Source organism: Epinephelus moara, chromosome 22, assembly GCF_006386435.1.
Source record: "Epinephelus moara isolate mb chromosome 22, YSFRI_EMoa_1.0, whole genome shotgun sequence".
In the NCBI taxonomy this organism is placed as follows: domain Eukaryota; kingdom Metazoa; phylum Chordata; class Actinopteri; order Perciformes; family Serranidae; genus Epinephelus; species Epinephelus moara.
Genome location: NC_065527.1, coordinates 16880796 through 16982666, shown reverse-complemented (window position 1 = coordinate 16982666; position 101871 = coordinate 16880796). Strand labels below are relative to the sequence as shown.

Below are 101871 nucleotides of genomic sequence, written 5' to 3'. Positions count from 1 at the left end.
ACTGTCCACAGTGGCCGCCCAGTAGGTGGGAAAATGCAGGAAGTCTGCTTGTCTGTGTCCACATGTATCAGACGCAGCATGTTTTTCCCTTTCAGAGGCGAGGTATCCTGTGTGTGTGTGTGTGTGTGTGTGTGTGTGTGTATGTGTGTGTGTATGCATGTCGCCGATCACACTGGGCGGCTGACTTCCAGGAACCCCTGCAGCAAAAACAGGCACTGTGTGTTTCCTGCTCTCACGCACCGTTATCACAGGACACACACACACACACACACAGATCATTGCCCTATTCTCTTTTCCCTTGCAGGTTTCCTCAACGCCTATCCTTGTGCCTCCGGCCGTCAAGATGTTTCGCTGTGATTGCCATGAGAGAGCTTGCTCTCCGGGAACAAACCAGAGGACACAAATAGGCGAGGAGTGACGGCATCCTCACGGCCCCGCTGGATTTTTCTGACCACGTTAAGCTGCTGCGTATGAGTGATCACATAACCTCTGCACCTTCTCCCATGTCTGATTCAGTGGCCACTTTTTTCTCAGACAGGCATATTCCTTTTCTTCCTTCGTTTCATTATGCACCACATCTCATTTTCTTTTCCTCTCTTCTTATCGTCCAGTATTCCCTCTCTCTCTTCCCATCTCTCACCTTCTCCCCTTATATCTATTCACATATCCTGTGTAGCCCACTGCCTTTGTCAGAGATTGACAAAAGGACCCAGACTGGAAAATGGAAGTAGAGCACAGAGTCCTTGCTCTGCGCTTGTGAGAGTGCCAGAGACTGTATCTATCCATATTCCCTTTGAGAGTACAATGCAACCCACCGCTGAAGCACTCCAGATAGGGGGAGACAGGGCAGAGATGAGAGGGAGAGAAGGAGAGAGAAAGATGAAGTGAAAGAGAGAAATGCACAATGGCAGTGTTGCAAACAATTGCCATTAATGGCATCATCTTTTCCCCACAGAGATTGCGTTGGGGGAACAATGAGCTCCACGTTGATGGTGCGCTAACAATCCACTGAATGTTTTACATACAGTACGCAGCAGACAAAAGTACAAGATGTTACTTTCGTTGTGATGATGCTCCGAAAGCTGGGTGAAATACATTACGGTAAAAATGTGATTTTATGCGTAAAAACATGCAGAATGTAGTTGTTGTTTTTCAGGTGCATTCTTCTTATTGCCTGGAAATTACAAACCTTGTTGTAACTAGAAGTCAAACAACAGTGAACTGAATATTCATTTAGGCCATGTCTTCTAATTTGTAAGTCAGCTTTAGTCGTTGTTACTAACACTACCGTGCTCTTAATGTGTTTTAGCCAAAATGATCACGAGTAAATGAGCATTGCCGAATAGAATACAATAGAATCTTTTAATTTATGAGATGTTGTGAACGGGCTTTGGTGCGTGGCTTGTTCAACCATGCAGTTCAAGTGGACCGGTTGTTATCACCGAGTTGTAAACGTAGCTTCTGCTCTGTGCTTTCACTGGCTCTGCGGGCGAGATGACTTCCAGATGGTCCAGGGAAAGTGTTTGCCTTAGGTTACTGCAGGCCAGCCTGCCTGTGCCTTTTTCAGCTGAGGGAAAGATAGAGATACAGTGTGTGTGTGTGTGTGTGTGTGTGTGTGTGTGAGTGTGAGAGAGAGAGAGACAGCAAGACAGAGAGAGATAGTACAGACATGCATCACGCAGTCCTACTTTTTTTGCACACACACCCACACACTGAACAGCCAACCAACTCCTTAAGCACTCAGCTGGCTGGTTCTTGTCCACGACACTCCACTGCTGTCTATGCAAGCGATGCTCAAAGCGGGGTCCAAGGATCATCAGGGGTCCCTAAGGACACTGCAGGGGGTCTTGTATTTTGATCAAATAATAAGTCCCCACATAAAGCAAACAGAAATGTAAAGAATAGGTTCACATTTTTCTTACGTCTGTCTTAAAATAATGCCTACATGTACTTTGAGAGAGTTAGTAGACGCTGTATTTGTTGCTAAAGTCCATACCGGCAAGTAATTTCAATGTAAGTGATATGGGACAGATCACATTTCTGTGCTACTGTCTGATTGTATGCTCAAGAATCAGCATTAGAGACAGAATCTACAGTTCTTAAGTTGATCTAAACTTAATATAAGGTTTAATCAGAGTGACACAAGTCATTGTCTTCCAAAGTTGCAGTCTTTATTATACAAAATTCCCGCTTCAGAAAGTAGCCAAGTTTTTATCCAGAGTTTAGCCCAAATTTTAACCAAATTTCCAGAAAATCAGCAAAGGAAAAAGCAAATTATTGCACATTTCTGACCACCAATGTTACGTGAATATTAGGTGTTAAGATATAAGACCTGGTGGAGCATACTGTCGAGTGCCATTAAACTATTGCAGAAGATTAACCAAATGGAGCAATTAAAAGAGCGCCTGTCAAACCACAAACTCATGTTAACAATGTAGAAAACATGACGGCAGTATGGTCTTTCTGTTTGTTTCATGTATTCATTTGAAAAAGGTTACAGTGTCCTCATTGTTCCACACAGATCTGATGCTTTTATCTCTTCAGTGGACGTTTAAGTCCAGCTTGGTGTCACAGAAATACACCAAATGACCATGACCTCTTAACGCCGCATTACTTGGTGGTGGCGTGTATAGTAATGTGATACAATGATATGCCGGCACCATGGAAACAGTGCCAATGGAAAGTCAATTAGGATCCTGTTGTTGCCGACGCACACATTTCCTGGTTCAACAACATCACACAATGAATGGTGATTAACATTACAGTGCCATAGGTAGTATAAAGAGTGAGGAGGTTGGGGTGGTGGATGGGTCAAACAAACAAAGGACTCTGACCCACAAGACTGCTGTTTGTGTCCAGTGTAAAACCAAAAGTCAGTGCTGGTTATATTTTAACTTAACGCACTTTGTGTGCTTGCATCATGTATGATGACATAATTATGTCGCATATGTGACATTTGATCTTAAGCAAAACCATGACCTTTTTCAAGTATTTTTTCCCCTGAACCTAAACAAGTAGCTTTGGGGCTAACACAACTATGACTATTTCACAGCATTAACCACAAGGGTTTTTTTTTTAACACATTATACCACTCAGTATTTCTGTGAGATCAGAATGTTAAAGTCACATGCTTCCTGTTGGCTATGTTGTGTTTTACAGTTATTTTTATATTTAACCTTTTTTCAGATGCGGTTTTTGACACAATGAAAAATGTGGATTTTGTCTGGGTTACATGGGAATTGTAGGAATTTCATCACAGCCTGTATTGACAGAGGAAGCCATTACAGTGGCCAGTGATGCTTTTTATGCACCTACAGGAATGTTGGTGTTGTTTCAAGACAGACTAAAAAAATGTGCACCTAACCTTTAATTCTGGACTGATGTGTTTCCTGCGTCCTTGCAGTGGTGCTTAGGGGTGCTCTCCCTGTGAGCCCTTGACGCGAAAAAGCTTCGCGAGCCGCTGGTACAGTAGAAAACACCTCGACTTGACCTGACCTCGCTTTTTCCAACCTGTTTTAGGACACACAGATGCTGGCTGCTGCCCAGTCGCCGCCTCCTCCTCCTCCTCAGCAGCGCTTCGGTCCCGCCCACCGCCACCTGGCTCTGCTGCGCACCGCCGACTGGAGGCAGAGTGTAGCTACTCCTCTTCCCCACGCCAACGGAGAAGCAGAAAACAAGGAGCCCCTTGACCGCGGGTGTGTGCATGAATTTATCCTCATATTTAAAAACCGATCTCTACAACCTAGACCGACTCGACGCTGAAAGGATTTTGGCGGAAAGTGCGAAAGAAAGAAAATCAGACGCGTGCCCTGCGCACTACTGCATCCTCCCTCTCCATCTCTGTCTTATCTCTCCTCCTTCTCTGCCTCTGCGCTTTTTACAAGACTCCCGGCTTCTCCCATCCTGAATATTCCCAGTGACTGTTCACTTATTGCGAAGCCGTGAGCTGCCTCTTCTTCTTTTGTCCAAGTTTGAACACCGTTTCCGAGCTGCTGGAAGTACACCGCCAGAGCCCCTGAGAGCTGGCCGGACTCTGTAGCTGCCGTCTCCCCTATTCAAGCGGATCATCGAGGGGACCTTGCGCGGAGTCAATAGGACTGGAAATTATTTAGCCCTCTCACATCAACGTACCGCATGGTGGGAATTTCTGCCTCTTTTCAGTGTAAGTGGCCCTCTCTTTTGCTTAAGTGATTATATGCTCCCAATTACGCATTGGCTGTGTCCTTCTATAGACGTGTGTGCGCTAAATTAAGGGGGAAAACATGAAATAGCTGCTGACCCACTATGAAATTTGATATTTGGCGTTGTTTCATATATTTTAGTGTAAAGTAAGCAGAAGCTGTGGTGCTCCAGAGGTGTGATTTGTGTAAAAACACACCATGTCGGCCTGTGCAGCCAGCAATTACATTATGTCTATTTATTTTTATTTTTATTTTTATTGTCTGAGATGAACTGCGATTGTAAATCTATTGCAGGAGCGAACAATGCGTGTGTGTGCTGTGCGTGATGTTATGGTTACAAACGCATTTCATTGTAATGGGAAGAGTAGCAGAGAAATAGATTTTTGTTTTGATGAATTGAAGTTGAAGATGGGCAGTATATCCTAACATTAAACAATTGGCACCCCATTTAAATGTTCTTAAGTGTCTTGAGGACTGAACTTTTTGTGTTATACAGAAGATCAGTTAGCTTTCCATGAATTATTGGTTCAGTTTGTTTAAATAGTGACGCCAACTCGCTGCCGTCTCCATGAAAAGCAGATGTCAATTCATGCGCTTAAACCCAGGATGGAGAGTTGTTCTCGGGCAACAGGCAACTTAAGTTCACGGATCAAGTTTGGATACTTCCTTTAGATCTGTCAGGACTCCTTTGGAGAGGTGAAGTAGCCTTCACATGAGCTGATAATCCCCAGAAATCAGGGACACTCAGGTTTATTATAGCGAGGCGTGTATCGCCGCTCCTCAGCGCGGGATAGACAATGATGTGTCACTGAGTGTTGAGAGCATGCAGGTTTTTAAATCAGAAATTAAAACAATACAAGGTGACTTTAATGATCACAAGTCCCCTCTCACTGGATTGAGAGCATTCCCTAATTTGATTTCCAATGTTCCTGGCCATTAATGATTGTTCCGAGAAATAATGTTTGTTGTTTACTGGAAAGATTTTTTTGGATGCATAGACTTTGCCATTCCTGTGCGCTCATTGAGGAGCCACTCCAGCCTCTCTCCTCCTCTCCCTCTGCTCCCTGTTAGACAGGACTTTGCATTTCAGAGTTTGCATTTGAAAACATCCTCCGGAGCTCTGTCACAACTGTCAAACACATCTTCTCATATCCATGTGAAGTTTCCATCTCCACCCGCTGCGACTTTGTCATCATCACATAGCCAAAAAGCGCAAAAAAAAGATGTATTTTTTTAATGGAGTGGCGCAGGGTTGAAATTAAAGGGTTCGGGCTATATTTTACTCCAGTGGGAATCCGTTCCCCCGACTGGGAAAGAGCAGACATGCGGGTTAGGGAGGGAGGCTGCTGGGGCTCAACCTGCTGTCGATGCCCGACTGTTCTCACGGCTCGGATTAGAGAGGGAGGAAAATATCTTCTGGAAACCCACAGGGCTTTGGACATTTTTTACGCATGCCGAATAGTCCCATGCAAAGCTTTGTAGGCATCCAAGAGGGTGATTGTTAACTCCTCTTAAAAGCGTGACCCACTGCAGATGTAGTCCTTGCTGAGTTAAATATAGTAGATGAAAAGGAGAATTGTTTATGAGCATTTCTATCCCACTGATATAAGCTATGTATATCAACAAGAAAACATGTTTTAAAATGAGAAAATCTAATAATATATTCAGTGAATCCAAGACTAGTAGTTTATTTGGCTGTCATGATGCATATGGGTAATTTCAGTGATCCAAATTGAGTTTTTTTGTTATCAATATGAGTTATGATTGTTATTTAGCTTACTGCAGTGGTCATACTGCTTGAACTGGTTACCCTTGCTGTCATTTATTGTCATCTGTTGTTTATTTTCCCCATTCTTTAACCACTGGGACTGCCATTAAAGTAGTGACTTGACTGAAAAGACCATTACCTGGAGTGTGTGTGTTTACAGAGATAAAGAGAGAGACAGAGGAACAGAGGGAGTAAATGAAAGGTAAACAAAGCTGGCGATGAGGGGAGAGTGAATGATAAGTGCCGTTTGCAGGTTATCACTGTGTTTGTGTGCGCATGTGGCCGCACATGTGTGTGTTTGCGCATGTAGCTGCATCCACGTCCGTGCACGCTGTATAAACAGGCTTGTATTAACGTTACCGTCTCACTCTCTGTGGTCCAGGCTCTGCAGCATCAGCGAGCACTTCCAGGGGCCATCTGCCCAGCCACCAGCCTGCCTCACACCTGTTCTCCCTCCTCCCCCTCCTCCTCCCAACTCTCAGGCTGTAGGGTCAAATGCATCAGACCGCTGCTCACAGACACAGACGTGGCCTTGCAAAAATGATGGCAGCCATTTTCCTCTTGCCTGTACACACACACAAACACACACACAAGCGCACAAACACGTATTATACACTCCTGGTTGTCAGGTTGAAAAAGATTGAATGCATACAGACACACACACACACACGCACACATCAATTTGGCTTGATTATTAGCATTTTTTTTCTTCCAGTGCCTTTTCATGCTAACCACAGCTAATAGCTCTCTACTGGTGCATGTTGCACCCAAACACAGCATTCAGATCTCAGCCTCAAATAATGAATTACTATTATTTCAAAGGGAATAAAAACTGATTTCCCCTTTAGCACAGAGTCATATTAAGGCTCCAGTTCTGTGATGTAATTACAAAGCACTTCTTTTAAGTATGACACACAGACGTTTGGATGCAGTCCAGGTTTGCTGCACGGTGAATAAGTGATGATGACTCAACAGAGTTAATATGCCAGCTACATCTAGAAGCCCCCTTGTGTATTCCTGTATCAGCTGTAAGGCTCTACCTTCCCACAGCTACGCGTCGATGCAAATATTCTCCCACCAAAAGGCAAAAGGCTTGGTACTGGATGATGCCCAGAGAGATTGCATCAACTGTATTGTTTTCATTTGGGCTTAACTGAGCCCATATGAGAATGCTTGCGGCACAAAGTGATCAGCTAGACACAGCTTTTGTTTGGTGAGTTGGTTTTGTCTATCGTTTATTGGCTGGCTACACTATATGCTATAAATGCGGCATGCTCTGAAGAGTTTGGCAGTTTTTTTTGTTTAATTCATTTCTTGGAATAAGTGAGCTTTCCTGGTGCTTCAGCTGGCTGAAATGAATTTCACATAATGCAGTTTCCCGGAGTTCAGTCTGGAGGGTTTGTTGCTATCTCACCCAAGGAAAAACATACAATATTTCTGTTATCCAGTCTGCAGGACTTCGTGGCATCTAGCGGTAAGGACTATCAGTCACTAATCAGCTGAAGACTTCTCCCATGTACCAAGCATAAACTCCCGGTTCGGATTCCTTCTGTGGAAATTGTTCAGAAAGTTTTTACCGGGAGCTGAACTATCTGCAGAGGTCTCTCCCTCTCCAAAGCAAACAGACCTGGTGATTTAAATAGGTTAAAACACTGCATAAAGCAGTAAATCAGTGTTTCTCCAATCTTGCGCAGCTATTTGCAGACGACTGCTGGCTTTTCGCTTATAACTTTAGATTCAGACATTTAGGAGGTTTTTACAGGGAGCCCAATTATCCAGAGGTCTCTTTCTCCAAAACAAACAGACCTGGTGATTTAAACTGGTAAAAACACTGAATAAAGCAGTTTCACTTCAAAAAACATAATTTTTCTAATGCTGCTTGGCTGTTTTGGCTTGTCGCAGAAGGGGTGCTAACTACAGTGGCAGACTTAAAAAGGTGAAAGGTCCAACCTAGAGCCAGTTTTTAGCCAACTTCGTGGACAAGGACTCATTTTAAGCTACAAAAATATTATTCTTATTTTCAGGTTATTATACATTGAAGAGAACATAATTATTATATTATATTCCATTTCTGCCAGTATATCCCTTGAAATCCTCCACACTGTTCCTTGTATAAAGACAGAGAAGGCAGAGCGTTTTTAAGTAGGCACAAGTTGCATATAAAGCCCTGCAGTCAGAGGGCAAATGTCAGCAGTAGAATTAGACACTAAAACCACTGTTCCATGCACTTCTTCAAGATGTATAGATCTGTTCTGATTATTCAGAGCCATCTCTTACCAAGTCCCAGAGCGAATTATAGATGGAGTCAGGGTGTGTGTGTGCGCGTGTGTGCATGCACCTACACACACACATGCCCTTGTAGATCGATAGGCCCATTGATGGTTATCAGCGAGAGGGCAGTTCTCTTCACTGCTTATTGAATTTCATCACCCATGAAAGAGCAGCAGTGGTATAAAAGGACTCACATTTATGTGTGTGTGAGTGTGGCTCTGTGTATGTATTTGTGTGCAAGTGTGTTGTATATGAGAGCGCTCCCCAGCACTCACAAAAGCAAGAGGTCTTTGTTTTATTGTAGCCATGAGTTGGCCTTTACAGGGGCTTATTTAATGTCAAAGTCAACAGTGAGCACTACAAACTGATTTTATTGGCCTTGTTCGTGTTTTTACTCCAGATAACATGAGACTTATAGGGCAAGTGAAGAAGAGGCCAATAGGGCACAGTCTGACTATTCATCAAGTTTCATGGGTGCAGTTAATTTTTCATAGATTTTCACACGTCAAGCCATTTAGGAAACAAATGGGAAATCATATTTATAATAGGTCGGTTCCTGAATGCGACAGAATCCAACTTCTTTTTCTTCTTCGTTTCCTTAACTGTTGTAAAAAAACAGTAGCATAGAGACAGCTGAACTAGCAGTATTGTTAAAGACGGACAGCTGGGAAATGTAATTTTTCACTGGCTAACTGTGTCTTTGTTACAGTTCAGGGTTCTTGGACTAAAACACACTGATAGACATGTGCAGGACAACTTAAACACACACATACTCTCGCGCACACATGCTGCTCTCAGTCCTCTCTATATAGACTGGGATTGAGTTGCTAATTAACTTCACTTTCTCAAACTGTATCGCACACAGGCAGACTGCCACACACACACACACACACACACGCACACAATCTCTCTCTTAGGCTCCTTCTCATGATGTCTTTCCCCTCACGGTCTCTCTCTCTCTCCCACTGTTTATTTTCCTGCCTCCATCTGGAGTCGGCTGATATTGTAATCGCCCTAATGCACATTGCCTTCCCCTCACACACACACACAAACACACACACACACACATACGTACAATGTGCCATCCTGACAAGCCCCTTTTCTTATTCCAAAAGATAAGCCACTGGATGTGATTCTGTGACTGTGTGTGTGAGCATAAGTGCACATGCAGGTGTCTATACAGTGTGTCCAATGAATACAAAGGGACGCACACAAAAGTGTGTTTCTCCCCACACTCCGCCAAAGGTACCGATATTGAATAGGCACTTCTTGGTGATGTGGAGCCGCGATAATGTGGCTGAGTGAAGATGTTCCCCGTTATCGCTCACCTCCTCAATATTCACCTGTCACCCAATTTACATTTTAACATTAAGACAGTGGAGGGGAAAGGAATTCAGGATCGGAAGTGGAAGTGTGTGTGCGTGTGCATGTATGTGTTTGTATGTGTTTCTGCATGTCTTTTGTGAAGGTTTGTATAGAAAGGAAAAGTGTGTATGTGTGTGGGCACATGTGGAAAGAGATTACCGTGCTGCCATCTCTAATAGCTTTTGTTTTGTGATTCAGGAGAGGTTTGGGATGTTGGAAGGTGCACACACACACACACACACACACACACACACACACACACACACGTGTGTGCTCAAACAAATGCCGAGGACACACAGACAGGTTTGATTGATGGCGAGTATGAGCTGTGAAACTGTGCGATTAGGACCCCCCCCCCCCCCTTTTTTTTTTTTCTCCCTAGTTCACGAGAGGACAATTGTTGAAGAATGGACCGGCTTGCTTCGCTGCCAGTCCATAAAACCTGACCATAAAAGTCTGTCCTTGTGTGTGTGCGCGTGCGAGAGCGAGAGTGAGAGAGGTGGAGGAGTGGGCACAGACAGACAGCTCTTAAAACAAACAAACAGGCAGGCAGAAAATCTGACAAATTGACAAAGAAAGAGACAAAGAAAGAGGAAAAGGATGAGAGAGAGGGAGAGTGAGGGCGGGGAGAAACCTCACCTCAGCCCCGTCATGCTTTAGTGCTTTTAATCACCTAAACCGAGGTTGCTTCCTCCATAAAAATTCTACATTGTTAACATTGACCTGCATGTGAAAATAATTCTCAGTCTACCCACTGGGTTGTTGTTTTTTTTAAAAAAGGACATAATTTACGATCACCATCCCTGCTTATCAGCCTGGATACCCCCAATATTTGATTTACAGCTCTGCTCTCTCATTAATTTTGATGTATGGATTTGGACGGTACACTTTATGAAAAGGGCAGCGGCTGAAGTGGAGGCCTGGCTAGCCTGGTAAAAAGAAGTGTAATTAAGATCAGCAGAGAGGGGCAGAGAGAGAGGGAGAGAGAAGCGCCGATCAATAGATGCAGACAGTGGACCCTCTGTTTTTTTTCCCTCCAAGTATTGACGTGTTCAGTCAATTACAGCTAGAGAGAGAAGAAGAGGAGGAGAAGGAGAGATGGGGATGTGTGTTCAGCTTTGTGTGTAAGATGGGCGCGTGGATGTCTGCACCCATATGTGTGTCGGTACACGGCTTTACGAGTAGGTGCAAACAGCCAATACACATCTGCGTCTAAGATGTGCTTCTTTAATATTGATAATAAAATACAGTCGACGACTGCATAGCGGACACATCCATTGTCGTTTTAGGACTTCCAGTCGCTTCGAGTCTTTTATCTACCATCAACAGACACAACTAAATCACTGTTTCCTCTCTTTGCTGGTTAAAATCACACCACTGCAGCCAAATAATGAGGCCCTTTTCTTTTGTGGTTGAATTTGACTTGCATGATGGGTATTGTAGGAAGAGAGGGGCTTCCAGCTGTTGTCGGTTAGTGTCACAGACAAACAGGGAGATGGGACAATGGGACGACGGGCAGCTCGCTCCGTCCGATTGTCTTGTTGTCAAACCGACAGCAGGTGCCTTGAATGATAAACGCAGAGTGTCAATTATTTCGAGGAAGGGCCATTTTCAGAAATTGGTTCAAAGAGAAAGAGGGAGAGTGGCAGAGGAGACAGTGGGGGTTACATAAAGAAATGGAAGGAGCTGGTCCATTTTCCCAAAATGGGGCCAAGTAAAAGCCCTATTTTGTTTAACTTCCAGTGCATCCTGTCCCGAGCATTTCCCTGCCCACATGCCCCCCACTACCACAGCCAACCTTCAATAGCCTGAATTGTTGCCGGCCACCCCGCTAAGTGTTTGTATGCTCACAGTCGATATAGTCTTCGCCGGGAACAAAATTACAGTCCATTTTATCTCAACAAAAAATGATATTTGATGGCATTTCCACCTCCAAAAAAAAAAGATTATGCTCGGAATAATCACACTCACTGGGTTTTTTTCCTCCAAGGGGATAAAAAAAAGTCCTGGTTTTCTGGCTGAAAATGGTGGTTAAGTAAAGAAAAGGGGGAGTTGTGAGGATTAGGTGTGTATCGATGAATAGATAGAGATCTCAAGAGCTGCCTCTCCTCAGATGTGTATGTGCGGGTGATACAGATAGAAACTGGAGGAGAAAGACTGCAGTATAAAACTGAAAGAGTCTCCAAACTATCAAAACATATCTATATGTCCGTGTGTATCTGTATTGTCATCCGATATACATTCATGACCCCAGCTGCTCTTATGGATTCGCGATTGACAGCCCTTTCATCAAAGCATCTGTTCTTCCCCTCTGTCGCACTCTCACCATATGGACATGTCATCCTCAGCTGCGCGTTTCATAGTAGCATAGATGATGTGTCTCCATGGTAACCCAACTCTACTTTTAGAAATGTGATATGAATTATGTTTTTGGCCCCACATGTGCAAGATGTCTGCACAAACACACACATCGGTGTCTGTATTGCAATGTACCTTGACGTTTGTAGTGTTTCCTATCAAGTTAGTCGGTGTGATGGTGGACTCGTGCAGATTTGTGCAGATGCCGCGGTGCTCTCTGAAGTTTTATGGCTCCTGCAGTGTATGGACATGTTTGTCTTCTCTACACGATAAAGCCATTTGTGGAAGAATCCAAGGGTTTTTTTCCCAGGATTTAAACAGCTCCAGATTGCGGCGAAACTCTTTAGTCCTGCTCACACTGAGGGAAGGCGCGGGGCAGAGGAGGGAGAAAGGCTCTCACGGAGCAATAAAAATCCAGGAGAGAGCATAAATCCATCTCCCCTTGTAAGGTCCGAAATTTTTTTGCAGATGTTTCAAGATGTTTGGCCCAAGTGACGGTAATTTCTTGCCCATCTGTCTTCTCTCCTCCCCCTATGTCTCTTTATCAACATCTGGTTTTCGGTGCGGCAGGGAAACAAGTATCCTTTATAAGCCAAGGGTTCCCAGTTCCCCCTCTGCTTGTGCTATTAACTTAGCCTCAACTACTGCGCTCTCTCTGTGCACACATACTCACATATGCTAACCATTAGAAAGTCATACCATTCAGAAAATGTAATAACTTTCAGTTAGAGGGGAGATAAAGTATTTTGGCTTTTTTTTGTTCTCTCTTCACTTTTTCCATAACTGCAAAGAATTTGGGGTTCTGGTTTTTATGCCTCCCCTGTGAGAGGACAAATTATTGCTTAGTTGTTAGTTTGAGGATGCTTTAGTGAGAGGAAAGCCCCTTCCCCTTAAGCATTTGAGTAGGACCCTTGGGTGTCTGTCTGCACCTCTACTACCCATTTAGGAGTGAAAAGCATAAAGCTGCTACTCAGGGTGATACTGTAGAATCAGACTAATCAATTCACTTGCAGGAAGGAGACATGTTTATTTGGGAATGAATGCACACAAACATTTTGCTGCACACTTCAGCAGTACAGCAAAATCTTAATTTGCTATTTCCTCTTTGGCAATATTAAATTGTCCACATAATAATTCACAGCTGCGCAGGGAATCGCGCATTGTGGCGCAGCTGCAACTTTATGTTTGCGAATTAAACCATCTCACACACGGAGCTGAACTGCACATCATATGCGCACACACACATCTACAAACAGACACACAGGTGTGCACTCATCACATCGCTCTCTCACATGCTCACAGACAGTAAGAAGTTGAATGTGCAGACAAAGACACGCAGCTCAGCACCATATGGCAGGGTTGTCAATCTAAAATGAAGGCATGCCGAGCGTGCTTTGAGCGCGCCATGTAAGGTGCTGTACAGTGTTTCTGGTGTGTGTTTGATAGGGTAAACAGTGTCATATTAACAGACCTGTACACACCTGCACACAAGTTGACAAATTCTAATTTATGCTTCTTTTTTTGTATGCACGAACACAACATACACACACTCTCTTTCCGCCACATACCCTTGTCCTACTTTTTGTCATTTAGCAGCTTAACAAAAGCATGCTGAGCTCATTGTTACTGCCAATTATGTTCTATTAAATCAGTGTTGTTACTGTAACACAACAGTCTCACACATTTGTGGAAAGAACATTAAGACTACCATGCAGCGTCAAATACATTTTAAGACCACAGCATGCACCATTTTATACCACTTCATCAGAGTGACAGTTTTTCTTAAATATTAGGCTCTGGTTAAGATCAGCTATATGCAGCAAAATTCAGGTCAGACTATGTTAAACCTGCAAAAATCCTCGGAGACAAAACCTGCATCAGCTCTTAAGTGATACCAGACGTGACCACAGGCTCTGTATTTAGATATAAAAAGTCTTTGGCTTTGCCACTTTGCCCAAGGCTACAAGACACAATCACACAAAAACATGCACCCATACACGACAGATGCCCCCAACTGCCAAAGACGCTAATGCATTAGTCGTGCACTGCCCCGGGCTTTTGCCTGATAGGACAATAACAAGACCAAGTCACCAGCTGATCAAGGGTGGAGGGGACACACACACACACACACACACACACACACACGCACTGGTTCAAGCATATGTGTGTGTTTATCCCGATCCCATGTTTGTTTACCATTACCATATGAAAGGGATTACACTTGTAGCGAAATGCTTGCAGTTGGTTTTAATAATTCAGTGCAACTCCTCAGCACACATTTACCTGTTGTCTGTTTTCATAGACCTCCTCTGTATTTCAACTTGAAATGTTTGAATGTAAAACAAATATAAGTGGTTCTAGTGCAAGTATTGATGCAACCATGATGTTATCAAAAATCATCTTTCTGCAGGTAATAGTGTCGAGATGAGAGCCTGGTGTCGGCTGCTTTTGTGTCTTGACGACCTCTGTTTGCTCACTGGGTTGAGTGTGTGTGTGTGTGTGTGTGTGTGTGTGTGTGTGTATGTTGGGGGCGGTTGGTACCTTCACGGGGAATTGATTGCAAGGGATTAGACTGTGATTACAAAAGGGGGTGGGCAGCAGAAAGTAAAGATCAGGGAGGGAGAGAGGTGAGTGGTGACAAGGTGAGAGGTGCAGCAAGGTGAAACAGGGAGGCGAGACGGGAGAGAGACCAAGATCTGTTTCAAAATAAGATGTCAAAGTGCAAAGTCATTGCTAGAACAAAAACTAAACTCATCTATATGACTTTATCAACTTTTTTAGACAAAAACATCTGCATGTTTGAAATACTAGGTATTAGGTAAAAATCAAGACATTAGTTTAGTAGTAGATAGTCCATGTCTGCTATTGATTTGACAAGATCCTTATTGATTAGCACTTCTATTTATTGAGGGCACAGATTGGTAGACTGTGGGTACAGTGGCGCTCCGGGGCATGGCACCCTGGTGCAATTGCAACTGTTTAGTGTTTGAGTAGGCTTGTTCCAGTGAATGTTTTGTTCCCAACTCAGTCTCCTGGAAATTATGCTTGCATGTTACTAAACTGCTTTCTTAATGACATTGTTGTGGCCACGTAATCGTTGCCTGGATTTTGTTCAGAGACAATGTTTCGTTAAGGTTACGAAACACTTCCTCCATGTACCACATAGACTTCACAAGAGGGTGGTTGGGGAGGATGACGAACGAACACAGTACAAGACCTTGACACCAGAGCTTCCGGCTCACGTCCAGACTCCTGTCTTAGGTTTAGGCAACAAGAGCACTTTGATTAAGATCTATAAGGGAAAAATTGTGATTGCCTGTTTCAGCGGGAAACAACTGAAATACATTGTCAGTTAACATTTTGCTGATACGTTCAGTATTTATCATATATATATATTCAGTCATTATGTTAATAGAAAGCATAATTGGGTGACCTCTAGCTCAACTGGTAGAGTGTGCGCCCTGTATAGGCTTAGTCCTTTGCAGCAGAGTGGGTTTGACTCCGACCTGCGGCCCTTTGCTGCAGGTCATACCCCCCTCTCTCCCACCTTTCCTGTCTATCTTAAGCTGTCATGTCAATCCAATGAAAAATCGGCCATAAAATAATGTTTGTAATATTTGCTGTTTCAAATTAGTTGAATTGAAAACATAATTTCCAGAAGACAGTGCTGTACAATCAATGTTCTCCTTCAGATAAAAGCTTTAGAATTTGTCTTTGTGAGGAAAAAAAACAGCCTATTTGAGCAACAGTGAATTGCTCAACATGTATAGATACATAACACATTAAACAGGACTGTTGTCTGTGCACATCAGATAATTAGTAATGTTAACTCTGAAATAAGGAACCAAAATGAATCAGTATGTGATTCTTTAACTCCTGGTTTTTATCTACAACACCATAATAGAATTCCTGAAATCCAGTTATGGTTTTTGGTTTTGGTGTGCCACCCCCAAATTTTGAGTGGCCCCATCTGGCAACCCCTATAAAACATTTCTGGGGGCGCCACTGTTTAGGTACCAGCGCTCAGTTAGACCAGTGGGAACAATCCAAAATGGGATTCTTGTGTTCTGGAATAAAAGCCAGCTTATTAAGCAGGGTGAGTGAGGTCTGTGTGTTTGCGGCTCTGATGTAAGCCTGTTTGCCTGTGCCAGTTGGAGAACAAGACCCTGAAAATAGAGAAAGTGGGAAACAGGGAAAAAAGCAAGTGGGACACATTTGTGAGTGACTCTAAACCGCTGGAGGCCGACGCCAGAAGCCACAGAGCCAAGCGGCAGAGGGAGAGATGGAGGCAGTGACAGAGGGAGAGAGAAATACCCCGTACAAGATGTTAAACAACATTTATGAGTTTCCAAATTGCTGAGCTCGGATACAAGCTTCAGCTTTCAGGCCTCTAATGTGTTTTTGAGATTCCCTGTCTCTCTTTTAGACAGCCACTAATGCTAAACTGCCTCTGCTCTGGAAGCGTTTCAGCATTTGAGGAAAAATAACATATGAAATCAGTCAACCTGTATTTAACTAGTTCATGTCAAGGAGTTCACACAGACAGTCTTAACCACAGCTACATGTGGGCCACAGAGTACACTATACATAGCTGCTCTATTGTAATAGAAAATTATAGTGCGACTAGGGATTAAGAGGTTTGGGAAAAACGTTGCATTCATGGTATGTGGAAGAGAGCTTGTAAAATGTGACACAGCCTGCAGCGAAAGGAACGTCTTGCTTTTGAAATGATTGCCAGTGTGAGGCTGCCTTATTTTATGAAAATGGATTGAGAGGCTTACAGTTGTTTTCTTTTTTTTTCTTAATAAGTAAGGGAAGACAAAACAGCTCCTGCGTGTTCACTGTGAGTGGAGCAATATTTTATTTTATTGAAACACGCCAGTGTTTTCATTCACACTGAGCAAATTAAATCTGGATCTGGAATGGTACGAATGTTTAGGGAAGTTTATTCATGAATTCACAGATCCTAAAATAGTTACTTTACTGAAGGAAATTCTGTTATGTTTCTGAACTTCTCTGAGAAATGGCAGCAACCGAAGTGACTACTGAAGTGAATATTTTAAGGCTGTATCCAGCATCCACATTGCTTTGGCATTTTGGAACCCCTAAAACGAAAACTTTTGAAAACGCTGAAACCTTATTGTGTTTCAGTCTGGACAGGCAGAAACAAAGTCGATGACACCTATGTTTGCTTCCTGATTGCGTCTCATTAGTCAGGATGTGTCCTTCTGTCAATCCTAAATTCTGCATTCAATAATGCTTCTACTGCCTGTATGCGCAGGAGGCAAGCTATTATTCGAGTTTTCATTTCCAGCAGCATTATCAGACATGGATCAGACAACCTGCTTCCTGTTTACATACTGTAGGCCCATGCATGCTTAGCGTATGTGAATGATCATGTGATAGGTGGTTTCAGGCATGTTAGTATAGATGCAGATTATTTCTGAAATGGTGCAAAAATGCTCCTTTGGATGGAGATCATTTTTTGTTTTAAAATGTTGTTTTAATATGAAAACATTAATGTGGATGTAGCCTACACAAGCAATGCCTCCACCACATACACATGTGTAATCGCAGATGGATGTAGAACCACAAGCGAACATTCACATGGACACTCTGACATCCCTCCATGCCCCGAAAACCATCAATTCTGATACCGCTGAGTGGTTTTGATTTAGGAAAGGTCGTACAGCCTCTCTCTCTCTCTCTCTCTCTGTAGTGTCTGAGAGCAGCAGTCATGGCGCACTTGTGCCAGAGGAAGAATCAAGGACATTGTGTTTTCTTTTACCAGCCAGACACATGGTCAGTCTGGTTCAGGGAGAGGAACATAGTTTACTGAGAGAAGAGGTTTCATACTCTGGTCTTGGTTTGTTCAAGTCGATGGCTGTCTCATATGCAGTTCTTGGTCACTGTAGTCCTTACTGATAATACAGCAGTCTCTTCCCAGCACAACTACACTGTAAAAAATAGGGTAGAACAGCCTTGTTCTGTGCTAAAATATTTTTCCACGTTCACCTTTCTGCTTTCTGCAAATCGTACTTATTCCTACAAAAAGTAATGTTCTATAATTCGTATATAACCGACGTAATTGTGAGACGGGCCTGTGTGACCTCCCTCACATGACAGGAGCAAAAGAGGAAGTCAGGTGACATGATATAAAGAGAGACGTGGTGAACGTGGTGGACCAGTCAAAGTTGAGTTATTTTAAGTTACAATGGAAGGTAACGTCACGTCGTCATGTCACATTACAATAAGTAGCCAATGTAATGTGACAGCACTCAATTATGGTCTTTTTCTCAACCTAACCTTACCACTAGGGGTGTTAATTCGTATCATGATGCTAATTCGTTAGATATCATATGAACCCTTTACATAAGTTTCCGTTAGATAAACAGTGTGTGAAGATATGTTGTCCAGTAATAACAGCAGCCTAGAAAGTGCAAATCTCACCTGTCTTGTATATTTGCATGTGCACATATGTGTGTGCATGTGTCCTTTGACAATTAGGAGAGCACATCTGCTCCACTAGTTTAGTTTTTGTTTTTGCATGGGAGCAAGACATTTATGTGAACAGTGTAATACTGTCACATAGACGCACACACACAAACACTGTCCCCCTCACACACATCCTGACCCCGACCAGCCAACCATCCCCACCCTTCTCCTCTCCTTTGCTCCCTGAGTTCCCATCCTCTGGGCTCCCATCCCCCCCTCCCAGATTCCTTCTGGTTCCCTTTCTGGTTCCTGACCAGCGGGGCTATCTCTGGATGGCCGGCGGTTCCTCTCATTCTGCCGGCCCATTGTGTGGTGGCTTGGGCTGGGCCCTGGGCCCCGGGGGCCGGGAGGGGAGCCAGGAATGGCCTGGTTCCTGTTGCTGTACTGGTTAAAGGAACTATGGCACCGTTTCCATTAGTCCATCGTAGCTGCTGTGAAACTGATTTTAGGGCTATTTTTGTGGAAACAGTTACATCCATGTAAGTTGTTTTCTCGTTTTTGGGGTTTGGTGAGGAGAATCAGGTAGTTTAATTGGATGCCTTGGGTGTTAAAGTAACTTAATAACACAATTTGTTCCACAGCTGGACAGGACAAATTTGTGCTTTACATGCAGAGACACAGCCCAAAAATGAACGACTTTCCTCTGGATCAGGATGTAGTGAAGAAACAGAAAATACTGACAGACTCAGAAGCAGGTACATTCACATACAGTGTTGCAAAGACATTTGTCATCATATTATAATGCCACTGTCAAAGTACTTGTTGTGGACCTGGTGTGCAGGGTGTCATCCATCATGCTTTTTAACAACATTAAACATCTTTAAAAATGACCCTTTTTATTTAACACTAACTAATATGAACAGCAGTATTTTTTAGGATCATTTGGTACCTTATAGCCCAACACTGACTTTATCAGCAGCCAAGCAGCAATACCCACCCTCAGAGAAGACAGTGATACTCAAATGAGTAGGCTCTAAAAGTCCCTTTCTTATCCCCACCCCTGAGAATAACTGAAGTAAAGCACGCTTACCCCTCATTATCTTTGACACTGAGTTGACAATATGATGAAAACACACAATTTACTGTTTGCATGTGTGCTTTAAATGTCTGCACAGAGCGTCCTCTGGTTTGAAGGAACGCTCACGTAACTCATCACACCCTCACAGCCAGGACCATCACACCTTGTGGCAGCTCTAACTATGAGCTCCATCCACTGTGTTGCTTGTGAGTTTCTCCCTTTGAGACTTCTCGCTCTCCGTGGCGTGTTTTGCCACACTAGCTTGTGCGCTCGGTTAATTATGACTGCCAAGCCGGGCTGTCACAGTGATTCACTATGGAAAGAGAGAGAGAGAGAGGGAGAGGAAGAGGGGAAGGAGAGAGAGTTGGCAGGTGTACAGATGTATCGTTAGCGCCACCCAGTGATGCAGAGAGAAGAGTATAGCAACTCCTCCTCAAAGAAGACTTGAAGGGGAGTTGATTTTGACGAACTATACGTCATTGTGTCTGTATTGCTACTCATTTTTTCCTTTCCACTCCACCTCCATCTATTCTATTCTCTCCTCTCTCTTCTCCATCTCCTATCTTGCACCTCAATCTTTCAACACCTTTCCCTTTTCTTCCCTGCTTGTTTTTTATTTTTTCCCGCTGTCGCCCACTTCTCTTGCCGATGTCAGTTGCGCTGTCTCGCGTACTGTTGCGACAAATCAAGCACTCCATTCATCTAGTGTCATCTGCGCTACAAAGAAGTGGAAAACGTGCGCTCTCTCCTCTCCTCTGTCTCCACTGACAGCCACCTCTCCACTTTATCATCGGTGAGCAGATCAGATCGGAACTGGGCCAAGTAACTCAGTGCTGGATGAATGGAAGGGGGGCCGTGAGTGAGGATTTATAGGTCTGGTTGAGGCTGCCCAAGCTGAAATGAAATGGGGTAGCTCCCTATTGTGATCATATGGTTTATTTGCCATAGATCCTTCAGGCACAGCGGGAAGTGCATTCAAATTACAGTTCCCAAGACTCTGTGTAAAAAGGGTTATTGGATATATTGGAGAGTTTACTGCTTTCAGTGCACTGGAAATCAAGCATCTGTGCGCAGAGACATCCGATCATGTGTCAGTAATCTGCAGCTATTTTGTGCCTCTAGGTGAGGAAACAAAAATGGTTTCTGCATAACCATTAACAACTCCTACGGCAGTTAAGTGAGAGGTTTGGTAGCGAGCAGCTGAGATTGGAAGAATTCAGCAACCCATCCACCCACTCACACACACACACACACACATACACACATATGCTGGCCCGCACACATGCATGCACCCAAAGCAAAAAAGTCATTTGTTCTACCTCATTAGCATGTATTGTGGCGAGCGGGCGTAACACACTGAAAGGTGAAATGGGTCCGCCATGAATAGCACACCAGTCGGCAGAGGAGAGGAGAGGAAAAGGAGGGGGGAGGAGAGTGAGGGGGGGGAGGAGGGAGGAGAGTGTCCAGATGGCTGGGGACCTGCCGCACACACAGGGAGTCTCTCGCTCGCTTTTTTACTCCGCTGATTGCACCGTTTCGACTACACTCGCTTTCACTTGCTCTCTTTCTGCAGCTCCCCCCTTTTTTTCTCACTTCCATCAACACACACACACACACACACATACACACCAACCTCATATGTAACCTCCCTTTCTCCAGAGTTGTTCACATGCAGCCTTCCTGCTCGTGCACACACACACACACACACACACATACATATATATTTATATATATACACTCTCAGGGGCAATGTGTGACCAGGAGGCAGAGTGCAGTTGAGTGCAGCCCAGTGGAGCGCCTGTTGTGGCCCATTGCACCTCTACACAAACTGGTCTCCTTCTTTCCTGCTCTCCTCCTTCATGTCTCTTTCATCCACCTTCACCACCTGTTTCCTCGTCCATCCCTCCGCCTACCACCTTGTCGTTTGACCTTTATTTTTCTTTTAACGTCCGGCTTTTTCTCTTTTTTCTCTCTCTTCTCTAAATTATTCATTCACTGTGTGTTGTTAATACACCCTTAATTAAAGACTTACATGGACTGGAGTTTGTTAGATACACTAACAGTCCACCTTACAGTCTGACACAATTTGGACAGATTTCACATAGGCTTCCTCTTCGGTTTGATGACTGGGGTATGACTACGTTTGATATGCAGTATTGAGACTCTGTTTCTAGCGAGTTACATCAGATTGCACTAAAGCTGAGGCCATCTTTGGTCGATCCCTTTGACTGCGAGAGAGGAGACGGGGAGAGAAAGTCACAGAGAGGAAGAGTACTGTCGTTTGCCCTGATGTTCCCTTTTCCTTTTCTCTCAGTATTGTGTAGCGCTGCCAGAATATCTGTTCATTTATCTTCCCATCTGTGTGTGTCTGTATATCAGTCTGCCAGTCTGTCACTGACTCTCTCTTTCTCTCATCCTTCTTCTCTTGATTCTGTCCCCCCATCCCTCCCCTCCCCCCTCTCTCTCTCTCTCTCGCTCTCTCTGCTACACTTTTGCCTCTTTTCCTGTGTCTCTCTCAGACTATGTCTTTCCTGTGTGTCTGGTCGAGAATCACTAATGGTCTCCACTGGGGTGTAAACTGTGTGGGGTTTGGTGTATTCTGTAGGCTGCACACACACAGATACCCACACATCAATTTTAGACAGCACAGAAGCAGGGGTTAGTGGGCAAAGAAGACAGGGAAGGGAATAGAGGGAAGGAGGCAGACATGTCTGGGTGTGTGGTGATGTGGTGTGCTGTCTGTCCAAACACAACCCTGTATTTACATCCCTTTGCATCTCCGCTCTTTTTGCATATCGCTACCTCTCTCGCTTCCCTTCGTCTTTTCTCTCACTCACATCACTCCATGCCATTAAACCTGCCAATCGGCCAGAGGCTGTCTCATGGGACTTCAGTGTGTGTATTTGTGTGTGTGTGTGTGTGTGTGTCTCACTCCATCACCCCCACTATTCAAGTCCACCTCATTGACTCATCATTGAGTGGGCCCTCCAAAGCTCTATTGAGTTTATCAAGTCTTCCACAAAAAAGTCACTCCCATTCTTTCTCATTGAAGCCCCCCCCCCCCCCCCCCTTACACACACACACACACACACATACACATTGGCTGACACACACAGGATGGCTCTGTCCCACACAAAACAGCCTCGGCGCTCCATTGAAATCCCCTTAGCAAAACGTTTTCTCCTCATCAGCATTGTGTGACTATTCAGTTTGTTAATGCGCCTGTATGAAGAAAGCCTTTTATTTGCCTGTTTTGAATTTAAGCACATATATTAACCCACATATTGAGAATGACTCTTTAATAGCCTGAATAGGAGGTGAAGGGGGGTGTTAGGAGGCAGGAGAGGAGACCAGACGACGGAGATCTTTATTTTGGATGCAGCAAGCTTTACTTAAAGCCACAGCTTCTTGACAAGCTGACTTGTTTAATACTTGAATAAAGCAAGCCCTTGATGCTCATTCACAGACACGCTCACACACAGAGAGAGTAATTTGACGCAGCACGGCTCATATCCCATACAATTGCAAAAGTGGTATTTGCAATGTGAGTGCCTGGAAATGTATTTGTCCCTTTTTAACAAAAATGTTCTGATGGCAGGGAAAACCATTATAACAAACAGGTGAAATTACAGGCATTACAAAACACAGACCAATGCAAACAATCACCACTGTCTGGCCGCCGAGTTTTGCTAAGCTTTTGTCGCTGTCAGTTGGATTATGTGTTTTGGCAAGGCTCTCGCTAAAGTATCTGTTTGGTTGCCGATGTCTGTTGCTGTTATTACATGTTTTTGTTGCGGATGAGATGGTGAAAGTGGGACTGATTCCAGGCAATCTGGGACAGAGGAGTGAGAACAAATGACTTGAAAAGAGGCTTCAGCATCCTGCAACACTGCGATTCTGCACATATGGAACAATTTCATCAGTGCTGTGAGCAGTGGCGCCTCCAAGGGGGGATACACCTCCTGATGAAAATAATAGGAGGTTGACGTTACTGTCTTTAAAAGGCTGTGGCGCACTAATTTTTAAGCTAACGTGAAGGTATTGGAATCTTGTGAACCCAGACAACCTGAGGCATCTATTGGTACCAACCATGCTGGCATAGCTTGTCAGGAGGAGGGCTAAGTGATGCTCCAAATCAGGCTACATTTTGACAAAGGAACAACTGGCATGGCCATTTTTCAACTCTCTTGAACTCTCACCTCAAGATATCTGCGGTCTCCCCTTAACTTAAGTAGCTTGTTCCCAATAAATGTTTTATTCCTTACAATCAATGTACGCCTTCCAAATGAAGCTGTGTCCTTGTCTTTTTAAGAGAGAACAACAACCAGCCTTTTTGAAAACATGTATTGTAACTTAACACATAAAAACAGGAGAGTTGGGGAGCTCAAAATATAAACTGTATCAGTATCGATTTAGTTTTCAACTAGTGTGTATACTTAAACAGCATGAGTAAAATCCTTTCATCCAGTTTTGGCTTTTGGTTTTGGTGCTTCACCTCAAGATTTTCGGTGGCCCCATCTGGCCACCCCTCTGGAAATATTCTGGGGGCACCTCTGGCTGTGAGCCAATAAATCTATAAAAATAAAATAAAATAAAAAGACTGGCATCGGCTGGTGCTGGTGAGCATGGCAGCCCTTCCTGGCACCAGTGTTGAAAATAATCAATAGCAGATCTCTGATTACAATAACTGGAAGGTGGGATATGAAGTTAAGCTCCCAACTGCTGTTTATTGAATAAACTAAATCCATTGTATCAATGTCTGCTTATGAAAGGAAATATGAGCTTAAAGAGAGCGACTACGTGTATGTGAATGTGAGTAATTTTCGGGGGCCGCAAGTCCCAAGGGAGCTGGTGGAGCTACTGCTGTTGTCTGTCGGCGCACACACACACACACACACACACACACACACACATCATGCACACACACACACTTTCACTCTCATCTGTCTCTATCTTGTCTCTCTGCGTGTCTTATTATATTTCTTTATCCCTTTCTCTCTCTCCTCCATTACTGGCATTTTAAGCAGCTCACTGGGGAGCATGAGGCTTGTTGGCTTGCAGTAATGTTAAGATGCTTTGTCTCCCATCATCACTGTTGTGGCACACATGCACACACACACACACAAAGGGAGGTAAATGCAGTTAAAAGGGATTTTTCTTTTTGGTCCTTTACCTTCCTGAACCTGAGACGTGGTGCATGAGATTGTGCGACTGTGTGTGCTTGTGTGGGTGTGCGTGTGTGCAGATGCCTGCAAGCTGACAGGGAGTGAAAGCCCAGACATATGTTAATCAGATGTTGTGATGATGGCAGAGCAGAAGGAGAGAGCGAGAGAGGGAGAGGGAGCACTGGAGGGAGGAATGAAGGGTGAAAAGAAGCGAGGAGCTTTTAAAAGACAGAGTGAGAGAGGGAAGAGGAAAAAAGGAGCCACAGTGGAAGATGAGGAGAATAGAGGAAATGACAGGAAGTGGTGCGGTGATTCATTTTCTTACTGCAAAAACCCACTGCTGAGAATCGATCCAGTCCATTAGTTTAACTGAATGGACCTACACTATAAGTTTGAGGTCACTGAACAAAAGTGATAAATGTTTCCTGTAGGTACTGGATACATTATCCATACACCGTGGGATTTTGTTCTGATTTTAGTATCATAGCGCTACTCTGTTTTAGCCTGGTAGCAACATCTGATATCTGTATCACAGAAATGAAATCTAATATTAAAGCTGCTATGATCATTATTTTTATTTTAACAATGTATTAAATGACAACATGTAATGCAAGAGATGTCGCTTCTAGTCATGAACCCACAGAGAATCGTCACCAACAACTGCAGTTTCCCTTCAGCACTACAAAGCTTTTAGCATCTTTCAGCACGTTGTTTTGGTTTTACGGCCTGCAACTTTACTGTTTTGGTTCACTCTCACTGCTCTTGTTAATGTTGCTTCCAGCTGCAGCAGGCAGCTGTTTTCAGTGAAAAAGCTCTAATACAGTGTTTACTGTCAGCCCAGCACCACATGTCAGACAGACAAAGTTAGCAGCTAGCTGGTAAATAGCCAGATATTTCCCTGAGGAGCTGATGGAGAGCAAGACAGTAGGTTTGTTTGAACATTGCAGGGGACACATATGAAATTGGGGGTTTGGGGTTCCTCTACCAGAAAATTTTCAGCATCAAACACTTAATTTCCGGCATGAACCAAAAAGGAAATAGAAGTTCCAGCACACACCAGGATACTCAGGTTGACAATTAATTGACAGCTTGAATTGAAAACATAAAAGGAGCAAGCTGGCATGTTGCTTTATCAGATTCGCCCTGAGCAAATCTAATAAAGCAACATGGATCTATAGTGGAGAGCAAGGAGAGTCAACTATAGACCTATCCACATGATGGACACAAACATGACTCTAACCAGATGCTAATATTGTATGCTGGAAGTGTAAATAAGCAAATATGTTCTAGCTAGTGCTCTCTATCACCTTTATACGACAATATAACTAATATTTCACTGTTGTGTTTATAGCCTGTTTCCCCTGCTCCCAAATGGCCCAAAAACATTAGGTAATGATATTTATAAGTGCTGAGGAATCACCAGAGGCCCCACTATATGATATTATCACAAAACTTATGTCACAATAAAATAATATTGCGATTTTAAATGTGTTGCATTCTGCCGAGTATTGTGATAAAATATGTTGGGATATGTTGCAAATCATCACCTTTTTTCAACTGCAAATTATGTCCCCAAAGAAAAAGCTATTGATTTTATTATGCTAGTGGTCTACCCAAAGTTTAATTTGTATTTGTAATAATAATATTTTTTATATATTTAAAAGATCAATACATGGCGTCTGTGTAAAGATAAGCTATGATATTGCCCGACTAAAATATTGCGATACTACGTTGTATCGATTTTTTCCTCCACCGCTAATATTTGTCAACTGTAAGTGTAATTGTGTTGGGATTATATGGTCATATTGTGTTAAATTCTGTTGTCCGAATTTAATGATTCAAGTAACTTTTGGTTTAATTTGTAAAGGGCGCAGTTTATTTCATTAAAAAAACGACAGCATTATATTTTAGAATCATTTTGTACATTGTTCTGCAAATATTTTCCGTATCAAGACATGAATTGATAATTAAATTATTTCAGTATGATGATATTGAGCTCTTACCTACCTACACCTTGAATATCGATATATCTTGATATCAATTTTGGATGCCATTTTCAATGCTACAGGGAAAATTGACATTGAGGTCATTAAAGGTCGTTAAAATTTGTATTAAAAGATGAATATAAGAAGGCTATAACAACTTTTCTTTTCTTGGTTAGTCGCAGAAAACAGCAGAATGACTGCAGTAACAAAGCTGGTACCTATGTATCTAAACTGCAGAAAATGAGTATTAAAATCATTTCAAATATTCAGTATCACTATGTATCAATAAATCTATATTTTTGACAACACTAGCACAGAGAGCAATTCTGAAGGTGGTGAAAAGGCGAGGAAGTAAGTGGTTCAAGAAACAGATAAGACACAGAGAAAGCGAAATAGAGAGAAATAATTAGAAAGATGGGAAATCCAAGAGAGAGAGAACAGAAGAAGAGAGCCGGAAAGAGGAGAGATGTGGGGCATTACTTCTCAGGAGAGTTCAGAGGGGGCCAGAGAAGCAGCAGACGGCTGCTCCAAATGGATTTTCCTTGTTTGTAATGAGGCTACTTCTTCTGCCGCTGCCAGAGCATGTGGTGCTTTTGGGGGGGCTGGATAGAGAGAAGGATGGAGAGAGGCGTACAGAGTGGTGAAAATAGGTATAAGTGGTGGAGAGAGAGAGCAGGAAGAAGGCAGCGGCAGAAGGAAGTGGGCGATGAAATGAGAAAGAAGGGTAAGAAAGAGTAAGAATAATAGGAAGGTGTTCAATTGTAGATGTTTTTGATGGTGTTACGCAGTTGCCGGAGGGAAGGGGGGCAGCGGGGGAGAGTGGGGAGGAGGAAAGGATAGATGGTGGGAGAAACAATCAGTTATTGTAGGTGGTGGTGGCCAGCGAGAGGGAAAGAAATAAATGGAGCGAAGAATAGGAAGAGAGGGGAGATTTGTGATTGAAAATATTACAGCTGTTGTGTTGTAGAGGAGAAAAGTGATGGGCTCGGTGCTGTTCCGAAAGTCAAGCTGTTAAACTGTGATGTTGGGATAAAAATGTTAAGATGAATGGAACAGCATCTGGACGAAGTCACACTTATTTTTTCAGTTCGGCAAATGAGCTAAATCACACATGAGCAATGCTCCAGCTGAAGAGAGAAAGAGGAATATATGTGTGTCTTTCCCTGGCCTTCATTTTCAAACAGTGGTTCAGAGGGTTTAAATGAGAAACATATGAGAGAGACAGAGAGCTTCACCCAAGGCATAACTCTGGTAAAGACAGTGACCTGTTTTAGCTTTTCTTTGATGTGAATTCCACGCTTCTGAACTCATGCTACCTTCCCACTTCTCTTCTCCTCCTCCTTTTCATTTCCCCCTCTCCTCTCCACTTTCTGTTGTCACTCTATTTCTCTCCCCACATTGCTCTTTTGTTCTCACCCTCTCTCCTCTCTGAAGAGGAACACTATGTAATATGACTGGTAGGATGTTCTTCTTTACATTCTCCCCTTTTGTTCGATGTTTTTCATCTTTCTCTCAGGATTTGTGTGATGTTTTCCAGGTTTTATATGCATGCATGCTTATGCTTATATTAATTGCATACACGTGTTTCAGTATGATTATTAAGGACACCTCTTAAGGTCTCTCATCTCATCTGTGCATCTAATAGAGAGGAAAGGCAGTTTAGAGGGGAGCCTCTGTGGACTCTGCCTGTCTTGTTCACTGCCAGTTAACCTGGAAAAGACCTGTCAAGCAACAGCACATCTTAATCTTATATGCTACGATATAAAAAATACATGTTAAGTGTCAATACACAGGTGGTCGTGACATAACGCAGGAATATGTGGCTCAGAAATCCACCCGATAAGATGAGACACGAGGAGAGAATGCGAGGAAGGGAGGAGAGGGACCGAGAGTTTATGAAAGCAAAAAACAAGGGCAGAGAATGAAGCAGAGGGAGAAGTCAGAGGCAGCGCACAGATGGTGAGCTGTCAGCGGCCGGCTGTGCGTGTGTGTATGTGTGTGTGTGTGTGTGTGCCTTTCTGTATGTGTGTTCATGCCATGCATACTTGTGCATGCTGCATGTATGTAGAGTGCATTTTCTGCCCTTGCTTTCTTGTGTGCATCCATGCATGTGTGTGTGTGTGTCTGTGCCCTCTGAGCTGAGGAGAGGTACTGTATGTGCGCAGAGCTGTTCTTCCCCAGATGGCACTGGCAAACAGACACTGCAAGGCTGGCAGAGTTGGCACGGCTACCCAGTGCACAGTTGGCACTGCCAGCCACCATGCTCTCCCCTATGTACTGGGGCGAGGGTACCTGCTGCCAGCCGCCTGAGCTCATTGACTGACTGGCAGGCTGTCTACCAAGTGACTTATTCAGCTGTTAAAGTTTCTCTGTCTTCGTTTGATCCCGAGAGAGCATCCTTTCACCCTAAAAGAATCTCGCTCCTGTTTTCTAGTATTCATGCTTCAGAAGCAACATTTTGTGAATCGGTTACTGTACAGCTGTGTCTAATGAAAAAACAAAGTCAAAGCATGAAGCAGCATCAGATTGCCTGTCACAAGGATTCACATCACACCTTGAGCTTTAAAACGTCTTAAGCCGCACACAGCTGTATTGTAATTACATTCTGTTGGTTCTGTTGTTCCAGCAAGAGCTTTCATGTCTTAATTTCATTGTCAAATCATTAAACAGTGATGTGTCTTAACACACTCCTATGATCATGCTGATCTATAGGCCTCTGCTGGCAGGTTGCCAGCACTGGAGGCTTTCCAGCTGAACGCCTTGATGTTTTCTCTCTGTGTGTCGAGCAAAACAAGCAGATACATACAAGGTTGAATAGCTACTGAGGATAAAGCACCGTATTAGTGTGTGTTTGTGTGTGAGGCAGATTCAAAGGCATGCACACGCCTGTCTGTGTGTGGGCTTTGGTGGTGTGTGAATGGTGGTGCAGTGTGTGGATGTGTGCATGTGTATGAGTGTGGACTTTATACTTCCCATGCCTTAAACAGGAAGTGTAAACTAAGCACAGATGTATGTGTGTGTTTGTGTTGCTGCAATCCTCTGCTGTGTGTTCACTGTATGTGTGTGCGCGTGTGAGTGAGTCTATAAGTGTGTGTGCCTCTGAGGAAGCAGCTGTGCAAGCGGCAGCGTGTGCCAGGTCGGGAACACTTAAGCAGAACCGAGACACTGTGTGTGTGTGTGTGTGTGTGTGTTTGTGTGTCTCTATTCTGGAGCATATGTGTGTGTGTGCATGTGTCTGTGTTGTTGTGTGTTTGTGTGTATGTGTGTGTGTGGGGGGGTATTTTGGCCACCCATCTGCGCTAGGCTATTTCGCTACTGTTTCTGCAGGCACACACACACACATACACACACATAGTCACACACATACACACGCAGAGCACTGTGCCAGGCAAGCTGTTCACTAGCTGGCGCTGGCAACGCTCCAGAGAGAGTGGTGGCATCCATCTGTAGCACTGGAGAGCGGTTAGGCTGTGTGTCTGAGTCTGTGCATGTGTGTGTGTGTGTGTGTGTGTGTGTGTTTGTGTTTATGCAGCAGAAAAACAAAACAATGGGACTGTCGTGATGATGCTATTAGTAGTGTTGGTGGTGGGTGTGGGGACAGAGTTCAGAGTTGTGCTGGTTAAAAAGCTGCTGTTGTTTGATGGACAGTGGGAGGTGGGTGTGGGAAGGACAGTGATCTGAAGCGCCTCCTGCAGAACAAAGACTGCAACATGTGTCCCACGGTGCTGAGTTAACTTTCATGAAGTCAGAGCAAAGTTTTACTGTTTTGTGCTGAGGCTCCTGGCTGCTCAGGGCCCACAGCAGTCCAGGAAAACAACTGATAAAACCAACATGTTGGAGATAGATTACAGCATTGTCACTGAGGGTGAAAATAATGTTAGAGTTCATCACATTTATCATGAAATATTCTTTTACATATGACTAGGGCTGCAACAAACAATTATATCCATTACTGACTAATCTGCCAATTATTTTCATGATTAACTGATTAATATTTAAGTCTATGCATTGTCAAAACAAAAACTGAAAAATGCTAATCATAATTTTTCCAACTAACTATCCAAATCCCAGACTCTTTATTTACAATAATAAATAACAAAGAAAATCTGCAAATTCTCACATTTTAGAAGCTGGGACCAGCACGTTTGACATTTTTTCTTGAAAAATTACTAAAACAAATAATTAATTATTAAAATAGTTGCTGATTCATTTTCTTTCAATCAGCTGTCGTTGCAGATCTACATATGGCATATACAGTATGTATCATACTGTAAATATAAGGCCAATCAATTTCCTTTTTCACCAAAATCCAAGAGAAAAAAACTGCAAAATTTAAGGTTTAAATTGTTGTTTTGTTGTTTTTATGCTTTGATATTTGGCTTGTTTTGTCCTAAACAAAAATACAGTTTCTTCAATTCAACTCAATAGAGCCTTATTTATCTCAAAGGAAATTCTTGTGCCAGAGAATGCTTCAAATTACAGTAGCCCTAAATACAGTAACAAAAATCTTCGTTCACAACCAGTAACATATTTGAGATATTGAGATATTTGAGTATATCTCAAAATATACAAATATACAAGATGAGAAGTGTTTTCAATGAGCAAGATTAAAAGCCAGTGTCTAATAGAGCAAATAGGAGAAAGACAAGTACAGTAGTTGCTAAAAATGAACTAAAATGGTGGAAAAAGCAGACTGTTGCATGTTGCAGTGCTTCAGCTCAGAGATAAATGAAAAGAATAATGAGAATGACCTCTTGAATGACCTGCTGATTGTGAGTGCTTCAAAGCAACAGACAGACACAATAAAAGGTTAAAGCCACTTTATGAAAATAACTTTTGTGTCATATTTGTTGAAGCTGTCATTATATTCTGAAAGACGAACATGAGACAGTTAATTTCTCCTCCTCTTCCTACTGCCTCTAATGACTGGAATCCACCGCGGTGCACTGAAAACAACCAAACTGCAGCTGAGCAGCCTCTGAAACAGCTGTCAATCATATTGATCACCGCTCGTGAGCTGCGGTTGAACTGTCACACTAGGCAGCGCTGATGAAATATAAATCAAGAGTCTGCTACTGCATTGCCTGTTTCTTGCCTGAAATGTTTTTGCCTCATATTTTAGTGTACTGTTTAGCTGTAACATTAAAACCAGCAGCCATGTTGGAAACAGTTGACCTCAGTACCAAACACTGCCCAACAGCCGGACTAACTTTTTCATGTTACAGCTAAACAGTGCACTAAAATATGTTGCTGAAAACATTTGAGGTGAGAAATAGACAATTTCTTTAAACAGATTATCTGTCTCATTTAGTGCTGTGTGAATATAGTGACAGCATCAGCAAATGACCAACTACAGCTTTAACCTACAGCAAATGTCGTCACTTTTCACACTCCTTTTGTATAACTCTTGTTTAAATTTAATGTTTGCGCTTTTTTTTAATATTTAAATTAAACACAGATACATTTTTGGATTTATTTTAAGAACTAATAATCCAAAACAATGAGTCCCATGTGCAGTTCACATCACATATACTCTGTATGGCGCATAGAACATGTGGAATCCAGGCAGAGACTCTACAGTCGACTCCATCACTGATGTCTCAGAGGTCAGTGTACGTCAAAGCTTTGCTGTGAACTGGTATTCTTGCCCATTTTGAGGTCCTCTCTTCTTGTTTGTCAGTGGACTCAGATGGCTGTGGGCTGACAGGGAGGTGAGACAGTGAAAGGTGAAACGATGAGGAGGGAGGAGAGGAGGAGAAACTGTGTAATGGTTAGATGAAAAGAGACAAAGACACATGGCTGACCTGGAATGGTCGTGGTGGTACAGCGTGTGTGTGTGTGTGTGTGTGTGTGTGTTTGTGGAGGCCTGCACTCCACTGCCTCCCCCTCCAGACGTACTCTACTCTCAGCCACTCAGAGCCATTAGCAAACCATGGTCACCATATCACACAAACACACACAGGTACACACACAATGCAAGCCTGGAAATGCCCTGATGCGAGGTCACACCGACCACCACTCTCTGGCTCCCTGCTCACCAGATGTGACTCAAACCCTGTTTTTAAACATCTTCTCCTGCAGGGGAAAGGAGGGAGGGGGTGGAGGAGAGGGAGCGGGAGTGTAAAAAAGAAAAGAGTGTAGCGGTTTTCAGCGAAGGGGGCGGTGAGGGGTAAAGGTTTTTTTTTTCTGTTTTGCAAATCTGGTTCTACTTAGCTGAGCCCTGGAACACATTTCATAAATTGCAGACATATTTTTTCGGAGCGGTTTTGGGGAAGATAGTTAACCGGCAGTAATTTCCAACACATGGCAGCCGTCATGTGATATTTTGAAAACACCAGGCAGACAGGCTGGTTCCCTCCCCCACCGTCCCCCCCAGGAACCCTCCCTCCCTTACTGTTAGCCTCTGCCCTCTTTTTTCTGTGCTCGTCCTCTGCCTCTCGCCTTTGATTTCCCCATCTGTCTCTCATAGGCGCTTAATGTTATCTCCCGTTTTCATCCCCTGTCTTCGGCATCCTCACCTCCCGTTTCCTATCTCTTCCTCCTTTCTACATCTCAGTTTTCCACATCTGTTTCACCCTTCCGTCCGTGTCTGCTTTCCTCCCCATCGCACACAGTGTAGCCGTGCTCTCACTTAGCCCACATTGTATATCACTCCATCTATCCATCCCTTCATCCATCCATCCTCTCCCTCTGTGCCTCTGTGTCTCTCCACATAGTAAAAGATAACTGTCATGTAAAACACGAGGGCCTTTACTGCCTGTTGAAAATTGATTTCGCTCCTGAAGACAGGGATATAATTCCTTTTAGCATCCACACACACACACACACACACACACACACACACACAGTCAAAGTGGCTGCAGAGAGAAGGTTCCATGTAGCGTAAGGACATACAAGAGGAAAAGATACAAATTGCCACTTGGGCATGTATGTATCAGTGCGTATTGATGTGTTTGTGTTAGTGATGGAGTGGATGCATCAGTGATTTTAAATTGGGTCACACAGTTCATAGAAGGTTCGTGCATGTGTGTTCTTGTAGGTTTTCCTCAGCACCAGCAGCAGAAAAGCTTCGTGTTTATAGATCCACAAATGCAAAAGTGCACAACTGACAATTCCCACAGTTAGGCTGCTGTTTCCTACTGTAAACAGTGGTGGAATATAACTAAGTACATTTACTCAAGTAATGAACTGAAGTACAATTTTAAGGTACTTGCACTTGTACTGTAAAGCCACCCAGCAGTATATGTAGAGCAATAAATTAGCACCACCTTTACCTGCTGCAACATTAATGTGATCAACATGTGACTGTTTAATAATTATAATTCAATAATATAATTTATATGACTCTGAAATGGACCATTCTACATACTGAGTACTTTTTTTAGTATATTTCAAAGCTTATACTTTTGTACTTTTGCTTGTAACAGAATTTCTACACTGTAGTATTACTACTTTTAATTAAGTAAAAGATCTGAATACTTCTGATACTACTCCTGAGTCACACACAACCTATCACAAAAGCAAGAAGGGTAACCCACTGTCTGTGTGTGAAGCTCAGGAGAAAGAAGCCATTTGTCGTCAGCATTAGGATGTGTGTTGAGTCTTTTTGTGAGAGTCCGTCTCCGCTGGCGTAGACTCCTGCCTGGGAAAACACCCAGATCCATTTGGGTTCACTTGGCCAAGTGTCAGCATGGCATCAGAAATGAACCAAACTGTACACAGAAAGCAATTTCCAATCGGCTGGCTTCCATCAAACGGCAAAACAGAGCTCCCCAAGGCTTACATCTGATTTATATCGCTGTTTTTTTTTTCCCCAAAAAAGCAACATTCATATGATTATTTTGACATCATGTTGTTAATGGCAATGACAGGCCAGCTTTATATAAATAAACACTGCTTTTGATAGAGCTTTATAAATATGTTTAGCCCTGCTTTACTGTGCTGTGGAAAAATGTCTGATGGCAGTATGTTTCTAGTTCAGCCGCTCCTATAGTAATGTTAAGCTCTCGCTCTCCGTCACATTGTACATATCCTTATGTTTTCTTTACCTTTACCTCTCCCTGACCCACTTCTCTCCCCCCTCCACCCTCTCGCTGTATTTTTTCCGCCACCCATTCCCACTGCCCGTCTTTATTTTACAAGGCCCTGTAGTTCAATTTTGCCTGGCAACAAGATGTGGCAGGAATCGGTTCGATTTGAGAGGACGTGTAACGGGCACTGTGAATCATTTTTATTGTTCCTTAACACTTGCTTCCCCTCTCTCTCTCTCGCTGCAAGAGAGACTTTATTTCAACAGATGGGTAAAACAGACATTACTATAAATCTATTTTTCGAAAAAGAGCGAAGGACTCCTAATGTTATCCACCACATATGTTTTATTGTCCAGTGTGTGGGTGTAGTCGGAGGTGTTTTGCAGGAGTTGTGTGTTTGGTTTATGTATTTTTGTGTTTGTGTGCGTGCGTGTGCGTGTTAATGTTTGTGTGATGGAACAGATGGTGTTCAGACCTTTGTGTGCGATTGAGAAATCTCCTTATGTCTTTGCTGGCTTGACAAAGTGTAAACACATGATGTTACACTGAGAGAAAAATACAGATATGGTTGGAGATACAGAGGACTGTCAACATTGATCAGGAGCAGATCTGTTTGCAGTGCTTTCGTGCTGTGCCATCACTCTTTGAGTCTGTACTGTATATCCAGCCTCCTATTTATGGTCGAGTGTCACAATTAGCTGAAATTAAGACAAAATACACCAATGATGAAGGAGAATACTGCACTTTCTCTCAATGTATTCTTGTATTAGTTTCATTCTTATATTGTTAAAGGGACAGTCCACCCCAAAATTAGAAATACATGTTTGTCTTCTTACCTGTATAGTGCTATTTAACCATCTAGATTGTTTTGGTTTGAGTTGTCAAGTGCTGAAAATTTTGCCGTAGACATGTCTGCCTTCTCTTGAATATAATGGAACTAGATGGCACTCGGCTTGTGGTGCTCAAAGCGCCAAAAATGTCTCTTTCCAGAAATCATGACCCAATTACTCAAGATAATTCACAGACCTTGTTGTGAGCATTTTCATGTAGGAACTATTTTCTTTCTACTGAACTACACCCACCAGTCATATCACTGTGCAGAAGGAAGCGTGCAGCCAGTGGTGCTAGCTCATCTAGCACCACTGAGCTAGCTAAGGTGACAGCTCAGCCGAGGAGGACGCCATTAATGTTTACATATCATAAGCACAAGCCTCTCGTCCGTGAGTAGATGCACTCTTCCTTCTGCACGGCGATACAGAAAGAAAATAGTTCCTAAATTAAAGCTTTTCAATCTTTTTTTTGGCGCTTGGAGCACCACAAGCTGAGTGCCATCCAGTTCCATTATATTGGAGAGAAGGCAGACATCTCTGACGCTAATATCTCCAACACTCTGCAACTCACACCAAAACAATCTAGGTTGATAAATATCACTACAGGTAAGAGGGACAATATGTATTTTTGATTTAGGGGTGCAGCGTCCTTTTAATTGTTACACAGTGTTGTTTGAAATATAACAGTTAAAATGCACTTAAGGTCTTTTTTACTCATGACACAAAAATTTTATGAGAACCACATACAGTGACCTTTGACTCCAACATTCCTTCTGTATTTGTGCGTCTCAGGGAGAAACTCCAGCATTGCTAGCGAGTCATTTTTCAGATAACCAGAGTCCCAGATGCAGCATATTTCTACAATATGACTGTTGGAAAAGAAAAAATGTAATAATAATCACATTAGTGGATCCCATTAAACTACTCCACCAGCTGGCCACTCAGGAAAACCTCAGGTAGTAAAAGTTTCAAGACGTAAGTTATTTTTTTCAGTGAAGTGTGACAAATGACTTTGTCAGTCTCAGTATGGCTACGTATAACTAGCAAAAATGGCAACTGTTATTAAGGTTGTATCATTTTGAAAAATGCCATAAGAGCTAACTGTGTTTAAAGGAAACAAAGAGTTTGAGGTGTGATAGAGGTTTAATTTACCAGGTAACTGGTTGAGCAATGTGTTGATCCCGTGGAGTGATGTGTAAAGGAATGACATTAGCAGTGAATGCATGATGGGTAACAGCTAATGTGCTGATTCCTTGAGTAACAAAAGCTGTTACTGGCGAGGGGAAGCTACATCACACTGTGCCAAAAGTCCCTGCATCATTTAATGTTGCTGGGCGATGAGATGAAGCGGCAGTCAACGTGAACCTTCGGGAGGAATATGTGTTCACCAGTGTGTGTTCACAGTGGGAACGAGTGAAGTCAGGACCGACATGGAGGACATGAGAGAGAGAGGGAGAGAGAGAGAGAGAGAGAGAGATGGCAGGAAAAGAGAGAATGGAGGAGAGGAAGTCCAAAGGGACACACTGATGGTGGTACTGCTTTCCTCTGCATCCTGCATCTGCTGGTGAAGGAAATAAATAAGATGATGAAAATCTGATCTGTGTGTGTGTGTGTTTGTGTGTGTGTGTGTGCGTGCGTGGGACAGAGAGAGTTGTGTTGTTTTGCTTGCAATTTGTGCATGCACCCCTGCAGCTGTGTGTCTGTGTATGTATTTGTGTGTTTGTGGGCTTGTGGTAGGGCGTTGCATCCATACATCTTCTTGACAAGCGGGTGGAGTTTGATGGGACATGCTCTGCATACTGCTCCATCTGGCTGCCGATGACTCCGTATGTGTGTGTGTGTGTGCATGGTCTAGAGGAGAGGGATGATGGAAAGAGAGGAGGGGTTACTACACTTGCATACCGATAGATTTCTCCTGTTTCTCTGCGTACTCCGTCTGAATCTCAATCGCCCCCACCTGTCCCTCAACTCTGTTCTTTAACACCTCCGTCCTCTCGTTCTCCACACCTTTATCTCTCTCTTGTGTCTGTTCTCTGCTCCCTCTCTCCACATCTGTACCCAGCGCACACAGCAATCACCACAAGCCACTATCACACCATCTCTGTATCGCTTCATCTATTCCATTACCTATCTGTCCCGCTCCCTCTCTTCACACATTATTGTGTACTGTGCATGTGTGTGTGGGTCTAACACACCCGGAGGCACCATTTTGCACAGACATTGGCACGTTGTGGACATTAGTGCTCAATTCACAGGCTTCCTGTGGCTGCAGTGCCTCACGGTTTTCACTCCAGCACCTACATATCACCCTGTGCGCTGAGGGTATTACGCATGTCTAGATTATATGTTTGCCAGTGTGTGTGTGTGTGTGTGTGTGTGTGTGTTCAGGGCATAAACGGGTCAGTCTATATGCTTTTCTCCATTTAAGTCTATAATGATGATATCTTATGTCTGACTAATACAATCTTGAGCTCACACAGGCGCCAGCGCACCGTAAATTGTTTATGTCACAGCCGCCAACTCTTGAAAATTCACCCAGCGTGATTGAAATCCATTGTCGTTTTGAAGAATGGGATTTGCCTGCGTGAAGTACTCTCGAGTGGCATATTACTGCCACTGTTATCACATCATTTTCTGGGTCTCCAACTGTAAGATCACATGGTGCACACATACACTCACGCAAACACACATACATGCAGCGGCAATTCTAGCTTATGAAGTGTGTAATGGAGATTGTTTGACTCTGTCTCCTGATGATAGACTTTGAAGTCGTTGTGGCCTCTATGAATAATCTAAAGTATCAAGGTTAGGCAGTGTTGTCCCCGTTCTGCAAGGTGATTTGAATACGCAATGACCTCACTGCTTTGTGTGCGATGATGAAATATGTAAGGTTTAGATATAACATTGTATTTTTTTTGCCTTGAGTTGTGGGTTAGCTAAGTCCTCTCTGTAACATATTGAACTGTTTCTCAGGGACCGCGTTCCTTCTAGATATCGTTCATTGCAACAACCTTGTTTTAGGCGAGTGATGTAACTTGCATGTAACCTTAGAAAAGGCGTGTATCACAAGTCAGCGGGGGGATAAAAATCTCCTTTCTTTGAGCTCGGCTGAAAGTGGGTACGAGCGAGAGGGAGAAAAGCGAGCACAGACAGAAAGAAAGAAAGAAAGAAAGAGAGAGAGAGATTTTGCAAACATTGAGGATCACGTAATCACGGACGATGCAAACGGGTGATGTAAGTGTGAAGACATCCTTGTGAGTGGCAGGTAGTTGTCCAGGGTTCTGCCTCATTTCTAGGATCAGTCTGCGAATCAGAGGGATGAACTGTAAAGAGATTAAAGAAGTTACAAACAAGAGCAATTCAACTTTTGCTTTGTTATTGCAGCAGAGCGTGTTTAGGAGAGATGTGAGGGTGCATTCAAACTTTTATATTTTATTCCTAAATGATAACAGAGAGTACAGTAAAGCCTAGAATATGGAGGTTTGAACAAGTGGTTCCCACGGGCGGATTATGAGACAATGGGCCCCCGGGAACAGACATGCAAAGGACCTCACCTCCTCTCCTATGAGCAAGACACAGAAGAGTTTGAGGACTCATGACACTTTAGGTTCCTGGTCCAGTGCCCAGTAGGCTTGTTCAGTGACCCATCCATATTGGTTCCCTTAGGCATCACAATATGATAAATCAAAAAAAAGAAAATGTTAAACTGAGACAATCTGAGAAATAAATAACGCAAGTATGCATTGTGTGGCAATAAAGTGTTGCAAACCAAAAACAAACAGTTGTTTATAGCAAAAGGTTTCTCACTACACAGCATTATAACAGCACTTCTGTTGTTAATGTAATCCTGATTTCATGTAGACAAAGCAAATACAACCTCATCCCTCCCAGGAGCCCATAATTCAGTCAGATATCAGTGTAATTGCCTCTGACACATACAATATGATAGCCTGGTAACAATATACCAAATACATTTAATGAGGCATCAGTACAGCCCTCATATTCTCTTGGGTTTCAGTCTCTTTCCGGCCACCCATACTGCAAATATTTGCGCTAAGAGCTCCTTTATGATGCTCTAGATAAAACCACGCACCAAGTGGCTGTTGTGAGACATTAATCACTGTCATCCATAAGCATGATCATCAATAGGTTTGGCACCTCTGCCTGCGTAGAGTGCACGAGTGAATCAACACACATTTGAGAGGCTCTCCAGTTCTTTTATAGCTAATTGCTGCCTCTTCAACAACCGTCCTCATCCTCTTCAATCCATTAATTCCTGGACAACAGCACTTCTGAGAAGTCATAAAGTGAGTTAGGCAAAGTCAAAGCACTCATCGCCCCTTTCCATTAAAGCTCCGCACATCAATACCTGTCCAGTCCTGGATTACCATCCATCGGCCGGCCGCAGATCTGCTGCTTTGCCTACAATGTGCAGCAGTAACACGGCTAATAAATGGACAATAGATGTGCATTAAGTTCAGCCATTAACTTTTAACAGATGTATTAGGCTGGAGGAGACGCCCAACTTTGTTTTCAAGGTTGTTTAAGGTTGCGTGTTCAGGTGGTGCTTTTTGAATTGAATTATGCATGAGTTAGCGAGCACTTGCTCACTCTGTCGCTGTAATAAAATGAGGGCTTGTCTGACTGCCGTCTGCACATGTATTTTTTATTTTAAAATATACTGTACATGCCATATTTTCTCATGAAAATGGATAGCACACGTTCATATGCCATGAGTTGTTTTCAATAATGTGCTTCAAGTGTAAGATGCATTTTTATTTTTCCCAAAGACTGGGTAAATTACCTTCTGGAGGGAGTATTGCTATTGATTCAAGTGGCATAGTAAGTGCCGCCTGAATGGTTGGGTGCAGCCCTTGTTGGTTAGTATGAAGCCATTGATTTTATTCTGCTTATATGCTTTGCAGTGCTCTCAATCAAATCAGAAACAGAGAAGATGCTGTTTATAAATCACAAAAGTGTGTGTGTGTGTGGGTTTTTGTGTATGTGTGTGAGAATGAGAGAGAGAGTGTGTGTGATTGCCTGGATGCATGCATGTATTTGCTGTGTACATGGATTTCACACTAATTCATTCTTTATCTTTCATCTTCTCCCCCTAAGGGACTGTGGGGTTTCAAATGCTTTCAGGGTTTATGTTTCTCTCATCTCCACCCGACGACTACCATCCAATCATAACACTGACCCAGGTGTTAATCCCCAATTACAAGCCTGTAACCAAACTCATCTTTTCATACTGCCGTAGGGCCCGCTGTACCAAGCAGGAGTCCAGGTGGATTTTGAGTCCAGACTGTGCTTTTTTCCCCTCTTTATGTATTTTACATTGAGCGTCCTATTGACTTTTCAAGTTTTTATTGTCAAAAGCCTTTTTTTTTTGTTCCTTTTTAAATGAGTGTTAACCCAATAGATAATGCTCCAGCCATCTCTGAAAACACCCCATGTTGCACTAAATTGAAAAAAAAATTGACATTGTATGCTTTGCTCTCTGGGGGCTGCTGGAGGTCAGTATCTGCTTTCAAATTGCATTGTGCTGATGTGTCTTATTACATTATCCATCCCCCCATCTAGTCACAAAGCTTAAGGTAATTAGAGGATGATTTGGACCCTAATTTGACGTCCTACTATCTAACAATAGATCAAGTGAACTCGGCCAAAAGTGACCACACAATTAGAAAAGCCAATATACAGAACTATGGAAAGCCTGAGCGCAAAGACCCGGTGAAACAGGATAAGTACAACCATATGTGATACGGTAACTTCTCTCTATTTCAATCGAGCTCATTATGTAAAGTCTTTGTGTTTGACTGGAAAATGATGAATTACCTTGGGTCCTGTCACCCAGCCGTCTTTTTTAATGACCTTGTATTTTCATAGATCATATTTTCGGCAGGCATACAGGATATGATAGCTGGCAGCTAGAGGTAAGACTATATGTTTCCACTAGCTATTCGGCTATATCCTGAGTTTATAAAATAAATAGTCAGGTCCGGGCTTTTTTACTGTGGTGAAATTAGAGTAGTAAACCTTTCTCAGTCTGGCCAGGTCGTGAGGATGGAGAGAAAGGTTGTGTGTGTGTGTGAGAGAGACAGAGTTAGCAGAAATGCCGCACAGTGAATAGACAGTTAAAGGTTTGGACAGTCGCTCTGTTTACTCTGTCTTCTCTTCACACTGACTCTTCATTCACCTCCAGTCCTCTGTTCTCTGCTTTGTTAATCACTCAGCTTTTTTCCACTAATCTCCACTCTGTATCCATTCATTCAGCTCTCTCCCCCTTTTTTCTCTGCATTACATTCCAATCCTTCTTTGCCAAGATAAAACTTGTGTTATAATATGAGTCAGTTATTAACACACATTAATAATTTCATTTTAACAGTCTGGTTGAATAATGCTTTGAGTCAAAGCCGTAACATTTGTGAGATTCAGCACAAATTGGACCCAGAAAAAGGTTTTAGGGTTGAGATCTGGCTCTCAGTCTTACTCTGCATCTCCCAGCACACACTGGGAGATTGTTAAGTCTAGCCTTCCCAGTAACTCTTTCAGTTGACGGCACCTAGGACATCTCCAAAGTGGTTACAGAGGGAGAGTCATCTCTGGTAGGGAGATGTGTGACCTTTGTCTTGGGATGTGATCATTCTTTACTCTTCCTTTTGTGTCCTGACAGTCTCCACCATATCCTCATACAACAGTTCATGTGATATTCAACAAATTAGTGCTGCACGAATGACAATAAAGTCATGTAGGTTAAGTTTAGTAAAGTTATGTAGGTTAGGTTTAGGAAAAGATACATTGTGATGATGTGCCTTAAAATAACTCAAAGTTCACTTGGTTTCACAAGGGACAAGAACTCCGGTCTGCTGAGGGAAAGTCGTGTGTTTGTTTGACCCATCCACCACCCCAACCTGCCTTTTTACACAGACTTTCAGTATCTATACGACTTCCTTCTTTACTCCCGTCAACTAATTTGTCACATGATCGTAGCCGTATTGTTTGCATGGGTTATACGCAAATTACTGGCTCATGATTTAATTTGTTATACGAATTGTGGTGCAATACTTTTCATAGGTACATGTACTAACAGTGCATGAGAAGAGCCCGGTGCCTGACTTCAATACATGACTATCGATTACTATTAAATTAATAACCAACTAATTTGGTAATTGATTAGTCATTTTTTACTTCTCTGTGACAGTAAACTGAATATATTTGGTTCATGGACAAAACAAGACATTTGAGGACGTCATCTTGGGCTTTGGGAAACACTGATTAACATTTCTCAGCATTTTCTAATATTCTATAGACCAAAGATCTATTCAAATAATAGAGAAAATCGTCAACACTGAACATTGTATTGTTAGTTGTTGCCCAAGTTGGAATGTGCGTACCTTGAGGACATTTGGAGACCGTTGAATTACAAGGGAATATCTTGATAACAGCATATCCCTGCCCACATACACCAGTGTACCAAGAGCTCAAAGAATGGTGGTGTCAGCCAGTAAGTTAGTTCAAATCATTTCAGTGTGCTTGGACATTAGGAGTGTGCGACTTTTAGACTCTTGTTTGATTATTGGAAAACAGTTTCAAGAAATGAATCTTCACTTTCTTGCATGTTACAGTTTTCTTAGTCAACCTTTAAAGCTTAAGAGGCTAAACATGACTGCTCCTCCTGCTGGTCATGAAGCTTTCAGTATGTATTTATATCTTGTATATTTCCTGTGATTGTCTCTGTCTTTTACATCACATTCCCTCCGCTTATTTGAAACGAAGCCTTCTCTATTTAGAATTTCAGTGACATCTCCATCTCTCACTTGCCTGCCTGCTAAAGCCGAGCTAGCGTGACTAAAATACTTAGTCACAGTGCACCTCAGCAGCAGTGAGCCAGAGTGCTACTGATGCTTGGGCTTGGCTAACAGGCTTAGGCTATCCTGTCTCTCTCACATCAGTATTTTCTCTTTCATTTCACCTAAACTGGAAACACTATGGATCCAAACAGTCTTCACTGAGGAACACTGACATTTATATAGTCTGTGGTGTATATAGCTAACACACAAACACTGAGGGGAAAATGTGCAAATAAATATAGTTACATGTAAAATACAAGATTAGGTAACAGCGTGCATGTTCATCATGAAAAAAACGTGTAAATATTTCAGAGTCTTGAGAAAAATGTGACAGGGACCACCCTGTTTCCCTTACCACCCTGATTAGAGTGTGTGTGTAACTCAACTGTGCATGTTTGTGTTTGACTGAAAGCACATGCGTCCTCTCCATGATTACAGTTATATGTTCCCAATGTCACAGATAGTACTTCTGTTTCTCTTGCAGCTCCTCCCTTCCCTCCTCTCTCTTTCTCCTTTCACTTCTCTCCCTCCACCCTCCCTTCCTCTCTCTTCCTTTTTTTACAATCTCCCCTCCACAATGTGCCACAGAGACGGTTTTGATAACAGTCTGTTGACTCTGTGTTACTGCTATTGCTGAGGGAAGTTGTGTATCTTATCCTGCACAATATGGGCTCAACCCTCACTGCCACTGCGAGACTCTGATAGTGTCTTGTTGTTGCTCTCACACATTCGATATGGTCAGTTATCTGCCGAGCACAAAGCAACTGAATTAAGTGAAAAGAGGCATGTCATTGACGAAAATGTTTTGTTTTTGATTGTTTTATCTTTGAGTAGTGTGAGTTTGGTGCTGCTGGCTTGTCTGTTCTCTGTTAGGCTTTAATTTCCAGGTGTGGGGTTGTGAAAGACAAGTTAAGGAGTGTTTGTGTTTGCTTGTGCTGTCTTAAAGGGACAGTTCACCCTTAAATCAAAAACACGCCTATAGTGCCATTTATCAGTCCATATTGTTTTGGTATAATCCACAGTCCTTGTCGTGAGCAGTTTCATGTCGGAACTATTTTCTTTCTACCAAACTACACCTGCTTACCGTATCACCACGCAGAAGGAACTGTGCATCTACTCATGAATAAAAGGCTCATGCTCGTGACAGCGTGAGACGTAAACATTAATGGCAGCGTCTTCCGCTGAGCTATAATGTTAGCTAGCTCAGTGGTGCTAGGTAAGCTAGCAGTAGATGCACACTTCCTTCAGCATGGTGATACAGTTGGCAGTTGTAGTTGCGTAGAAAGAAAAAAGTTCCTACGTAAAACTGCTCACAACAAGGTCTGTGGATTATCTTGAGTTATCAGATTATGATTTCTGTAAAGAGACGTTGTTGTTGAAATTTTCAAATCTATTGTTTGGCGCTTTGAGCACCACAAGCTGAGTGCCATCTAGTTCCAAATATTTGAGAGAAAGCTGACATCTCTTCAGCCAATATCCCCAACACTCAGCAACTCACACCAAAACAATCTAGATTGATATAGGTAAGGGAAAATATGTAATTTTGATTTGGGGTGTACTGTCCCTTTAAATCAGTTCATCGACTAGTAGGTTTTCTGCTGTGTTCCAGTCCTGAACAGATGTGACTGTAGCATCCAGAGATGCAAGCATTAGGCCAGTGTGTGTGTGTGTGTGTGTGTAATGAGCACTGCAGTCGTTAGCAGGTGAGGGGGGGAGTGCTGTGTCGCTGTTCTGTATAGCGGGCATGCGGGATGGCACAGATGGTGGTGGAATGAGACCCATACTCGCTGCAGATTTACGCTCCTCTCTCGGGTGTCTGTCTGTGTGTCTGTGAGTCTCTCCTTTACCCCCATCTCATTCCTCATCTGACAGTCTGAGCATACGCATCAGTGTCATTGTGGCCAGACGTATGATGTGGTGAGCCATCTATTTCCAGAAATTAGTTTAGTCTGGTGCTCCTCACAGGCACTTTGTTATCAAATTAAATTCTGCTGCTGTTTGTGTGCAATTTATGATATAGTTCCACACAGATGTGGAATGTGTTGCCCTGAGCTGTTGTTTATTTCCTGCGTTAATCTATCAGCATGTTATGTTTGGTGTGTTATTATAATCTCTCTGCTTTTTCTTCCTTCAGATCGCACTGGGAAGCGCTCCACCATGCCCGACTCACCTGCGGACGTCAAGACACAGTCCAGGTTGACCCCCCCTACCATGCCGCCCCCACCCAGCACGCAAGGAGCGCCCCGCAACAGCTCCTACACCCCCACCACATGTGAGTAAAGCCGGGTTTATAGTTCTGTATTAAAGGTCCAGTGTGTTGGATTTAGGGGGGTATATTGGCAGAAATGGAACTGCAACTACTTCTACAGAGTCCGCCATGTTGCATCACCATTTTGGGGCCATTCGTGGATAAATCGGCTCCCAGTAGAAACCTCCTAAAGGAATCCTTAACTGGGGTTCAAGCTTGGTGTACAGAAGAAGTTTCAGCTGGTTGCAATCTGCAGTCCTCACCAGTTGTGTAAATCCTACACAACTGGTTTCCAATGTACCGTATCAGTGCAGATACTGACTTTATAAAGCAGGTCTGGTATTGGCCATGACATAACCAATCCGTATTAAATACAGTTTCTTTGTAAATGTCATCATAAAGTTCACTGTGTCCAGTATCAGTTACAATCTGTTCTTAGTGCTCATGCTCACAGTTCCATGTAGTGTGGTGTAGACATTTTAAATTTGGGGAAAGTGAGAGAGTTGTCGTACACAATCAGCACCTGGAGAGAAAAGGTGGGATTGGTGCATCATCACATGTAATACTTTGGTGGTTTTATCATCAGGTGCAATGTGACGCTGAACTATAAATCAGCTCTAAGGTGATGGCGGGATGACTGTACCCCACACTGCAGAAGTATAATTCCAGTTTGAGTCAACCATGGAAAATAAACACAGTTACACCCTGACACAGAGCAGATATACATGTGCTCACACATAGTAAGGTGGTCGCTTTATGCTCAGGTAAAACCCAAAAATAAAACATTTTGAATGCCATCAGCATCACAAGACCTCCTTAACAAGTTGCATTGAGCCTTTCCAAATTGCAGTCGTTCCAAAACACCTCCCCCAACAAGTTCATTAACACCCACGCTTACAAACTGTAGCTCTGCCATGACGTGCACATAGGCTGTGACGAGCAAATTACACCCTAGTATTCACTTAGAAGTGCATACTTAACCACTTGCATGAAGAGCACTAGAATCAAAGAATCAAAGGCCTTGTGGTTCAAAATGCTCAGAGCACTCAAGTCTGCATTAGTAGTGCTGGTTCTGTGCAACAGAGGCATTAGTTTGTTATCTTTCAATCACTTATTCTTTCTTTCTTCATCTCTGGCATTGACTCTCTCTTTCTGTCTTTGTATCTGTCTGTCTCCCTCTCTCTCTCTGTTGCAAACGCTCACACTCCACAATTAACATCGGGGCTTCCGTGCGATGAGGGAGGAAAGGCCCAGCTCTCTCATTACACATGCCGAAGGTTTTAACAAAGCAGTATGCTTTGATTTCCACCCGACGTAATTGTTACCAGATGCAGTTTGAGTATCTCGTCTCTCTCCTCTCTTTACAGTGGCGGCTTTGGACGGCAGCCAGAGGGGGAGTGAGCGGATCGCTAGTTAAAACCTAATCTCATTAGAGAAAGCTTTATGCCGCCTTGTATCTCTTTGTACACCAACTCCCCCAACACACACACACACACACACACATGCACTGCTCCCGTGCTCTGGCGCGACGGGGGGTCACACTGTCCGTGCTTGTTTAGACTGCAGGGAATGAGGGTAAGGGAGAAGGAGGTGCAGAGAGGCAACATGTCTCCAAATGCAGAAATATGTTTTTTATGAGAGGATGCCGCAAAGGATCAAACGAGCCACGATGATTGGAAACAAATGTTGAGGATTGTGAATGTTTTCAGGGGAATGTAAATCATTTCAAATCAGTGGTTTGGTCTCAGTGAAGCTGACGTATGTTGTTTCCTTTGTTGGTGTTTGTTAAAGGCACAGTCAAGGACTTTGGTTATTTTTGTGATTTGCATATACCAAGCCTGAATGCAGTGTTACATGCACAATTGAAATCATATTTACAAAAAACTATATAAATTAGACCTTAAAGGAAAAGATCGTTTTTGCTCTCCTTTCTGTTGACACTATTCTTTCTGTCCTTGTCTCATGCAGTAACCAACGGCAGCAGCCACTCTCCTACAGCACTCAACGGCGCTCCATCCCCTCCCAATGGCTACAGCAATGGTCCCAGCTCCTCCTCCTCATCCTCACTGGCCAACCAGCAGCTGCCGCCGGCCTGCGGCGCCCGGCAGCTCAGCAAGCTCAAGCGCTTCCTCACAACTTTACAGCAGTTTGGCAATGACATCTCACCTGAAATCGGCGAGCGCGTCCGCACATTAGTGCTGGGACTAGTGGTGAGTGGCTACTGTGCATGTGAGTTCAAAGTGCTCGCAGAGTGAAAGTTGACATTGCGGCCTTAAGTTAGCAGAAGTAAGGGAATCCATCAGTAGGCTATTTGCGAGTTCAATTCTTTGTTCAGCATGTCTGAAGTACCAGATGGAACTAGTTTACTGAATCAAACAGTTTAAATAGTGTCAGGTTAGTTTTCAGTCACAGACATGAATACTTAAAATACTTTGAAATACTTATCCCTGATTCTAAAAACCTCAGGGGTATTTCTTCAAGGCTTTTTTTATTTTCTTCTGTCAGAAACCTCACCCATCTGGTCCTTCAGGCTAAGTGTAAAATAAACAGAGAGATTTGCAAACCTCTGCCTCCAGGATTGACATTCATCAGAGCTTTGCAGCCCATTATTCAGTGTTACACAAAGCCTGACAAAACAATGGCAGCATGTTGTCCTCTGGGACAAAGAATAACATCAAACCAGGAGACCGTCTGTTTGCACCTGATCCATTTTGGGTTTTATTGCTATGCACTTATTTAAATTCAGATGCATCATGCGACAACCAGAGGCACGGGGTGATAAAGATTAGACTTGTTATTTTAACATCAAACTAATGTCATATAATCAGTCACTAAGGTTGTGCAGGTGTCTGACAGCCTAACATATTGCAAAAGCTTACTCACTGTTTTAGCTTAAACAATAGACGGAATTGCAAATAAATGATTGTAGCTTTAAGAGGATGCACAAACTTTTGAGGCAGTGAGAGTAATTACATAAACACTGTCGACATGTGGAAGAGCATTGGTATCAATTCAGCATTGGGGGGACTTTTGGGACCAATTTATGTTGTACATGTCTTAAATTTTGTCAAAATGAACATCCTCTGCAACTTAATGTTCTAATGGGGGTGAATAATGCATGTTTAAACATTGATGGGGCATATGTCCTGCCTCCAGTCCACAATCTTGGACGCTTCTTAAGATTTTCTGACATATTTACAATCATACTAGCTGCTGCTCTGTCGCTATGGTGTCTTCCCCCTTCCTTTTTTTCCTTTTAAATGTTTATATCAAGCTGCCAAACTGGTGGCTGTGGTTTAGGAGATAGAGCAGGTCGTCCAGTAACTGGAATATCGGTGGTTCGATCCCCGGCTCCTCCAGTCTGCATTTAAAGTTATCCTCGGGCAAGATACTGAACCTCCAAATTGCTCCTGACGGCAGTGCCATTAGTGTGTGAGTGCGTCTAAATGTCAAAACTGAGTAGCAGGTGGCACCTTGTATGGTTGCCTTGGCCACCGGTGTGTGAATATGTGTGAGTGGGTGAGTGTGACTGTTAATGTGTAGTGTAAAAAAGTGCTTTAAGTGGTCGGAAGACTAGAAAAGCTCCATTTACCATTCAGCATCCACGGTATGAGAAGAAAACCTCAGAATCAAGCTCATACAGGTGAAGCATTCAGAAAACAAAACAAAAAGCAGTGCCAAACAGATGAAGACAACAAAACCAACAAAAACGAAACTTTAAATAGATAAATCTTTCTCCCTCCTTTGTCTCTGGCTGATTGACATCAATGCACTGCAAAATACAGAGGGCTTTCCCCGGTGGCTATAAGCTAATCAACATTATGTGAACATGTTTGGCAAGTGGTTGAATGTGACGGACATCAATTTATTGGTTAAAATTCTGCATTATAGTTTTAAAGCATTACTAATAATCACACTCACAACCAAGAAAACAAAGTGGATAAAAACAGTGTGTTAGAATTTGTCTGAATACGCTGATAATACGGCAACAAGAACAAAAATGAAACTGTTTCCTCCACCAGAGATTTGAGTCTACCTTGGTAACACTGCGAAATACAATCAAGCCTGCAAACATCAACTGCATTTATCCAACAGAGATTTGATGAGACAGATGTGTTTTAGCCCACATGGTTATATGAAAGCAATATAAAATACATGTGCAAATCTAAAGATTTACCGCACGTCTGTGTGATCGGAGAAGATTTGACTTAACGAGCAGGGGAATACAGAAATAGTGATTGAATGCTGTGCAGAAAGGAGGAGGCGGAGGAGATTTTTTTAATTAGCCTCACAGAGCATAGCCTCCTTTTGGCTTCACTATGTTTATTATTCTCACCGTCTGCATATGCACATGCCTCTCCTGTGTCGTTTTGGCTTGCATACCGTCTCTCTCTCTCTCTTGCCTTCTCTCCCTCTCCCGCTCACTGTCTCCCTGTCCCTCCCCTTGCCTTATTGAAAAGAGTGACACCGTTAATTAGCTAGTTGTGTGCTGGGGAGAGGGAGAGAGGGAGACTCAGGAGGTTTCACTAGCTGTCAAGAACAGCCCCTGCGCAATCTGGGTGAACAGATGTAAGGCTGAATGTAACAAAATTCAGGTCTGGGAAATAACACCGAGAGTGTGGGGAGGAAAAATAATATCTGCTGCTTTTTTTTTTATGTTCTCCGTCTCGCTTGATTTTTTTTTTTTCTTGTTTGTATTTTTGCTTGTTATAGAATAGATTCCCCTCCCATGTGCATGCTCACCTCTTTCTCTTCTCTTTCCCACTCTTTCTCTCCGCTCTGCATCGTGGGAATAGTTCATGTTGAAAATTAAAAATAGTGCCACCGCTGTCTTGTCAGCCGTTAATGTGAGTTACAGGCAACCATAAAAGAAGAAGCTTTGCTTGGGGTTGACAAACTGAAATGTATAACCCACTTTGAAGCCCCCGCCGCTCCTAACACACACTCCTCGTGTTTTCAACCACACGGAAAACACACAAATACGCTCGCACTAAATATACCCTCCCTGTCCTGCACATTTTCCTGGCCCATAATGTATTTTGGTCACCTTGGGCTTATCTGGTCTGTGAAAAGAGCCAGACAGTTATTCAGCTGGCACTGATGGAGAGAGGCAGCACAGGCATGGAGCATTATGCCACAAGAGTGTCAGGCTCATGTGCTGTGTTGATAAGGACAGGGCTGCCATGCAGGTAGACGTGTACAACAGAAAGCATGTGTGTGAACATCCAAGTGAATGTCCAGGTGATCGAAACAAAGACAAAGCAATGAAGATGGAAAAAAAATCACATCCCTTGTGATGATACCAGAAGGCTCCTGGAAAATATGTTTGTATGTTACGAAATTGCCTTCTTAATTACATTGCTGTGGCAACATTATCACTGTCCGGATTAAGTTCAGAGATGTTTCTTTCAGGTAACAAAACACTACATACATGTACTGCGTAGGCTTCAGCAGCATGGAAGGATTATGAGACAGTGGGCCCCTGGGCACGGATATGTAAAGGGCACCACCACCTCTCCTACACAGGAGCAAGACATGCAGACTTTGTGTAGTTTTGTGTCTCTTTGTAGTCATTATGCATCTTTTTGTGGTCCCTCTGAGCCTCTTCCTGATCGGTAGGTGTGAATTTGACATTGCAAGTTAAGGCAAGGAGGGACCCTGACACTTTGATTAAAGGTTGATTTCAGTTAAATCTTACTTTAAGAAGCTAACAGGAAAAAACAGTGCTGCTATCACTATGAGTGGACACTGTACTGCAAGATTTCCAGTTTTGGGCAACAACTGAATCATATTGTTAGTGAACATTTGGCTGATGCATTCAGTTATACATTTTTTGCAACTTGCCTGATTCGTTAATAAGCAGCATTTCTTTATTATGTTAATAGCAAACTGAATTTTCATGGTATTACTTTGGCTTTATGGCTGGTATTTTAATCAGCTCAATTCCCCAATATCCTGTGCAAAACTGCAGGAAATGCATTATTTTATGTGACATAAATTACCAACACACTTCAGGAATCAGCACATCTTTATTCACGTCACAGTTGTCTTCCAAATGTAGATTTTTTTCACTTCTTATTGAGAATAAAAACAAGCAGACCTGATATGAAAATAGAAATGTAACAACAAGTCTTTAAACAGTTCAGCTGCACTTTAATGTTTACATAAATATGGAGATGATTGGTTTTATAATGAGCGAATAACTCACATTCATATACACATATTTGGTAAAGTGTAAATAAGTGATAAACTAAGCACATTACTTCTTCATGCTGCATATTTGTTGCTAACGTGACTCCTGCATGTGTATTTGTTTTGTTAATTGACGGAGATGTGCGTCTTTGTTTTCTGTGGCTATTTTCACTGCAGCCTGCCCATCTGCTTCCTATTACAAAACCCGCAACATTCACTCCAGGCCAGGATCTAGCTTAGCTTCCAATAAGTAATATTATCACTTAATGCCTTCCACATGGATTCATGTGTTTTCTCTCTGTCTCTCTCTCTCCTCCAGAATTCCACGCTAACCATCGAAGAATTTCACTCCAAGCTCCAAGAAGCCACCAACTTCCCTCTGCGACCTTTCGTCATACCCTTTCTGAAGGTAGATATTTAAATATGCAATTACTACAGAGGGTTTGCCCGCCTGCCTGATCGACCAAGTCTGGAAAACATTTAGCCAGCCCAGATCCAGATGTGCATACTTATGTTGATGATATTTATTGCTAGTTTCTCCCTATTTTGGGAGTGTGTCTTCATCTCTATCTTGTTTCTATCCCAACGTCTTTCTTTGACTTCCTTCTCAGTTTCTCTGCAGTTTCACAAAATCATGTTTTTCTTTCTCTTGCTCAATCTGTCTGTTTCACTCTTCTCCAAACTAAACAGAGTAGGAGTCATTTCAATACTGAGGCTGATCTCACTCTCTAGATTCACTCTGTTTAACCAGAGGCTAGCAACTTTGTTAAGACTGGAATTCTTAGAGTACCGATATCTGTATTGAAAATTCCCTCAATGAGTACGTTTACATGGACAGTTTTATTCCCTTTTCATTCGGAATGAAAGTTCATTCCTATTAAAAGTGATCTTGTAAACACCTAATTCGGAATGAAAATGGCCAATGCAATTGAAAATTCAATCCGATGTAAGGGGCTGGAATATTCTGTTTCTAATTCTGAATGAAAGAATTTCTCGCACTTGTATACACTCATTCCTCTTCAAGTTCATTCCGGTCTTTCTGCGCATGCTCGTTTCCTTGCCCTTCTGGCACGATGACGTATATAGCGCGCATAGCAACGGGCTGAGATAGAGCAGTCGGACTCGTTGCACTCACCGGTTTCCATTCGCCACAGCACAGTCTTCTACCTCCCTTCTTCGACCTTCTACCTCCCTTCTCCTCCTCAACAGACGAAGCATTAGCAGAACAAGGTTGTTGTCGTACTGCTGCTTCAAGAATATAAACAAAACACGCCTGAAAAAGACACTAAGAACGGCGTCGTCAAGCATCTTGTTATCCGGAACAAGGACTACAGTGTTTTCTTCCGGTAAACGTAAACACCTAACATCCGCCCCGGCCCCTATCCAATCAGAAACCTTCCCTGCCCCAAACCCTGCGCGGACCCGAATATGGGTGATTAAACTGATCTCCTGTGTAAACCCTCATTCAGAATGAATACTTCTCATGTAAACTACCTGGAAAGACTTTAATTCCGAATGATTTCATTCAGATTTATTTTCTGAATGAGAAGCCATCATGTAACCGTAGCCAATATCGCCTAAATGCTGGATCGGCTATCGGCAAATATGCTGGTCTATGCACCGATCAGACAGCAGGTTAATGTTAGCCATTAGTATTTTACACAGGAGAGTCCCACCGGTAAAAGTGCAACAAGTACGGAATGCAAGGCTTTAGTTTCGAGGAGTGGCACACAAGTTCAGATATTGGAATCGGTATTGGGATGGCAAAAGCGGTATTGGAACATCTCTAATAATTTTTCTGCACAATATATGAACTGAAAGAATTTGGGGTTTTTTCTGCTTTTGGTTTTTTTGGTGGAGCAGAGCACGATGGGTGTGGTTGTGGCTGCGGACAACGTTCATGTGCTCCTCTCCAGCCTCCTCCACCTCTTTTTCACAGGCTTGTTTTGTCATCGATTCTTCATCCCGCTAAGCCACGTTTTCAGCCAGTATTTCCCATTTTAAGCCATTAGCATGGCATATTACCAGAGGACGGAGCACTCGTTCAAGCATCCAGTTGTGCTCTTGCCTCGGCCCATTTGTCACCGGTCGCCAACAGCATCTCTTTATTCCAGTCTGGGAGATAAAAATGAAGAGGGATGGCGGATGTTCTGTTTGTATCTACAGGTGAAAATAGTGGCCATTTATGTGCGTTTGGGCTGTTTGTGTCAGATAGGTGCATATTCTGAATGTCAGGATTCGAGGCGCTCAAGCAGTCTGGAGGTGAGACTGGAGGCCGTATGATTTGTTTTGGTATTCAAAGATGACAAATGGGACTGGGGGGGGTTATATTGAGGGATGTAGTGTGCAGCAGCAGTTCAGATCATGTTATGGGGTCTAGGTGAAGCTGAGATCGATATCAGTGTGCTACTGAGAGATGGAGAGCAGGGACAGGCATGACATTTAACACAGAGCTCATTTGTTTCTATTACAGGCTCTGTTTTCTCTTTCACTTTCTTTTTGCTCATTTTTTCTGTTTCCCTTCACACCTCCTCTGTCTACCTTTTTGTTTTTATCTATCCTCCATCCCTTATCTATCCCTCCCTACCCCGCTTTATCTGCTGGTGTCTGAGTGACAGGCATGAGGTAAATGTTATTTGTGGAAGCAAGACAGTCCCTGAACACAATATCATCTCACTTTGCACTGTTTGCACGCGCGTTGATGCGTGCATTTGCAGATGTGTGCATGTGTGAACTGACATTCACAAGCCTATATTATCCACCGAGGTCCTGCATGGACGTGCTATTGGTCCCACCAGAGTTGCCGTTACTGGCTGTTAACGACGCAAACAGGGACTTCGCGTCCTCCCCGTCTCCTTCCTCACATCGCTTTTTCATTTTTTCCCACTTTGACTCACCTTCTCATTTGTCTCCCTCCATATCTTTCTGTCTTTATCCCCTTTCCTGTCTCTGTTTACTGTTCCCCGTCTATCCATCCTCCAGTCCCTCCTTCCCTTCTCCTCACCTCGCCAGATGGTTAGTGTATCACTGGGATGGCTGCGGAATCAAAGATGCAACTCTTTTTCTTTTTTTCCCTCCGTCGCTCCTTCTCTGCTTCTCTCTCTCCCCAGTCTAATTTTAGTGTCTTCCCACTGCGGAGCCTTTAATGCCAGCTACCATATGGTAGCAGAGAGCAGTTGGAGGTGTAGGGGAGCTTTTATAGGTGCGTCGAAGCACAGCTGCAACAATGCGCGTCAGGGCTGAGAGTTTTTCATTACGCTAATGTTAGACCGAGTCAACCCCCCCACCCCCAACAAAACCCACTCAACTCCTTTCCCCTTCTCTTAATACTAAACCACAAATTGGTCGGGACTCTTTACTGGAAGGAGGCAATCATAAACCACACAGCGCCAGTGACGTGATGTGTTGGCGGGCCGCCCGCCACACGAGACAACAGGCTCACAGAGTAACAGTGTTTCTCTGTTTTCAAGTTAAAGTTTTATTTTAAGTCTAGGCTGTCATGGGTTTTGTTTTTCTTGTGTCATGCTGAAGTGTGAGGAGCGCTGCGAGACAGGAATAAACACATTTAACTAAAGAGAGAGACGGAGAGAGACAGAGGGGGGTGGGGGTGTAATTGAAATAGGACAATATAGACGTGCAGAAACTGAGTCTCCCAGATTCTCCTCCAACTGCAAATTACACAGAAACAGAAAGTTGATGAAGTGCAGCGTACCCTGAACGTGGCATATTCTGAATAGTTTTTTGGCACCGTTTGACAAAATGACAGATCCAGTATTTTCACAATAAATCATCCGGGGCGGATTTTTAGCTGTGGCTGCTGAACACTACTTGAATTTTTTCCTTTTATGCAAGTGCAGATGTTGGTTACCATAACTGCACAGAAGCAAATCGCCCGTACTTTGTCTTATGAAAAATGATCCAGTCTCCTCACTGGTCTGCATTTCTTGACTCAGTCCTTTTTTTTGTTAATGCATCCTACATCTCTGGCAATTAGGATGACCTCTAATTAATGAAAGATGAGTTCACCGGGGTCAAAGCAATCTATTTTATGCTCCTTTTTTTTCAGAGGGTAATTACGATCATAAACTATTAACGGACCATTAACTCAGACAGGTAAAGCGAAGGCCAGCGCTTGGCATTTCTTTTACTAAAGCCAATTACTGGAGAGGGAGTCTCGTATGATTATGAAACATTAATCCGATGAAACAAATCAGAGTTGTGTTTTGCAAATATTATTTGTGTAGTTCTGTATTTCTGCAGCTGACAAAGACAAGATGAAATGGTCAGGGAGACAGAAGCAAATTCATGAGCTAATGTAGGACAGGAGGAAAGAACTGAGCCTATAGATTATAAAAATGGAGAAAAAATAAGTAAAGGAAAAAAAACAAAGCAAGGGACTCAGAGGAAGATTATGTTATTGAGGACAAAACAAAGATTAACAGACCTAAAACTTACAAAGATGGCCCCTCCAAAGGCTCTTGTGATGTGCCTCACCAAAATAGCCCCCACTCTCATTCTGAACCTGCCTGACGCAACACTTTCATCTTCTTGCTTCAAAACGCGCCCCATCAGATGTCTTTGAAGTCGGCGCGCACATACCTGCATGACCCTGTAACTCCACACAAGAAAGCAGACCCCCTTGTTATGTCAAAGAGATTGAAAATAGCTGCTGTTTCTTTATGTATATGCCACGGAGAAACTCTCGGGGTGTTAATGCATTCTGGGTCACAGGAAGTGGCAGTGGTTCAGTGGTAATGAGCAAATAGGGGTCAGATGATGTGGAAGAAATGGATCTCATGTTACCTCAAATTGGTGTTTTCGGAATAAAAAGACTGGGAAAAAGCTTTTATTATATCATCACATATTCTTTTATTATAACATCTATTTTTATGCATTTGAGGCTTTCAGTAAGGTAATACATCTCCAGGTTTATATTTCTTGAAAACAAGCTGAGTGTCAATTAAATTTTATAGAGCTTTAGATTTTAGATCAAAGAGATGCATCAATCTAAACTTATCTTTGCTGTAATATAAATCATCAACAACATGTTATATTCTGCACAAGGCCGTGAGGAGAAGTTGAATATTCCAACTGCATATTTTCTGTTTTAAGAGCTTAAGTTGACTTTGATTACCCTTAAAGCAATGCAGGCACAATCAAATTTGTCTTTTATTGTTTTATGCAGTTCTGAATCTTCATTATTATGTTTTTCCTACAAGATATATCTGTTTAAGATGTGCAGTAAAAACCGCTCGGCTTAGAATTTGACAGATGATTGTCATTGTTTCCCAAATTAGCCGAAAAAGAAACATCTTAGAGAGAGGAGCAAGTGACTGAGCGAGTCATTTTTTTTTTTTTGCATTTGTTGAAAGGGAAAAAAGGCAGTTGTGATATTTATATTCACGCCTCTCTGCAAGAAGTGGTTGTCAGCATTGTCTGCTGTACAGTTGTTACATATCCTCTGATAATACAATGCTGTTTCCTTCTGCAGGCCAACCTGCCGCTCCTTCAGAGGGAGCTGCTGCACTGTGCCAGACTGGCCAAGCAGAACCCGGCTCAGTACCTGGCCCAGCATGAGCAGCTGCTCCTGGACACCAGCACCACCTCCCCAGTGGACTCCTCCGAACTCCTGCTGGACGTCAACGAGAACGGCAAGAGAAGGACGCCGGACAGGTGGGTGAATCCAAACATTAAAGCAGCTGAGACCTTTCCCCTCTATTATTTGATCTCATGCATGAATCTCTTTGAGTCTGCCTGCATCCCCGTGAACCCATACATGGCTCCGCAGACACAAGCTGAGCCAATACAAGGCAAGAGTGTGATGTGTTAATGTATGTATGGGAAGTGTCTGTCAGTGCGCCACCGGGCCTCATGACGTGCTCCATTGGACATCGCAGCTCCCGGCTCCTGCTCTTAATGGGCCAGAACTGAGGAGAGGAAGAGATGGGGAAAGTAGACCTGGCTACACCCAGACGCACACACGCGCACACACACATCCTGAGGATAGAAAAAAGGAAGGAAGGCAGCTGTGTCTAAATGAAGAGTGTGAATGTGTCAATGAATGTGAATGAATTTGTATTCGCTGTAAGTTATCATTTACTTCCATGCTCGATCGGGTGTGTGAGTATAGTGTGTGCCTGTGTGTGTGTGTCTCTCTCTGCTTCAGTTCAACCCTCCAACCTCAGCCAGATCATTACATCCGTTTGTTGTCACGGACTTTGGTAATGACTCAATGTTCTCTGCTCTAATGGACAGCCACTGAGACGTGCCGTCCAGGAACACACAGCACTGTAAAAACCTATAGTCCTCTCTCCAGCAGTCTTCCCCCCAAGCAGCCGAAACGGAAACAAGCACAAACCCATCCAGCTTGACAGCGTGCGTGTGTACATGTTTAGGACTGTGGCTCATTCCCAACTCAATAAATTTCATTTTATGTAGTAGAGCTGCAAAACGACTAAAAAATGACATCAGAATCTATTCATAGATTTGTATGCTTTTACTCCTTAAAGGGCTTTTCAAAGGGATTTTACTAATCAGGGTTCTAACTGACACTAACAAGCCTTTAATAAATGCAGTTAGATATGCATCCATGCAGATATTCCCTCATTAAACATTAATAAGCATTTTTAACTTCTTGAACAGAAGTTTGTGTTTGTTGTGAGTTTGTGCCTGTGCTTCGGGTACAATGTGTGCATCGTGGTCTTTTGAAATAAAGAGTAATTCTCTGGGGGTCTAAAATTTTTAATACAGGCAGGGGAGAGGAAAATGTACTTTTTATATTTGCTGAGGGACAAAAATGCCAAAAGCGATATTAATAATTCTCACCTCTCTTTTCCCCCAACAGTCGGATAGGCAGACTTTTTCTGTAATACCTGCATATTTGCAGGCCGTCTGGTGCATAGGGGAGTGAGCTTAGGGGAAAAGGTGTACGTGTAAATGTGTGTGAGGGAGAGAATATATGGAGAGAGAGAAAAAGTAAGTAGGCATCTGTATTCAGTGGAAAAAAACCTTGTCTGTTTGTGTGAATGTGTGTGTGTGTGATTCTCTATCCGGTGTGAAGGCGTGAGTGTGCTTCATGTATGTGCACCTCTGTACGTGTCTGGTTGTGTGTGTGTGTGTGTGTGTGTGTGTGTGTGTGTGTGTGTGTCTAGGGAGATGGGCTGATAACACTTACAGATGAGGCTCCAGCACCAATACGGCTGGCTAAGCACCTCTGGTTTCTGCTTACCTCTGCTCTGCGTTCCCACTTATTGGAGCCCTGTGTCAGAATATTGGAATTTGAATGGGAATCCTTAATTACAGAAAACAATGCACTATCAATGCATCCTGATTAATACCACAGTCTGCAGGAGCCTGACCAGGAATATCGCAGTACAATATGCATATGAGGGAAAAAAAAAATACATATCGTGTAATGTAATTATCTGACAAAGCCCATATTTAAGTAATAGCTGGAGTGTGAAATTACTAGTGCCGGAGCTGTAATGGCTTGCATGGGGAATACAGTATAATTCAACATATTTTCACAGCATTAATTCCATTAATGGCATACAACATAATTGAACTCATAACTGTACTGCTCTGAATTGTGATACTGTTCTCACTCACTAACTGATCAGTAGACACTTACTGCAGATGTTTTACAATAAAAGTCTTTCAGCCAAATGAAGGAATTATGCCCCTTGAAAGCTTTTTACGAAAAGCACTGCTTTTTTAAAACTAAAACCTCAACAAATTTGCACATTTGTTTAATGTATATACTGGTAGTGTGTTAGATATATTTGTCTGTCTAAAAGAAATCAAATGTACCTCTTAAATGAGGGAATTGTAGAAGTAAATCATAATTGCCAATCTCAAGTGAAGGCATGTGTCTTCCTTTAAAGATTTCCAGTATTTGTCTACAGCAGGCGATTACCATTCCCCTTGTTAGCCTTCCATTCCTCTCCATCCCCTGACCCAGACACTGTTGGAAAGAGGAGATTCTGTATTATATTTTTAATCCAAATATTAAACAAAAATACATCATTACATCATGACTGTCACTGAGCCATGATTTCAAGAAAAAGGCTTTTTTTTTTTTAAAGATTATTTTTTGGGCTGTTTGCCTTTAATTGACAGGACAGTGTGAAATGGGGAGAAAGAGAGAGGGAGAGTGGGGGGATGACATGCAGCAAAGGGTTGCAAGCTGGAATTGAACCTGCAACTGCTGCAGCAAAGCATAGCATCTGTACATGGGGAGTGCGTGCTGTCACAAAATGAAAAATATACAGAAAAGCAGGGGGACACTAACAGGTGACAAAAACAAGCACCTTGCAACACAGTGCAGGAAGAACTGCAGTCCATTTGGAGAACAAAGGTTAGCATACATAGTTAGCAATGGACTAAACATGATACTAGTCATGACTTGAATTTTTATGGAAAACCCTCTGATTCTCTAAATCAATGGGCCCTTATGGACTCAAAGAATATAAATAATCGAGGACTGGACTCATATTTGGACTTTAGGACCGCTTCAAAGCTTGGGAGTCGGCACTATTTTTTGTCTTTCTTGTTTACCATGCCAGTAAATCTGAATGAATTATACATTGGTGTAATGGTATAATTGAAATTAACAATTGAATTGTGGAGAATGTAACCAAGCTAACAATGTGCTGCATGTCCATATTGGCAAACGTTTTAACATTTAAGATTAACAGTATTTTCTGATGCGTGATGCTAAGTCGCTAAGAACTAATGATAGCTTAAGAGGGGTTGTTTAATGAAACAAACTGGGTCTGTCCCCCTTCTTAAATAGTAACAAAGCTAATACTGTTTTTATATAAAGGTTGCTTTTCATTCATTTTGTGTCATGATATAGCAGGGGTCCAGATGGAAGTTTAAACACTGTATAAAAGTATTACATTTCTGTCACAGCTCTGGCATGTGTATGCAAATTGGGCATGTATCTATCCAAAATAGGTAAATTGCATATGCACACATCAGTGCATTGTATAGGTGACTGTGAATGTGTGTGTGAGCGTACTCCAGTGCCTGTAGATATAAACCTTGTTGCAGCAGGAAGGCTGGGGAGATAAGAGTGTGGTTGGGGGGGTTGGGGGTGGAAGAATGGATGGATGAGTCGAGGGAGGCAGCAAGAGACGGACGGATGGAGGGAAAGAGCATATGGAGAGCTGTGGATGAGCATTAGGAGCCCATAAAAACAGCTCATTAAGAAGTTCAATCTGTTCATCGGAGAGAGAGATGGGGAGGAAGAGGAGAGAGGGAGAGAGGAAAGTGGAGGATTGCAGATAGCGGGGGGAGGCTGGCAAGATTTAACTGTGAACTGACAAAGCTGAGAACACACACAGACACACATGTGCAAGCGTGCGCACACACAAACACACCTGGCCACATTAATCTTCGGAAGCAGGCTAACAAAAATCCACCTGATCCCCTGGAAGCTGCTTTAGTGAGTATGTATGTATGTATGTTAAGTGTGTGTCGGTTATTTTTGTGAGCGCACACTTCAGTTGTGTGTGTGTGTGTTTGTATGAATGAACATGTTTTCAATGCAAGAACTCCGGGACGATGAGAAAAACAGCCTCTTACTGTGGTTCTTTGTCTGTCAGCAGGTCAACTGAAGCCTTTACTACAGCACAAAGGGCAGGAGAGTTGTGATGATATGTTTCAAGTTTGGTTTTTGTTTGTATCAACTGTAAGAAACAAACTCTGCGTCGGACATTTTTGCAAAACAGGTGTGATATTACCATCACGCTGATTTGTGTTTGTGTCTTCTACCTTCCTTCTTTTATTTCCCTTTCCTGTTTCCACTGATCCATTGTGCCTCAGGAGCTCTTTTGTTATTTGCCAGGCTTTTGCTGCAACAAGAATGTGTTCAAGTCTGAGAACAACAGCAAATTTCAGCCACATATGGTCTCATATCCAGTCTCATTTTACTTGGAACAAGTGAAAAGCTTTGACAGTTGGCTGAAATAATTCTGCACGTTCCTAATGCCGTGTCCCTTTTTTAGGATTCTTCCCACAAAGTCTAATGGAAACATCCACTAGAAGAAAAACATAAGCCATTTCTTCATATGATGTCCGAATAATGTTCAGAGAGTCATGTCAGGACAATGTGCAGAGTTTCGCTTTTACACGTGTAGCACACAACAGGAGATTGTCTGCATCTGGCAATACTGCGTTTGGTTTCGGCGAGGAGTGGCGCCTGGGTAGAACATGCAGGAAGCAGGACATGCTGCAGATTACATTGCGGCCATGTAGCCGGTTCGTAATTTCGTAATCTCATAAACAGCCGAGTCTCTTGCTGTTCCTTGAATTTGTCTAACAATTTTGGCTTCAGCCCTTACCGACAGAAGTTCCCGCATCGCGTCATCTCTCCAGTTAGACATTTTGTGTAGCTAACCCTCCCTTTTCACCCTCGAATGTTTGTTTTCTTCCAGTTTCACGCAAGCCTCGCAATAGAAACATCGTCAACACACCCATATGCTTGCTGTGAATTCTCTGGACAATGACTTGCTCTATTCACACATGGACTCAATCAGACATTACACAGACTCTGTACTAGGGAGCTGGCAGGGTAAAGTCTGTTAAATGTCCCGTCCAGCTGATTTGGACATTTGTGTTCTTACATATAGCTCATTGGGGTGATGTCTGGATAGTTTCAAGCTTGCAGGTCATGTGAGAAAGGGGCTATAGAGTGCTACATGTAGTGACAATGACACACTCACAATGTATCTCTTTCTCTTTTTCTTTGTTTCTCCGACCAGAACCAAAGAGAACGGCTTTGATCGAGATGGCGCCCTGCACCCGGATGTTCACCCTAGCAAGCGTCCCTGCACCATAAGCCCCGCTCAGCGCTTCAGCCCATCCAACGGGCTCTCCTACCAACCCAACGGCCTGCCCCACCCAGGCCCGCTCCCTCCGCAGCACTACAGGCTGGATGACATGGCCATCGCCCATCACTACCGCGACACCTACAGACACCCGGCCTCAAATCATCGGGAGATCCGAGAAAGAGCCAGGCCTATTGGTGAGGACATGGGGGAGGATGGAGGGTGTATATGAATGTGTGTGCGTATGTGTGTGCGTCCATACATTTGGATTTTGAGACACAAAGCAACTCCACCACATGGCACACTGTCAAAGCTTTTACTCTGTAGTGGTACCAAGAGAGACATAAAGAGGATTTTCTATACAAAGTAAACAGTTACAACAGTTACATCATTTTTACATCATTTCTCAGGCTTCTCAGTTCTTTATATACCGCTGAGATCCATATCCGATTTAATAATACTGATAATCAGTCAGTACCCGCTTCAGCATGGTGGATCCTTGTTGGAACAGCAGATTGACAAACAGTCTCTCTGACCACAAGCTGTCCTGCTGCCTTGGAGACGCCGAGGCCACCGCAGCCTGATGGCTGAATGTAGTAATGCACTGTGAGATGTATGAGCGCACAACAGAAGCACATTTAGGCACAGTGTCGTCGCATTAGGGACATTTTTCTGCGCAGACCGAGCCTTGATGAAGCTGTAATGACGAAGTTGGCTCAGTTCTAAAAATAGGAGAGACATTTACCATGTCTCGCCATGTGATGGATGTTTATTGGACGAGAAGCTCAGTCATTTGAGTCCTGCCCTCGGGGTGGGAGAGAGATATGGAGACAGTAAAGAATAGGGGGAGTGAGGGAGGAGGAGAAAAATGGATAGAAAGAGTTTCAACCAGGGACCAAATAAAGAATAGATGGAAGTGAGTGATGGAGTAATATTACATTGATCCTTTGTGTCATACTGACATGCCCTTTGTTTATCCGTCTGTCTCTCTATCTATCTTTTCTTTCATTCTTGCAGGTATGCACACAGGGACCAGGCAGGAGGAAGTGATTGACCACAGGCTGACTGACAGAGAGTGGGCTGAGGAGTGGAAGCACCTTGACCATGTAAGAAAAGTAATAACATTTTTTTCTTACTATACCTTAAGTAACAGAGATTATTTTACTCATATTAAATTCATGTTGTACTGTAAGTCTTTGTAACATTGTCGGGAGAAAACTGTAACTGCTGTACACACAATAAGAGTGACCTTTACAGGAGTGTTGTACTATTAAAAAATACGTTGTGTGAAATAATCTAAAGAAATGTTTGACATTACAAGATTAATAGTCAAGATTTTTTATATATAATTATATGCTTGCATGTAAATATGTTTTCCTGCAGTGCAACAAACACAATGCAAATATTCCTGAATTGTTGCTTGCCTCTTCACCTTTAGGGCTCCTAATGCAGTCACATGCTCAAACATGAAACAGGACAGAACATCTCATATCACATTTATAATGCTATTTCACCTCACAGTTATTGGTATGCAGTGAAAATTGAATCACTCAATCACATATGTGAACACAGATATATTATTGACTGAAGTGATAAAGTAGGATGTCAAGCGGAGAGGTGTGACCTGACAAACCCGAGCGACATTTCAAAGGGTGGGTTTCCAATATATACGCCTTGGTGCTTCACTACCAAACTCCACCATACAGATGAATATAATAATGAGACACTAACTGAAATAACATGACAGATGTCGGCTTTAATTTAGTTCCCCACCCGCCGCCACTGCACCCTTGCTGAATTGAAATCAATCCCTTCACGTCTATGTGTAAACTCAGCGCCTTGTCCGCTCCCTGTCACCCACCAGCTGCTGAACTGTATTATGGACATGGTGGAGAAGACGAGGCGTTCACTGACAGTACTGCGGCGGTGCCAGGAGGCCGACCGCGAGGAGCTCAACTACTGGATCCGACGATACAGCGACGCTGAAGAGCTGAAGAAGGGAGGCAGTGCTAGTGGGCAGTCAAGGCAGCAGAGCCCAGCAGCACAGGAAAATGCAACACCAGGTAGGGGATCTCACTTTAGAGGTATTTAAGGACACAGTGACAAAGCCATCAGTATGTTTACAGGACTGCTTAAAGCCAAATAAGTTAAATCAGTCATGTCAATGTTTCCTTTTTAATGTAAGACAACATGTCCCCACTGGTATTTTCACTAACTTCAGTCTTTCTGCATGTGTGTTTTTATGACAGATTCAAATAATATTAATTCTACCAGCTCTCTCCATCCTCCTCTTTGTAACTCATGTAAACATTTAGGGGCATCTATTGGCAAAAATGGAATGTAATATTCATAGCTATGTTTTCATTAGTTTATAATCACCCAAATATAAGAATCATTGTGCTTTCTTTACCTGAGAATAAGTTGTTTATGTTTACAAATGGAGTGGACCTTCTTCCATGGAGTCCACCATGTTGTTTCTATAGTAACCCAGAAGAGAGAGATCAAACACTGGCTACAGATAGGGCCAATCTACAGTTTTCAAACCACTATTAAACAAGCCCTATAATAATGATTATTAACTTATCTAATTTTTTGTGACTTAGCTGGTTTGCATCCCACTTGAGAGTGATCATAATTATTTTTTATTTTCTCCAGCAATTTTATGTCAAAAAAGGCTGATAGTGAATATGGTGTCCCCCAGGGTTCAATACTAGGTCCTCTATTGTTAAGTTTGTACGTGTTGCCACTAAGCCACATCATCATGTTATCATAATATACTGATCACAGTCAGTTGTACATATTTCTGTCCGCTAAAAATCTAAACTACTTAGATCTTTTTAGAACATCTTATGAGTTTATTGCATCAGTAGTTGGGTTTGCATCCAAATGTTGCGCACATTTTTGCCGAATTTTCCGAAAATCGCCAAAACAAACTGAGAATTTATGTGCTTTTCCATCCACTACTGTTATGCAGATACTGGGAGTTGGTTTAATAAGCAGTAGATGGCACTAGTTCTTTAGTTGGGTGCCTGTATACCACTGCAAAAGAAGAGCACTAGACAAATATCAAAGGCAAGAAAACAATGGCGGCGTAATAATGAAGAGCACAATGGACAACGGAAATAGAGTTTAATACTAATATTACAGCTATGTTCTCTGGGACAAAGAGAGCTTGCAGTGGCCCATGCATTGCACTTAGTCGCATTTAACTTTTACGGATACACCAACTTTTTTACGCTTTTTTGTTTTTTGTTTTTTGTTTTTTTTCTCACGACGTTTTTCTTTTTGGGGTGGCGTCTCTACTTTTTTTTTTTTTTGCACACATCAAAAATGTGCATAAAAAGAGGTGGATGGAAGGGCAGCTTGTGACATAAATACGTGATGTTTTGCTTTATTCCTTAAACCTTTTGGTGGAAACATCAGGGTAACCAACAGGTTCTACAACATGCTGATTTGTTCCGCAAACTCTTGTGCTGTGTAATGCAAAACATTGTTTGATCTCTGATTACCATGGCTGCATGTTTGTGTCTCCTCAGAAATTCACAGGGAGCTCCTGCATCGGCCTGTGTCTGGCTACGTCCCTGAAGAGATATGGAAGAAAGCTGGTGAGAAATACTTTCATGGCTGCTGTCATCACACACATGCTTTCTCTTTATCTCTCTGCAGTTTGAAAGACATTTTGCTTTGTAGAAATCATGTCCATCCTTCACCCAGATGACTCAGGGCTGGAAGGGGATGAGAAGTGTTTCTTTAAACCCCATTCTCCCCTCTCGTCCCAATATAGTCTGCTGTCTGCAACCTCCTCTCCTGGTAGACTTGTATTGATGTGTCAGGCTGCTCTCAGAAAATCATTTATATTTGATACAGTAGGAAGTTAAAAAATAAGAGTTTCAACACCACACTCTGCACACTCCAAATATGATGTCAGGTCATAAAACAATTTTATTGCACCAGTCAAATAAGGGACAAGCAGCTTTAACAGCTGGTCCAGTGGTTCTGCTGTTTAAAGTACAGTAGCAAGACTTGGTGTCTTCTTTGCTTTTGGCACTTTGGTAATCCCCTTAGCGGCAGACATTGCAGCTATTCTATTTAACCAAAGTGTTGTAAAATTGCAGAGGGAAATTTGTAGAGCCAGTTAGGATCAAGTATTGAAACTAATTTGTTGCTTTAACAGCTTTCATTAGTTGCCATTAAAATTTGAGCGTACACAAACAGCATTCTTTAAACTCCTGAGCGCAGCTGCAATCACCATTATCGCTCTTCTGAAAAACTGAAAGAATTTTCCACCGAGGGCTCGAGGAATCCACTTTGTATTCTCCATCAGTGATACAGTATATCTGCTTTTTAAACCCCTTGGAGAAAAGAAATTGTCCCCTTGCTTGACCAAGCATGATGTGTGAGATACTCAGAACAAGTAATATGCATTTAAATTGAATTGAGTATCACCATCGGGACTCTGCCTGCTCTCCAGTACTCTCCTCCCCTCACCAGCTTTGATCGATCTTCCATCTGAGGCATTTGGTGTGTAATCACAATTCCATGCACAAGGCGTATATCACATGGCACCAGGGCAATTTCCATGACTTCAGGCAGCACAGTAGGTTAAAGACAAAACCACCCTAGTTTGAAAATTTAGCTCAATCACAATGGAGAGAAAATGTCTCTGTCTCTAGAAAAGCACACATTCTGTCTGATATTGAAAGCAGATTTTACATTTGTAATACTAGTGTAATGTGTGCAAAGGAAATGAAGTAAAGTGAAGCATATTTGTCAGACATAAAGCTGTATTTATCTTTTGTCTGTAGGATAAATGGTGCTCGCTATTTTTCATTCTCTCCGCATTCTCCTCAGTATTTCCTTTTCACTTCAGTCGCATATATTCTGGCTGAGGAGAGACAGATTTAAATGTGACCCAGGGAGGATTGCAAAATAGGATTTTTAACACAATGGAGTGCGGCGTTGAATACATCTGTTTGAAATGGGCAAAATGTTTACAGTTGGTGATAAATATTCAAGCACCTTGCACGGTGTCCTACCGGTTTCCCACTTCCCCTCACCGCATGGGCCTTTGGGATCACAATGGAAATGCATAATTTAAATATAAATTGCCTGATTTGCATACACAATTAGTCAAGTTACAGGCTTGATGGGAGCAAACAAAAAGGCCTCCTTTTGCTTTGACGTTTGGTTGGAATTCCACCGCTTAACACCCGCGCAGCAAGGTTATTCATTACACAAAACAAGTATGAAATAACACGGTGCTCCATCTCAAAAGCAGGTTTTCTGACTGATTACCTGGGATTAATTGGCTTATGCTGTTGTCTCGGGATATTTTTCAAATCAGATGAAAAAATATAGACTTGGTTTGCTCATTTCCGAACGAGATCCTTTCAGCTTTTTGAATTAAAACATCACACGTTGACCTATTAGAGGATCTACTGTAACTGATTAAACATGCCAGAGTCACTGTCACCTCCTAAATGCCTTCATGATTGAAATGAATGGAAGTAACTGATGTGCCATGTGTTCATGCGCCCACTATAATATATTATCCACATTCAAAAAATTGATGTCTGGTTAAATGTGATGTTTGCCAGAGGGTGCCACAAGCAGCTGATCTCAGAATAACAAAAGCTAATAACGACAAAAGCTAAATAAGTTTTCTCCTGCCATGTGAATTCATTCCTATCATCTCCAGAACTACAAAGCATGTCTTTTCTCAGATTTTGTCCTCACATAAAAATGAGTGAAAGCGTCAGTTTTATGGTTATGGTTTCTGTCTTCCAGATGTGTTACAGATTTAGCACATAAAACAGCTTTTACCATTTATCTTTCAGAAGGCACCATCTTAGATACCACTGCTGTTGAATGAAACTTTTTTTTTGGTATTTCAGAAGAAATGTTATTGTAAATGCTTATATTCAGAAATAGTAACTGTTGTTACCTAAAAACACCAGTTAATTTAGCAGTGTACTCTTTGAAAATAACCTCCCAACGACAGGATGATACAATGCACACTACATTGCAGGTACGGGAGGCTTGACTTCCTCTGTCTCCACACTCTTTCCAGAAGAGGCTGTGAATGAGGTGAAGCGTCAGGCCATGTCAGAGCTGCAGAAGGCTGTGTCAGAGGCCGAGCGTAAGGCTCACGAGATGATCAGCAGCGAGCGGGCTAAGATGGAGCGCACGGTAGCCGAGGCAAAGCGGCAGGCAGCCGAGGATGCGCTCTCCATAATCAACCAACAGGAGGACTCTAGCGAGGTAGTTAAATACACTTCAGTACCTACTCTCAGTCTTTCAAACACATCATGAAGCTGTCATTGCCATCCTCTTGTTTGGTAGTTGTGGTATTTCTTTGTTGTTGCTTTGACTACACTTTAGTTGCCAGCTGTTCCAGTGACTCCCAAATGACCCAGATAATAGTATTTCCTCTTACAAAGAATGTATTTCATCATTGTATTAGTACAAGCAAATCATTGTAGTGTCAAAGAGGTCGCACAGTTATGCACAGTTTTAGAAGTGGTTCTGCAAATAGAAGTTATTTTATAGTTGAGAGGGAGAGCACAGTAAAGCAAACAAGGTCAATCAGGAATCTGTTACCTTCGCTTTCCTCCTCTTCTCTACGACAGAGTAGCGAGGATGTTTAGAAAGGTGTTACCCGTTCAGCGCAGAGGAAGTAAGGAAAGGAGCTTTCATTTGCTAATCACCATCAGAGACCTTGACGTTTAATCAGTTAAGTGAGAGGGAAATATGGCTCACATCTGTCATTAATTGCAGGAGTGATGTTTATGAGAGAGAAGCGCCCCAGAGGAAAACTTTCAGAAGCTGTTTGTAACCTTGTTCTCCTGTTTCCTGTGGATATGCAGCCGCCCTGACACGCTCTCCCTGCGGTTTCCAAGATATATAAGAGGCCCTGAGTGTAATCAGAGATGGGTTTTTGATCTGCCTGTGGTTTGTTTTAAGCTTAAGTGTTGTAAAAGGAGAGGCTAGTTCTGTTGATGTGCAGACTGGGGCGCTGATATCTGTTGCTAATCTTCACGTGGCGTTCACTAGTTCTCTGTTTGTAGCAGATTATCTTTTTGTGTGAATAGAGGCATAAAATTAAACAAACAACGGGTCCTAATTACAGTTTTATCAATCATCAGAAGTTCATCAGCTGAAGTGGCCAATTATCTAGATTGTAAATCCTTCTGCTGTATTATGTTTGTGTTAATTTGGTCTCTATCTGTCTGTCAGAGCTGCTGGAACTGTGGCCGCAAAGCCAGTGAAACGTGCAGCGGCTGCAACACGGCACGCTACTGCGGCTCCTTCTGCCAGCATAAGGACTGGGAGAAGCACCACCATGTCTGTGGTCAGACCCTCCAGGCCCAGCAGCAGCAGCAGGCCAGCCAGCAGCAGGGAGGCGTTCCGGGGTCAGAGACCCCTGCTCCCATCAGCTCCTCCGCCTGCACCCCGAGCAGCGGGACTGGGAGTCCGGCTGCTACCCCGCCTGCTGCTACCCCTCGCTCCTCCACCCCCAGCACCCCGTCCTCTTCCGCCCTGGATGGCACACCGCGCTAAGAGACTTCCGCAGAGGATGGAGGCAAAGGCCCCCGGAGCTAAACAGCCAGGCCTCAGTCCCACAAACAGCATGACTGTCTGCATTGCCTTGCAAAGATACACTAAGCTAACGTGGCTAACAGAACGAGATGGCAGTGCTTGTGTCTTTCTTGCAGCGTAGTCATAGAAGGAGGAGGAGGAGGTCCATAATCAGGTCATATTGACTTGCCATGACTTTAAAGAAACACAAAGATATTCTTTGTTTTGAATGAATGAATTTAAATATTGACATCCTTTTATCGTTACACTTGCTATTCTTGTTGTCTGTTTGTCGTCGTGCCTGTTGTTGTTAATGTTGTTGTCATTGTAGCTTATCTTATTTTTTTCCTGTAAATATTAAGAGACTGAGCAGAGATAGCCGTGAACTCGAGACAAGTATATCTGACCTCCCCTTTTTTTAAATGTTTTTATTTTCCATCCTTGAATTTATGCTTATTTCCTTCCTGTACCTGGGACATGAGACTAGTCAACCTCATTTTACCAAACAGCATACCAAGGGAACAAAACTAGCTAGCAGAATGGGTGAAGTCATCGATAACTCTTTGTGAAGAAAGATATTAGATTTAAATGTCCTCAAAGACACACCGATGGATGGATGGATAAACAGGTTTGCTGCCTGGAGAGAGGAGAGGGATGGACTGAATCTCTGGCCCACAGACAGCCATGAAATGGGCAGATGTGCAGCAGATTGCGAGCAGAGCCAGCTGTTCAACCAATGTTATTTCCCTCTCACTTGTAATAATATCCAGGTCAGTGGGCTGGGAAATACAAATCCGTCTCCCTGAAGGATGTAAAAGGAAGAATTCTTGGACAAGATACAAAACTTTGCCCACTGCACATGTGGAGGATGTACTGACTACAATTCGCACGTGCATGCTTGGTGAGTCACAGAAGCTCTCAAACAGGAAGTGAAGTCATCGTTCCGCCGGCGAGACTGTCACATCACCACGACAGCGACCGCTGGGCTGCTCGGAGCTGGAAAGCTACAGTGTGGAGAACTCATTCTGCGCCCCAGACGCTCCCCTCCTGCCTCAACTCTGAAAAACATTTCCATCTTTACTCATGTTCTTATTCTTTTTCTGTAGATGTCATGGTGTTTAAGACTTCTGTCCTGTGGTGTCACCAATGGTTATTTATTGTATATGTGTTGGACAATTGTGACAATGCATAGTACTTCAACCAGTCACAACTCTAAGTCCTTCATAACTCTCTCTCTCTCTCTCTCTCTCTCTCTAGCAAAAAGAGATAAAAAAAAAGAAGTGTTATGTTTTTTCCAAGCTGCTTTTCTATTCTGTGTGTTAAGTGGTAGATCCCTCGTAGTTCTATAAGTTTTACTTCCCTTCGTCCTCAAGAAAAGACACAAGCTATATCTCAGAGCTGCTACTCGAGTCCGACCCAGATCTTTTCTGAGAACTAGCATGTTGCGCGGAATGCTAACTTAAATGTTTTGTACAAGGGACATACATAAATGTATTTGCACTGTCACAGAGGTTATTTCGGCATGCTTCTTTTCAGCATACTTGTGTTGTCGGTATAGAGCCATAACCCATCAGCCATTTCATATGTAGTGATAGCATTATCTGTTTTCACATTTTTTGGGATGGGGGAAGTTGGAAAAATGTAAAATCACCAAACCCACTTTTTTTTTCTCTCTTCTCAACATGGCAAGGAAAGCGGCCATAACGTATTTTTTTTTAATAGTTACAGACAGTGCATGCACATTACTGAACGTTTGTTAAATATTTGTTATTTTTTAGAAAAACTTAAAAAACGACCAAAAAAATACAAAAAAAAATACAAAAAATATTCTAACAAACTAACTTTCCAAATGCAGAGGTGTAGACTCCGATTGACAGCTTTAACACTGCAAAGCACCAGGTAACACACAGTATTAACACAAGAGATAAACAAAAAAAAAAAAAAAAAACACCAAAAACAGCCAAAGACTGACACCAAGGACCAAAATCCTGATTTAAACAATTTTTCAAAAGAGGTTTGTTCACACATATATTTGGTTATTTAGTTCTGCAGGTTTTTGTTCACACATCCATGGAACAGAACCAACGTCAGTGTCATAAAAAGTCTTTTATTTTTAATTATTTCTGGAAACCGACGGCGCTCATCTTACATTGTGAAATGAGAAGGTGTGAATTAAACATAAAGGACATTTTCACAGCAGTGTTACATTTTAACTGGAGCAATAATAACTAACGAACACTGATGACTTTTGTGAGCATTTTTGAAGAAAAAATTTTACATATATTTTGATCTTGTTTGTACATTTTCTCATTACACAAGTGTCAGATTAAGTGCCCATTTCAGCTTTAAGCAGTTAAGTTCTTTATTCTCAAAGAGGTGAATGTGAGACTGGGCTTTCACACCAATGCCATTTGCAGTTGTTTTTCTATTTATTCATATCAAAGTATGTCATTTTTTGCTGTTGAGATAGTTAATCAGTCGCAGCTTTGTTGTAAACCTTCAATGTAAATCAAACAAACCTCTCATTCGCAGTAAGAGAGCACTTATCCTGACGCACACAAAGGCTCTTCACCCCAAACACCTTGGTGCTACACAGAAGCGCGTTACAAATTCTGACCTCAAGGAACAAGTGGAGGCCCACAAAGGTTCTGGGCTGTTTGCTCCCTCTGTACTTCCTCATCTCTCCCTTACTTGTCTAAATAAAATACACATCTGCATTCTTGACTCTAAAGGGTTAAACAATCCAAAAAGGTGTCTGACACCACTACTAGCGACTCCTCAGAAGCTGTGAAGAAACAGCCAAGCTGTTTTAACACTAGTGTATTTGAAAGTATACAACAAATAACGTGTGTGTTCATCACTATCAGGGCAAAACCTGGGTTGAAAAAAGAAAAAAACGTTAAAAAAAAAAAAAGACAAACATTATCGATGATTCTTTGAGAAGCTCTATTTTTTTCTTTCTTCCCTCCTCTATGTGTGTTTTGCTACAAATTCCTCGGTGGCAAACAAGTCTCACTCTACCTCTTACAGCACGATAAGAGCATCAGTCGCGGCGCTGATACTGGTCTAGTCTAAACCAAATGGGCACAAGAGAACAGGAAAATAAAAAACCCAAAGTCGAAGCTCATACAGCTGCAAAACCATATCACTACTTGGTAACAATGCAGACCTCATAAATAAATGAAACATAAATGAATAGAAATGAGAAAAAAAAACCTGAAAAAAAAAAAACTTTTGTTATGTTCCTTTATGCCTGTGGCGTTTTTAGAGTACATCAAGAGTTTGAATTGTTTGAACAGATTTAAAAAATAAAATTGTGCTAATTTTAAAGAAACGTGTCGTCGATTCCTATTTCGATGATACAAGCTAGGGTCACAGATAAGAAATGTTGTTTCTCTCTCGCTCTTTTTTCTCTCCTGTCCCCCCCCTCCCCAACCCTTTCTCTCCTCTTCTCTTCTCTGTTGTGAAGACACGCTAAAGCGCTTGTCGACTTGTCAGCGGGGGTGAATTCAAAAGAGGCGATACACAAAAGGCAAGAGCTTGTAAAAAAAAAAGAACTCAAATGAAAAAAAATAAGGCTATGAATTTAGGCATGCCTGTTTTTCACAATAGGGGGAAATGTTATTTAAATTTCCTACTTATCAAGAAACATTGGGGGAATGTGTGGGGCCAACAGTGAACAGCGAAGGCCGTAGCATTAATCTAGGGAGTGAGTTAAACTTCAGGGGTGGGAGGGTTTTTTCTTTTCTTTTCTTTTTTTTTTGTTCTCTTGAGAAAATTTATTGTGGAAAAAAAAGAGCTCAAATGATTTGAAGTTGTTGTGCAATACTTAATTGAGACATGAAAACCACAGGTTAGTGGTAGGCTGACACTGGGCGGTCTCTCCATCGCCTAGAGTCAGTGTCCTCTAGAGAGCTTTCCAGTCTACTATGTCAGAACTGTGGTTTCTTGTTGATTTTTTTTTTCTTTTTGTTTCTTTTTTTATTCTTTTTTTGGGCTGTAAACTATGGTCTGTCAGTCTGTGAAACTTTGCAGTATAATTCTGGTATTGTTGTTCTCTTAACGGTGTAATAAATATGTTAATACCTGCCTTGGAGACTTCGACTTGTGTTCTTTCATTACAGCAGCAGTAACTAAGCTTAGCAGCACCATTTAGACAAACACCAGTATATCCCAAACTAAAGGGTCACTCCACAGATTTTTCACAGTTTACATGTCATCAGTTGCATTATGAGCAATGTAGGATCCAGCATTTTTGGAGCTTGACCCATACAAGAAAAAAAGGTGAGAATATCTATCTCTCATGAGCTCTCCGAACTCATGGAAGGAGTTGGTTGGCACAGTTTAACTCTCTGTTGTATTTCTTTGGCATAATTTACGCTACAATATTCTAACCGACCGCAAATGAACCGTCACGATGTCACCCATAAATAAATATGTTTTAATGAACACAAATGTTTTCTAAAATTAGCTGATTTGTGATTTAAGTCATGGTGTGCAGTTTTGCCAAAAAGGCCCATCAGGGGGTTGGTTGGCACACGTTATGGGGTTGGTTGGCATGATGTTAAAATGCTATAGTTAAAAATAATAATGATAAGCAACACAATTAATTTGAACAAGAACCAGAAAACATGAAGATTTGATTGAATATCTGCCCATTTTTCTAATCAAACAAGATTTTTAAGCACGTTAAGAGCAGGAATGTCTTATAACATTTGCCACTGACCAAATCAAATCAATTATAAAACATTAATAATATAAATGTTCAAAATAGTTCTCCTGAAAATACAATTTTACTTTTGGGCTGCATGGTGGTGCAGTGGTTGGCACTGTCGCTTCACAGCAAAAGGGTTCCTGGGTCGAACCCAGGGTGGGTGATCCGAATCCCAGGGTGGGGGAGCTCTTCTGTGTGGAGTTTGCATGTTCTCCCTGTGTCAGCGTGGGGTTTCTCCAGGTACTCCAGCTTCCTCCCACAGTCCAAAGACATGCAGGTTAAATGGTGACTCTAAATTGTCCGTAGGTGTGAATGTGAGCGTGAATGGTTGTCTGTCTCTATGTATCAGCCCTGTGATAGTCTGGTGACCTGTCCAGGGTGTACCCTGCCTCTCGCCTAATGTCAGCTGGGTAGGCTCCGGGCGCCCCCGTGACCCCCAACGGGATAAGCAGCTATGGAAAATGAATGAATGGGTGAATAATTTGACTTTTGCTTAAGTAGCTACTTTTAACTCAAGCACAGTAGGCTACTAAGCAACATTTGAAGTCATTTCCCTACAGAGTAAAAAGAAAACTACCTGAAAAAGTTCTGATAAACTGTGTGAGGATGGAACAAAAGAAGGAGATGGTGCTGGTGTGTCTGCGGCCACAGGAGGGCAGAGCTTCACACAGCTGACTCTCTGCACTCAGCTGATTCTCCGGAAATGATTGGACGACTGTAAGGTGGGTGCAAGGGGTGTTCAACAGCTGTTGCACCGAGCAGGGATTAGTGAACGGTATAAGCGTAACAACGCAATCAAATTAAGGATCACGTATATATATAAGGTGTGGTTACTGTTATTGCACTTCGGCGTAGTTAAGAAAAACTTGCATCTGCTTTTGCGATTTAACGCCACCCGGGGAGCGCGCCAAGTGACGTAAATCAAACACACCTACGATGCTCATCAACAGGTGCATTCTGGATCTCGATATGATGGAGCAGCCTGAGATGTGAGGATTGTCTGCTGCTTGTGATACTTATCCCCGAGCCTCGAGCGCAGTTGGAGACAGAGACTGACAGGCCTAGCCTATGCTGTGAGGATGACCGAGCAGAGAAACTGAACCCGCAGCAAACGCGGCGCGCGAGACTCACAGGAAGCGTTCAGACAAGTGAGTACAACAACAACCATACTAGACTCATTCTGCATACAACAATGTAAACAACCACGGCGTTGCCTAGCAACGTAGCATCGAGCGCGCAGCTCTCTTTTTTGTTTGGTTTGTTAATTCATGCAGCTCAATAGACTGTTGCTTAATATCAGGCTACTTTTTATTTATCACGGTTCATTTGTGTCTGAGTTTTGTCTCTCTTCTGGTTAATTCTTGTGAGGCTCCAATGTGTGAACAGGCTGCACAGTGCTGTCTATAGAAATGAAATTTATTGTTGGTTTGGACATGAGGGCTGTGTTGATGATGGTGTCCCGATACATAACAACTCATATGACTGATGACAAATAACCGATATCGATATATCCCCTAATGTTAGTGATCATCAAGTCCTTTCTGTAGTGGAATTAACATCATATTGTACATGCATACTCTTATCCTGATGGCCCACAAGCAGATGGAGACATGAAATACTGTGCTTTTCAATGTATGTTATAGTTATGGAAGCGTATTGCATTCACTTGACAAAGCCCTATTTTTCGTGGTAATTTTTTTTTTTCTGTTTTTTTTTCTGTTTTTTTGTGGTAATTTTTTTTCCTGAACGAGGAGACGAGATACTTCAAAATCTTGCGAGAAGCTCCCACCTGGCACCTGCAAGTGACCAGTGCCTGCGTAAAGTTGACAAACTAATGATAACACCATCTATATGACTTAAAGACAAGAATATCTCCCAGTGTCTCAAACCCAAAGCAAAGTAAAACTGGATTAAACTAAACAAGTGGGTCATGTTTGCTTCCATTATATCGAGCTCTCAAGAAAGGAATGAAAGTGTCTGTTGTTCTATTGCTCTCTTAACTCAGAAAAAAATACTCAGAAAAACAGAAAAAAAAAACCCTGAAAAAAAAAAACCCCACGAAAAACAGAAACAAAATTACTGCGAAAAACAGAAAAAAATTAGACCGAAAAACAGAAAAATAAAAAAATTACTCTGAAAAACAGAATTTTTTTATTTTTTATTTGTCAAGTGAATGCAATACGTGTAGTAATTCATTGTGCAAAAATAAGGAAAACACTACATTTAAGTAGTGTTTACTTATTGTTTACTTATTATCCTAAAGATGTTCTTTGATGTAAATTACTTGGCCTATATCAATATTTGTGAGCATGAGCTGCTCTCCCTCAAAGCCAGAAACCAGATAAGTAAGTCTCAAAACTGTGATGTCATCAAGTATAAAGTATACCCAAATGAGCTTTATCCTATTGTAGTGTTTTCAGAAAATGTACCAGTATACTTCTCCTGCATGCTCTCAGTGTCATCATTTACATCTTTCCTAATTCATTGTCTGTGGAGCAGCTCCAGACTTTATACTCGTTGACATCACAAATTTGACTTTTAGCCCTCTCTCAGTCCATAGGAATAACATGTATGAATTTTGAAAATGGGGGTCGTTCCCTGTTACAGTAACAGTACTGTTAGTTACTTTACTCAGCTGGGTGTGCTGCAGAGTGGACATCCAGACAGTAAGAAGTGGAAAATCTGTGACAGTCATGAAGGCTTTACAGCCTAAATCCAAAGTATGATTGCTAAGTACAAACACAGCTTCTGTATTTTTCCACATTGCTGGCTACTTTTCCTGATTTCCTGACCTTGGACCTCACTGTCTTTGTTAAGGAGCTCTTCTAATGCAGTGTCTTTTTCATTTTATAATCGCTTTTTCATCACTCAGCTAGGGACACAGTTCAAGTTTGGAATCATTTTTACAACACACAAACCTAAAGTAGTATTCAAATACTTGGAATACATTGACGAGAAACATCCAGACTTCACTCAAAAGCTGTTACAGTAATCAGTGATACTGTAACAGATTAATTGTGGACTTGAAATGTAGCCCACTTCTTCCCTGTCTTTCCCATGACTCCTTAAATTCCTGTGACTGTGTGTCTGTTTCTCTCATCCTCTCACATTGCCCACAGTGATAAAGTTTGAGCTGAAACCCACAAAGGCATTACACCACACTGTATCTAAAAGATAAGGTCTAGTTTGGAAAATGTCAGTAACATTGATAAACGGATGTAGAAAGAGAGAAGAACTTACAATTATCATATCTTTCTCTATTTCCTTTTTAATACTTTAACCAGTTATAATTGTATGTTGACGTCATGTGGGATGGAAGATAGCGATGGAAAAAGATGACCATGTTTCCAGCATTTGAGAGTTCAGGTCATCACAAGACTCAATACTGTTGTGTGATTGCAGAGTTGGTGAGAGAGTGAGGATAAAAATACTGCGCGCTGACAACACAGCACTGTATCCATGAGATGTGGGCTTATTTATTTTAAATGATGGACTTTAACTGACTTGAGGCTTCATATTTTTTGCATTTTCAGCAAACACGGAATACGAAAAATGCTTTTTCAGCATTTCTGTATTATTAAGCGACAAGTTGGATTTATTGGGGCTGTCAGAGAAATCTGATTTTCCCAGTTGACTTGGATGTTGATGTGAACTGGTCGGCTTGTACAGTAACTGAATATGCAATAAGACAGTCACATATGTAAGGCTGTCCTCAGATTTCATGGTCCTGTCTCACTGGCTATAAACTTTTTTATTGCCCATTTCAAGTTATATGTACAAATCTTAAAATATCATCTGCAAGTGGGCTCTTGAGAGAACAAAGATCAGCCGCCAGCCGGAGGTGCATGACAGTATCAGGTGGCTGGGGCTTACTGGGAAGACAAAACATAATAATAGCTAGAGCCTTTGTGAACTGTTAGTTATTATCTTTTCCTTTTATGTTTTCTTGAGATGTATGACTAATAACCTGCTAATGAGAGCCAAATCGGCACACTGACTCTGTGAGAGACATACCCAGCTGCATCTGTGAGCAGTGTGTAGGATTTCGTAGCATCTACCGGTCAGGATTGCAGATCGCAACCAGCTGAAACTTTTCCCATGTGCCAATCATGAACTCCTGGTTACTACTTTCATTGTTCAGGTTTTGTACCGGGAGCTGAATTATCCATAGAGGTCTCTTTCTCTCCAAAATAAACCAGTAAAAATACTTTATAAAGCATTTTCACAATACAAATTGTTGTCGCAGACGGGCTGCACCTGCTTATGTGTGCTCTGATTCTGATTTCTCTGATAACTGCTCACCTTTTTTCTCTAATGACTCAAGATCCAGATGTTCAGGAGGTTTTTACCAAAAGCCGAATTTTCCGCAGAGATCTCCTCCTTTTCGAATCAAACAGATCAGGTGATTAAAACCAGTAAAAACACTGGATAAAGCAGTTTCATGTTAAAAATTACCGTTTTTCCCATGCTGTTCGGCTTGTTGCGGAGGGGCAGCTAACTGCGGGGGCCGACACGGAAACATGAATGACCCTATAGAGCCAGTGTTTAGTTTGTCCATTCTGGGCTACTGTAAAAACAACATGGTGGACTCCGTGGATGTGGACTTGCTCCCTATAAGGTGGTTATGGTTTTTATTTTTAGGTGATTATACACAAGAGAAAACATACATATGAAATTATATTCCTCTAAATCCTACACACTGGACTTTTAAAACACTGATCAGTCAGTCATTATGTTTAAGTGCACAGTTAAGTCGAGCTATAACCATAGCTTGATCATTTAATTCATTTAATTCTCGATCATGTAATACCGTAGGTCATTTAATTGGACTGACGCCCATGGCCTTTGTTATAGTATGGCCCACTCCGCTACAATAGATGGCAATATCCCCCCTTTTAGCTTGTTTGTATTAGACCTTGTTTTTGGTTAACCAGTTATGTCACAGACCAAACAGTCAAGCCTCGTCCAAGCTGCCATTCCATGTTTTCCTGCCATCCATGTGCTTTGAAATATTTAACTCTTTCAGCTGACTCAGCATGAACTGTGTCTCCTCGTCAGTCCAAACATGCACAGCTCTGGATGTAGATTTTGCCATGTTGTTTCCAGCTTCTTCTTCTGTTCTGCTATTTGACTTCTGGGTCAAAGCCCAGTGCAGAAACTAGAGCATGCCCAGAGCGCCCAGGCCAGTTTGGGTCCAATTGACTGTATACATGCAGGAGTAAGTCATTTTAAAAGTCCAGTTTTAGTCGGACTAATACAATAAATTGATTTTCTCTGATGTCATGTAAACATACTAAGTGCAACAGTCATATCCTACACCTTAACATGTCTCCAAGCATACAGTGACAGGGCTGAAGGAACTGTTAGCAGAGTGATATACATTCCAACAAAGCTGTTAAGATGGGTGCCTTTGATGGAGCTATTTATACACTGCTCTGTCACCAGTACAATTAACCTCCTAACTAACATTTTTGCCTGACAAGATTGTGTTGGACCTCAAAGAGCTGGGATCAGCTGCTCGATTCCGAAATGAATGACAGTGAAGTCATAAAGCAGCTTGTGAGCTCTGGAAGCTCTTCCTTTTTATGACCCCCACCCCCTTCCATCTTTATCTCTGTGTTGAAGCACTTTGGAGTTGATAAAGCTCAGGGATGAGTTGGACTGCTGTGATATTCCTGCCACATTCTTCTACATAAAGTTCATTGTGACCAGGGCTCTTTTCTTCTTCCCCTCATCTTCCCTTCTCTCCCCCCCCTCTCTTTTCTCACTCTCTCTTATCAAGCCAGGCAGAAGCAGACAGCGACTTGAATTAAGCGCTGGTCGGGGGGGAGCTGCTTGGAGCCGATAACAATACAAAATGGATTTTCTCAAACAGAGAAAAACAGCTGTCTCCATTATTTGAATGCTTCACCTTTCCCCGCTCCATTAATTGGCTCTTTGATCACAGGCAGAGGTGCATGGTGACTGATAAGGAATAGGTTATTAGTAAAGTAGCCTGGAGGACCGAGAGGCGGCCGGCCGTGCCGGGCTGCAGGAGATGAGATAAAGGCGTGGTAATGCCGGCGTGAGAGAGTGCCGGTGAGTGATAGGGCCGTGCCGGCTGGCCCCTCGCGCTCCCGCTTTGGCTCACGGGCTACGGGAAAAAGAGCAGCAGCAGGACGAAGTGTGATATAGCAGCTAATGCAGGATTGTGATTCAGCTTGTGGGGGGATAGAGCGTGGGATTTGATTCCATAACGGCTTGTTCCTTTAAGTGGGAGATCTCTCTCTCTCTCTCTCCCTTCCAGTCTGCCCCTGCCTCTCTCACACACTCTTACAAAATCAAACTGTGTGACAGGAAATTTCCTCTGCACTTTTCATATTGGCCTGATATGTGGTAAATGTTAGGCCTATGATAGCCTGCGAGGAAGGGAAGTAGAAGGGGAGGGGGGGGGGTGGGGGGTGACATTACCCCATCTAGGGCTTTTAAAAAGATGGGCGGCTCCTTTGATGTTGCGCTGAGCTAAATTCACTGCTTTAAATCTGATGGAATTTTCACTATAAGCCTGTTTATGTATTTTCTCACATCCATGGACAAGGGGCGATTTGCCACACTTCTCAGCGGAGGAAAGGCATCTTCAAGAAGTCACTATCTTGTAATCCTCTCTCTCTCTCTCTCTCTCTCCCTCTCTCTCTCTCTCTCTCTCTTCAAGAAATAGGACCGGAGGGGACAAGCAGGGTATTTGTGTGTTGTAAAGCGTGGTAAGAAAAGAGGGGAAGTGTTGATATTAAATTACCGAACACAAGGTTATCTAGTTCCTGCACATGGCTAGGCTGCCCTGGGCCAAGGGTAATCTGCTAATAGCGTTCACACCGAATGACATTATTAAGGAACTAGGCCCATGTGTCAGGCCTCTCTCTGTCTCTCTTTCTATCCGTCTCTCTCCCTCTCTCTCAGACACACACACAGGGAACAGTAGAGGAAAAGAAAAATAGCAAAAGAGACAGACTGGGGGGGGGGAGTGGGGGCACAGATGGATGAGGAGAGCTGGAGGAAGAGATAGGAGCGGAGGAACCAGACTGAGAGAGAGACGTAGAGAATGAGGGGAAGCGCGAGGAAGTCAGGGGTAAAGGATACGAGGCTGAAACGCTTTCTTTTTTATCAGTGGCATTTGTTTAAAAATGCCCTGCAAATATCAAAGTTCAAAATGATTTATGACTCAGTGAAAGTGTGTGACAAAACACATGTATGTAGGGAGCTGTAACCCACTAAACCACTTTGAGGAAGGTCATGCATCCGGGTTGCATGAGGAGCAGATCAACAGAATGGGATGAAGGGGTGACCATGCAGTAACAAACAAAAGTCAGACGCAAACTTGCAATTACACCACGAGCACTCTGTAGCTTGCTGTGCAAGGAACGCCCTAACCTTACGTCTCCTCAGCAGCACAGCGCAGTGTATTCAGCTGTGGCATATACAGGCCAAGGACAAAAGCCCATGCAGCTATCAATGTCAAGTAATGGCCTTCATACACTGCCCAGCAGGTGAGTGGAGAGAAAAATACACTATGCTTCCTTACGCCCCTGGGGGATAGTGAAAACTCACCGAGAGGATTCAACAGGAAAAAAAAAATCTCTTCTTCTTTACACTCCCTCCCTCCCACCTTCTTCAATCTCACCCTTAGCCACGGCAGCATCCTGTAATCCACCGTGCAGTTGTTCTAGTCGAAACAGCCACAGTTGTTTCACACAAATGGAAATGCACATTCAAGTAAACACAGTCACAGACACACATGCTTGTTCAATGTGGAGGAGAAAAAAAGCTTGGAAATGAAGTTAACGTTCAAAGCAGCGCCACGTGTACGTGTGGATGTTAAACATGCTGTTTAATGGAACCACTCTGATCCCAGTCTTTTATAACTTCTAACATTTTCAATGGGAAACTTTGTGTGATACAGTATCAGAGAATCTCCCAGACAAAGCGCACAATAAATCTTGCACTGGTAAGATGTAAGATGGCGATCCATAGATTTGATCATTAAAAATAGCTTTGAATTCATTTAAAAAGGGAAATGCTGCCTTTTACAGCGCTGATAGCGGCCACTAAGGACTCCCTTTGACATTCTTAAATTCTCATCAACTGTTCAGGACAAACAAGCTATTTAACTCCAAGATCTGGCAGACCATCAAATCACAAATAACCAGCACTGCATTCTCACAGCGATTAAGCTCTTAATATTTGACATTGGCTTCATGGGCTGAGGAAGTATATGTTTCCACTCCTGTGCATGTGTGTGCGCGTGCATGTGTGTGTCTGGGGGGGGGGTTGTTTAAGCGCCAAAGTGAACATCTTGCTACGACGTGAAGTCAGGAGGTCTCTTCCCATGCAGGCAGCCAGTAGAGAGGAGGTGATTGATGGCTAATGAGGGCTGAATGAGGAGCTGAGGCCAAACACACTGTATACTGCCTACTGTGGCTTTACCGCATGATGGATGGCACGCTGAGATACAGGGCCCACACATACACATGATACTGCTCAAAGTGTATGTGGTCTCTATGATAGTGTGGAATGCAAGACTTGCATGTTGATATGAAAAGGTTTATTAACATTTTTTGTATTTGTGTGATTGATTTATACTGTTTGTATTCAAGTGACTGTCCCTTCTTGTACCAGGTGGAGCTGCATGATATGTGGAAAACATGCTTTAACGTTGAATATTACAATAATGAACAAATTGCTTGTTGCTTATTTCCAACATTATTCTATTGAACAAATTGAACATTAAGTTTGCCTGGGTCCAGACCTGGGAATCTGCCCACTGCACCAGGCTGATTCCTCTGGCTTTGTGACACGAAAGAGCAGTTTCTCAGTGCCACGGACTGGACTAGCGCCATTGTCAAGCTTTTGTCAAGCGTTGTCAAGCCATGTCCAGACCCCAGGAAATGCACCAGGCTCGAAAGCCACTTTTTGTAGTGGCCAAACAGTAGAATTACAACTTCCAAGTCCGTCTCGTGATGCCATTGAGTCTAAAAAGACTTTTTCCCATAGATTTACATTGTGAAAGATGTCTGTAAATCAATGGATACATTTTTTTGAGTGTGACAACCCCATGAAATGAGTTGTTTTACTGTAAGTATTTAATCCATTCAGTCTGATAACATTTGAAATGATAACATTTGAAAAGTGTAGAGGAGCCACACACTTGATTCATTTTATCCCCATTCAAGTTAGTAGACGGCTGGAATACCCAGCTTGGCCGGCGGGAGTCTGTAGTGCACTTGCTCTATGAGCCTAATTATCCAGAAGCAGGGCTGATCATCTGGATAATTTTCATATACGTCAGTTAAACTTTTTGCCTCCATGCGCCACTGAGCAACTTTTATAGGAATAACAGGGTCCTGCCTCTAATGCTGGATCCATTTCTCTTTATATATCCGTGGTGTTGTCAAGTGGTTCATCGGAACCAATAACAGGAGCAATAACAACAATGGTGAACACTAGACAAGATGGATGCTGCCATCGAGGCTGTTCTAAATTGAGGAGGGGTCAGCTGATAGAGCAAGTGATTCCTTTCTATGCAACTATTGGCAAATCTCATTCAGGGTGCCCTATTTAAACTGCTCTGGCCTGCCTACTGTTGCTGCTTCCTCTGCAAGCCACTTTGCAACCTGCCTTCACCCCAGCTCCTCCTTTTCATGCTGTGTGACTTATCAGTGTCATCTCTGTTTGTCATTGATGCTGCTCTGTTCTGTTCCCAAGGGGGTCTTTGCTGCTGCTCTTTCTGCCTTAGGCTTTCCATGTAGGCGCATGGAAGGGCAGGGAGGTGTGCTCTCTGCCTCGGGCTTTGCTCATTTGCATGTGGAAGGGCAGACAGGTGTGCTCTCTCTGCCTTAGGCTTTCCACATAGGCGCATAGCTTTCTGTGTAGGCCCGAGGAAAGGCAGAGGGGCCCCAGAACAAAGCCATACCATCAAATGGAATACTGCAAATGGTTTCATTTGACAAAAATATTCCTGACTGAATTACATTTTATTCAGGAGGATTTCAGTGATTGGTTAGTGAAAACCAATCACTGAAAACTGAATCCCCCTACCCCACAGATACTGGTAAGTGTGGACGCAATGTCAGACTGAAGGTGGAAATGAAGTTTAAGGAGTTGACAGTTGTGTCTGATATCAGGCAAACACTGAACAGACGATAAAAAAAGAACAAGTTACATTTTAAAGTGCAGTTTTCTACTAATACTCCTTCTCAACTAACTAAAAAAATCCCCAAGTCCAATATCATAGTCTTTTAGGATGGGCTAAAATGCGAAAATTGACATTGCGATCATGATTTTACAAAAACGATACATTGCGCAGCCCTAGTACCACACAATTCACTTTACTCTGACTGTGCAAACCACTAACATTAGCTGATTTCCATTTATCACAACCCTCCTTACAGTAACTTTGGAAGCAGTTATCTCATGTTGTATTTTCTCTCACAAGCCATTCTGTTCCACTCTAAACCCACTGAGCCAAATCACATCCAAAAACAGTTTACCATGACACACAGTGGGACATCACACTCCATCAGTCATCTCGATCCCCACTGTTTCCTGCTCAGTGGATCCATCCCATACCATTCAAATACCACGCAGCCTTCTCCTATAGACCCTGCAGGAAGCCTCGTATAAACCCCGCAACATATGGATAGTTGGGAAACTGTGTTTTATCATCCAGGTTAGTTTGATAAGTGATAAATTGGGCCGCACATTGGAGCCTAACCTTGACTGTGATGTTTGTGCATGCAAGAAAACAGATAGAGGCTTAAAACATACAAGTGATTAAGGGCTAAACTACAGATTATTGTAATCATTGTGTTTTTTGATTAATCAGTTATTAGTGTAATCTATCAAAGGTCAGAAAATAGTGAACATCAAACTCCACAGAGTCCAAAGTGACATCTTCAGAAGTCTTATTTCATCTGACCAACAGTCCAAAACACAAAGATATTCAATTTTCCCTTTATATAAAGCAGAGAAAAGAAGAATGCTTTTCAGTGGCAATTTATTTAAATAATCAATTATCATTATTGTTGCAGATTAATTTTCTGCCGATGGACTAATCTCTTATTTGGGTAATTGTTTCAGCTCTAAAAGTTATAAACCTACTTAAAAATATATGTTGGTGCAGTTTATCTCACATGATTATGACACAGTGTAACTTTGCATAAAAAGTTCATAAATTGTGGGAATCAAATTATTTTTTTCTCAAGGGATAGCAAAAAAAACCTGATGTGAATTTGTTAAAATGTTAATTACTTAAATATAAATGAGTGGCCTCTAGAAAATAATCAGTAAAAGTCTTTCTGTCTGCATTTTGAGCAGTAATAAATAAACCTGTCCATTAACATGATGCGCAAAGAGTGACAGCGTGTTTCCCTGAAATAACTCATTCTGGAGGCACATAGAGTTCATTATTCAACATTAGTAACATAGGTAGGGCTAAATCATGCATTTGAGCCATATATCAGAGGGGAAAGTGACTGACTGTTGGCCACATTGAACATTTAGAGAATATGGGACTGCCTGTGATATATCTTTCACAATCCTGGATGAAGCACCAAAGCAGGGTTGTAAATCCGCAGGTCACTCATCACTCTTCTCTCCTCCTCTTTCTTCCATTTACAACACTGCTCTCTCCTTACACACTCAGGTAGATCTACTCCTGTTTATCAAGGGACAGTAGGGAGCACAAATTAAAGTTTATGCTTTAAAAAAAAAAAAAGGGGGCTGTGACCACATGTGTTTGGTGAAACTGGGCTCACCACTGCAGCAACAACATAGATTAGTACTGCTGTCCGGACAGACAAGGAGACGCCATAAGCACCCGCAGCGCTCCTGAGGAAATTTATAGCTTATTCCTGAGCATCCTTTACACCCCCTGGCCCCTCTTCCATCCACCCATCCCTGGTCCTCTGTCTCCCCCATCACTCCTTACCCAGCACCCTCCCCTTGGCTTCCCCAGCTGTTGTGCACCTGGATGCTGGCCTGGGAGAGGGATGGGAATGCATGCCATCCATCTCTCTGAGGAGGCATGTGAGATATGTGCGTGAGTGTGTGTGTGTGTGTGTGTGCAGTTGGGGGTTGCTGGAGTTTTCAGGAAGCAAAGAGACGTGGAAACAGTTGGGTTGTGGATAAAACTAAATGATATAGCCTTGGGTTGGTGCTGCTACACAGCCCTGTATTTCATGGTGGTCTTTAACCCAAAATAATTGTGATTTATAATAACTGAGTAAAAGACATCATAAATATTAAGGGTGCGCTAAATCAGAACATGCTAATTAATGCACGCAGAGAAGGCGGGGCAGGGATGACTGAACCAAAATCTGTGAGATGGTCGAGTGACTTATGGAGTCCTAAATAAGCCTTGAAGTCTGTAAGGCTTGACCAGAGATTGTGAAATAGTTGACGTAGCCACAGTGGTTTTGCACATTTGTTTATAGACTACCATTTTGAAGCTTCAAGTTTGGCATTTTTGCTGTCACCATTTTTGTTTTTTTACCAGAAGTAACCATATTTGGATATTTGGATCTGACTCGTAGACTGAGGTGACAGCCCTGCCCTTAAATATGCATAACTTTAAGCATTAATAAAATATAAGCGGGTGAGTTAAATAACAATTCACCCCCCGGAAATTGTCATGAATGTTGAAATTAGCTCAAGAGACCAACACTGTTTTTGTACCAGGTTGTAATCATGTTTATTTGTGCAGTAAAGTTGACCATTTTTAACAGTGGGGACTACGGAGATTGTCTCGCTTCTGGAGCCAGCCTCAAGTGGCCATGAGAGGAACTGCAGCTGGCCTTATTTATTTTAGCCTCGTAGATTGTCACTTATTGTGCCTACTAACATCTCAGACACCACTGATTAAAACACAATGTCCATGTGGTGTTTGCTGATGTAAAACACGGATATAATTAAGACGTTTTTAAGCACATTTATATTAGGATTGAACAGATTAAGCCCAAAATGAGTGTGTGGCCTTCAAGAGTTCTGTTGCTCATAAATAAACTTATACTGTAGCACTGTTTAAACCCACACAACCTTATTTAAAATTATATATAAAAAGGAGTGTCTGTAGTTTTTTTTTAAGTTTGCTTTATTAGTTCCCTACATTACCGAGGTCTGAATATTTCCCCAGTGTGTTATTTAACTTGTGTTTGTCCTGGTTGTCAAAAATATAGTTTGCATATTAATGAGTTGATGAAAGTTGAAGAAAGCATGACAGGACCAATGGAATATTTATCACTTCATGAGGTCGTCCCTGTGGACAATATAAAATGTATTCCAATGCTATGTATTAATAAAAACATTAAAAATGTGATAGAAGCACCACGAGCACATCAAGCCATCATCTTGATTAAAAGCTATTTTACTGGTGAATGGTTTGTTTGTGAAATCAATTTTTCATTCTAAATGTCACATTTCTCTGAGTTCTGCAATGCAGATTGGATGAGATATTTTGCTGAAATGTACATGGGACTCCTTTGCTGTCCCTTGGCACACTAATTTGATTGGTGGGAGACGGAAAGAAGATGGATGAAGATTGTCCGCGGCTGGTTGTCTGGAGACCAGGGGGAGGTTGCAACGTTGTTCTATATCTGTGTGAAATGTCTCAGATCGGAAATGGCAGCTCCCATATGGATTCAGATCCAGACACAATCCGCATACTAATAAGCAAACAGCACACAGACACTGACGAAGATGTGTGCATGTAGCAGACATTCAACAGAAACAAACCAGGGTTAAGAATAAAGTAGGTCAAAACTTAGATACTCTGCAACAGTAATGTTAAGCATGATTGCAACTTAATGTAGTAAGTGTTTTTATACTGCAGAGAGTACTGCAGCGTAATGGGGAATCAGGTCATGGCGAGCTACAGTTCATGAACATGAGATGATTTCTGTGGGGGATGTGAACTGTTTGAGTCATGCTGTGAAAAGAAATGACAGCACTCTCGAAGGCCCAAGACAAATTTGTCAGTGGAGACTAATAAATTAAATGAATCAATTAATGTCTGCATGTAGCTAATACATCAGGGCTTGTTGCTGAGTTTGTTTTTTAGGGTCTGTGCTTCACCCTGCATTGATCAAAATCACTTAATGCAGCAGTCGTTACATTAGTGGGTCTATCTGTGACTGGTGGACTCTAGTGTTGTCTGTGTTGGGTTGATATGAAGAGGCCCAGAGCGTGGATATGTTTGGAGGTGATCTCTGTTTATTCCTTACAACTCTGACAACAAGAGGTAAAAGCAAAAAAAAAAACTTGACCCCCTCCCACATGGAGTACAACAGCAAAAGGGCGGCCATGTTACATACAATTCAGTACGATAAAACACAGAAAACATACCTGACAGCAAGAGGTAAAAGCAAAAAAAAAACTTGACCCCCTCCCACATGGAGTACAACAGCAAAAGGGCGGCCATGTTACATTCAATTCAGTACGATAAAACACAGAAAACATACCTGACAGCAAGAGGTAAAAAGAAAATCCTCCATCAATTACGACCATATAACTGGAGCCCCTACACAAACTAAGTGGCACAGGAATACATAAGCATATTATACAATAAGTTTAAGCTGAAAAATGAACTTGTAAACAGCTTAACAGCGCTAAAACACGGAAATTACTACGAGAACAATGTCGCTTACCTCTCCCATAAAGTATAACAGTACAAGGGGAGAGGTAGGTCTAAGGCAGGAGACACCCCTTTATAGGTGGGGTACTCCCAAAGGTGAACATAGAGGTACAGAAACTGAGTATCAAACGTTTCACATATTGACAATGGAGGCCTAAGCGTGCCAGGTAATAACAACTGAATTTTTTTGTGTAATTATAAAACCTAATATTACAAATTTACATTTGACTTTGACCTTGTAACATATCTACAGAGTTTTGAACAGAACCATTAGCTTTAGCGGGTCAAGCTACCTTAACTCCACAGTTTTTCGACAAAGCTGGGAGACCTGGTCAATCTTAATACATGATAAGTGACCTAAATAACTTTTTGATATACTGTTGGAGGGCACGGCACAGGGGTCTCGCAACCACAGTCGGCTACAACATGGAGAAAGTTGTGTAAAGGACGAGGACGGTGTGTCAGTGTTGCTCCACTGTTGTAGGCTCTGTTAATGAAAACACGTCCAACATCCTAGCGCACATTCGACGGCATCATCCAGATGTGCCCATCGCCAGGAATTTGGGTGCTTTGAATTTTTAAATAAAGCCATGGTTGAGCTAAATGAAATACTCCTCTCTATTAAAAAGTTTATTTTTTATTACTCTGTGTATTTAGGTATTTTAAGTTCAATATCTTATGAGATGTTTTTCAGTTTTACAGCCTGCTGTGACCTTTTGCCTTTTGGGAAAGTGTTTGTTCATTGTTTGTACAGTTTAATACAGAAGTGTTTGAAATGTTTCTTATTACCTCCGCCAAGGAGGTTATGTTTTCGCCGGCGTTGGTCTGTTTGTCTGTTTGTTTGTCTGCAAAATAACTCAAAAAGTTCTGAACGGATTTTGGTGAAAAACTAGAGTTATATTTTGTCATCTGTAAAGGGGGCTACATTATGCAAGGGGACGTCTCTCTTATTAGCAACCAAAGAGCAGGATTAATATCAGCCCAATTAGTCAGTCCAACTCTACTTAAAACTCCACAGCTTCTCCAAACGCTCAGTTACTCTTTGTACCACTGGGCCAGCTAAGAATTGCTAAACTTTGTTAGCCCGCAAGTTTCTTTTAATCAGACTCACAAAATGTCCCTGCCAAGCCAGAGAACTTTCCCTCTGCTGCCTCCTCCACACACCCACACAGTATACTGCTGTCATGGTTTTATCATCATTTAAGATAACTTCAGTGTACAACTTTAACTTTCCTCCAGTCGGTAATATCCAAAGAATGAGGTAGATTAGATTCCAGCAAATCCTCCGAGTCATCTCCTTTATGTCGATGTAGGACTGAGCTAAATTAGGTCAAATAGCTACCCAGAGACCATCGTGAAACTATTTCCTCGATCCTTCCCACTGTCTCTCTTCCTGGCTCTGTTTCTTTCCTCTGACATCTTGGATTCATCTTTTCCTCGCCGCTCATCTTTCTCTCCCATTCTTCTCTCTCCTGCATCATCTTGTATTTATCATTTCATCTGTTGATCTCTCCTCTGCTATCACTCTTTGTCAAGTGACATCTTGCATTTAGGAGTCCATCCTTTACTATTCTAACATGTCGGACTAATCTCTCCTTTGTCAGTTCATCGCTCTCTCTCTTTCTCTCTGTCTATGTCTCGCTGTCTCTCCCCTTCAGATCTACAACAAATGTTTGACCGAGCTGTTCCACACTGTATTATTCAGCGCTGTGTGTGAGCCGCCGTCATCAGACATGTATGCCTGACATGATGCATTGTCTCTGTTTAATTATAGAGATGCTGAATAAATATTTACAGATGGCCGATCCGTCTTCTCCCAGCCAGGCCCACAAATGTGATTTATGAAGCGTCAGTTAATGCGGAAGAAACGGCTGTCATTGTTTCTGTATGGAGGCTGGATATTATACACCGCATGTATGTATTACAAGCAGCTATACTGTGCTTCAGGTCTCAGACGCTGCTGCGTTAATACATGCAATTGGCTTCTACTGTGAGCCTAGATGGGATTTGTTCAGAGTTCAAACAGGTTCCTGAGACTGTATTAGCGTGTAAAGGTATAGCCGTGGTATTAGCTTCAAAAGCTGTCAGGTCTTGTCAGATATGATACCGGCAAGGGTAGAGGTAATGGAATATATTAAAGTTTTAAATCTCTGCCCTGAAACAACCCTACTTGACCAGGTGTGAATTGTGTTTTACCTTCCCTGAACTGAACTTCACTACTGTCATATCTAAAGTGTCACTTTATCCCTGACTCGCTATTTAAATTGTGAAAGAAAATTCTAAAATGACCTTGTTCAGTAAGAGACATTTGTTAAAGGGACAGTTCACCCCAAAATAAAAAATATGTATGTTTCCTCTTACCTGTAGTGCTGTTTATCAGTCTAGATTGTTTTGGTGTAAATTGTAGAGTGTTGGAGATATCAGCCGTAGAGATGTCTGCCTTCTCTTGAATATAATGGAACTAGATGGCACTCAGCTTGTGGTGCTCACAGCGCCAAAAAAACACATTTGAAAAACTCAACAGCAATGTCTCTTTCCAGAAATCATGACCTGGTTACTCAAGATAATCCACAGACCTTGTTGTGAGCAGCTTCATGCAGAAACTATTTTCTTTCTACCGAATTACACCTGCCATTCATCTCACCACGCAGAAGGAAGGGTGCATCTACTCATGGATGAGAAGCTCATGCTTGTGACAGTTTGAGATGTAAACATTATTAGTTCACAGATGTAGTTCAGTAGAAAGAAAATAGTTCCTACATGAAACTGTTCACAACAAGGTCTGTGGATTATCTTGAGTAACCAGGTCATGATTTCTGGAAAGAGACATTGCTGTTGAGTTTTTCAAATGTGTTTTTTGGTGCTTTGAGCACCACAAGCCGAGTGTCATCTAGTTCCATTACATTCAAGAGAAGGCAGACATCGCTACGGCCGATATCTGCAACACGCAGCAGCTCACCGCAAAACAGTCTAGATTTATAAACAGCACTACAGGTAAGAGGAAAAATATGTATTTTCCATTTCTTTAATCACTGTCCCTTTAACTGTAGATGTTCCACAATAAGCTGATGACAGGCAAGAGTTCGTTATTAACAAATTATAACATGAAAAATATTAACATCAAATAAAGAATTCTTTAAATTAATTCAAAATAACCTTTGATTAATTTAAAATAAATGCAGAGAGATAAATAGCATTCCAATTTATGGGGGCAAATGATGAATAAAATTAAACCTGACCTAATTTGAGCCAGAGGGAATTAGATCTTAAATCAAGCCAGACACAGAGAGTCAGGCTAATCGGGTTTGGGCTGAGATTCAAAGCTCTAGATTAGCAACCCCTCGATCCAAAGCAGTGTATTACTGGCGTGGGCGGCTGTATGGAAACAGAGGAGCTGGAAGGATAGTTGTGATGAACTACTGGTATACAAGTACTGCGCCTGGAGAACTTTCATATAATGAAGAAAACATGACTTCTAGCTAGACTCCCTTTTACTCAGTGACTTTTTGGAAGCAGGTGAGTGAATACACACTGTAAAAGATAATGCTCATGTAGCCTGTGGAGACTGGGTTTACAAAGACTGCTTTAGGTACAGCAAATAAAAAATGAAGGAAACCTCAATTAACACTTACAGCTCAACTGTTAGCAGACTCATGTTTTCAGAAAAGTGTAATTTCTTTGTTTATAATATCTCTTCAAACTGTAGGCCAAAGTTTCCATTAGTAGCTGAACTCACATGCCAAAGTATTTATTCAAGCAGCAAAACAGGAGTCCTGTGAACTCTTGAAAATTCATCCTGATCTCGCCGAGCTTTAGACTTTATGAGTGACATTTATGTGAGCTCTGAGATGGAGCGAGTTGTATATCGCTGTGTTGTGCATGACTTTTGCCTCAGCCGCTGGGAGAGAAGTACAGTAAAAACACATTAAGCATTTCCCTTCAAACTCACTGGAGGGCTGCTATGTTTCCTAATGCTCTCCTTTTTATGGCACGCAGCAGAGTGTCTGCATGTGTGCACGCGTAGATAAAGTATGTGTGAGACAGTCCACTTGCATGAGTAACTGTGTGCTCTCGTGTGTGTGTGTGTTGGTGTACTTGCCTGCCTGCTGGTGCTCCACAGCCATCTGGTATCTGGTCAGTCTAGTGAGCCTCTGGAGGGCACCTGGCCAGCAGCTTGCTCACCTGGCTCTGCTAGCCCCTGCCAACCACCACACCTGGCCTGGCCAACACACAGGGAAAGGGAACAGATTGCAGAGCGCAACCGAAAGCACTCCCACATTGCAGCATGAAATAACGCAGTGATACAGGATATATTTGCAGCTTGCAGTGTTATGGACGTTACAAAGAAATGTGATATTTTTAAGGCGGTACATTGGAAATGGTATTACTGCGCAAAGATGTTGATCTCATCAGACAGATCTGTGTGCATTTGGAAACAAGATTCCACTCAACATTTGTTAGGAAACCAGACTCTCAACATACTCATGTAAGATTCTATAATGAGTAATGTTGACTTCCACTGCATCTGTCCCAACAGTTTGTGCCAGTCTGTGCCAACCCATCCATTTAGCATACGATGGCACTTCCTTCCTGCAGGTTGTCCTCTGCTATCAATTACACTCTCCTCTCCCTGCAAGAAAGATGCTCTTTGTCCCCTGTTGCACACACACACACACCAACGCGTGCACACACGGCGGACGCAGAGGGACAGACACCTGCAGAGTGTTTGTCACCTCTTCTGTTGGCATCTGCGACCGCACGGCATTGTGGGAGAGACGGCCATCTGGTGTCGGCAAGGCTGGACTGGAAGGGGGGCAAGCGCGCACGATGCATCATGCTGCTCTTTTCTGCTGGTCTGAGCTGTGTGAAGTGTTGAGCTGTTGTGTTTTTGTTGTTTTCACTCCTATTGGCGTTACTCAGCTAAAATGTTACAGCAACAGGAAAACGATAAACTTAATTTTACATTTATTAAGCTACAAATGCAAGTGTGCTGCAATGTTAAAAGCAATCATAGCTTCTGTTGAGGGCACTCACGCCCTTTTTTTCCATCAAATTCAACTTGCTCTAATTACACAAAAACAACATCTCATACAGAATGTTTTGGATTCATTAAAACCGCATGCAAACGGTTGCCTTTTGTCAAATTGAACTCTCTCCTAATTATCTTGGAAATGTTTACCCCTCTTCACAGGGAGACAGCGCATGAATGCTTGATTGACATGACAGTGGCTGCAAAGTTTCTCCAATTATCCTGGCAAGGTTACGATTGCTGCCTCTTGATTCACAGCAGGTCCTTGTCATTCTGAACACAGAAATAATAAACTCTTTTCTCTCCCTATGCTGCTGTAACCTATGAATTTTAAGTCTGTTGAGACTGCATAGAAAAGATGGACATGGAGTTCGAACCATTAAAAAATGATTGTGGTATTTAAAACATGGAGCGAGCCGAGGGCAGCTTTCACTTTGTTTTTGTCGGTCTGTCGGTTAGTTCACCGCAGGCTGAAATATCTCGGCAGCTATCAGATAAACCGCCATGAAATTGTGTACAGCTATTCGTGGTCCCCAGACGAGGAATCTTATTGAGTTAAGTGATGTCTGATCTGTCCTATAGCGCCACCATCAGGTTGACATTCTTGCTATTTAGTTATGAAATGTGGGATACACATTCATGTGCCCCTCTGACTGTGATACTTTGGTTTATGACCAAATACAATCCAGTCACCAGAATAAAATGTTGGCATTGTAAGTCTCTGCTACATTCAACATTTCATGTCAACATTTCTAAATTGACGTAATTCTGAATTTAAACATATATATGAGATAAGTTTTTTATCAGAACGGGGTGGGAATGGTGGATGGCTCGACACATAGGCAAGACTTCTGCCTGGCATTTTTTCAGTGAGATGTTGAGGCATTTCCAGAAGCATTTGTTGGGACAAAACTGGGTATTTTAAACCAAAACCCGATGTTTTCCCAACCCTAGCCAAGTGGTTGTTGTTCCTAATTTCAACCACATATTAACCACAGCGTTGTCACAACATAAAATTGAAACTTAAAGAATTGTAAAGTTTCAACATATCTCAACTCAGTTTTATTTCTATAGCTCCTTTCATACAAACGTGCAGCCCAAAGTGCTTCACATGGCATAAAATTGTAATGACACAGACACAAAACAATGAAATATTAAAAAAGCAAACCAACCAAAACAGAACAAACTAACAAAAATAGAATTAAAATGAACAGGAGAGATAAAGGAAGGTAAAAACCAATGGTGAAAAACTTAAAAGTCAAGACTGTAATGATTAAAAAAGGTAGGTCTTTAATTTACATTAAAAAATATTGAGAGCGCTCGCCATTCTAATATCCAGAGGTAACAAATTCCACAGTTTAGGGCCGTGAAAACAAAAAGCGCTCTAATCAGTACATTGTGGGACACATGAGGAANAGAGATAAAGGAAGGTAAAAACCGATGGTGAAAAACTTAAAAGTCAAGACTGTAATGTTACTCCACTTTAGATACCAGATTAAAAAAGGTAGGTCTTTAATTTACATTAAAAAATATTGAGAGCGTTCGCCATTCTAATATCCAGAGGTAACAAATTCCACAGTTTAGGGCCGTGAAAACAAAAAGCGCTCTAATCAGTACATTGTGGGACACATGAGGAACATTTAAAATTAAAGCAGTGTTACACATGATATCTGTTACACCTGAAACATGCAAATTTAAAATAGGAAGCGTACAAACGTAACATGTCCGACGTTTGCAGAAATGTACAATGCCAACATTTATTCTGGCAGGTAGGTTCTCAGCAGTGGCGGCTGCTGGTCTTTCAAACAGGGGAAGCTCACGTTAAGTTTACATCATAAAATTTGTCATATTGTAGCGAGGCAGTAACTTATAAAAGGAACATTTAATTGAAGCCGGTTTTCAACCACACTCATGCCATAGAACCACAGCAAAACACACCTCAAAGATTTTCAGATGGGTTTGAAAATGAGTTATATGGCACTCTGTCAGAAGAGTCCTCTCACAAACATCCGCATGGGACTGAGCTCGAAATGCGACAATGCCGGTGTGTATTTCCAAAGCGCTGTCTATCACAAAGGGGTTCAGTCTTTTAGACAATTCCTCCAATCATGATGCATACACCGAGCGTCCTCTCCCCCCTACAGCTCCATTAGATCCCAGGGAAGCTAAGCCTCACTGGAAGTGACGATTTTGTCGCATTCATCCAACGACCGTCTCACTTTGTTGCGTGAAAAAAACCTGCTCAGCGCTGTCTCATAGGAATGCTTGGAGGTTCTGCATCCACCGTGCTGACACGAGAATGTATAACAGGGAGGTCGTGTTTGGAAACTGGTGATAAAGAAGCTGACATTTGAACATCATAGTCATGATGTGAACTGCATCCTAGCGCACGTTTAATGCAATGTAAATTCTTATTTTAATGTAAATTCAATAGTGCATATATGACCATTTCTTCTATGAAATTTTAGGGGAAGTTCAGCCTCCCTTGTTGTCTCAGAGCAATCGCCCCTGGTTCTCAGAGACTTGCAAAACTATCAATGTTCCCATCAGCCTCAGCTATACTTTGTGTAAAATGCTAATTGGCATGCTTACATGCAAAAACTTAGATGGTGAGCTTGGTAAACATTATACCATGTTGTCACTGTGAGCATGTAAGCTTACTGATGTTAGCCTTCAGTTTATCGCACCCATGTGCCAAAGTATAGCCTTGCAAAGCTGCTAGCATAGCTGTAGACTGCTGTTCAATTATACCCACAAATGAAAAGTTAGAATATGCATTCTCAAGTATGTATGCGTGCATAGTGTCTGTCCACATTCATTGTACTGGGGAAATTCATTCTTGTCATGTCTCTGTTTACAGAAGCAAGTGTGCTTGAAATAGCAAACATATTGGCTAGAGGGTTAGAAAATACAGCTGAGCAAAGGTACCTTTCTCATTTCAGCACTGACTGTCACAACTTAAGAACATGCACGGCATCCTACTGTAACAACAAAGACAAATATGTGGTTGAAATATGCACAACATATCATTGTAGTTTCAGTTTTGTCACCAGAGGGAACAGCTACTTTGTGGATTGTGTGATGTTGGAAGGAAACATTTGCCTCACAAGAAACGAAGCATTAATAAACATGGAGCTTTAGAGGATGTGGTCTTTATCTGGAGGAGCTGATACAGAACGAGGAACAAACAATGGCAGCAGCTGAGCAGAATGAGTAGAGTCAGACTGAGATAACAGAGATATTAACCCACATATTCCTGAAGGACGTTCGTTTGTGCAGGACGTCCGTTTGGCTGGTTGGCTGGGTTGTGGGTCTGCTCATCCAGCCGGCCGGCACATCGCAGACAGATGTTCGGCCAGCCAAGCCTGCAGCGCCACAGGCAGTGTGTGTTCTAGAAAAACCCGGAGACCAGATGCTGCTACCTGGTGTCCCACCCGCCTGCTGCTCTGCTATACTGGGCATGCTCCAGTGGCCATCACTTGACCTCAAACTGGGTTTTGAGATCATGTGCCGTCAATCATATTGATGATAGAGTGGAGCAGAGCTGGAACTGAAAGACTTCGTAGGGTCGACTCAGCAGGTTTGCCACTGTGTATCTGACAAGTTGAACTCCTGTGTCAGGTTGTTTTGAATAATGAATCAAATAAGGTATAAGTAAGTGAGAAATACTCACATGCATGTGAGTCAGATGATTTGCATTTTCTAATTAAGAAGTCAACTACAGTGTTATCCAAACCTTAGCATAATAGAAATGAATATCACACACTAAAGAATTATTTTGGGAAAATGAAAGCATCAAAACACACATCATAAAATACCACATGGCATCCTACTGAGTGAACTATCAGAAGCAACATCAAAGATGTAACGCAGCATCTATCTCTTTCAGCCTGATTTTCCCTCCAGTTTTGTTCCCCTAATAAATAAACAGTCGCTTTTTCCCGAACAAACAGAAACACAGATTCTTCATCCCTCTCCACGGTCCCTGTCATTACCAAACCCGAGGAAACTTTCGAAGAGATTCAAAGACATTCAAGATTAAAGATTTATTTGTTCTTTTGAAGTTCCAGCACTGTTTTTGTCTTATTTCTTCGCCAAATGCAGCGTGGTAATGGTGTTTTCGCAGCATGGTTGGTGCTGACCCAGAACTGCCAGAGAGAGGTTGCTGGCCTGACGGCCGGGCTCTTGTCTGAAGACTCCCCCTAATGAGGGATGGCTCAGTAATGGCATCGCTTCCTTGTGACCTCAAAGGACAGACAGTTTACTTGCTTGTATTCCAACTGTTATTTATATATTATATTGTGGTGTGGAAAAAGAAGAAAAGAGGCTCAGAGGATGCTGGGTTATTGGACTGGTGCATCTGGGTTGCTTTGTTTTGCAGCATCAAGCGCACATCAAATCTAGATTATTTTTCCCACCTTTTAATCTATATCAAGGATGCTCCTTTGTTCAATTGTGTCGGTTTCGATGAAGAGACGGTGCAGTTATTGTCTTGTACATCTGGTGTCTTTGTCATCTCTTTTTCCATTGATATGCATCAATGAGTGCAGACGAACTTTCCACTTCTCTCACATTTGGTTGCACTTTTTAGATTCAGCAGTCACACATGAGTTACAGTGCTCTGATCTGATGCTTGGATTTCAATTAAGCTTTGAATTCCAATAACAGCTCATTGTTCTTGCTTTTATTAGCTGCTCTATCTCTTAGATTCATCAGGCATGTCTCAGTTTTCTGTGGATCAGTGCATCTCTCTCTCCTCATCTGCTGAAGAGCCAGCAGAGAATCACACTGCCCCCTAGTGCCCACAGTCGTTAGTAACACAACAGAATTGATTGTGCAGCCGTCAACCAGACAATACCCTGGTACTCTGCCAGTGGCTCGATACCAAGATCTGTCATGGGCAGCGATGCACGACAATAGATTCTACTGATTGGAGTGGTGCACACTCCTAGCTATGACACTGGCCTACCGCTCGCTATCGAATGGCTGTTTTTCTCTCTCTCCAGTCACAAGCTCCCTAATTCAGCAATCAATGCTACTCATTTTAATAGCACCTCTGCTGCTGCCCCGAGGAGAGAAGAGGAGAAATCAGGGTGGGCCGCTGTCAAATCATTTTTCTGAGGGGAAGACCGCAATCTTGGCTTTGACGGATCCCTGAAAATGACTAATCATGCTACAGTGTTGCAGTGGGGCGATCAAACTGGGCAGTGTTTGTTACTGGAACCAGTTGCACACACTTGTTTAAGTGTGGATTCATGTGGATTCTCAACCACAGATGCAAAACATAACATGTTGTAGTGAGTCTTAATGATGCAGGGAGGAGAACGTAATCAAAGACACAGTCATAAGTACAGAGCAAAGGCTGCATATGACCTTCAACAGCAAACACACACATTTTCATCATATCCATTACAAACAAACATGCACACAGCATCCTATGTTCTGTTTTTAACATATCACTTGCCTTTGTAGCCACAAGATGCAATGTGAGCCCCAGCAGCCAGAGGCTCCTCTAAAGACATCTTAAGTAAGTGCTCCAAATGACAAGACAGACTAAATACCCTCTAACAAACGATACAAGACTGCAGAAAGCGCTTTAACAAAGGAGGTATGTAATGAACCCAAGGTGCCTTCTCCCCAATATATCATCCTGAGTGAATTTGCCAACATCACTCTCTTTACCTCCAAGCATGGTAAATGAGAATTTATGCACCTGCTACTTTGTCATTCTTTACTTTTTTCACCCCCATGAGGTAGCCATGCCATGCGAGACAGATATTTCCACCACAGGCAATATCCCCTCGCAGTAATTATATCAGAGCGAGAGAATAGCTCATTAACATATGCTAGGCATGTCAGGAATTTACAAGCGCCTTTTGTAGATGCCTCTCGTCAGTGTGCTGCTCCCATCCGTATGGTGTCTCCTTTGAGGATGCAACCTCCTCATTTCCATAGACGTCAATCAAGCCGTGCGTGGTTTTTTAGAAATATTCCGTACAAAAACACAGGGCTCTCTGAATGTGGCAATCATAAGGGACAGCTCAGTGATATGGAAAAAGTGTGTCTGCGCACATGTGGGGGTGCGACTATGTGTCTTGTGAAGCGACATGATGAAAACAAAGTGATGGGGGCAGAATTATCTTGATGATGTGTCATCAATGCAGAGTGGGTGGAGTGATTTGTGTTTGCTTTCCTGCCGTGTGTGTTTAAGAGGCCTGTGTGTATGTGTGAATACATGCATAAAGCTTGACACCAGACATCAGACACCAGACCGACTAACAGACAAGTCCCGAGGCCACTGAGCTAGTGACGCTGCTGCTGCTGCTGCTGCTGCTGCTGCTCCACTGCTTCAGGACCCAACATCTGCTGCCTTCAAGACGGCGCACACTGTTGGCCTTTCACCCATTAGTACGGTGCCAGCAGAATAGACTGACCTATTTATCAGCCATGTTCATATACACCCAGTAAAAACAATCTGTGAGTATGTGAGGTCATTATGTAAATGTACTGAATATTTAGTGAAATTATTATCATTTATGGTAAAAATTTACCCCCAGAACAAAATGGTGCCTGTGTAGTCTTAGTCATGGGAATTAAGTCTTTAAAAAGTTTGAATGTAAATGTGTGAACATACAGCTCTCTTCCTGTGCCGGAGGCAGCCGAGCAAAGTCTGTAGTGATGTAACCAAGCAAAGTTTTCCTGTGAAGTCCTGTGTTGGACTTAGTTATGCATTCGCCGCCAAGAGGTAGATGAGAAGATCAATACCAGTATCATATCTGTTAGGGCTGCGTATTGGCAAGGGTTATGATTTAATATATTGTTATGTATGACAATACTGTAAGCAGGGTAATCCATATTGCATCCTGCCATATATGGGAGTTATACCATAGTACAAACATCACACCATCATATGCATTAAAAAGGTTTACTCTTTGTTGTTGTTTTCAGGACAGAGGGATCTGCATTCCTGTTTAACGCAGTCCTTGTAACATCCAACATGGCAGCACTAGTTTTGTGCAATCTGAGCGAAGGAATAAGTTAGGGTGACCATATTTTGATTTCCAAAAAAGAGGACATTCGGCCGGCCACGACATAGCCTACTTAAATGATACTCGCAGTTTACTCAAAGATGCCTTATCATTTTAATATATTTAAAATTTATATGTATGGATAGAAAATTCAGTTATATTACAAAATAATATCTCTCAAAGACAGAAATTCAGATAGGCACCAATAGGGGACACATACACACACTAGAGTGTGGCGATCCGAGCCCGATGGTACCCGACGGGTCGGG

The 101871-nt window shown here is 42.4% G+C and overlaps 1 protein-coding gene across 4 annotated transcripts; it reads left to right on the top strand.

Annotated features, from left to right (window-relative positions):
• The first annotated feature begins 3649 nt into the window (after positions 1-3649).
• runx1t1 (RUNX1 partner transcriptional co-repressor 1) lies at positions 3650-74259 on the top strand. Of its 4 annotated transcripts, none has more exons than XM_050035083.1 (11): positions 3650-4162; positions 45454-45591; positions 47536-47777; positions 52079-52168; positions 57251-57432; positions 62526-62788; positions 63609-63697; positions 64456-64654; positions 66128-66196; positions 68662-68852; positions 69828-74259. In XM_050035083.1, exons 1-11 carry the CDS (start codon positions 4135-4137, stop codon positions 70149-70151), a joined length of 1815 nt encoding a protein of 604 aa, XP_049891040.1. In that variant the 5' UTR covers positions 3650-4134; the 3' UTR covers positions 70152-74259. The 4 variants fall into 4 exon arrangements, with proteins under 4 accessions (XP_049891040.1, XP_049891037.1, XP_049891039.1 ...); XM_050035080.1 differs by having other exon boundaries at positions 68620-68852; XM_050035082.1 differs by having other exon boundaries at positions 63609-63706.
• The last annotated feature ends 27612 nt before the right edge of the window (positions 74260-101871 follow it).

Coding starts and splice junctions, on each gene's coding strand:
- runx1t1 (XM_050035079.1), top strand. CDS start 4,135: ATGGTGGGAATTTCTGCCTCTTTTCAGT. Junction 66,197..68,619: donor AGAGATATGGAAGAAAGCTG/GTGAGAAATACT, acceptor ACTACATTGCAG/GTACGGGAGGCTTGACTTCC. Junction 68,853..69,827: donor AACAGGAGGACTCTAGCGAG/GTAGTTAAATAC, acceptor TCTGTCTGTCAG/AGCTGCTGGAACTGTGGCCG.